This window comes from Plecotus auritus (genome assembly GCF_963455305.1).
Source record: "Plecotus auritus genome assembly, chromosome: 10".
Taxonomy (NCBI): domain Eukaryota; kingdom Metazoa; phylum Chordata; class Mammalia; order Chiroptera; family Vespertilionidae; genus Plecotus; species Plecotus auritus.
Genome location: NC_137785.1, coordinates 8,560,269 through 8,702,366, shown reverse-complemented (window position 1 = coordinate 8,702,366; position 142,098 = coordinate 8,560,269). Strand labels below are relative to the sequence as shown.

General features: G+C 44.0%; 8 protein-coding genes across 8 annotated transcripts in view; 6 read left to right on the top strand and 2 right to left on the bottom strand.

Annotated features, from left to right (window-relative positions):
- The first annotated feature begins 1,565 nt into the window (after positions 1-1,565).
- On the top strand, positions 1,566-14,650 carry LOC308235611 (uncharacterized protein). The gene is made up of 3 exons (XM_080644612.1): positions 1,566-1,886; positions 2,762-2,888; positions 11,342-14,650. The coding sequence occupies exons 1-3, from the start codon at positions 1,701-1,703 to the stop codon at positions 12,658-12,660; spliced, it is 1,632 nt and encodes a 543-aa protein (XP_080500738.1). The 5' UTR covers positions 1,566-1,700; the 3' UTR covers positions 12,661-14,650.
- Positions 14,651-18,664: 4,014 nt separating this feature from the next.
- LOC308235610 (uncharacterized protein) lies at positions 18,665-34,045 on the top strand. The gene is made up of 3 exons (XM_080644611.1): positions 18,665-18,914; positions 19,792-19,918; positions 29,208-34,045. The coding sequence occupies exons 1-3, from the start codon at positions 18,882-18,884 to the stop codon at positions 31,361-31,363; spliced, it is 2,316 nt and encodes a 771-aa protein (XP_080500737.1). The 5' UTR covers positions 18,665-18,881; the 3' UTR covers positions 31,364-34,045.
- Positions 34,046-42,212: 8,167 nt separating this feature from the next.
- On the top strand, positions 42,213-58,530 carry LOC308235506 (uncharacterized protein). Its single transcript, XM_080644390.1, has 3 exons — positions 42,213-42,471; positions 44,067-44,193; positions 54,487-58,530. Exons 1-3 carry the CDS (start codon positions 42,439-42,441, stop codon positions 56,547-56,549), a joined length of 2,223 nt encoding a protein of 740 aa, XP_080500516.1. The 5' UTR covers positions 42,213-42,438; the 3' UTR covers positions 56,550-58,530.
- A 10,869-nt stretch (positions 58,531-69,399) lies between these two features.
- Positions 69,400-97,206, top strand: LOC308235538 (zinc finger protein interacting with ribonucleoprotein K-like). The gene is made up of 4 exons (XM_080644443.1): positions 69,400-69,657; positions 71,385-71,511; positions 96,502-96,641; positions 96,822-97,206. The coding sequence occupies exons 1-3, from the start codon at positions 69,625-69,627 to the stop codon at positions 96,591-96,593; spliced, it is 252 nt and encodes an 83-aa protein (XP_080500569.1). The 5' UTR covers positions 69,400-69,624; the 3' UTR covers positions 96,594-96,641; positions 96,822-97,206.
- Positions 97,207-98,322: 1,116 nt separating this feature from the next.
- LOC308235503 (uncharacterized protein) lies at positions 98,323-108,225 on the top strand. The gene is made up of 3 exons (XM_080644387.1): positions 98,323-98,615; positions 99,493-99,619; positions 105,754-108,225. The coding sequence occupies exons 1-3, from the start codon at positions 98,457-98,459 to the stop codon at positions 107,055-107,057; spliced, it is 1,590 nt and encodes a 529-aa protein (XP_080500513.1). The 5' UTR covers positions 98,323-98,456; the 3' UTR covers positions 107,058-108,225.
- An 8,764-nt stretch (positions 108,226-116,989) lies between these two features.
- Positions 116,990-129,158, top strand: LOC308235425 (zinc finger protein 587B-like). Its single transcript, XM_080644206.1, has 3 exons — positions 116,990-117,243; positions 118,123-118,249; positions 127,813-129,158. The coding sequence occupies exons 1-3, from the start codon at positions 117,085-117,087 to the stop codon at positions 128,871-128,873; spliced, it is 1,347 nt and encodes a 448-aa protein (XP_080500332.1). The 5' UTR covers positions 116,990-117,084; the 3' UTR covers positions 128,874-129,158.
- Positions 129,159-139,659: 10,501 nt separating this feature from the next.
- LOC308235214 (hydroxyacyl-thioester dehydratase type 2, mitochondrial-like) lies at positions 139,660-140,301 on the bottom strand (the record flags this gene model as incomplete). The annotated part of the gene is made up of 1 exon (XM_080643998.1): positions 139,660-140,301. The coding sequence occupies exon 1, from the start codon at positions 140,164-140,166 to the stop codon at positions 139,660-139,662; it is 507 nt and encodes a 168-aa protein (XP_080500124.1). The 5' UTR covers positions 140,167-140,301.
- Positions 140,285-142,098, bottom strand: part of LOC308235340 (ribonuclease P protein subunit p14-like) — a gene marked incomplete at both ends in the record, with an annotated part of 2,789 nt that continues 975 nt past the window's right edge. The window contains 2 exons of the mRNA XM_080644091.1: positions 140,285-140,524; positions 142,051-142,098. The exon at positions 142,051-142,098 is cut by the window's right edge and continues 6 nt beyond it. Coding sequence (XP_080500217.1) covers positions 140,285-140,524; positions 142,051-142,098 — 288 coding nt within the window. The remainder of the gene's footprint in view (positions 140,525-142,050) is intronic.

The following is a 142,098-nucleotide window of genomic DNA, read 5'->3' as shown; positions in this document are numbered from 1 at the left end:
CCATTCCATGCTTCCATGTCTCTGAATCCATTTCATTCACCAATTCATTTTGTTAATTGGATTCCATATATGAGTGAGATCAAGTGATACTTGTCTTTCTCTGACTGACTCATTTCACTTGGTATGATGCTCTCCAGGTCCCTCTATGCTGTGTGACAGGGTAAAGATTCTTGTGGGTTTTTTTTTTACTGCTGCATAGTATTCCATTGTATAAATGTTCCACAGGTTTTTAAAAATATATACATTTTTATTGATTTCTGAGAAGAAACGAAAGAGAAAGATCAATGATGAGAGAGAATCATTGATTGGCTGCCTCCTGTGCACCCCCTACTGGGAATCAAGCCTGCAACCTAGGCATATACCCTTGGCCTGAATCGAACCTGGGGACCCTTCAGTCTGCAGGGTGACGCTCTTTCCACTGAGCCAAACTGGCTAGGGCTGTATCAAAATTTTTAAATTCACTCATCTATTGATGGACACTTGGGCTGTTTCCGCATCTGTGCTATTGTAAATTGTGCTGCTATGAACATAGGGGTGCATACATTCTATCTGATTGTTTCCCGTTTCTTAGGATATATTCCTAGAAGTGGAATCACTGGATCAAATGGCAGTTCCATACTAAATTTTTTGAGGAAACTCCATGCTGATTTCCATAATGGCTGTATCAGTTTGCATTCCCACCAGCAGTGTACTAGGGTTCCCTTTTTCCACATCCTCCCCAGCACTTGTCCTTTGTTGATTTGTTGATGGCAGCCATTCTGACAGTGGTGGGGTGATACCTAATTGTTGCTTTAATTTGCATCTCTCTGGTGATCTGTGACTCTGAGCATTTTTTCACATGCCTCTTGGCCTTCTTATCCACAGTGCAACCTAGGCAGAGCTGACACTTCGGATGACATCAGAAGCAGATGCTCTTTTAAAAATATATATATATTTTATTTAATTTTACAGAGAGGAAGGGAGAGGGATAGAGAGTTAGAAACATCGATGAGAGAGAAACATCGATCAGCTGCCTCCTGCACACTCCCTACTGGGTATGTGCCCGCAACCAAGGTACATGCCCTTGACCGGAATCCAATGTGGCACCCTTGAGTGCGCAGGCCGACGCTCCAGCCACTGAGCCAAACTGGTTAGGGCAGAAGCAGATGCTCTTAAGTTTGAGTGTCTGTTTTGTAATATTAACCTTGTATAGTGGATTCCATGGAGGCAGGTTAAATCAAGTTAGAGACTTGAGCAACCTCTGCAAGCTACAGTTGGTCTGAGGGAGACACAGCCAAAAGTCCTGAATGAAGAAACAATGCCTGCCATTCAGGAAGAGCAGGTCCTGAAGAAAGATATGCAAAACCAGCCACGCAGGTGCAGGAGAAACAAACATGCCCCAGACATCACCTCCCCTGAAGGCGCTAGAGGGCACTTAGTATACTTGGTGTGCCCTTGGGCTATTCGACCCTGAATCCAGTCCTGGAGTCAGCTGAGAAATACGGGACCCTGGCCTTGGAGCGGATAAACTACATTACCCACAAGGCCATGCATGGAATGCCACCCGGCTGAGCCAATGGGGGTTCAGAGAAGGCGGTTTCGTTTGGCCGCTTCTGTAGGGCGGGAGCGGTAGTCCTGGCGGAGTTTTCTCTTAGATTTTTGTCTCGGGTGCGTAGTCCCATGGAGAAGGCTGGAGAGTTCTTTTCCCCGCCACACAGCCAATGGACGGAGCCTCCAGTCGTGATCACAGGTCACACGTGGGGTTGAAGCTCGGAGTCACCGCTGGGACCCACGCCAGGGCCGGGACAGGGACCGCCACTCCTGCAGCGGCTTCTTCTCCAACCGCTCCCGGCCCGTTCGGCCCACAGAGTGCAATGGCGGTGCCCGTGCTGGGGAGCAGAGCTGAGGTGAGTTCCTGTCCCCCGGGCCCTCACAGCCTGCTCACACCGAACACCACAGCCCGGGTGCGGGCGCCTGTCACGTCCTGAGCTCAGTCCGCATGGAGGACCGTGAGGAAGGCGGAGGGGAGAGAGGAGTGTTGTGGCTTCTGAGGACACAGCCAGTGCAGGGCAGAGAGGACAGGGGTGACTGCATCTGAGGTTCCCTGAGGATGTGGGCTGTGAGGATTGGCGGACAGATCAGAGGCTGCAGGGAGGACGTCACAGCCTCATTCGGGGCTTTCCCGGCTGTGGGGTCCATCAGAGGCCTGGGGTGGTCCTGGACCTGGCTGGAAGACAAGCTCTCTATATGCCATGTGCCAAGTTCATGGGGGAGTCCAGCGAGACCCAGTGGCATTGGAGCAGGAAGGGGGCAGAGCTGAGGGAGTGAACCTGGGTCTGAAGATGGGAAGGGGTTAAAGATTACCCAGTGGTGTGCACATCTGGAGGAAGTGTGAGCTGATGGTCCCCGGGACCTGGTGTGGGGACTTAAAGGCGAAGCATAAACCCAGGCTTGGCTTTGTCTTGGAGGCATGATCTAGGAGACTGCAGTGGAATTGCTTGGCAGGAAGGCTGGGGCCCTGCAGGCATCGCCCAGAGCTTAAATGGCATTGCTCTCTCCCCTCCCCTCCCCCAATCCTTCCCACCCAACCCAGCTGCTCTGCTGAGGGCAATCACAGTGACTAATGGGACTGTGATGAGAGAGCAGCCTGCACTGGCATTAGGGCCTGGTGTCCACACTAACCGGGTGCCCTGGAGGAGGTTGAGGGGGGGAGATGTGTAACGAGTAGGAGTGGGGGTTCTCAGGGAGACAGCTCTGGTGTCAATTGTCTCCATTCTGACAGGTTGGCGTGACCTTTGAGGACATTGCCCTGTACTTCTCCAGGGAGGAATGGAGCCTCCTTGATGAGGGTCAGAGACAGCTGTACCTGAATGTGATGCTGGAGAACTTTGAACTTGTATCCTCGCTGGGTAAGACCCTCACTCTCACCAGTGACCTGGACTTGGCTTTGCCATTTCCCAGGCCCATCTCCCAGGGTGTGCTGTGTCCTCCTGTGTAGACTGTGGTTCTGCTTGATTTTTCCAGTTTCCTGGGTAGTTGGTGTCCTGGGGAGGGTTGGTCTGTTTCCGCTGCTCCCTTCTTTCCTGAAGTCCCAATTCTCCCCGCTGTACTACATTCACAGGGAAGGACCTGTGGTTGGTAGTGTTGCAGGAAGTCTGAGGGATTCACCCTTGATCAGTGAGGAAAGCATTTTCTATATTCCTGTTGGTCACTTGTACCTATTTTTGGAAGAATTGTCTCTACTTCTTTATGCTGTTTTGGTTAAAAATTGTTTTGAATACCTCTATATTTTATATATTAATTTCTTACGACATACAGGAACACATATTTTTGCGTGTGCTTAATTGTGCTTTGCAGATATTACTTCCCCACACCAACTTTTCTACAAAGTCCATGTTTTTGGCAACCCTGCGTTCAGCAGGTCTAGTGCCACCATTTTTCTAAGAAGCTTAGATGCTTGTTACTAGTGCTTAGCAATAAAGTATTTTTAATGAAGTTATATCGAATTTGCTTTTCAGACAGAATCATTGCATTGTTATTAGCCTGCAGTATAGTATTAACATATCTTTATTATCCCTGGGGAACTCCAACTATTTGTGTGAATTTCTGTCTATATCACAATATTCTCTTTATTGTGCTGATCAGAACCAAATCCACAGTATCTGAAGTGATTCCTTCATATGATTTCCGAATATTTTCTCCCAGTCTCTAGATTTTCTTTCTTTCTTTTCATTTTGTTTATTGCTGTTGTGCTGTGAAACAGCTTTATTTTTATTTTTATTTCTTGCAATCTGGACTGTTTATTTTTTCTGTTTTATCTGGTGGTTGGTGTCACATTCAGAACATCCTGTCCAAAACAAATCTCCAAAGCTTTTTCTCTAGGTTGTGCTGAGGTGTTTTAAGTTTTAGCCCCGAGTTTTAACTCTATCATGCAGGTAGAGGTAAATTTTATCAGCAGTGTCCAGTATTCTTGTTTCACATGTGAATATCGATTTTTAGCAGCAACAATCATTGAAGAAACTGTCTTTCCCTTCTGCTGTGTCTTGCAGCTTTGACAAAGATTACTTGAAACCAAGATCACTTGGTTTTATTTCTGTGTTTTCTGTTCTGTTGATATATGTGTCTGTTTCTCCAGCAACACACTGTTTCTCTTTGTACTAAATTGAAGTCAGGAAGTGTGATGCCACCAGCTCTGTTCTCGCTCAAGATTACTTTTGCTGTTCGAGTTTTTTAATTCCATACATTTCAAGAGTCTCTTTTCATTTTCTTTGTATAATACCATAGGAATTATCCTCAGAACTGCATTTAATCTGTAAAGTGTGTTGTGTACTGTAGCTATTTTCACCATATTTCTTTTTAAAAAATTCTTCATGCCCAAACTGGTTTGGCTCAGTGGATAGAGCGTCGGCCTGCGGACTGAATGGTCTCAGGTTCGATTCTGGTCAAGGGCATGTACCTTGGTTGCGGGCACATCCCCAGTAGGGGGTGTGCAGGACGCAGCTGATCGATGTTTCTCTCTCATCGATGTTTCTAACTCTCTATCCCTCTCCCTTCCTCTCTGTAAAAAATCAATAAAATATATTAAAAAAATTAAAAAAAAATTCTTCATTGTTTAAAGTATTACATATTGTATTACATATGTCTCCTCTTTCCCCCATTGACCACAAATGAGCAAGATCATGTGATATTTATCTTTCTCCGGCTGGCTTATTTCACTTAGCATAATGCTCTCCAGGTCCATCCATGCTGTTACAAATGGTAAGAGTTCCTTCTTTTTTACAGCAGCATAATATTTGTTGTGTATATGTTTCATAGTTTTTTAATCCACTCATCTGCTGATAATCACTTAGGCTGTTTCCAAATCTTAGCTATCGTAAATTGTGCTGGTATGAACATAGGGGTGCATATATCCTTTCTGATTGGTATTTCTGGATTCTTGGGATATAGACCTAGAAGTGGGATCACTGGGTCAAATGGGAGTTCCATTTTTAACTTTTTGAGGAAACTCCATACTGTTCTCCACAGTGGCTGCACCAGTCTGCATTCCCACCAGCAGTGCACGAGGGTTCCTTTTTCTCCACATGCTCGCCAGCACTTATTGTTTGTCGATTTGATGATGATAGCCATTCTGACATGTGTGAGATGGTACCGTATTGTCATTTTGATACGAATCTCTCAGATGATTAGTGACTTTGAGCATATTTTCATGTATCTCTGGGCCTTCTGTATGTCCTCTTTCGAAAAGTGTCAATTTAGGTCCTTTGCCCATTTTTTGAATGGATCGCTTATCTTCCTTTTGTTAAGTTGTATGAGTTTTCCGTAAATTTTAGAGATTAAATCCTTATCGGAAATATCATTGGCAAATATGTTCTCCCATGCACTGTGCTTTCCTGTTGTTTTGCTGTGCAGAAGCTTTTTATTTTGATGTAGTCCCATTTGTTTGTTTTCTCCTTAGTCTCCATTGCCTTGGGAGCTGTGTCTATAAAGATATTGCTCCGACATATGTCTGCTAATCTGCTGCCTATGGACTCTTGTAGGATTTTTATGGTTTCCGTCTTACATTTAAGGCCTTTAGCCATTTTGAGTTTGTTTTTAGTATGGTGTAAGTTGGTGTTCTTGTTTCATGTTTTTGCATGTATCTGACCAAATTTCCCAACACCATTTATTGGAGAGACAGTCTTGATTCCATTGTATGCTCTTGCCTCCTTTGTCAAATATTAATTGAGCATAATGGCTTGGGTCTATTTCTGGGTTCTCTGTTCTTTTGCATTGTTCTATATGTCTGTTGTTGTGCTAGTACCAGGCATTTTTGTACTATAGCTTGGTATCTAGTATTGTGATCCCTCCAACTTTGTTCTTCTTTCTCAAGATTGCTGCGGCTCTTCAGGTTTTTTTATTCCATATGAATTTTTGGAGAGTTTGTTCTAGGTCTGTGAAATATGCCGTTGGTATCTTCATGGGGATTCCATTGAATCTATAGATTGCTCTGGATAGTATGTACATTTTAATGATGTTGATTCTACCAACCCATGAACACGGTATATTCTTCCAGTTGTTTATGTCTTCTTCCAACTCTTTTCTTTCTTTTTTTAAAAATATACTTTATTGATTTTTTTACAGAGAGGAAGGGAGAGAGTGTTAGAAACATCTATGAGAGAAAAACATCGATCAGCTGCCTCCTACACAACCCCCTACTGGGGATGTGCCCACAACCAAGGTACATGCCCTTGACCGGAATCGACCCTTCGACCCTTCAGTCCACAGGCCGATGCTCTATCCATTGAGCCAAACCGGTTAGGGCTTCTTCTATCTCTTTTTTCAACTTCCTGTAGGTTTCCGAGTACAGGTCTTTAACCTCCTTACTTAAGTTTATGCCTAGGTATCCTCATTTTTTTGTTGCAGATAGGATTGGGGTTTTTTTGTTGTTGTTGTTTGTTTGTCTTTCTGTGAGTTCATTAGTGGTGTATAAAAAGCCATATAAATATGGGTGTTAATTTTGTATCCTGCTACATTGCTGAATGCATTTATTATATTTAGTAGTTTTTTGATGGAGTCTTTAGGGTTTTCTTTGTACAATATCATGTCATCTGTGAATAATGACAGTTTTACTTCTTCTTTTCCAATCTCATTGCCTTTCATTTCTTTCTTTTTTTTTTTTTTTAAATATATTTTATTGGTACTTTACAGAGAGGAAGGGAGAGGAATAGAGAGCTAGAAACATCGATGAGAGAGAAACATCGATCAGCCGCCTCCCGCACACCTCCCACTGGGGATGTGCCTGCAACCAAGGCACATGCCCTTGACCGGAATCGAACCCGGGACCCTTCAGTCCGCAGGCCGACGCTCTATCCACTGAGCCAAACCGTTTTCGGCTCATTTCTTCTTCTTGTCTGATCGCTATGGCTAGCACTTTCAGTATTATATCGAACAGGAGTGGTGAAAGTGGTCATCCCTGTCTTGTTCCTGTTCTTAGGGGAAATGGGTTTAGTTTTTGCCCATTGAGTCTGATGTTGGCTGTATGTTTGTCATAAAAGGCTTTTTTTATTTTTATTTTATTTTATTTTTTTAAAATATATTTTATTGATATTTTACAGAGAGGAAGGGAGAAGGATAGACAGTTAGAAACATCGACGAGAGAGAAACATCGATCAGCTGCCTCCTGCACACCTCCTACTGGAGATGTGCCTGCAACCAAGGTACATGCCCTTGACCGGAATCGAACCCGGGACCCTTCAGTCCGCAGGCCGACGCTCTACCCACTGAGCCAAACCGGTTTTGGCAAGGCTTTTTTTATTTTGAGGTACGATCCCTGTACTCCCACTTTGCTGGTATTTTTTTTATCAAGAAAGGGTGTTGGAGTTTGTCAAAGACTTTTTCTGCATTGATATGATTATATGATTTTTGTCTTTCAATTTCTTCATGTGATGTATATTTATTGATTTCCAGATATTATACCATCATTTCATCCCTGAAATAAATCCCACTTGGTCATGGTGTATGACCTTTCTAATGTAATGCTGTATCCGATTTTCCAGAATTTTTTTGAGGATTTTAGCATCTATGGGGACCACTGTGACTCCAGTGGGAGAGCTGCTGTGCAGGAGACACCCCTATGGAGCAGGACTTGCTTCAGTTGGGCTTTGGTGCTCAGTGAGTCTGCCCCTTGAGTGTGTTGCTTATGGATGTGAAGAGTTGTACGCTGGTATGGTGTGACACTGACCACTGGGTACACTGGCTCTTGGTTCTCCAGGGAGGTGTAACGTCAGCCCCTGCCTGGAGCCACCCAGCAGGATCTACAGAGGGATCTGCAGGTTCACTTCTTTGAATCAGGTTTGGAAGTGCCCCGACGAGGCCCAGCTGTGGAGCAAGGATTGCTAGTTCTTGTGCCGCGTCTTGGGCCTTTATTGACAGGTTTGGGGCTCCCTGACACAATACAACTTGTTTGACAGGTTTTACCCTGAGGAAGGACAGGCCATTCATATACAAAAGCTGCTGCACACAGCTGGGGTGTGGTTGTAAAGTGGATGAGGTGAGGTCTCAGGGAATCACTAGGGCAGAGAAAACAGAAATGCCTGCCAGTCAGCCCTGCGACCAGGGAGGTCCCAGCCTAGGTATAATGACTGCTGCGAGCACCTCTGTCTGGGGGACACGGCCCCGAGGTCCTGCCCTGATGCCAGACAGTCCAGTTTCTGCTCGTATGTGAATGGGTCCCCCTCCGAGTCTCGCCTGGCATTTGAGCTCAGAGGTAGTGGGGTTTGTAAGTTCAGTTCGTGGTGCTGGCATTATAAGAGGAGCAGCTGGGTCTCCTGCAGTCTCTGTGTCACTGAGCCCCATTCTGCACTGGTATTTAGAGCCTGCAGTTCTTACTGCCAGTAGGGACTTCTTTTCCCAGCTCTGGGGCCCTGGGTTGGGCATCTTCTGTGGGATTGGGACCCCTTGCTCCTCCAGGTGACCTCTGTAGAGTGACCTTCCTCCCAATTAAAAACGCGGCCCACATGGGTACAGGACCAGCACCTTCCGTGCCTCCGCACCACCTACTAGTCTCAGTGCGCTGTCTTCTTTACTTCTCTAGTCGTAAGACTTCTATTCAGCCAGCTTTCCAGCGGTACTGCCTGATGGTTGTTCTGTATTTTAGTTGTAATTTTGATGTCGTTGTGGGAGGCAGCGAGTACAGTCTTTTGCCTACACCGCCATCTTGGATCTCCTCTCTGGTAACTTCTAAATTTAATTACTTATTCTTCTTTTATCTTCACCTGAATACTGAGAATATTTTTTCCATTGATTTTTTTTTTTTCTTTGAGACAGAGAGACAGAGAAAAAGGCAGTCAGAGAGGGAGGGAGAGAGAGAGAGAGAGAGGGAGAGAGAAAGAGAGAAACATCAATTGGTTGCCTCCCACATGTGCCCCCACTAAGAGGGGGGATTGAACCTGAAACCCACTTACCTGCCCGTTACTGGGAATCTGACCCATGAGCTTCCAGTGTACAGGCAGGCACTCTTAGCACTGAGCGACACAGGCCAGAGCTATTTATTTATTCTTTCAATTATTTTTTTCTTTATTTTGTAAATATATTTTATTGATTTTAGAGAGGAAGAGGAGAGAGCGATAGAAACATGAATAATGAGAGAGAGTCATTGACCAGCTGCTTCCTGCAAATCCCCCACTGGAGATTGGGCCGGCAACCTGTGCATGTCCCCTGACAAGGAATGGAATTGTGATCTCCTAGGTTAGTGGTCGGCAAACTGCGGCTCGCGAGCCACATCTGGCTCTTTGGCCCCTTGAGTTTTTAGCGAAGGTCAGCTTAGGAGTACCCTAATTAAGTTAATAGCAATGTACCTACCTATATAGTTTAAGTTTAAAAAATTTGGCTCTCAAAAGAAATTTCAATCATTGTAATGTTGATATTTGGCTCTGTTGACTAATGAGTTTGCCGACCACTGCCTTAGGTCATGGGTCGATGCTCAATCACTGAGCCGTACTGGTCAACCTTTAATTATTGATTTTAGAGATAGGAAGGGAGACAGAGAAAGAGAGGGAAACATTGATCTGCTGTTCTACCCATCTAAGCATTTATTGGTTGTCCCCTACATGTGCCCTGTTGGGGGATCAAACCCACAACCGTGGTGCATCAGGACCACACACTCAACAAGTGAGCTACCTGGCCAGGGCTCTGCATTTGTTTATTAATTTCAGAAGCTCATATGGGATCTTGGCAAATTTCTCTATGGAGGGTCATGTTGTCTCCTGACATCAACATCTCTTATGATGCTTTGTGGTTCATAGTGACAGGTGTAATATCTTACCTTTCATTTATTTTTTCATTTCTTTGAGGCTTGTTTTTGTTTATTTATTTGTTCTTGTTTTTTGCTTTAGTGTAGCTCAAGATTTGCCCATTTTTATAATTTTTAGAAAAGTACCTGTTAGGTATTCTTTTATTTAATCTTGTCTCCCGTTTATTGATGCTTTTTCAAATATTTATTTTTTCAATTTTTTGCAACCTTTGGGTTTATTTTCTCGTTTTCTTTCTAGATTCCTGATATGGCAGTTTAGGTTTTGTGAGATTATTTTTCATAATGTAGGCCTTTATCCCTATAAAATTTCCTCTTAAAAATTTACATTCTCTGAATTTTGTACATGATTTTTGGTAGGTTGTCTTTTTATTTACTTTGTCTCTAGACTTTTCTCAGTTCTGTTTTATGTTTGGCTACCTTGAATTTTTTATTTATTCATTTCTTATTGGTTTCACATAGAGAGGAAGAGAGATGGAGAGAGGAGAGAGAGAGAGAGAGAGACAGAAAGAGAGAAAGAGAGATAGAGACATCACTTGAGGGAGAAACATCAACCGGCTGCCTTCTGCACACAAGCTAACTGGAAATGGAACCCACATACTGATAGGTGCCTTGAGTGGGAATTGAATCCTTGAACCTTTGGTACACAGGACGATGCTCCAACCTCCTGAGCCACACTGGCCAAGGCATTCTGTGTTTCTTAAAGACAAAAATTTCCAGTATTTTTTAAAGAACAAGCCACTAGGGTCAATGATAGCAGAAGCACAATGGCTGCTGGAGGTAACTCAGACCCTTGTTTTTGCAGTGACTCAAATGGGATTTAAGGGGAAGAATCATCTGTGCATCACAGAAGACACATGCTTTATGACTGACACAATGGACCCACAGGCTGTCTTGCCTTGGTGAAGGGTCGTTGGGGGGGGGAATTCTCGGCTGGCCTTTGTTACATTCATAGCTAGAAACCCAGTGTTTTGTTACAGTTGCCCATTCCTCACCCAGTTATGCTTGTTTGTGCTTATTGTTGATACTTTGCCTACTACTCGGTTCTAATAGTGATCATTTCTACTTGGTTTACTGGCCCATAGATAACTTTAACCTCTCTGGACTTTGCACCTCTGCCTCTTTCAAAGGTCTCTCTTTACTGCAAACCAACGTTGGTCCATGCCTGCAGCACCTTGGAGTGCACAAGTATTAGTATATTGACGATGAACATCATGTTCTCTAATACACTTCATTTTTATGGCTTTGAGCAGCTTTAAATTATTCTACACAGACACACATGGCCAGCATGTAAGGTCCTCAAGGAAGCCCTTTGTGCAGGAACAATGAGTTGAGCCTTCCTCTCTTCATTATATCTTATCCTTTGCTTCTGTCCCTCTCTTGGTGAGATTTTCATCATCGACTGACTTTTGGGGCCACGTTATGTATTACAGCTATTTCCTCAGAGTCTACCTCACTCATCTTGAAAATCTTTGTATGGAATCATGTCTAGTCATGACAGATAAACATCTCTGGTTAAGATATTCTGTTTTCATAACGTCAACATGTACTTCACCAGCGTTTCCTTTTGTTCAGGTTGCTGCTGTGGAGCAGAGAATGTGGAGGAAGCAACAGAACAGAAGGTTTCTGTAAGAGTGTCACAGGCAAGGAATCCCAAGGTAGCCTTGTCTTCCCAGAAGAGCCACCCCTGTAAGAGTTGTGGGCTCGTCTTGGGAAACATTTTCCACGGGATGGAGCTGCAGGGAGCACAACACGGACAGATACTGTTGAGGTGTGGGGCATGTGCAGAACAGTTTTATTTCAGTGTGAAATTTCACCAACAGCATGTGAGAGAGAAGACTTTCAATATAGGTGTGGACAGGATCTCACTTGCAAACAGCTGCAATTTCAATGTGTCCCAAAATCATTTCACATGCGGGGAGGTTCAGCAGGGTGTCCTTACCGGGTCAGGACATATCCACCTAAAGGCTGCTCAGACCAGGGACATTCCAAATGCTATTCCAGCATGTGTGATGACATTTCAAAGGAGGAAAAATGATTACACCAGAAAAGAATGTAAGGAAGACATTAGTTGTACCCACATGTTTATTCAGGAAAAGGGCGTCAATGCAGGAAGTCGCTGTTTTGTTTCCTCTGAATGTGGAAAATATTTTGCCAAATTTTCTTCCTTTCATGATCAACAACGAGGTCACACTGGAGAAAGGCCTTATCAGTGCAGTGAATATGGGAAAGCTTTTAGCAGTAGTAAAAGCCTAGGTGGTCATGAAGCTTTGCACACTGGAGAAAGGCCTTATGAGTGCAGTGAATGTGGAAAATCTTTTACAACTAACTCTCACCTTCATAATCATCAGAGAGTTCATACAGGAGAAAAGCCTTATCAATGCAGTGAATGTGGGAAATTTTTTACCACTAACAACCATCTTCGTATTCATAAGAGAGTTCACACTGGAGAAAAGCCTTACAAATGCAGTGAATGTGGGAAATCTTTTACCACTAACACCAACCTTCGTATTCATCAGAGAGTTCACACTGGAGAAAAGCCTTATAAATGCAGTGAATGTGGGAAATCTTTTACCTGGAGCACTGCCCTTCGTCGTCATCAGAGAATTCACACTGGAGAAAAGCCTTATCAATGCAGTGAATGTGGGAAAACTTTTACACAATCCAGTGGTCTCCAGTATCACCAAGGAGTTCACACTGGAGAAAAGCCTTATAAATGCAGTGAATGTGGTAAATCTTTTCGCACTAAGACGCACCTTCGTATTCATCACATAGTTCATACAGGAGAAAAGGCTTATAATTGCAGTGATTGTGGAAAATCATTTACAAGGAGCAATAGTCTTCAATATCATCAGAGAGCTCACACTAGAGAAAGCCGTTATGAGTGTAATTAATGTGAGATATCTCTCAGCCAAATTTGTAAATTCGCTCTGCACAAAAGAGTCCAAATGTGAAAAATTTCTTGGAGTGTAGGAAATGTATTTTCTTAGTTAGGACTGAACTATAGTATAAGAAAATTTGTGAAGTCTCAGTCTGAATTATATCTGATACATTTCATCACCTACATGTTATAACATCCCCTCAACTGTTTTTGTTGTTGTGTTTGTTAGTATTTATGTTGGAACCATATGTATCTATGTTGCACTTTCTAACATACGGAGATGTCTTTCCAGGTCTGTTGCTGAAGGTATTTCGCCTGAACCACCCATAGGCTCCTACAGATGGCATCAATCCCCAACCTCATGTGCTGAGGGAAGCTAACTCTGTTGTCTAATTTGTTGAAGGAAATTAGGAATACCTGAGCCCTTGGTTCTTCCTTGTTTCCCTGTCATGAGTTGCCACATAGGACTGATGACTGTTGGCTCCAGTAACCATAATGTTGCAGAAGGCATTGTCAGGGACATGCTTTCTCTAGATGCCAGTGATGAATTTATTTTGTGCCTCTGTCCCCAGTGAAAGAACTGCCAGTCTTAGGTCTCTTTCTTTGCAAAATAATGAAGGCTTTTTCCTATGACTTCTTTAATCTTGGGTGTTCTATTGAGTCTATGGTTTATTTTATAAAGAAATCCAGGCTCTCTAAGCATGATCAGGTGAAAAACTTATGGGCTCTCCAAAATTTTTGTCATTTGGGGAAGACTATGGTGCAGACATTAGCTCAGCAGTTTTTGCCAAATTTACATTGCTGCCCATAATTTCCCAAGAAACATTGTGGACTCTAGTGAAGGTGGATGCTTTGAGACATAGAGATCACTTCAAAGGCGCGGGAGGAGTAGCTGTGACAACCTCAAGTATATCTGGGAGCAGCGTGTTTGTTTTTTCTTGTTTTCAAGGGATGCTAAGACATTTGAAGGGAACATCCTGCCCAGGTGTTGCAAAGGGAGATGGGCCCTAATGCCTTCAATTCCATGGGTGATGGTCACTGGTTGGAGGACCATTGCAGTGAGGGGAACCCCTTTCACTGCAGAAACACTGACCTAATTGTTGTTGGACCAGACTGCAGCCCATTAGATGGAATGGTCCTCATCTGAACCTGCACCCAGATATTTTTTTGATGTAAAAACTACAGGAGCGGTATTATCCAGATCTGAGGGACTCCAGGCATGTTTATCTTCTCTGGAGCTGTCATTGTAATTGATTATAATCAAGAGGTTTTGTGGGTTCCTGTAGCTTTTCAGGTGTTCCCATCAGAGCGATTGGTGCTCTGGCAGGAGAACAAAGATGAAGACAAAGGCTGTCTTTAATCCAGGGATGTGGCTTTTGTGACCCAGCCAGCATTCCAGTGGGTTTGGGTGAAAGTTCTTCATTGTTGCATTTTCTGTCACTGAGGTGAGACTCTCACCCAGAGGGCATAAGAATGTGGATTGAATATAGTTGCCAAACCTGTTCTTCCAAAATAGGTGAATGTACATTCGTTTTATCTTGAACCATTGTTAACAGCTGTAATGAGGAAATTACATGTGTTAAGTATAGTGTTTCATAAATCTTGAGATGTGCATGAAATTGAAACCATCATTACACTCATAATACTGACCATATCAGTCACTGTGTAGTTGCTTCATGACGTCATTTAATCTGTCCCTGTTCTTCCCAGCTTTCCCAGTACCCATGGATTTACGTTCCATTTTATTAAAGTACTTTGCTTTTTCTAAGTATTTTTCTGCTTAAATTTATATTTCATAAATTCTTGGAGATTTATTAAAGATATATTAGTGCCCTATCCGGTTTGGCTGAGTGGATAGAGCGTTGGCCTGTAGACTCAAGTGTCCCAGGTTTGATTCCGGTCAAGGGCATGTACCTTGGTTGTGGGCACATCCCCAGTAGGGAGTGTGCAGTAGGCAGCTGATCGATATTTCTAACTCTCTATCTCTCTCCCTTCCTCTCTGTAAAAAATCAATAAAATATATTAAAAAAAAAAGATATATTAGCAATTCATCTCTTTTTTTTATAGATATTCTTTTTCTTCTTGTTAATCCTCACCCAAGGATATTTTTCCATTGATTTTTCAGCAAGAGTGGAAGAGACAGACGGAAACATTGATGTGAGAGAAACACATTGATTGGTTGCCTCCTGCATTCGCTGTGACCAGGGCCCAGGCTGGGAAGGAGTCTTCAACCAAGGTACTTGCCTTTGACCAGAATCGAACCTGGGACCTTTTGGTCTGCAGGCCTATGCTCTATCCAGAGCCTAAACAGCTAGGGCTCTAGTAGATATTCTTATCTTTGAATATATCACCATCATGTCCATTTTAATAAATATTTGGTTATTTCTAATAAAGCTGGTACAAATATCTATACTAATAAAAGCCTTGGGGATGATCGGTCAGCAGGGGAGGGTAGTTGAAGGCAATCAGACCAGCAGAGGAACAGTTAGGTGTCAATCAGGCCGGCATGGGATCGGGCCGAAACCTGCAGTCGGACATCCCCCAAGGGGTCCCAGATTGGAGAGGGTGCAGGCTGGGCTTCTGGGACACCTTGCCAAGTGCACGAATTTCGTGCACTGGGCCTCTAGTTTCTTTATAATTCCTTATATGAATATTAGAGGCCAGGTGCATGACAATTCATGCACTGATGGGTGGGTCTCTCAGGCCGGCCTGCCCCCTCTCACAGTCCAGGAATTCTCAGGGGCGGAAGGCGACCCGGCAATTGGGAAGGCGATGCCCCCGTCATGCTGCTGCCACTGCTGGCAGCGCAAGCCTCGGATGGCCTTGGGTACCTGAGCCTCAGGTGGCCCTGGGCAGCTGGGCAGCTGACATCCGAGTCTTTCCTGTGCCTCGGGCCGGCCCTGGGCTGCTGGGGGCTTTGGGGACTGGGGGACTACAGAGGCAGGTGCGCAGAATGGGCGGGCCCAGCAGTGCCACGCGCCTGCCACCCCAGGGGACTGAGGGAACTGGGCGCCGCATTCATGTGTCTGTGGGCAGCACCATCTTTGAGGGCGTGGTATTCAATTAGCATATTCCCTCTATTGGCTGTGGGTGCCGCCATTTTGTGAGGGTGTGATGGTCAACTAGCATATTCCCTCTTCATTAGATAGGATAAGTGTTACTTACCTTTGTCAGTTGAACATTCCCCGAGGGCTCCCGAACTGCAAGAGGGCACAGACTGGGCTGAGGGATCACCCCTGAGTGTGTGAGTTTTGTGCACCAGGCCTCTAGTTTAAACATATTCTGTAATTTTGTCATTCTACCTCACTGTTGTTTGATTGTACTTTTTTGTAAGAATTTATGGTTAGCCTTATTTCAGAAGTGTTATATGCTTTCTTTGTATTAGAATAATATGTTTTAATAATTTTTCCTTTTTAATAAATAATTTATTTTTAAAAACATTTCCATTGATTTCATAGAGCAAAGGAGAGGGAGTGAGAGATGGGAACATGATTGTTGAGAGCACAGCTGGCATGGCTCATTGTTTCCCTGTGGACCCATGAACCAGGAGGTGACGGTTCCATTCACATTCTGGGGAGATCCGCAGTGTGGGGCATGCAGGAGGCACCTGATCAATGATTCTCTCTCAGCATTGATTTTTCTCTCTTTCTGTCTCCGTCTCCTTTGAACTCCCGCCCACCCTGCAGAGACATTCCCAGGACAGACACTTCTCACTCCCCAATACCCACATGCACCTTTGTGTTTTGGTGCATTGTATTAAGAAACTAGAGGCCCAGTGCACAAAATTTGTGCACAGAAGTGGGGTCCCCTCAGCCCAGCCTGCACCCTCTCCAATCCTGGACCCCTTGGGGGATGTCCTTAGGATGGGGCCTAAACCTGCAGTCGCACATCCCTCTCACAATCCGGGACCGCTGGCTCCTAACTGCTCAACTGCCTGCCTGCCTGATTGCCCCTACAGGCCCCTCTGCCTGCCTGATCACCCCTAACCACCTCTGCCTGCCAGTCTGGTTGCCCCCAACTGCCCCCCGCTGACAACCTGGTTGCCACCAAGTGCCCCCCCCCCCCACACGCCAACCTGGACACCCCTAACTGGCCCCCCCACCCCCCGCCAGCCTGGTCACCACACACAATGTGCTGTTCGGTCGTTTGGTTGCCCCACGCAGCCTGCTGGTCTGTCGATTTGTTGTGCCTTGCTAATCCCCCCTCCGGCATGGTCGCCGCACATAACCTGATGGTCGGTCATTTGGTCGTACCTCACTAACTCACCTACCGCCCTTGTCGCCCACTCAGCTTGTTCGGTCATCCGTTTGATTGCGATGGCCCCTGGCTCTTTATAGCTATAGGTGGGACCCTTAAGAAGCCACTGAGTCTGCTGCAGGGAGGCAGGTGCTGTGGGCACTCAGATCTCATTGTGGTGTGGCCCACCTGGGAATGCCCAGCAGACTCACTAGAGCTCCCTGAATCTCAGTTGGCTGAATGTGACATGCAGATGATTGATGGCGCTTACTCTTGCCTCCCAAGATCAATAAAATAACAAGCTGAGTACTTGTTGCCAGGATTCCAGGGTTGGATTTTTGAGCATTTTCTTTTTAATTCTCACAACAACCTGGGTAAGTGGAAACATATCACATTGCTGTCAAAATACAGTATCTGAGAAATGAAGTCAGTTCCCCCGTTTACTCCACAGACAAGTGTCAGATTTAAGGGGCTGGGTTTTACCATTATTTTCTCCAGCATCAGACACAGTCTCTACCACTGATGTGCAGCCCTCACTGGAGCAGGTACAGCATGAGGACCAGGGTGGCTCAGCTGCAGCTCCTGTTTCCATGGTTGCAGTTATGCGTTTCCTCCCATTCCCTTTACATCTCAGAGCCCTTACCCTTGGCCTCCCCGTGATCAGGGGAACGCCATCATTTCTCAGCTGCAGTGGTTTCTCCAGGGGAACCTTCTTTCAGAGTGAGCTGCTGTTTGTCTGCATCCCCTTTGATCCCAGCACAGAGTTTGACCCAGAGGAGATCTTGGTAATTAGGGTTTTGTCTCTGCAGAGGTGACACTTCAGATGGCATCAGAAGCAGATGCTCTTAAGTATGAATGTCTGTTGCCCTGGCTGGTTTGGCTCAGTGGATAGAGCGTCGGCCTGCGGACTGAAGGGTCCCAGGTTCGATTCCAGTCAAGGGCATGTACCTTGGTTGCAGGCACATCCCAGTAGGGGGTGTGCAGGAAGAAGCTGATTGATGTTCCTAACTGTCTACCCTTCTTCCTTCCTCTATGTAAAAAATTAATTAAAAAAAATTATATATATATATATAAAATATATATTTTATTGATATTTTACAGAGAGGAAGGGAGAGGGATAGAGAGCTAGAAACATCGATGAGAGAGAAACATCGATCAGCTGCCTCCTGCACACCTCCCACTGGGGATGTGCCCGCAACCAAGGTACATGCCCCTGACCGGAAATGAACCCGGGACCCCTCAGTCCGCAGGCCGAAGCTCTTTCCACTGAGCCAAACCGGTTTCGGCAAAAAATATATATTTTTAAAAAAAGTATGAATGTCTGTTTTGTGACATTAACTTTGTATAATGGACTCAGTGGAGGCAGGTTAGAGACTTGAGCAATCTCCCCCAGCTACATATGGCCTGAAGGAGAGACATGCTTAATGTCCTGAATGAAGAAACAATGCCTGCCATTCAGAAAGAGCAGGTCCTGAAGAAAGATATGCAAAACCAGCCACGCAGGTGCAGGAGAAACAAACTTGCCCCTGACGTCACCTCCCCTGAAGGCGCTGCACGGCCCTGAGTATACCTGGTGTGTTCTTGGGCTATTTATTTGACCCTAAATCCAGTCCTGGAGTCAGCTCTGAGGAAATGCAGAATTCCGGACCTGGAGCGTAGAAACTACATTACCCAGAAGGCTATGTATGGACTGACACCAGGCTGAACCAATGGAGGCTGAGAAAAGGCAGTTTCTGTGGGAGGGACTAGTCCTTGCGGGGTTTTGTCTTCTCTCCCATCCGCCTCAGGCGGTCAGGAGTTCCTGGTCGCAGAGTCCGGTGGGGAAGGCGGGAGAGTGGTGTTCCCCTCCTCACAGCCCTTGGTGGGAGCCTGCAGGGTGCTCACAGCTCACCCTTGGGATTGAAGCTCCCAGTCGCTACGTGGACCCACGCCAGGCCTCGGACAGGGACCGCCATTCCCTGGGCCGCTGCTCCCGTCCCGCTCGGCCCACAGAGTGCCATGGCGGTGCCCGCGCTGAGGAGCTTCGCTGAGGTGAGTTCCTGTCCCCCGGGCCCTCACCGCCTCCTCACACCGAACACCACAGCCCGGGTGCGGGCGCCTGTCACGTCCTGCAGCTCAGTCCGCATGGAGGACCGTGAGGAAGGCGGAGGGGAGAGAGGACTGTTGTGGCTTCTGAGGACACAGCCAGTGCAGGGCAGAGAGGACAGGGGTGACTTGCATCTGAGGTTCCCCTGAGGATGTGGGCTGTGAGGATTGGCGGACAGATCAGAGGCTGCAGGGAGGACGTCACAGACTCATTGGGGCTTTCCCGGCTGTGGGGTCCATCAGAGGCCTGGGGTGGTCCTGGACCCGGCTGGAAGACAAGCTCTCTACATGCCATGTGCCAAGTTCATGGGGGAGTCCAGCGAGACCCAGTGGCATTGGAGCAGGAAGGGGGCAGAGCTGAGGGAGTGAACCTGGGTCTGAAGATGGGAAGAGGTTAAAGATTACCCAGTGGTGTGCACATCTGGAGGAAGTGTGAGCTGATGGTCCCCGGGACCTGGTGTGGGGACTTAAAGGTGAAGCATAAACCCAGGCTTGGCTTTGTCTTGGAGGCATGATCTAGGAGACAGCGGTGGTATTGCTTGGCAGGAAGGCTGGGGCCCTGCAGGCATCGCCCAGACCTTCAATGGCATTGCTCTCTCCCCTCCCCTCCCCCAATCCTTCCCTCCCAACCCAGCTGCTCTGCTGAGGGCAATCCCGTGAGTAATGGGACTGTGATGAGAGAGCAGCCTGCACTGGCATTAGGGCCTGGTGTCCACACTAACCGGGTGCCCTGGAGGAGGTTGAGGGGGGGAAGATGTGTAAGGAGTAGGAGTGTGGGTTCTCAGGGAGACAGCTCTGGTGTCAATTGTCTCCATTCTGACAGGTTGGCGTGACCTTTGAGGACATTGCCCTGTACTTCTCCAGGGAGGAATGGAGCCTCCTTGATGAGGGTCAGAGACAGCTGTACCTGAATGTGATGCTGGAGAACTTTGAACTTGTATCCTCGCTGGGTAAGACCCTCCTCTCACCAGTGACCGGGACTTGGCTTTGGGATTTCCCAGGCCCCATCTCCCAGGGTGTGCTGTGTCCTCCCATGTAGACTGTGGTTCTGCTTGATTTTCCAGTTTCCTGGGTAGTTGCTGTCCTGGGGAGGGTTGGTCTGATTCCACTGCCCCTTCTATTCCTGAAGTCCCAATTCTCCCCTCTGTACTGAGTTCACAGGGAAGGACTTGTGGTACATAGTGGTGCAGGAAGCCTAAGGGATTCCACGTTGATCAGGGAGGAAAGCATTTTCTATATTCCTATTGGTCATGTGTATATCTTTTTTGAAGAATTGTCTCTACATCCTTATCCTGTTTATTACCTGTGTTTTTTGGTTAATGATTTTCTAGATTAACTTGTATATTTTATATATTAACTAGAGGCCAGGTGCATGAAATTCGTGTACTGGGGGTGTGGGTGTGGGTGGGCGTGTCCCTCAGCCCAGCCTGCACCCTCTCCAATTTGGGAGCCCTCAGGGGATGTTCCACTGCTGGTTTAGGCCCGATCCCTGTGGACATTCGAACATCCCTATCAACTTCCAGGACTGCTGACTCTCAATCACTCGCATGCCTGCCTGCCTTATTGCCCCTGACCACTTCTGCCTGCAGCCTGATCACCACCTAACCACTCCCCTGTCAGCGTGATCGATGCCTGACTGCTCCCCTGCGGGCCTGCTCACCCCAAGTGCCCTCCCCTGCCCACCCGATCACCCCCAACTTCCCTCCCCTGCCGGCCATCTTGTGACAACATGGTGGCAGCCATCTTTTGATCACATGGGGGTAGCCATCTTGTGACCACATGGGGGAGGCCATCTTTTGGGGGCGTGAAGGTCAAATTGCATATTACCTCTTTCTTATATAGGATTGCTTATTACATACACAACACCTATATTTGCGTGTGCTTAATTGTGCTTCTCAGATACTGGTGTCCCAGGCCCACTTTTCTACGAAGTCCATGTTTTTGTCAACAAGTGCATTCAGCAGGTCTAGTGCCACCATTTCTCTAGCAAGCTCAGATGCTTGTTACTAGTGCTTAGCAATTAAGTATTTTTAATGAAGTTACACACTGAGTGGCCAGATTATTATGCGTTCAGAGATCTTAATAATCTGGCCACTCAATGTGCATATAGAGTTTCCTTTTGAGACAGTCATTGCATTATTTGCCTGCAGTATAGTATTTACATACCTTTACTATTCCCTGGGAACTCCATTTGTGTGAATTTCTGTCTATATCGCAATATTCTCTTTATCGTGCTGATTAGAGTCAAATTCACAATCTCTCCAATCGATTCCCTCATATGATTTGGGAATATTTCCTTCCATTCTCTAGATTTCCTTTCATTTCATTTTGTTTATTGCTGTTGTGCTGTGAAGAAGCTTTTTTTCTTTATTTGCTCTAATGAGGACTGTTTGTGTTTTCTCTTTTGTCTGGTGGTTGGTGTCACATTCAGAACATCCTGTCCAAAACAAATCTCCAAAGCTTTTTCTCTAGGTTGTCCTGAGGAGTTTTAAGTTTTAGCGCTGACATTCAATTCTGTCATGCAGGTTGAGTTAAATTTTATCAGCAGTGTCCAGTATTGTTGTTTTTACATGTGAGTATTGATTTTTAGCAGCACCAATCATTGAAGAAACGTTCTTTCCTTTTTTCTGTGTCTTACAGCTTTGTCAAAGATTATTTTAAGTATGTGCCTGGGTTTAATTCTGTTCTGTTCTGTTGATGTATGTGTCTGCGTTTCTCCAGCAACACACGGTTTGCTTGCTTTCTCTTGGTAATAAATTGAAGTCAGAAAGTGTGATGCCATCAGCTTTGTTCTGGCTCAAGTTTGTTTTTGCTATTCGAGTTTGTTAATTCCATACATTTCAAGATTCTCTTTTCATTTCTTGTAAAATACCATAAAGATTATCCTCAGGATTGCATTTAAAATCTGTAGATTGTGTTGTGTGCTATGGCTATCTTCACTATATTTCCTTTTTAAAAATTATTTATTGTTTAAAGTATTATATATTGTATTATATATGTCTCCTCTTTCCCCCATTGACCACAAAAGAGTGAGATCATTTGATATTTATCTTTTTCCAACGGGCTTATTTTGCTGATCATAATGCTCTCCAGGTCCATCCATGCTGTTGCAAATAGTAAGCGTCCCTTCTTTTTTTCAGTAGCATATTATTCCATTGTGTAGATGTACCACAGTTTTTTAATCCACTAAACTGCTGATGGGCACTTAGGCTTTTTCCAAAGCTTAGCTATTGTAAATTGTGCTGCTATGAACATAGGGGTGCATATGTCCTTTCTGATTGGTGTTTCTGATTTCTTGAGATATATTCCTAGAAGTGGGGTTACTGGCTTATATGGGAGTTCCATATATAATTTTTTTGAAAACTCTATACTATTTTCCACAGTGTCTGCACCATTCTGCATTCCCACCAGCTTTGCACAAGGGTTCCTTTTTCTCCACATCCTCGCCAGTACTTATCCTTTATCGAATAGTTGATGATAGCCATCCTGACAGGTGTGAGATGGTATCTCATTGTTTTGGTTTCCATCTCTCAGATGATTAGTGACTTTGAGCATATTTTCATAGTCTCTGGGTCTTCTGTATGTCCCCTTTTGAAACTGTCTTTTTAGGTCCTTTTGTCTGTTTATTGATTGGATTGTTTATCTTCCTTTTGTTAAGATGTATGCGTTCCCTGTAAATTTTAGAGAGTAAACCGTTATCGGAGATTACATTGGCAAATATGTTCTCCCATTCAGTGGGCTTTCTTTTTGTTTTGTTGATAGTTTCATTTGCTGTGCAGAAGCTTTTTATTTTGATGTAGTCCCATTTGTTTATGTTTTCCTTAGTTTCCATTGCCCTCGGAGCTATATCGGTAAAGATATTGCTAGGACATATGTCTGATATTTTTCTGCCTGTGGATTCTTCTAAAATTTTTATTGTTTTACAAACTCTTACGTTTAAGTCCTTTAAACATTTTGAGTTTATTTTTCTATAAGTTGTAATTTGGTGGTCTAGTTTCATTTTATGCATGTATCTGTCCAATTTTCCCAGCACTATTTATTGAAGAGACTATCTTGACTCCATTGTATGCTGTTGTCTCCACTGTCCAATATTGAGCATAATGGCTTGGATCAATTTCTGGGTTTTCTCTTCTGTTGCATTGTTCTGTATGTCTGTTGTTGTGCCAGCACCAGATATTTTTGTAATATAGCTTGGTATCTGGTATTTTGATATCTCCAACTTTGTTCTTCTTTCTCAAGATTGCTGCGGCTATTCGTTTTTTGTTTTTATTCCACATGAATTTTTGGAGAATTTATTATAGGTCTGTGAAATATGCCGTTGGTATCTTAATGGGGATTGCATTGAATCTATAGCTTGCTTTAGGCAGTATGGACAGTTTACTTATGTTGATTCTACCAATCCATGAACACGGTATATTCTTAGAGTTGTTTATAGGTTCTTCTAACTCTTTTTTCAACTTCCTGTAGTTTTCCGAGTACAGGTCTTTGACCTCCTTAGTTAAGTTTACTCGTAGGTATCCTAATATTTTTGCTGCAATGGGACATAGGATTGTTTGTTTCTCTTTCTGTGAGTTCATTATTGGGGTATAAAAAAGCCATAGAACCCTAACCGGTTTGTCTCAGTGGATAGAACATCGGCCTACGGACTGAAGGGTCCCAGGTTGAATTCTGGTCAAGGGCATGTACCTTGGTTGCAGGCACATCCCCAGTATGTGCAGGAGGAAGGTGATCGATGTTTCTCTCTCATCGATGTTTCTAACTCTGTATCCCTCTCCCTTCCTCTCTGTAAAAAAATTAATAAAATATATTTTTTAAAAAAGCCATAGAATTTGGGTGTTACTATTGTATCCTGCTACATTGCTGAATGCATTTAATATATTTAGTACTCTTTTGATGGAGTCTTTAAGATTTTCTAGGTACAATATCATATCATCTGTGAATAATGACAGTTTTGCTTCTTTTCCAATTTGGATGCCTTTCATTTCTTCTTCTTATCTGATCGCTATGGCTGGCTCTTACAGTTTTATATCAAACAGGAGAGGTGAAGGTGGGCATCCCTGTCTTGTTCCTGTTCTTAGGGAAAATGGTTGTAGTTTTTGCCCAATGAGTATGATGTTGGCTGTAGGTTTGTCATATAGGGCTGCTTTTTTTTTTTTTTTTTTTAATATATCTTTGATTTCAGAGAGGAAGGGAGAGGGAAAGAGAAATAGAAAGATCAATGATGAGAGAGAATTATTGATTGGCTGCCTCCTGCATGTCCCCCAATGGGGATCAAGCTTGCAACCCAGGCATGTGCCCTTGACCGGAATCGAACCTGGAATCCCTCAATCTGCAGGCCGATGCTCTATCCACTGAGCCAAAGAAGCTAGGGCAGGGCTTTTTTTATTTTGAGGTATGATCTCTGTACTCTCACTTTGCTGACAGTTTTTATCAAGAAAGGGTGTTGGATTTTGTCAAATGCTTTTTCTGCATCAATTGATATGATGATGTGATTTTTTTCTTTCAGTTTGTTTATGTGATGTATCATGTTTATTGATTTGTGGATACTATGCCATCCTTTTATCCGTGGAATAAATCCTAATTGATCATGCGGTATGACCTTTCTAACGTAATGCTGGATCCGATTTGCTAGAATTTTGTTGAGGCTTTTGGCATCTATGGGAATCACTGCCACTCAGGACTTGCTTCAGTGGGGCTTTGTTGCTCAGTGAGTCTGCCCCTTGAGTGTGTTGCTTATGGATGTGAAGAGTTGTAAGCTGGTATGGTATGACACTGACCACTGGGTACACTGGCTCTTGTGTCTCCAGGGAGGTGTAAGGTCAGCCTCCTCTTGGAGCCACCCAGCAGGATGTACAGAGAGATCTGCAGATTCTCCTCTCTGTATCGAGTTTGGTAGTGCCATGATGAGGCCCAGCTGTGAAGCAAGTAAGGCTAATGCTGGAGCCGGTTCTTGGGCCTTTTAATGATAGGTTTTGGGCTCCCTGACCCAACTGCAACTTGCATGACAGATTTTAACCTGAGCATAGATAGGCCATCCTATCTAATAAAAGAGTAATATGCAAATTGGCCATCACTCCAACACACAAGATGGCTGCCCCCATGTGGTCAAAGATGGCAGCCGAAACCGGTTTGGCTTAGTGGATAGAGTGTCGGCCTGCGGACTGGAAAGTCCTGGGTTCGATTCTGGTCAAGGGCATGTGCCTTGGTTGGGGGCACATCCCCAGTGGGAGGTGTTCAGGAGGCAGCTGATCGATTTTTCTCTCTCATCGATGTTTCTAGCTCTCTGTTCCTCTCCCTTCCTCTCTGTAAAATATCAATAAAATATATTTAAAAAAAAAAAAAATGATGGCCGCCCCCATGTGGACACAAGATGGCCGCCACAAAATGCCAGCAGGGGAAGGAAGTTGGGAGGGTCCAGGCCTGCAAGGGAGGGCAGTTGTGGGGAACCACGCCTGCAAGGGAGGGCTGTTGTGGGCGATAAAGCCAGGAGGGAGAGCAGTTGGGGGGGACCAGGCCTGCAGGGTAGGGCAGTTTGGGGTGATCAAGCCTTCAGGGAAGGGCAGTTAGGGGTGACCAGGCCAGCAGAGGAGGGCAGTTGGGGGCGACCATGCCTGTAGGGAAGGGCAGTTGAGGGAGACCACGGCCTGCAGGGAAGAGCAGTTGGGGCAGACCAGGCCTGCAAGGGAGGGCAGTTAGGGGTGACCATGCCTGCAGGGGAAGGCAAATAGGGGTTATCAGGCTTTCAGGGGAGGTCAGTTAGGGGTGACCACACTGGCAGGGGAGGGCAGTTAGGGGCAATCAGGCTGGCAGGGGAGCAGTTAGGAATCTATCAGGCTGGCAGGGGAGTGGTTAGGGGTGATCAGGCTAGCAGGCAGAAGCGGTTAGGGGCAATCAGAAAGGCAGGCAGGCGAACAGTTGGGAGCCAGCAGTCCGGATTGTGAGAGGGATCCGAGATTGGAGAGGGTGCAGGCTGGCCTGAGGGAACCCTTCCCCCCCGTGCACGAATTTTGTGCACCGGGCCTCTAGTTCATATGTAAAAGCTGCTGCACCAAGCTTGGGTGGGGTTTTAAATTGGATGGGGTGAGGTTTCAGGGAATCACCAGGGCGGAGCAAACAGAAATGGTTGCCAGTGAGCCGTGCCACCCAGGAGGTCCCAGAATAGGTATAATGACCGCTGCAAGCACCTGTGTCTAGGATAAAACCGCCCTCGAGTTCCTGCCCTGATGCCAGTCAGTCCAGTTACTCCTCCTATGTGTCTTGACGCCCCTCCACCTGCCCCCTCTCAAGCCTCACCTGGCACTGGAGCTTAGAGGTAGCGGGAGTTTGTAAGTTCAGTTCATGGTGCTGGCATTGTAAGAGGAGGAGCCGGGACTCCTGTAGCCTCTGTGTCCCTGAGACCCAATCCGCCCTGGTTTTTACAGCCCTTAGTTCTTACTGCCTGTGGGGACTTCTTTTCCCAGCTCTGGGTCCCTGGGCTGGGTATCAGCTGTGGGTCTGGAACCCCTTCCTCCGCCAGGTGAACTCTTCAGAGACGACCTCCATCCCTATTTAAAAAGTGTCCCTCATGGGTACAGGACCTTTTGTGCCTCCTCACTTCCAGTCTCAGTGTGCTGTCTTCTTCTCTAGTTGTAAGACTTCCATTCAGCCAGCTTTCCAGCATTTCTGGCTGATGGTTGTTCTGTGTTTTGGTTGTAATTTTCATGTGGTTGTGGGAGGCAGCGAGTATAGGCCTTTGCCTACACCGCCATCTTGGATCTCTTTTCCAGTAACTTTTCTGAAATAAATTCTTTATTTTTTTATCTTCACCTGAATAGTGAGAATATTTTTCCCATTGATTTTTTTCTTAGAGACAGAGAGAGAGAGAGAAAGGGAGAGGGAGAGAGAGGAGAGGCAGAAGGGAGAGAGAAATATCAATGGATTGCCTCCCAGATATGCCCCCAGTTAGAGGGGGAATTGAACCTGAAACCAAGGTAAATGCCAGTTACTGCAAATCAAACCCATGACCTTCCAATGCTCTACCCTGCAGGCCTGAGTCCCCCTCAACTGCCCTTCTGTACAGGCCTGGTCACCCCCAACTGCCTTCCTCTTCTTGCCTGGTCACCCCTAACTGCCCTTCCCTGCAGGCCTGATCGCCCCCAACTGCCCTCCCTTGCAGGCGTGGTCCCCCACAACTGCCCTCCCTTGCGGGTGTGGTCCCCCACAACTGCCGTCCCTTGCAGGTGTGGTCCCCCACAACTGCCCTCCCTTGCAGGCCTGGACCCTCCCAACTTACCTCCTCTGCTGGCCATTTTGTGGCGGCCATCTTTGACCACATGGGGGCAGCCATCTTGTGTGTTGGAGTAATGGTCAATTTGCATATTACTCTTTTATTAGATAGGATTAGTTTCAGATAGAGAGGAAGAGAGATGAAGAGAGAGAGACAGACAAAGAGAGAGAGAGAGAGAGAAAGAGAGAGAGAGAGAGAGAAAGTGAAATATCAGTTTGCAGGGGAAATATCCATCGTCTGCCCTATGCACACAAGCTAACTGGAAATGGAACCCACATACTGATATGTGCCTTGACTGGGAATTGAATCCTCAACTGCTGGTATATAGGACGAAGCTCCAACCAACTGAGTCATACTGGTCAAGGCATTCTGTGGTTTTTAAACACAGTGATTTCCTGTATTTTATAAGAAGCCACTATGGTCTATTATATTCAGAAGCACAGTGGCTGCTGGTGGTAACTCTGACCCTTGTTTTTGACTGTAGTTATCTTCAAATATGTTTGTTCACCCAGTCTTCCCACTCATCCTTTCTGTACAGTTCTGATTTATTTGTGTTGTGTAATAGTGTTTGTCTTCATGGTACTCTTATTCCCATTTCCTATGGGGTTACTGTTCATGGATAGCTGTCTACTTACACTGGGATGGGGGAATATGCTCATTTCTTTGATCCTGCCATCTTGCTGATGTTACTCACATAGGTCTTTTGTCTGTGATCTCATTTGTCCTTTGTTGTTCTACCACAGTGTTGACCATCCATCTTTTCTGTTTTTCTTTGAAGATTTGCATCATTTATCCCATGCAATGGCTCTAATGCAGCCTTGGGCAAACTATGGCCCGCGGGCCGGATCCGGCTGTTCTATCCGGTTCTCTTGCTCTCCCCTCTGCTCCTTTACTTTGAATTTATATTAGTTCACACAAACACTCCATCCATGCTTTTGTACCGGCCCTCCGGTCCAGTTTAAGAATCCATTGTGGCCCTCGAGTCAAAAAGTTTGCCCAGCCGAAACCGGTTTGGCTCAGTGGATAGAGCGTCGGCCTGCGGACTCAAGGGTCCCGGGTTCGATTCCGGTCAAGGGCATGTACCTTGGTTGTGGGCACATCCCCAGTGGGGGGTGTGCAGGAGGCAACTGATCGATGTTTCTCTCTCATCGATGTTTCTGACTTTCTATCCCTCTCCCTTCCTCTCTGTAAAATATCAATAAAATATATTAAAAAAAAAAAAAAAGTTTGCCCACCCCTGCTCTAATGGAATTTAAGGGGAAGAATAATTTTTGTATTTCAGAAGAAACACGACTTCATGAATAACACAGTGGACCCACAGGCAGTCTTCCCTTGTTGAAGTGTCATTCATAGCTAGAAACCCAGTGTTTTGTTGCAATTGCCCATTCCTCACCCAATTATGCTAGTTTGTGCTTACTGTTCATACTTTGCCAACTTCTCAGATCTCATAATGATAATTTCTACTCAGATTCCCAGGCAACTGATAAACTTAACTGCTCTGGACTTTGCACTTCTAACTCTTTCACAGGTCTCTGTTTAATGCACTCCAACGTTCGTCCATGTCTGCAGCGCCTTGGAGTGCACTCGTATTATTATATTGATGTTGAACATCGTGTGCTCTAATATAATTAATTTTTATAACTTTGAGCAGCATTAAATTATTCTACACAGACTCACATGGCCTGCATGTAAGATTCTAAAGGAAGCCTTTTATACAGGAATAATGATTAGAGACTTCCTTTCCTCTTTGTATCCCACGCTGTGCTTCTGTCCCTCTCTTGGTGAGTTTTTCATTATCGACTGACTTTTGGGGCCACGTTACGTATAACAGCAATTTCTATAGAGTCTAACTCACTCATCTTGAAAATCTTTCTATGGAATCATGCCTAGTGACAACAGATAAACATTTGTGGTGAAGATATTCTTTTTTCATAAGGGCAACAGGCATTTCACCTTCATTTTCTTTTGTACAGGTTGCTGCTGTGGAGGAGAGAATGTAGAGGCACGCACTGAAGAGAACGTTTCTGTAAGAGTGTCACATGCAAGGAATCCCAAGATAGCCTTGTCTTCCCAGAAGAGCCACCCCTGTGAGAGTTGTGGGCTCGTCTTGGGAAACATTTTCCACTTGACTGAGCTACAGGGAACACAACACGGACAGATACTCTTGAGGTGTGGGGCATGTGCAAAACGGTTTTACTTCCGTGTAAAATTTCACCAGCAGCATGTGAGAGAGAAGACTTTCAATACAGGTGTGGACAGGATCTCACGTGCAGACAGCTGCAATTTCAATTTGTTGCAGAATCATTTCACATGTGGGGAGGTTGAGCCTGGTGTCCTTACCGGGTCAGGACATCTCCACCTAAAGGCTACCCAGACCAAGGACAGTCCAAATGCTATTTCAACGCCAGGGATGACATTTCAAAGGAGAAAAAATTATTACACCGGAAAAGAAAGTAAGAAAGACATTAATTGCAACCACACGTTTATTCAGGAAAAGGGTGTCCATGCTGGAAGTCAGTGTTTTGTGTTCTCTGAATGTGGAAAATATATCACCAAATTTTCTAGTTTTCATTATCGACATCGAGGTCACACTGGAGAAAGGACTTATGAGTGCAGTGACTATGGAAAAGCTTTTAGCAGTAGCAGTGCCCTCCTTTATGATCAGAGAGTTTGCACAGGAGAAAGGCATTTTGAGTCCAATGACTATGGGAAATCTTTTACCAGGAGCAGTAACCTTCATTGTCATGAGAGAGTTCATACTGGAGAAAAGCGTTATAAATGTAGTGAATGTGGGAAAGCTTACACCAGTAGCACTAATCTTTGTCGACATCAGAGAGTGCACACTGGAGAAAGGCCTTATCACTGCAGTGAATGTGGGAAGTCTTTTATCACTAGCAACGAACTTCATTGTCATAAGAGAGTTCACACCGGAGAAAGGCCCTATGAGTGCAGCGAATGTCGAAAATCATTTACAACTAAGTCTTACTTTCATTATCATCAGAGAGTTCATACAGGTGAAAAGCCTTATAAATGCAGTGACTGTGGGAAGTCTTTTACCTGGAGGACTGCCCTTAGTTGTCATCAGAGAATTCATACAGGAGAAAAGCCGTACAAATGCAGTGAATGTGGAAAGTCTTTTACAAGTAGCATTCATCTCCAATATCATCAGAGAGTTCACACAGGAGAAAAGCCTTATCAATGCAGTGAATGTGGGAAAACTTTTACCACTAACCACCACATTCGCAGTCATCAGAGAGTTCACACTGGAGAAAAGCCTTATAAATGCAGTGAGTGTGGGAAATCTTTTACCACTAACACCCACCTTCGTAGTCATCAGAGAGTTCATACAGGAGAAAAGCCTTATAAATGCAGTGAATGTGGGAAATCTTTTACAAGTAGCACTGGTCTTCAATATCATGAGAGAGTTCACACAGGAGAAAAGCCTTATCAATGCAGTGAATGTGGTAAATCTTTTACATTTAGTACTGGTCTCCAATATCATCAGAGAGTTCACACAGGAGAAAAGCCTTATCAGTGCAGTGAATGTGGGAAAACTTTTACATATACTAAGAGTCTCCAATATCATCAAAGAGTTCACACTGGAGAAAAGCCTTATAAATGCAGTGAATGTGGGAAATCTTTTACCAGTAGCAGTGACCTTCATTGTCATCAGAGAATTCACACTGGAGAAAAGCCTTATAAATGCAGTGAATGTGGGAAATCTTTTACCAGTAGCAGTGATCTTCATTGTCATCAGAGAATTCACACTGGAGAAAAGCCTTATAAATGCAGTGAATGTGGGAAATATTTTACCTGGAGCACTGGCCTTCTTCGTCATCAGAAAGTTCATACTGGAGAAAAGCCTTATAAATGCAGTGAATGTGGGAAATTTCTCAAAAGTAGAAATGGTCTGCAATATCATCAGAGAGTTCACAGAGGAGAAAAGCCTTATAAATGCAGTGAATGTGGGAAATCTTTTACAAGTAGCACTGGTCTCCAATATCATGAGAGAGTTCACACAGGAAAAAAGCCTTATAAATGCACTGAATGTGGTAAGTCTTTTACAAGGAGCACTGGTCTCCAATATCATCAGAGTTCACACAGGAGAAAAGCCTTTTCAATGCAGTGAATTTTGGGAAATCTTTTACCAGAAGCAGCGACCTTCATTGTCATCAGAGAATTCACACTGGAGAAAAGCCTTATAAATGCGGTGAATGTGGGAAATCTTTCAAAAGTAACACTGGTCTCCAATATCATTAGAGAGTTCACAGAGGAGAAAGCCATTATGAGTGTAATTAATGTGAGATATCTCTCAGGCAAATTTCTAAATATACTCTGCAGTTATGAGTCCAAATGTGAGAAATTTCTTAGATGTATAGGAAATGTAGTTTCTTAGTTAGGTCTTAGCAATCATGGAAAAAATTGTATGAAGTCCCTTTTGTCTGAATTGTATTTCATACATTTAATCACCCAGATTATGTACACTCCCCTTAGTGTTTTTCCTTTTGTGTTTGTTTTTACGTTGGAACCTTATGTATCTATGTTGCACTTTCCAATATACAAAGACGTGTTGCCGCATTTATAAGATCTATGTCACTGCATATTTCTATGGCTGAAGGTATTTTATCTAAGCCATGTTTAAAGCCCCTACAGATGGCATCAATCACCATCCTCACGTGCCCAGGGAAAGCTAACTCTGTAGTCTTATTTGTTGAAGAAAACTAAGATTACCTGAGCCCTTGGTTGGTAATTGTTTTCCCTCCCACCAGTTGGCACGTAGGACTGATTAGTGTTGGCCCAGAAAACGTAGTATTGCAGAGGGATTGCCATTCTCAAGACCACACTTTTCCTAGATGCCAGTGATGAATTTATTGAGTGCCTAAGTCATCAATGCAAGGACTGCCAGTCTCATGTCTCTCTTCTTTGTAAAATAATGAAGGCTTCTTCCTAAGGCTTCTTTAATCTTGGGTGTTCTATTTACTGTGTGGTTTAACTTATAAGGAGATCGGGGCTCTCCAAGCATGATGAGGTGAACAACTTTTGTGGGTTCTCAAACATTCTTTGCTTTTTAGGGAACAATATGGTGCAGAAATTAGCTCAGCAGTGTTTGCCAAATTCACATTGCTGCCCATATTTTCCTAGGAAATACTGTGGCCTTTGTAGTCCTCATGTGCAGATGGATGCTTTGGGACCCAGAGATCAATCCACAGAGTGGGTAGCTGTGACAACATCAAGTATGTTTTCCAGCAGTGTGAATTTTTTCTTGTTTTCAAGGGATGCCCATACACTTGAAGGTAATCTCTTGCCCAGGACTTCCAAAGGGCAATGTGCCCTAATGCCTACAATTCCATGAGCGATGGTCACTGGTGTGATAACCTTTGCTGTTAGGGGAAACCCTTTCACTGCAGAAACACTGACCTAATGAGTTTTGGAGGGAATTGCAGCCCATTTGATGGACTTTTCCTCATCTAAACGGGCATCCAGAAATGTTTCTGAGAAAAAGACTATGGAGCGTTGTGTACACAGATCTAAGGATCTCCAGGCATGTTTATCTTCTGTGGACACAGTCATTGTCGTTGAATATAATCAAGAGGTTGTGTGGCTTCCTGTATCCTCTCAGATGTTCACCTAAGAGCCATTGGTGAGCTGGCAGGAAAGGATGGATAAAGGCAAAGGTTGTCTGTAGTTTAGGGATGTGGCTTTTGTGATCCAGTCAGCATTCTTGTTGTTTTGGGTGAAAGTTCTTCATTGCTTGTTACATTTTCTGTCACTGAGGTGAAAGTGTCACCCAGAGAGCATAAGTAGGTCGATTGAAAATAGATTTGCCAAACTTATTTTTTCAGTATATTTGAACTTACACATTTTTAAATTTTGAACCAATGTTAAAAGCTATAAGTAAAATACATGTTTAGTATAGTATTTCGTAAATCTTCATGTAAACATGAAACTGAAAACATCATTATAGTGATAATGCTGACCATATCTGTCACTGTGTAGTTCCTTTATGACCTCATTTAATATGTCCCTGTTCTTCAGAGCTTTCCCAGTAATCATGGATTTACTTTCCACTTTAATAGAGAACTTTGCTTTTTCTAAGTATTTTCCTGCTTTATTTTATGTTTCATAAATACTTGGAGTTTCATTAAAGATATATTAGTAACTAATCTTTTTTCTGATAAACATTCTTACCTTTGAATATATCACCAATAGCTTATCCATTTTTATGAATATTTAGTTATTTCTAATAAAGTTGGATAAACATTTCTGTATGATTCTTTATATGGATATAAGTTTTATTTACCTTTGTCAAAAATTGAGTGCATAATCTGAGTCGTAGAGTATTTGAATGTTTATATTGACAAAGATTAGCATATTGTGGTCTAAACTGAATGTACCATCATGGATGTTGTGGTTCAGTTTTTTGGGTGTGATCCCATGTACAGAAGTGTTTCCCATCAAATTGCTAGGCGTGTTTCTGGGTTGTGGGCTAGCTTCTTGGAATGGGGTGTGCAGGAGCTGGCTGGTCTGTGTTGCACTCTTGCATTGTGTTTCTCCCTCACCCTTCTTCTCTCCAAAAATTAATAAAATTGCCTGTCTGGCATGGCTCAATCATTGAGCTTTGACGTATGAACCAGGTGGTCATGGGTGGATTCCAGGTCAGGATACATTCCTGAGTTGCTGCCTCAAACTGAGTGGGGGTTGTGCAAGAGGCAGCCTGTCAATGATTCTCTCTCACCATTGGTTTTTCATCTCTCCCTTCCTTTCGAAGTTAAAAAATGTATATTTTAAAAGTCAATAAACTATTCCTTTTAAATAAACTGATTGTACCTTTTGGCATTTTTCCACCAATGTATGAGGTATTCACATTTTCCACATCCTAGATCAGCGGTTGCCAACTGGTGATCAGTGAACCACTGGTGGTACTTGAGGTCCAAAAGGTTGGTGATCGCTGGTTTAAGGAAACCTTTGGAGCAGTGGTCGACAACCAGGGGTAGGTGAACCACTGGTGGTCTGTTAGGTTCGAAAGGTTAGCACCCACTCTCCTAGAGAATATTTTCTTTGGTCAGTAATTTTTTATTTTAAAAATTAGTGGCCTGGTGCACAAATTCATACACATTGAAAGGAAAATAATTAGAAGAAATATTTTAATATTGCTGTTTGCCCTTTCTCCATAATAGAAGTGTCAGAGATGAAAGAAAATTAGTAAAGTGTACATCAAAATAATATATAAACTGATTAATAAATAAACAATACAACATGATATAATAACAAAGACATGATATAAAAACAAAAGCATGATATTAAAAAAATATTGATAAAAAAACAATGACTGCCGAAACCGGTTTGGCTCAGTGGATAGAGCGTCGGCCTGTGGACGGAAGGGTCCCGGGTTCGATTCCGGTCAAGGGCATGTACCTTGGTTGCGGGCACATCCCCAGTAGGGGGTGTGCAGGAGGCAGCTGATCGATGTTTCTCTCTCATCGATGTTTCTAGCTCTCTATCCCTCTTCCTCCCTCTCTGTAAAATATCAATAAAATATATTTAAAAAAAAAAAAAAAACAATGACTGATAAATTGATTAAACTTATTCTAACACTGAGGCCAGTGTCAGATGGGGACAAATCAATTCTTGGAATCAGAACAACCTCTTCTCTGCAGATCCTGTTAATACTTCAGCTTTGATTATGTTAGGCTGCAATCTTCTGATAATAAATCTAGTACCATTACAAAAATCCCATTTATTATTAAGATTTCTCGTTAGCATGCCCTAACTGGTTTTGCTCAGTGGATAGAGCGTCGGCCTGTGGACTGGGGGGGTCCCGGGTTCGATTCCAGTCAAGGGCATGTACCTTGGTTGCGGGCACTTCCCTAGTGGGAGGTGTCCAGGAGGCAGCTGATCGATGTTTCTCTCCCATCGATGTTTCTGGCTCTCTATCCTTCTCTCTTCCTCTCTGTAAAAAATCAATAAAATATAAAATATATTTTAAAAAAAATTCTCGTTAGCATGATGATTGAACCTACTTTCAATTCTAATTTATGACACGGCATTGCCGAAGGAGTAATACTATTAAGAAATTCGATAGGAAATTTTTCCTCTTCGGCATCAACCATTGAACCTAATATTATTGTCGATTACACTGTGGTCTCTGAGTCTTAATACAATATACTTTCCCCAGCCCTTTTCACCATGTGGGAAAAGAATAGGATACATCATTGCATCTAATGTAGGAAACAGGATACTGATTTCATTTTAGTGTCATTCAGATTATTGGGATCTGGTTTACAATGGATGAGCAAGTCCCTTTCAAAAGGAGGTCCTTCATCTTCGTTTCTGAATATGATGGCAACTTTAGTTACCATCACATTCAGAATATGGGGATAATTATATCTACCCAGATCACTATTATGATTGAATTTAATCACCACTGTTACTTCCATGTGAGGCCACCACTTACTTTCAGCTTCAGAATGTCAACAAAAACAACCAAATTCACGATGGACAATGACAGATCCAAACACACACATGCGATTGGTGCCTGGGAGAGATTTATATGTACCGTGCATGCCCAAACCTTAGCTTTGTATAGATATAGTATAAAGTTGCTTAATTAGACTTGCTTTCTGATGTAGCTAAACTTTTTCCAGCCCAGTGAAACACCCCAACTTCTCTTTCAGGTAATTGTCACCAACACAGCAGTAAATATCAACACGAAGCACATTATTATTATTGTAGATCACACAGGGAGAACAAAGGGTAAAATATTTAACTGCAGCAGTGTTTGACTATATTCTGTGCAGTGGAAAAAAATCTGAAGTCATTTTCAAGGTCCACCAAATCTTCTTTTCAGTCAGGTCAAGTTTCTAAGCTTTCTAAATCTCCGTTTTCTGGGTAATGAAAAGAAAATAGGATTCCACTGAGTGTGCTATCTACCTACTCCAGGACTTCTGTGAGGATCAAATGAGATGAGGCACAGGAAAATGCTTCACAGTCATTGGGTTACAGTGTAAAGTGTTTCCGCCTGAGGCTAATAGTTGCTAGGGAGAGGAAGGCAGGTGTTACTACTGGACGTTATTACCCAGACAGTTGGACACTTAGCATATTGACATCTTATATAGATAGATATGTAAATAGACATTCCATAATTTTCTCATTCTACCTCAATGTTGTTTGATCATATTTTTTCCAGGAATTTATGGGGAGTTATTTCTCAGAAGTGCATTTGTTGAATTTGTATCTTTGTTAAACATCTGATCATATGTTTGGCCTAATGTGCTATGGGTTTTGGGCAATTTTATTTCTTTTTTAAATATGTACTAGAGGCCTGTTGCATGAAGATTCGTGCCATAGGCCATCCTTCCCCTGGCTGCCGGCACCAGTTTTCCTTCGGCCCCTTGGACCCAGGCCTTTGCTTCGTCCGCAGCGGAGAAGCCAATCCTCGATGCTTCTCCACTTTGGCCGCAGTGGAAAAGCCAAGCCTCTTCAGTCTTCAGTCTTCACTCCGTGCCTGTGTATGCAAATTAACCTTCCATCTTTGTTGAATTAATTTGCATACTCACTCCTGATTGGCTAATGGGTGTCACTAAGGTGCATATTTCTCCTTTATTAGTGTAGGTTCTAGAGGCCTGGTGTACAAAATCATGCATGGGTACGGTCTGGCTGTCCACCCCTGATTGGTGTCGGAGGTGCTAATCGGGGGCAGGCTGGCCAGGAGGAGGGGCCACGGGCAGTTGGCCAGCCAACCCCATCCCTGATTAGGGTGCGGGAGCTCTTCAGGGGGTTGCTGACCAGGGTTGTGGCTGGCTTGGGGTAGTTATTAGCCTCAAAGATCTTTGTAGGGTGTATACACGTTTGCTGTTGGCTTTCGGATGAGTTGAAGCTTCAAAGGCACTTTAGTGTTAGGGACACTTACTGCTTCCCTTTCTAAGCCTCTCCCGAGACAGGGAATGCGGTTTAGTTCCATAGTGACAAACTCTAAAGAGAGGCCGTGGTTTGATATGGCTGCCCTCTTCGGTAGTAGACAGTGGAGAGAGAACACAGGAAGATGGTGGTTGTACTGGGCACCTCTCCTGGACACCTGACTGAAGGTCTAGAGACCAGTGGTCGGCAAACTGCGGCTCGCGAGCCACATGCGGCTCTTTGGCCCCTTGAGTGTGTCTCTTCCACAAAATACCATGGCCTGGGCGAGTCTATTTTGAAGAAGTAGCGTTAGAAGAAGTTTAAGTTTAAAAAATTTGGCTCTACAAAGAAATTTCAATCATTGTGCTGTTGATATTTGGCTCTTTTGACTAATGAGTTTGCCGACCACTGGTCTAGACTGTGAGCAGTTTTCCTCTTGATCACTCGTCATTCAGGTTCTTGGTCTATGAAGGCTGGAGAGTGTTTACTTGGAGTTACTCAAGGTCATACTTTGGTGATCAGGGTGGGGGGTGCTGATCGGTGGTAGGGGCGCAGGGTGGAGAGCCTGAGTGCTTCATGGCCACCGGTCGTTCTGGTCATTCTGCTGTGTGGTCACTTGGCTTTTATACATAGAGATTTTTTCTTAATATTTCAAGAAAAACCATCTTACATATGTTACATGCAATAAACATTAATATCTCAAGAAAATTGATTTCAGCCCTGACCGGTTTGGCTCAGTGGCTAGAGAGTCGGCCTGTGGACTGAAAGGTCCCAGGTTCGATTACGGTCAAGGGTATGTACCTTGGTTGCGGGCACATCCCCAGTAGGAGGTGTGAGGGGGCAGCTGGTCGATGATTCTCTCCCATCGATGTTTCTAACTCTCTATTCCTCTCCCTTCCTCTCTGTAAAAAATCAATAAAATATATAAAAAAATAAATAAAATTGATTTCGAATATGATAATGTTACATGCAATAAACATCAATTATTTAAGGAAAATGATGTTACATATAGTAATATTATATCCAATAAACATTAATACTTCAAGAATAAAAGGATTGTAAGTATAATAATATTGCCCAAACTGTACTAACATAGTAGGATATCACTAAATTTGTTAGAAATATTAAAACTCTGCAAATACAGGATTACTTCTAGAATATTTTTTTCCCGTCTGGCTCTATTTTTCTTCATCAGTTTACGTTGTTCATTACATTCCACAAATGAGTGAGATCATATGACATTTACTTTCGCTTTTAGCATGATGCTCTCTCAGTCCATCCATGCTGCTGCAAATAGTAAAAGTTCCTTCTTTTTTATAGCAGTGTAGTATTCCATTGTGTAGATGTACCACAGTTTTTTAATCCATTCATATGCTGATGGGCACTTAGGCTGTTTCCAAATCTTAGCTATTGTAAATTGTGCTGCTATGAACAGAGGGGTGCATACATTCTATCTGATTGTTTCAGCTTTCTTCAGATATCTTCCTAGAAGTAGAATCAATGGGTCAAATGTCAGTTCCATATTAAATTTTGGGGGAGAATTCCAAACTGATTTCCATAATGGCTGTAGCAGTTTGCATTCAGACCAGCAGTGAACTGGGTTCCCTTTTTTCCACATCCTCCCCAGCACTTGTCCTTTGTTGATTTGTTGATGGGAGGAAACTTTCTACAGACTAGAGACCCCTTGGCGCAAAATATCCCGGAGGTGTGACCACAGCAGGAAGGAGGGGTGTGTAAGACTGGAACATTGAGAGGAGCTTATCTTGTTCAGCAGTTTGAACACAGGAGCTGTTTGAATTAGAGGAGCCAGCCATCTTGGGGTTTAATTAGCAGGCGCTTCTCTTAAATTGTGGAAGGCCACAGCAAAGAAACAGACCTTTTTCTTGTCCTTACAAATACCTCCACCATATTTAGAACCTAAGGCTTTAGTGACCTGAAGAGTGACTCCTTCCAGGAGACCAAATAAAGGGACACCAGCGATACTGGGGGCATTGTGTTCAGGAGGACATCAGCAATGGGTCCCGGAGTTAATAAACCACTCACTGAATTTTCTCCTCAACCCACAGGCTCTAACTCCCCAGTATGGACAAAAATGATGACAGAGTAAACCTAGCAAGCTGAGGGAGCCTGGCATGGCACAGCCTCATCTTGCAAACTCAGAGGCTAAAAGCAGCCATATAGGACGCTTTGAAGTTAAAACTTTCCAAGTAAAAGCTAGTCACAGGGGTAGTTACGTCCTACTGTGTTTTTTCTTTTTTTGCAAAGGGAAATTTTACATTAATAGCCTGTCGCCTTTTTGCATCTGAGATAACAGACCTTTGGATTTTCAGGAACATTTCTGTTTCACAGACTCCTAAGCGCACAGTCTCCCAGCACAGAAGATCACAGAGCCCCATTTATTATTGTTCTTAGGTTAAATATTGACTGTTAACAATTCGTTAAACTTAAAAAGAAGTTGATGTCTATTTTTTTTTTTTTTTTTACTTTTTATCCAGTGTCAGAGATTTCCCTCCTTAGCTCTCCCTGCTAATTTATCACCAGCGAATGTGATGTAACCCCCTGATGTCTTCTCCTTTGACTCTAATGTATATAAAAAGTGCAAAACTGCCGAAACCAGTTTGGCTCAGTGGATAGAGGGTCAGCCTGCGGACTGGAGGGTCCCGGGTTCGATTCCGGTCAAGGGCATGTACGTTGGTTGCGGGCACATCCCCAGTGGGAGGTGTGCAGGAGGCAGCTGATCGATGTTTCTCTCTCATCGATGTTTCTAGCTCTCTATCCGTCTCCCTTCCTCTCCGTAAAATACCAATAAAAAATATATTTAAAAAAAAGTGCAAAACTGCCATTCTCCCATGCATTACTCAATCTGTTGTTATTCTTCTTCCCGGCACCGTTGCCGGCTTGGGTCACATAAACTTAGAAAAGTTCTCCACAGGTTTGGACATTTCTTAAAACATCACCAAAAGCAATTGACTCTTGTGAAGCAGGAGAACGTTACATGGAAAGGTATCAGCATTTCCAGAGACTCAACTGACTGAAGACAGATTTATAAACACAAAATTCAGAGCAGACTCAGAACCCACAAGCTAGAGCTTTTCCATTGCTTTCAGAGAACAGAAGGAAATGCTCAAGGCTCAGGTGACTTTGTTTTTGTGTGTGTGTGTTTAATCCTAACCAGAGGCTGTTTTTTTTTTTCTTTATTTTTTTACCCTCCCCTTCATTCCCTCTGAGATTCTGTACTCCATTCCATGCTTCCATGTCTCTGAATCTACTCCATTCAACACCTCATTTTGTTAATTGGATTCCATATATGAGTGAGATCAAGTGATACTTGTCTTTCTCTGACTCACTTATTTCACTTGGTATGATGCTCTCCAGGTACCTCCTTGCTGTCTGAAAGGGTACAGATTCTTCTTTTTTACTACTGCTTACTATTGCATGTTATAAATGTTCCACAGGTTTTTTCAAAAAATATATTTTTATTGATTTCAGAGAAGAAATGTAAAGGAGAGAGAGAAGCATCAAGGATGAGAGAGAATTATTGATTAGCTGCCTCCTGCGAACCACCTACTGGGAATCAAGATTGCACCCTGGGCATGTGCCGTTGGCCTGAATCGAACCTGGGACCCTTCAGTCTGTAGTGTGACGCTCTATCCACTGAGCCAAACCAGCTATGGCTGTATCATAGCTTTTTAATCCACTCATCTAATGATGGACACTTGGGCTGTTTCCAGATCTTTGTGATTGTAATTTGTGCTGCTATGAACATAAGAGTTCATACATTCTTTCTGATTGTTTCAGGTTTCTTACGATGTTTTCCTAGCAGTGGAATCACTGGATCAAATGGCAGTTCCATACTAAATTTTAAAAAAATATATATTTTATTGATTTTTTACACAGGAAGGGAGAGAGATAGTTAGAAACATGGATGAGAGAGAAACATCGATCAGCTGCCTCCTGCACACCCCCTACTGGGGATGTGCCCGCAACCAAGGTACATGCCCTTGACTGGAATGCAACCTGGGACCTTTCAGTCCCCCAGGGTGACGCTCTATCCACTGAGCCAAACCAGTCAAGGCCATACTAAATTTTTTTTTTTAAATATATTTTATTGATATTTTACAGAGAGGGAGGAAGAGGGATAGAGAGCTAGAAACATCGATGAGAGAGAAACATCGATCAGCTGCCTCCTGCACATCTCCCGCTGGGGATGTGCCTGCAACCAATGTACATGCCCTTGACCGGAATCGAACCCAGGACCCTTCAGTCCGCAGGCCAACGCTCTATCCACTGAGCCAAACCGGTTTCGGCCATACTAAAATTTTTGAGGAAAGTGCATACTGATTTCCATAATGGCTGTACCAGTTTGCATTCCCACCAGCAGTGTACTAGGGTTGCCTTTTTTCCACATCGTCCCCAGCACTTGTCCTTTGTTGATTTGTTGATGGCAGCCATTCTGACAGTGGTGGGGTTTTACCTAATTGTTGCTTTAATTTGCATCTTTCTGATGATTAGTGACTTTGAGCATTTTTTCACATGTCTCTTGGCCATCTTATCCACACTGCAGCCCAGGCAGAGCTGACACTTCCAGTGGCATCAGAAGCAGATGCTCTTAAGTATGAGAGTCTGTTTTGTGACATTAACTTTGTATAATGGATTCAATGGAGGCAAGTTAGAGAGTTAGAGATTTGAGAAACTTCCCCTGCTACATATGGTCTGAAGGAGACACAGCCAAATGTCCTGAGTGAAGAAACACTGTCTGCCATTCAAGAAGAGCAGGTCCTGAAGAAAGATATCCAAAACCAACAGCTAAAGGAAGCCAGCTGGTGCACCAGAAACACCCTTGCCCTAGAAATCACCTCCCCTGGAGGCGCTGCAGGGCCCTGAGTGTACTTGGTGTGTTCTTGGGCTATTTGACCCTAAATTCCCTCCTGGAGTCAGCTGAGGAAATAAGGGATTCTCGCCTCGGAGCATAGGAACTACATTACCCACAAGGCCGGGCGTGGAATGACACTAGTCTGAGCCAATGGGGGCTCAGAGAAGGCAGTTTCCTTTGTCCATTTCTGTGGGCGGGACTAGTCCTCCTGGCGGGTTTTGGGTTCTAAGTTCCACCTCAGGCGGTCAGGAGTTCCTGGTCACAGGGTCCCGTGGAGAAGGCAGGGGAGTGGTGGTCCCCGCCTCACAGCCCGTGGTGGGAGCCTGCAGGGTGCTCACAGCTCACACTTGGGATTGAAGCTCCCAGTCGCTACCGCCATTCCCTGGGCGGCAGCTTCTCCCGCTGCTCCCGCCCCGCTCGGCCCACAGAGTGCAATGGCGGCGCCCCCGCCGAGGAGTTTCGCTGAGGTGAGTTCCTGTCCTCCCCGGTGCTGGCGCCTGTCACGTCCTGCAGCTCAGTCCGCGTGGAGGACCGTGAGGAAGGCGGAGGGGAGAGAGGAGTGTTGTGGCTTCTGAGGCACAGCAAGTGCAGGGCAGAGAGGACAGGGGTGACTGCATCTGAGGTTCCCCTGAGGGTGTGGGCTGTGAGGATTGGCGGACAGATCAGAGGCTGCAGGGAGGACGTCACAGACTCATTGGCGATTTCCCGGCTGTGGGGTCCATCAGAGGCCTGGGGTGGTCCTGGACCCGGCTGGAGGACAAGCTCTCTACATGCCATGTGCCAAGTTCATGGGGGAGTCCAGCGAGATCCAGTGGCATTGGAGCAGGAAGGGGGCAAAGCTGAGGGAGTGAACCTGGGTCTGAAGATGGGAAGAGGTTAAAGATTACCCAGTGGTGTGCACATCTGGAGGAAGTGTGAGCTGATGGTCCCCGGGACCTGGTGTGGGGACTTAAAGGTGAAGCATAAACCCAGGCTTGGCTTTGTCTTGGAGGCATGATCTAGGAGACTGCAGTGCTATTGCTTGGCAGGAAGGCTGGGGCCCTGCAGGCATCGCCCAGAGCTTAAATGGCATTGCCCTCTCCCCTCCCCTCCCCCAATCCTTCCCACCCTACCCAGCTGCTCTGCTGAGGGCAATCCCAGTGAGTAATGGGACTGTGATGAGAGAGCAGCCTGCACTGGCATTAGGGCTAGGTGTCCACACTAACCAGGTGCCCTGGAGAAAGAAGGTTGTGAAAGGGCAGAGACTCCATTTTTGTACTAGTCCCTTCATTCTGTCCCCAGAATAACCTCCCTTCCGAGAAAAACTACAAGAAAGCAGCTAGGCCCAAATTGGGCTATACGGTAGCATGCTCCTTCACCCATCAGGTGCCAGGGCCAGCCTGACAGGTTGAACCGGGCTGAGGTAGGGAGGTGGGAATTGAGAAAAGAAAGAAAGACAGGAGAGCGGGATCCCGGGAGGACGACAGATCATCGAGAGACTGCAGCAAGTTTATTAACTGCGTAATGCCTATTGTGCAAAAAACACTGAATAGGAGGTCTGTCAAGAGAAACGTATTCTTTGTTCCTCTCAATCTCTAAGGGAGAGACGGAGCAGAAGGACAAATTCTCAGTACAGCAAATCTCAGTAAATAGTTACAGACTTCTTGGTAAGCTATGAAAGGTTGCTCTCATTCTACTGATAACCGCCATCCAAACAAGCCTGGGAAAACTGTGTGGGTAGGGGACAGCCTTGCTAGTCCCTTCAGGTGACCTGGAACTGACCAATCGGGGTCAGCCAACTCAGGGGACCCTCCCCCTGCCCCAGACCCCTATAAAACCTTTGTCCTGTTGAAGCTCTCTCTCTCTCTCCACCTTGCCGCTGCACCTGTGTGTGTGTGGGGGGACTGAGCTCCAGCTAGCTCGAATAAAGGCTCTTTGCTTTTGCATCGGACTCGGCTCCCTGGTGCTCTTTGGGGATCACGAAATCTGGGCATAACAGTTGAGGGGGGGGAATATGTGTAAGGAGTAGGAGTAGGGGTTCTCAGAAAGGCAGCCCAGGTTTCAATTGTCTCCATTCTGACAGGTTGGCGTGACCTTTGAGGACATTGCCCTGTACTTCTCCAGGGAGGAATGGAGCCTCCTTGATGAGGGTCAGAGACAGCTGTACCTGAATGTGATGCTGGAGAACTTTGAACTTGTATCCTCGCTGGGTAAGACCCTCACTCTCACCAGTGACCTGGACTTGGCTTTGCCATTTCCCAGGCCCCATCTCCCAGGGTGTGCTCTGTCCTCCCGTGTAGACTGTGGTTCTGCTTGATTTTCGGTTGGTAGTGGTGCAGGAACCCTAAGGGATTCCACCTTGATCAGGGAGGAAAGCATTTTCTATATTCCTATTGGTCATGTGTATGTATTTTTTGAAGAATTGTCTCTACAACCTTATCCTGTTTATTACCTGTGTTTTTTGGTTAATGATTTTTTAGAATAACTTGTATATTTTATATATTAACTAGAGGCCAGGTGCATGAAATTCGTGCACTGGGGGTGCGGGTGGGGGTGGGCGTGTCCCTCAGCCCAGCCTGCACCCTCTCCAATCTGGGAGCCCTCAGGGGATGTCCCACTGCTGGTTTAGGCCCGATCCCTGTGGACATTCGAACATCCCTATCACATTCCAGGACTGCTGACTCTCAACCTCTCGCATGCCTGCCTGCTTTATTGCCCCTAACCACTTCTGCCTGCAGCCTGATCACCCCCTAAACAATCCCCTGCCAGCGTGATTGATGCCTGACTGCTCCCCTGTTGGCCTGCTCACCCCAAGTGCCCTCCCCTGCCGACCCGATTGCCCCCAACTTCCCTCCCCTGCCGGCCCAATTTCCCTCAACTGCCCTCCCCTGTGGGCCTGATCTCTCCCCCAACTGTCCTTCCCTGCAGGCCTGGTCCCACCCAACTGCCCTCCCCTGCAGGCCTATTCCCCTCCAACGGCCCTCCCCTTCCAGCACAATCTCCCCCAAATGCCCTCCCCTGATTTCCTAATCGCCCACAACTGCCCTCACCTGCCAGCCATCTTGTGACAACATGGTGGCAGCCATCTTGTGATCACATGGGGGTGGCCATCTTGTGATCACATGGGGGCAGCCATCTTGTGACCACATGTGGGAGGCCATCTTGTGGGGGTGTGATGGTCAAATTGCATATTACCTCTTTATTATATAGGATTGCTTATTACATACACAACACCTATATTTGTGTGTGCTTAATTGTGCTTCTCAGATACTGGTCTCCCAGGACCACTTTTCTACGAAGTCCATGTTTTTGTCAACAGTGCATTCAGCAGGTCTAGTGCCACCATTTCTCTAGCAAGCTCAGATGCTTGTTACTAGTGCTTAGCAATTAAGTATTTTTAATGAAGTTATACACTGAGTGGCCAGATTGTTATGATCTCTGAATGCATAATAATCTGGCCACTAAGTTTGTGTGTGTGTATATATATATATATATAAGTTTCTATATACATATATATATATACTTAGTGGCCAGATTATTTTAGAGGCCCAGTGCATGAAATCATGCATGGGTGGGGTTCGGCCAGCCTGGCCAGGGAGAGAGGACATGGGCGGATGGCCAGCCTGCCTGCTGGTTGAACTCCTGGTCGAGGGGACAATTTACGTATTAGCCTTTTATTACATAGGACATAAACTGAGTGGCCAGATTATTATGCCTTCAGAGATCTTAATAATCTGGCCACTCAATGTGCATATAGAGTTTGCTTTTGAGACAGAGTCATTGCATTATTTGCCTGCAGTATAGTATTTACATACCTTTACTATTCCCTGGGAACTCCATTTGTGTGAATTTCTGTCTATATCGCAATATTCTCTTTATCGTGCTGATTAGAGTCAAATTCACAATCTCTCCAATCGATTCCCTCATATAATTTGGGAGTATTTCCTTCCATTCTCTAGATTTCCTTTCATTTCATTTTGTTTATTGCTGTTGTGCTGTGAAGAAGCTTTTTTTCTTTATTTGTTCTAATGAGGACTGTTTGTTTTTTCTATTATGTGTGGTGGTTGGTGTCACATTCAGAACATCCTGTCCAAAACAAATCTCCAAAGCTTTTTCTCTAGTTTGTCCTGAGGAGTTTTAAGTTTTAGCGCTGACATTCAATTCTGTCATGCAGGTTGAGTTAAATTTTATCAGCAGTGTCCAGTATTGTTGTTTTTACATGTGAGTATTGATTTTTAGCAGCACCAATCATTGAAGAAACGTTCTTTCCTTTTTTCTGTGTCTTACAGCTTTGTCAAAGATTATTTTAAGTATGTGCCTGGGTTTAATTCTGTTCTGTTCTGTTCTGTTGATGTATGTGTCTGCGTTTCGCCAGCAACACACCGTTTGCTTGCTTTCTCTTGGTAATAAATTGAAGTCAGAAAGTGTGATGCCACCAGCTTTGTTCTGGCTCAAGTTTGTTTTTGCTATTCGAGTTTGTTAATTCCATACATTTCAAGATTCTCTTTTCATTTCTTGTAAAATACCATAAAGATTATCCTCAGGATTGCATTTAATCTGTAGATTGCGTTGTGTGCTATGGCTATCATCACTATATTTACTTTTTAAAAATTATTTATTGTTTAAAGTATTATATATTGTATTATATATGTCTCCTCTTTCCACCATTGACCACAAATGAGTAAGATCATTTGATATTTATCTTTTTCCAACGGGCTTATTTTGCTGATCATAATGCTCTCCAGGACCATCCATGCTGTTGCAAATAGTAAGCATCCCTTCTTTTATTCAGCAGCATAGTATTCCATTGTGTAGATGTACCAGAGTTTTTTAATCCGCTAAACTGCTGATGGGCACTTAGGCTTTTTCCAAATCTTAGCTATTGTAAATTGTGCTGCTATGAACATAGGGGTGCATATGTCCTTTCTGATTGGTGTTTCTGATTTCTTGAGATATATTCCTAGAAGTGGGGTTACTGGCTTATATGGGAGTTCCATATATATTTTTTTTGAAAACTATGTACTATTTTCTACAGTGTCTGCACCAGTCTGCATTCCCACCAGCTTTGCACAAGGGTTCCTTTTTCTCCACATCCTCTCCAGCACTTGTCGCTTGTCGAATACTTGATGATAGCCATCCTGACAGGTGTGAGATGGTATCTCATTGTTTTGGTTTTCATCTCTCAGATGATTAGTGACTTTGAGCATATTTTCATAGTCTCTGACTCTTCTGTATATCCCCTTTCGAAAAGTGTCTTTTTAGGTCCTTTGTCTATTTATTGATCGGATTGTTTATCTTCGTTTTCTTAAGATGTATGAATTCCCTGTAAATTTTGTAGAGTAAACCATTATCGGAGATTACATTGGCAAATATATTCTCCCATGCAGTGGGCTTTCTTTTTTTTTTGTTGATGGTTTCATTTGCTGTGCAGAAGCTTTTTATTTTGATGTAGTCCCATTTGTTTATGTTTTCCTTAGTTTCCATTGCCCTCGGAGCTATATCGGTAAAGATATTGCTAGTACATATGTCTGATATTTTGCTGCCTATGGATCCTTCTAAAATTTTTATGGTTTCACCTCTTACGTTTAAGTCCTTTAAACATTTTGAGTTTATTTTTGTATATGTTGTAATTTGATGGTCTAGTTTCATTTTATGCATGTATCTGTCCAATTTTCCCAACACCGTTTATTGAAGAGACTATCTTGACTCCATTGTATGCTGTTGTCTCCGCTGTCCAATATTGAGCATAATGGCTTGGATCAATTTCTGGGTTTTCTCTTCTGTTGCATTGTTCTGCATGTCTGTTGTTGTGCCAGCACCAGATATTTTTATAATATAGCTTGGTATCTGGTATTTTGATATCTCCAACTTTGTTCTTCTTTCTCAAGATTGCTGCAGCTATTTGTTTTTTGTTTTTATTCCACATGAATTTTTGGGGAATTTATTATAGGTCTGTGAAATATGCCGTTGGTATCTTAATGGGGATTGCATTGAACCTATAGCTTGCTTTAGGCTGTATGGACATTTTACTTACATTGATTCTACCAATCCATGAACATGGTATATTCTTGGAGTTGTTTATAGCTTCTTCTAACTCTTTTTTTCAACTTCCTGTAGTTTTCCGAGTACAGGTCTTTGACCTCCTTAGTTAAGTTTACTCGTAGGTATCCTAATATTTTTGTTGCAATGGTACAGAGGATTGTTTGTTTGTTTCTCTTTCTGTGAGTTCATTATTGGGGTATAAAGAAGCCATAGAGCCCTAACCGGTTTGGCTCAGTGGATAGAGCATCGGCCTACGGACTGAAGGGTCCCAGGTTGAATTCTGGTCAAGGGCATGTACCTTGGTTGCAGGCACATCCCCAGTATGTGCAGGAGGACGGTGATCGATGTTTCTGTCTCATCAATGTTTCTAACTCTCTATCCCTCTCCCTTCCTCTCTGTAAAAAAATCAATAAAATATATTTTTTTAAAAAGCCATAGAATTTGGGTGTTACTATTGTATCCCGCTACATTGCTGAATGCATTTAATATATTTAGTACATTTTTGATGGAGTCTTTAAAATTTTCTAGGTACAATATCATATCATCTGTGAATAATGACAGTTTTGCTTCTTTTTCAATTTGGATGCCTTTCATTTCTTCTTCTTATCTGATCGCTATGGCTGACTCTTACAGTTTTATATCAAACAGGAGAGGTGAAGGTGGGCATCCCTGTCTTGTTCCTGTTCTTAGGGAAAATGGTTGTAGTTTTTGCTCAATGAGTATGATGCTGGCTGTAGGTTTGTCATATAGGGCTTTTTTTTTTTTTTTAATATATCTTTGATTTCAGAGAGGAAGGGAGAGGGAAAGAGAGATAGAAAGATCAATGATGAGAGAGAATCATTGATTGGCTGCCTCTTGCATGTCCCCCTATGGGGATCAAGCTTGCAACCCAGGCATGTGCCCTTGACCGGAATCGAACCTGGGACCCCTCAGTCTGCAGGCCGATGCTCTATCCACTGAGCCAAAGCAGCTAGGGCAGGGCTTTTTTTATTTTGAGGTATGATCTCTGTACTCTCACTTTGCTGGCAGTTTTTATCAAGAAAGGGTGTTGGATTTTGTCAAATGCCTTTTCTGCATCAATTGATAGGATGGTGTGATTTTTTTCTTTCAGTTTGTTTATGTGATGTATCATGTTTATTGATTTGTGGATACTATACCATCCTTTTATCTGTGGAATAAATCCTATTTGATCATGCTGTATGACCTTTCTAACGTAATGCTGGATCCGATTTGCTAGAATTTTGTTGAGGCTTTTGGCATCTATGGGAATCACTGCCACTCAGGACTTGCTTAAGTGGGGCTTTGTTGCTCAGTGAGTCTGCCCGTTGAGTGTGTTGCTTATGGATGTGAAGAGTTGTAAGCTGGTATGGTATGACACTGACCACTGGGTACACTGGCTCTTGTGTCTCCAGGGAGGTGTAAGTTCAGCCACAGCCTGGGGCCACCCAGCAGGATGTACAGAGAGATCTGCAGATTCTCCTCTCTGTATCGAGTTTGGTAGTGCCATGATGAGGCCCAGCTGTGAAGTAAGTAAGGATAATGCTGGAGCCAGGTCTTGGGCCTTTTAATGATATGTGTGGGGCTCCCTGACCCAACTGCAACTTGTATGACAGATTTTAACCTGAGCATGTATAGGCCATCCTATCTAATAAACGAGTAATATGCAAATTGGCCATCACTCCAGTACACAAGATGGCTGCCCCCATGTGGTCAAAGATGGCTGCCCCCATGTGGACACAAGATGGCTGCCACAAAATGGCCAGCAGCGGAGGGAAGTTGGGAGGGTCCAGGCCTGCAAGGGAGGGCAGTTGTGGGCGATCAGGCCAGGATGGGAGAACAGTTGGGGGGGACCAGGCCTTCAGGGTAGGGCATTGGGGGCGATCAAGCCTGCAGGGAAGGGCAGTTATTGGTGACCAGGTCAGCAGAGGAGGGCAGTTGGGGGCGACCCAGGCCTGCAGGGGAGAGCAATGGGGGGGACCCTGCCTGCAGGGGAGGGCATTTGGGGGTGACCAGGCCTACAGGGGAGTGCAGTTAGGGGTGACCATGCCTGCAGGGGAAGGCAAATAGGGGTTATCATGCCTTCAGGGGAGGTCAGTTAGGTGTGACCACAGGGCAGGGGAGGGCAGTTAGGGGCAATCAGACTGGCAGGGGAGCTGTTAGGCATCTATCAGGCTGGCAGGGGAGAGGTTAGGAGGTGATCAGGCTGGCAGGCGGAAGCGGTTAGGGGCAATCAGAAAGGCAGGCAGGCGAGCACTTGGGAGCCAGCAGTCCTGGATTGTGAGAGGGATCCCAGATTGGAGAGGGTGCAGGCTGGCCTGAGGGGACCCCCTCCCCCCTGTGCATGAATTTCGTGCACCGGGGCTCTAGTTCATATGTAAAAGCTGCTGCACCAAGCTTGGGTGGGGTTTTAAATTGGATGGGGTGAGGTCTCAGAGAATCACCAGGGTGGAGCAAACAGCAATGGTTGCCAGTGAGCCGTGCCACCCAGGAGGTCCCATAATAGGTATAATGACTGCAGCAAGCACCTGTGTCTAGGATAAAGCCGCCCCCAAGTTCCTGCCCTGATGCCAGTCAGTGCAGTTTCTCCTCCTATGTGTCTTGACGCCCCTCCACCTGCCCCCTCTCAAGCCTCACCTGGCACTGGAGCTTAGAGGAAGCGGGAGTTTGTAAGTTCATTTCATGGTGCTGGCATTGTAAGAGGAGCAGCTGGGACTCCTGTAGCCTCTGTGTCCCTGAGACCCAATCCGCCCTGGTTTTTACAGCCCTTAGTTCTTACTGCCTGTGGGGACTTCTTTTCCCAGCTCTGGGTCCCTGGGCTGGGCATCAGCTGTGGGTCTGAGACCCCTTCCTCCGCCAGGTGAACTCTTCAGAGACGACCTCCATCCCAATTTAAAAAGTGGCCCTCATGGGTACAGGACCTTTTGTGCCTCCTCACTTCCCACCAGTCTCAGTGTGCTGTCTTCTTTACTTCTGTAGTCGTGAGACTTCCATTTAGCCAGCTTCCAGCGATTCTGGCTGATGGTTGTTCTGTATTTTAGTTGTAATTTTGATGTGTTTGTGGGAGGCAGCAAGTACAGGCCTTTGCCTATACCGCTATCTTGGATCTACTCTCCTATAGCTTTTGTGAATTAAATTCTTTATTCTTTTTTATCTTTACCTGAATAGTGAGAATATTTTTCCCATTGATTTTTTTTCTTAGAGACAAAGAGAGAGAGAGAGAGGGAGATGGAGAGAGAGTAGAGGCAGAAGAGAGAGACAAATATCAATTGATTGCCTCCCAGATATGCCCCCAGTTAGAGGGGGAATTGAACCTGAAATCAAGGTAAATGCCACTTACTGGGAATCAAACCCATGACTTTCCAATGTGCAGGCAGGCACTCTCAGCACTGAGCGACACTGGCCACAGCTATTTATTTCTTGTATAAAGTATATATTTATTTATTTTTAAAATATATTTCATTGATTTCATAGTGGAAGAGTAGAGACAGAAACATGAATAATGAGAGAGAGTCATTGACCAGCTGCTTCCTGCACACCCCCACTGGAGATTGGACCTGAAATGTGTGCATGTCCCCTACATCATGGGTCGATGCTTAATCACTCATCCATACTAGGTAGCCTTTATTTACTGATTTTAGAGATAGGAACGGAGACAGAGAAAGAGAGGGAAACATTGATCTGCTGTTCTACCCATCTAAGCATTTATTGGCTGCCCCCTACATGTGCCCTGATGGGGGATCAAACCCACAACCATGGTGCATTGGGACCACACACTCAACAGCTGAGCTACCTGGCCAGGGCTCTGAATTTGTTTATTAATTTGAGAAGCTCATATGGGATCTTGACAAATTTCTCTATGGAGGGTCATGTTGTCTCCTGACATCAATATCTCTTATGAGGCTTTGTGGTTCATAGTATCAGGTGTAATGTCTTATCTTTCATTTCTTTTTCCTTTATTTGAGGCTTGTTTCTTTATTTTTCCTGTAGTCTAGTTCGAAGTTTGCTAATTTTTGTATTTTTTTCCCCCGAAAAATACCTGTTAGGTATTCTATAATTTTGTCCTGCTCAATTTTATTGATGCTTGTTCAAATATTTATTGTTTTCTTTCTTTGCAGCCTTGGGTTTACTTTCTTGTTTTGTTTCTTATTTCCTGAGATTGCAGGTTAGGTTTTTGAGATCCTTTTTCATAATATAGGCATTTATCCCTATAAAATTTCCTCTTAGAATTGTATTTTCTGAATTTTATACATGATTTTTGGTAGGTTCTCTTTTTATTTACCTTGACTCTAGACCTTTTTTAGTTCTGTTTTGTGTTTGGCTACCTTGAAATTTTTATTTATTTATTACTAGAGGCCCGGTGCACAAAATTTGTGCACGGGGGGAGGGGTCCCCACAGGCCAGCCTGAACCCTCTCCAATCTGGGATCCCTCTCACAATCCAGGACTGCTGGCTCCCAACCCCTCGCGTGCCTGCCTTTCTGATTGCCCCTAACTGCTTCCGCCTGCCACCCTGATCACCCCTAACCACTCCCCTGCTAGTGTGATAGATGCCTAACTGCTCCCCTGCCAGCCCGATTGCCCCTAAATGCCCTTTCCTGCCAGTGTGTTCACCCCTACCTGACCTCCCCTGATGGCCTGATAACCCCTATCTGCTTCCGCTGCAGGCCTGGTCACCCCTAACTGCCCTCCCCTGCAAGCCTGGGTCCCCCTCAACTACCCTTACCTACAGGCCTGGTCACCCTCAACTGCCCAACTCTGCTCGCCTGGTCACCCCTAACTGCCCTTCCCTGCAGGCTTGATCGCCCCAAACTGCCCTACCCTGCAAGCCTGGTCCCCCCCCAACTGCTCTCCCCTCCTAGCAAGATCGCCCACAACTGCCCTCCCTTGCAGGCATGGTCCCCCACAATTGCCCTCCCTTGCTGGCCTGGACCCTCCCAACTTCCCTCCCCTGCTGGCCATATTGTGGTGGCCATCTTTGACCACATGGGGGCAGCCAACTTGTGTGTTGGACTGATGGCCTATTTGCATATTACTCTTTTATTAGATAGGATTATTTTCAGATAGAGAGGAAGAGAGATGAAGAGAGAGAGAGACAGAGAGAAAGAGAGAGAGAGGGACAGAGGGAGAGAAAGTGAAATATCAGTGTGTGGGGGAAACATCCATCATCTGCCCTATGCACACAAGCTAACTGGAAATGGAACCCACATACTGATATGTGCCTTGATTGGGAATTGAATCTTCAACTGCTGGTATACAGGACAATGCTCCAAACAACTGAGCCATACTGGTCAAGGCATTCTGTGGTTTTTAAACACAGTGATTTCCTGTATTTTTGAAGAAGCCACTATGGTCAATGATAGCAGAAGCACAGTGGCTGCTGGTGGTAACTCTGACCCTTGTTTTTGACTGTAGGTATCTTCAAATATGTTTGTTCACCCAGTCTTTCCACTCATCCTTTCTGTACAGTTCTGCTTTATTTGTGTTTTGTAATACTGTTTGTCTTCATGGTACTCTTATTCCCATTTCCTATGGGGTTTTTGTTCATGGATAGCTGTCTACTTACACTGGGATGGGCGAAGATGCTCATTTCTCTGACCCTGCCATCTTGCTGATGTCACTCCATAGGTCTTTTGTTTGTGATCTCATTTATCCTTTGTTGTTCTACCACAGTGTTGACCATCCATCTTTTCTGTTTTCCTTTGAAGATTTGCATAATTTATCCCATGCAATGGCTCTAATGGAATTTAAGGGGAAGAATAATATGTGTATCACAGAAGAAACACGACTTCATGAATGACACAGTGGACCCACAGGCAGTCTTGCCTTGTTGAAGGGTCATTCATAGCTAGAAACCCTGTGTTTTGTTGCAATTGCCCATTCCTCACCCAATTATGCTAGTTTGTGCTTACTGTTCATACTTTGCCAACTTCTCAGATATCATAATGATAATTTCTACTCAGATTCCCAGCCAACAGATAAACTTATCCGCTCTGGACTTCACACCACTGCCTCTTTCAAAGGTCTCTCTTTACTGCACTTCAACGTTCGTCCATGTCTGCAGCGCCTTGGAGTGCACTCGTATTATTATATTGATGTTGAACATCATGTGCTCTAATATAATTAATTTTTATAGCTTTGAGCAGCATTAAATTATTCTACACAGACTCACATGGCCTGCATGTAAGTTCCTAAGTAAGCCGTTTATACAGGAATAATGAGTAGAGACTTCCTCTCTTCTTTGTATCCCATGCTGTGATTCTGTCCCTCTCTTGGTGAGTTTTTCATTATCGACTGACTTTTTGGGCCACGTTACGTATAACAGCAATTTATAGAGTATAACTCACTCATCTTGAAAATCTTTGTAAGGAATCATGCCTTGTCATAACAGATAAACATTTGTGGTGAAGATATTCTGTTTTCATAAGGGCAACATGCATTTCACCTTCGTTTTCTTTTGTATAGGTTGCTGCTGTGGAGCAGAGAATGTAGAGGCACACACTGAAGAGAACGTTTCTGTAAGAGTGTCACATGCAAGGAATCCCAAGATAGCCTTGTCTTCCCAGAAGAGCCACCCCTGTGAGAGTTGTGGGCTCGTCTTGGGAAACATTTTCCACTTGACTGAGCTGCAGGGAACACAACACGGACAGATACTATTGAGGTGTGGGGCATGTGCAAAACGGTTTTACTTCTGTGTAAAATTTCACCAGCAGCATGTGAGAGAGAAGACTTTCAATACAGGTGTGGACAGGATCTCACGTGCAGACAGCTGCAATTTCAATGTGTCGCAGAATCATTTCAAATGCGGGGAGGTTGGGCCTGGTGTCCTTACCGGGTCAGGACATCTCCACCTAAAGGCTACCCAGACCAAGGACAGTCCAAATGCTATTTCAACGCCTGGGATGACATTTCAAAGGAGAAAAAGTGATTACACCAGAAAAGAAAGTAAGAAAGACATTAATTGCAACCACACGTTTATTCAGGAAGAGGGTGTCCATGCTGGAAGTCAGTGTTTTGTGTTCTCTGAATGTGGAAAATATTTCACCGAATTTTCTAGTTTTCATTATCGACATCGAGGTCACACTGGAGAAAGGACTTATGAGTGCAGTGACTATGGAAAAGCTTTTCGCAGTACCAGTGCCCTCCTTTATGATCAGAGAGTTCGCACAGGAGAAAGGCCTTTTGAGTCCAATGAGGATGGGAAATCTTTTACCAGGAGCAGTAACCTTCATTGTCATGACAGAGTTCACACAGGAGAAAAGCCTTATAAATGCACTAAATGTGGTAAGTCTTTTACAAGGAGCACTGGTCTCCAATATCATCAGAGAGTTCACACAGGAGAAAAGCCTTATCAATGCAGTGACTGTGGGAAAACTTTTACATATACTCAGAGTCTCCAATATCACCAAAGAGTTCACACTGGAGAAAAGCCTTTTAAATGCAGTGAATGTGGGAAATCTTTTACCAGTAGCAGTGACCTTCATTGTCATCAGAGATATCACACTGGAGAAAAGCCTTATAAATGCAGTGAATGTGGGAAATCTTTTACCAGTAGCAGTGACCTTCATTGTCATCAGAGAATTCACACTGGAGAAAAGCCTTATAAATGCGGTGAATGTGGGAAATATTTTACCTGGAGCACTGGCCTTCTTCGTCATCAGAAAGTTCATACTGGAGAAAAGCCTTATAAATGCAGTGAATGTGGGAAATTTCTCAAAAGTAACCATGGTCTGCGATATCATCAGAGAGTTCACACAGGAGAAAAGCCGTATAAATGCAGTGAATGTGGGAAATCTTTTACAAGTAGCGCTGGTCTCCAAAATCATGAGAGAGTTCACACAGTAGAAAAGCCTTATAAATGCACTGAATGTGTTAAGTCTTTTACAAGTAGCACTGTTCTCCAATATCATGAGAGAGTTCACACAGGAGAAAAGCCTTATAAATGCAGCGAATGTGGTAAGTCTTTTACAAGGAGCACTGGTCTCCACTCTCATGAGAGAGTTCACACAGGAGTAAAGCCTCATAAATGCACTGAATGTGGTAAGTCTTTTACAAGGAGCACTGGTCTCCAATATCATCAGAGAGTTCACAGAGGAGAAAAGCCTTATCAATGCAGTGATTGTGGGAAAACTTTTACCAGTAGCAGTGACCTTCATTGTCATCAGAGAATTCACACAGGAGAAAAGCCTTATAAATGCACTGAATGTGGTAAGTCTTTTACAAGGAGCACTGGTCTCCACTCTCATCAGAGAGTTCACACAGGAGAAAAGCCTCATAAATGCACTGAATGTGGTAAGTTTTTTAAAAGGAGCACTGGTCTCCAATATCATCAGAGAGTTCACAGAGGAGAAAAGCCTTATCAATGCTGTGAATGTGGGAAATCTTTTACCAGTAGCAGTGACCTTCATTGTCATCAGAGAATTCACACAGGAGAAAAGCCTTATAAATGCACTGAATGTGGTAAGTCTTTTCCAAGGAGCACTGGTCTCCAATATCATCAGAGTTCACACAGGAGAAAGCCATTATGAGTGTAATTAATGTGAGATATCTCTCAGGCAAATTTCTAAATATACTCTGCATTTATGAGTCCAAATGTGAGAAATTTCTTAGATGTATAGGAAATGTAGTTTCTTAGGTCTTAGCAATCATGGAAGAAATTTTGTGAAGTCCCTTGTGTCTGAATTGTATTTCATACATTTAATCACCCAGATTATGTACACTCCTGTAAGTGTTTTTCCTATTTTGTTTGTTTATATGTTGGAACCTTATGTATCTATGTTGCACTTTCCAATATACAGAGACGTGTTGCCCCATTTATAAGATTTGTGTCTCTGCATATTACTGTGGCTGAAGGTATTTTATCTGAGCCATGTTTAAAGCCCCTACAGATGGCATCAATCACCATCCTCAGGTGCCCAGAGAAAGCTAATTCTGTTGTCTAATTTGTTGAAGAAAATTAGGAATACCTGAGCCCTTGGTTGGTAATTGTTTTCCCTCTCACCAGTTGGCACGTAGGACTGATTAGTGTTGGCCCAGAAAACATAGTATTGCAGAGGGACTGCCATTCTCAAGACCACACTTTTCCTAGATGCCAGTGATGAATTTATTGAGTGCATAACTCATCAATGCAAGAATTGCCAGTCTCATGTCTCTCTTCTTTGTAAAATAATGAAGGCTTCTTCCTAAGGCTTCTTTAATCTTGGGTTTTCTATTTACTATGTGGTTTAACTTATAAGGAGATTGGGGCACTCCAAGCATGATGAGGTGAACAACTTTAGTGGGTTCTCAAACATTCTTTGCTTTTCAGGGAACAATATGGTGCAGAAATTAGCTCAGCAGTGTTTGCCAAATTCACATTGCTGCCCATATTTTCCTAGGAAATACTGTGGCCTCTGTAATCCTCATGTGCAGATGGATGCTTTGGGACCCAGAGATCAATCCACAGAGTGGGTAGCTGTGACAACATCAAGTATGTTTTCCAGCAGTGTGAATTTTTTCTTGTTTTCAAGGGATGCCCATACACTTGAAGGTAATCTCTTGCCCAGGACTTCCAGAGGGCCATGTGCCCTAATGCCTACAATTCCATGGGCGATGGTCACTGGTGTGAGAACCATCGCTGTTAGGGGAAACCCTTTCACTGCAGAAACACTGACCTAATGAGTTTTGGAGGGAATTGCAGCCCATTCGATGGACTCTTCCTCATCTAAACGTGCATCCAGAAATGTTTCTGAGAAAAAGAATATAGGAGCGTTGTGTACACAGATTTGAGGATCTCCAGGCATTTTTATCTTCTGTGGACACAGTCATTGTCATTGAATATAATTAAGAGGTTGTGTGGCTTCCTGTATCCTCTCAGATGTTCACCTCAGAGCCATTGCTGAGCTGGCAGGAAAGGAAGGACAAAGGCAAAGGGTGTCTCTCATTTAGGGATGTGGCTTTTCTGATCCAGCCAGCATTCTTGTTGGTTTGGGTGAAAGTTCTTCATTGCTTGTTACATTTTCTGTCACTGAGACAAAAGTGTCACCCAGAGAGCATAAGTAGGTGGATTGAAAATAGATTTGCCAAACCTATTTTTTCAGTATATTTGAACTTACACATTTTTAAATTTTGAACCAATGTTAAAAGCTATAATAAGTAAAACACATGTTTAGTATAGTATTCCATAATTCTTCATGTGTGCATGAAACTGAAAACATCATTATAGTGATAATGCTGACCATATCTGTCACTGTGTCGTTCCTTTATGACCACATTTAATCTGTCCCTGTTCTTCAGAGCTTTCCCAGTAATCATGGATTTACTTTCCATTTTAATAGAGAACTTTGCTTTTTCTAAGTTTTTCCTGCTTTATTTTATGTTCCATAAATACTTGGAGTTTCATTAAAGATATATTAGTAACTCATCTTTTTTCTGATAAATATTCTTACCTTTGAATATATCACCAATAGCTTGTCTAATTTTATGAATATTTGGTTATTTCTAATAAAGTTGGATAAACATTTCTGTATAATTCTTTATATGGATATAAGTTTTATTTACCTTTGTCAAAAATTGAGTGCATAATCTCAGTTGTTGAGTATTTCAATGTTTATATTGACAAAGATTAGCATATTGTGGTCTATACTGAATATATCATCATGGATGTTGTGGTTCATTTTTTTGGGTGTGATCCCATGTACAGAAGGATTTCCCATTATATTGCTAGGCGTGGAGAAACCAAGATGGCGGCATAGGTAAGCACTTAAACTGCTGCCTCGCACAACAATTTCAAAACTACAACTAGAAGACAGAACGGACACCATCCAGAACCACAGGAAACCTGGCTGAGTGAAAATTCTACGACTAGAAGGAATGAGAAAAGCTCACAGAGAATTGGAGGTACAGCAAAGGGTCTTTGTGCGCGCAGAGGGAAGGGTGCCTGAGAGCCTGGCTGACTTTCTCTGGCGGAAGGGGGAAGGAAGCCCCCAACCGCACTGAACCCCAGTTCTGACTGCACTGAACCCCAGTCCCGGGCGAAACCCCGTGGACCCAGGCTCATACAGGGGGAGTCTGGACTGTCAGGTAGAGACAAAGGCACCCGGAGACTCTGAAAAACGGGGGAGCCCCCGCAGGCAGGGTTCCGGAGGCGCGCGTGCCAGTGTGCACAAGGGCTGCGGAGGTTGCCACAGGCTTTCCCTAGCAGAAGGGAGTCCGAAGCTCCTGACTGCACTGAACCCCAATTCTGACTGCACTGAACCCCATTCCCAGGCGAGCCCCTGGGGACCCGCACTCTTACGGGAGGGAATCTGGACTCGGGCGGAGACTCGGGAGCTGGGGAAGGCAGAGGTCTGCAGGCGCGCACGCGCGCACGCGCGCAAGGGCAAGGCTGACTGGAAGCCAAGACTGTCTGCTCCGCCCTGAGACTCTACCCCATCCAAGCTGAGCACAGAGGCTATTGCAATTTGGCAAGTCTAATCCTATAAGGCTGTCTCCAACACCGAACTTCTCCCAGTGTAGACACAGCTGATCCTTACAGCCAACTGGCCTGCAGGTCAATTCCTCCCAGTGATACCAACAACAATCAAGACTTAACTACAACAAGGCTGTATACACAGTCCACAAAGGGGTGCACCAAGAGTGTCCACCTCAGGTTAACTGGGGAGGCCGACCCACTGGGCCATATAGGAAACCTAGCACACAAATCTACCCTACCAACTCAGGGAAGCAGTGAAAATGCGGCGTCAAAGAAACAGATCACAAACGAAAGAAATGGAGGAAAACAAACGACTGGATATAGAATTCAAAACCACGGTTATAAGGCTTTTCAAGAATATCCTAGAAAAGGCCGATAAATATAATGAGACCCTCGAATATATGAAAAAGGACCAACTAGAAATTAAACATACACTGACTGAAATAAAAAATATTATACAGAGACCCAACAACAGACTAAAGGAACACAAGAATCAAGTCAAAGAATTGAAATAAAAAGAAGCAAAAAACACTCAACCGAAAAAGAAAAAAGAATCCAAAAAGTTGAAGATAGTGTAAGAAGCCTCTGGGACAACTTCAAGCGTACCAACATCAGAATTATGGGGGTGACAGAAGAAGAGGGAGAGCAAGATATTGAAAACCTATTGGAAGAAATAATGACAGAAAACTTCTCCCACCTGGTGAAAGTAATAGACTTACAAGTCCAGGAAGCCCACAGAACCCCAAACAAAAGGAATCCAAAGAGGACCACACCAAGACACATCATAATTAAAATGCCAAGAGCAAAAGACAAAGAGAATATTAAAAGCAGCAAGAGAAAAACAGTTAATTACCTACAAGGGAGCACCCATACGATTGTCAGCTGATTTCTCAACAGAAAATATGCAGGCCAGACAGGAGTGGCAAGAAATTTTTAAAGTGATGAATAGCAGGAACCTACAACCAAGATTACTCTACCCAGCAAAGCTATCATTCAGAATTGAAGGGCAGATAAAGAGCTTCACAGATAAGAAAAAGCTAAAAGAGTTCATCACCACCAAACCAGTATTATATGAAATGCTGAAAGGTATTCTTTGAGAAGAGGAAGAAGAAAAAAGTAAAGAAAAAAATTATGAACAACAGATACATATCTATCAACAAATGAACCTAAAAATCAAGGGAATTAAAAACCTGAGGAACAGAATAATCTGGTGAATATAATAGAATCAGGGGCATAGAAAGGGAGTGGACTGATAATTCTCAGGGGAAAGGGGTACGGGGGCGTTCAGGAAGAGACTAGACAAAAATCATACACACATGGATGAGGACAGTGGGGGGGATGTAAGGGCAGAAGGTGGGGTGGGAACCGGGTGGAGGGGAGCTATGGGGGGGAAAAAGGAGAAACAACTGTAATAATCTGAATAAAGATTTATTTAAAAAAATAATAATAAATAAATTGCTAGGCGTGTGTCTGGTTGGTGGGCTAGCTTCCTGGAATGGGGTGTGCAGGAGCTGGCTGGTCTGTGTTGCACTCTTGCATTGTGTTTCTCCCTCACCCTTCTTCTCTCCAAAAATTAATAAAATTGCCTGTCTGGCATGGCTCAGTCATTGAGCTTTGACGTATGAACCAGGTGGTCATGGGTCGATTCCAGGTCAGGGCACATTCCTGAGTTGCCGGCTCAAACTGAGTGGGGGGTGTGCAGGAGGCAGCCTGTCAGTGATTCTCTCTCATCATTGGTTCTTTCATCTCTCCCTTCCTTTCTGAAGTTAAAAAATGTATATTTTTAAAGTCAATAAACTATTCCTTTAAAATAAACTGTTCCTTTTGGCATTTTTCCACCAATATATGAGGTATTCAGCCGAAACCGGTTTGGCTCAGTGGATAGAGCGTCGGCCTGCGGACTGAAAGGTCCCGGGTTCGATTCCGGTCAAGGGCATGTACATTGGTTGCGGGCACATCCCCAGTGGGGGGTGTGCAGGAGGCAGCTGATCGATGTTTCTCTCTCATCGATGTTTCTAGCTCTCTATCCCTCTCCCTTCCTCTCTGTGAAATATCAATAAAATATGTTTAAAAAATATATATATATATATGAGGTATTCACATTCTCCACATCCTAGATCAGCGGTTGACAACTGGTGATCCGCGAACCACTGGTGGTACTTGAGATCCAAAAGGTTGGTGATCACTGGTTTAAGGAAACCCTTGGAGTAGCGGTTGACAACCACGGGTAGGTGAACCACTGGTGGTCTGTTAGGTTTGAAAGGTTAGCACCCATTGTCCTAGAGAATATTTTCTTTGGTCAGTAATTTTTTATTTTAAAAATTAGTCCCCTGGTGTACAAATTCATGCACATTGAAAGGAAAATAATTAGAAGAAATATTTTAATATTGCTGTTTGCCCTTTCTCCATAATAGAAGTGTCAGAGATGAAAGAAAATTAGTAAAGTGTACATCAAAATAATATATAAATTGATTAATAATACAACATGATATAACTACAAAGACATGATATAAAAATAACAAAAACATGATATAAAAACAAAAGCATGATATAAAAACACAATATTGATAAAGAAAACAATGACTGATAAATTGATTAAACTTATTCTAACACTGAGGCCAGTGTCAGATGGGGACAAATCAATTCTTAGAATCAGAACAACCTCTTCTCCGCAGATCCTGTTAATACTTCAGCTTCGATTATGTTAGGCCGCAATCTTTTTTTTTTAAATTATGACAAAGACCTTTAACTTTATTCTTTTTTTAAAAAAATTTCATAAATCTTTATTGTTCAGATTATTACAATTGTTTCTCCTTTTTCCCCCCATAGCTCCCCTCCACCCGGTTCCCACCCCACCCTTTGCCCTTACCTCCCCCCACACTGTCCTCATCCATAGGTGTACGATTTTTGTCCAGTCTCTTCCTGCACCCTCCATACCCCTTTCCCCCTGACAATTATCTGTCCACTCTCTTTCTATGCCCCTGATTCTATTATATTCACCAGTTTATTCTGTTCCTCAGGTTTTTAATTCACTTGAATTTTAGGTTCACTTGTTGATAGATATGTATTTGTTGTTCATAATGTTTATCTTTACTTTTTTCTTCTTCCTCTTCTCAAAGAATACCTTTCAGCATTTCATATAATACTGGTTTGGTGGTGATGAACTCCTTTAGCTTTTTCTTATCTGTGAAGCTCTTTATCTGCCCTTCCATTCTGAATGATAGCTTTGCTGGGTAGAGTAATCTTGGTTGTAGGTTCTTGCTGTTCATCACTTTGAATATTTCTTGCCACTCCCATCTGGCCTGCATAGTTTCTGTTGAGAAATCAGCTGACAGTCGTATGGGTGCTCCCTTGTAGGTAATTAACTTTTTCTCTTGCTGCTTTTAATATTCTCTCTTTGTCTTTTGCTCTTGGCATTTTAATTATGATGTGTCTTGGTGTGGTTCTCTTTGGATTCCTTTTGTTTGGGATTCTGTGTGCTTCCTGGACTTGTAAGTCTATTTCTTTCACCAGGTTGGGGAAATTTCCTGTCTTTATTTCTTCCAATAAGTTTTCAGTATCTTGCTCTCTCTCTTCTGTCACCCCCATAATTCTGATGTTGGTACGCTTGAAGTTGTCCCAGAGGCTTCTTACACTATCTTCAACTTTTTGGATTCTTTTTTCTTTTTTTTGCTTTTCCGGTTGAGTGGTTTTTGCTTCTTTGTATTTCAAATCTTTAACTTGATTCTTTTATTCCTCTAGTCTGCTGTTGGGTCTGTATAATATTTTTTATTTCTGTCAGTGTATGTTTAACTTCTAGTTGGTCCTTTTTCATATATTCGAGGGTCTCATAATATTTATCGGCCTTTTCTAGGATATTCTTGAAGATCCTTATAACCGTGGTTTTGAATTCTATATCCAGTCGTTTGTTTTCCTCCATTTCTTTCGTTTGTGATCTGTTTTCTTCGTCTCCCCATTTTTCACTGCTTCCTTGAGTTGGTAGAGTAGCTTTGTGTGCTAGGTGTCCTATATGGCCCAGTGGGTCGGACTCCCCAGTTAACCTGAGGTGGACACTCTTGGTGCACCCCTTTGTGGACTGTGTATACAGCCTTGTTGTAGTTAATTCTTGATTGTTGTTGGTATCACTGGGAGGAATTGACCTTCAGGCCAGTTGGCTGTAAGGATCAGCTGTGTCTACACTGGGAGAAGTTCGGTGTTGGAGACAGCCTTATAGGATTAGCCTTGCCAGATTGCAAAAGCCTCTGCTCAGCTTGGAAGGGGTGGAGTCTCAGGGCGGGGCAGACAGTCTTGGCTTCCAGTCAACCCTGGAAGAGTCTCCAGACCTCTGCCTTCCGCGGTTCCCAAGTTTCCACCTTACAGTCCAGATTTCCCCGGTAAGAGCGTGGGGCCTCAGGGGCTCGCCCGGAACTGCGGTTCAGTGCACTCAGAACTGCGGTTCAGTGCCGTCAGGAGCTTTCGACTCCCTTCCGCTAGGGATAGCCCAGTCGTGGGCAAACTACGGCCCGCGGGCCGGATCCGGCCCGTTCGGCTGTTCTATCCGGCCCGCGGAGCTGAAAGAGCGGAGGGTTCTCTTGCTCTCCCCTCCGCTCCTTTACTTTGAATTTATATTAGTTCACACAAACACTCCATCCATGCTTTTGTTTCGGCCCTCCGGTCCCGTTTAAGAAACCATTGTGGCCCTCGAGTCAAAAAGTTTGCCCACCCCTGGGATAGCCTGTGGTAACCTCCGCAGTCAGTCTTTGTGCACACTGGCGCCTCCGGACCCCTGTCGCTGCAGCTCCCCTGAGTCTCCAAATCTCCGAGTGCCTTTCTCTCTACCTGACAGTCCAAATTCCCCCTGTATGAGCTTGGTCCACAGGGTTTCGCCCGGAACTATGGTTCAGTGCAGTCGGAACTGGGGTTCAGTGCAGTCGGGGGCTTCCTTCCCACTCCCGCCAGAGAAAGCCAGCCACGCACTCCGCCGCCCTTCCTCTCTGCGCGTGCGTGTCTCCGTACCTCAGCCCTTTGCCACTCCTCTGATTCTCCGTGAGATTTCCTCTTTTCTTCTAGTTGTAGAATTTCCACTCAGCCAGCTTTCCTGTGGTTCTGGATGGCGTCTGTTCTATCTTTTAGTTGTAGTTTTGAAATTGTTGTGCAGGGCAGCAGTTTAGGTGCTTACCTATGCCGCCAGCATGGTTTCTCCTAGGCCCCAATCTTCTGATAATAAATCTAGTACCATTACAAAAATCCCATTTATTATTATTATTTTTTAAATATATTTTATTGATTTTTTTACAGAGCGGTGGAGAGAGAGATAGAAAGCCAGAAACATCAATGAGAGAGAGACATTGATCAGCTGCCTCCTGCACACCCCCCACTGGGGGTGTGCCCGCAATCCAGGCACATGCCCTTGACTGGAATCGAACCTGGGACCCTTCAGTCCGCAGGCCGACGCTCTATCCACTGAGCCATACCAGTTAGGGCACAAAAATCTCATTTATTATTAAGATTTCTCATTAGCATGATGATTGAACCTACTTTCAATTCTAATTTATGACACGGCATTGCCGAAGGAATAATACTTTTAAGAAATTCGATAGGAAATTTTTCCTTTTCGGCATCAAACTTTGAACCTAATATTATTGTCAATTACACTGTGGTCTCTGAGTCTTAATGCAATATCTTTCCCCAGCTCTTCACCATGTAGGAAAAGAATAGGATACGTCATTGCATCTAATGTAGGAAACAGGATACTGATTTCATTTTAGTGTCATTCAGACTATTGGGATCTGGTTTACAATGGATGAGCAAGTCCCTTTCAAAAGGAGGTCCTTCATCTTCGTTTCTGGATAATTATATCTACCCAGATCACTATTATGATCGAATTTAATCACCACTGTTACTTCCATGCGAGGCCACCACTTACTTTCAGCTTCAGAATGTCAACAAAAACAACCAAATTCACGATAGACAATGACAGATACAAACACACACACATGCGAATGGCACCAGGGAGAGATTTATATGTACCGTGCATGCCCGAACCTTAGCCTTGTATAGATATAGTATAAAGTTGCTTAATTAGACCTGGTTTCTGATGTAGCTAAACTTTTTCCAGCCCAGTGAAACACCCCAACTTCTCTTTCAGTTAATTGTCACCAACACAGCAGTAAATATCAACACGAAGCACATTATTAATATTGTAGATCACACAGGGAGAACAAAGGGTAGAATTTTAACTGCAGCAGTGTTTGACTATATTCTGTGCAGTGGAAAAAAATCTGAAGTCATTTTCAAGGTCCACCAAATCTTCTTTTCAGTCGGGTCAAGTGTCTAAGCTTTCTAAATCTCCGTTTTCCGGCTAATGAAAACAAAATAGGATTCCACTGAGTGTGCTATCTACCTACTCCAGGACTTCTGTGAGGATCAAATGAGATGAGGCACAGGAAAAGCTTCACAGACATTTGGTTACAGTGTAAAGTGTTTCCACCTGAGGCTAGTTGTTGCCAGGGAGAGGAAGGCAGGTGTCTCTTTACCCAGAGAGTTGGACACTTAGCATATTGACATCTTATATAGATAGATATGTAAATAGATATTCCATAATTTTTTCATTCTACCTCAATGTTGTTTGATCGTATTTTTTCCAGGAATTTATGGGGAGTTATTTCTCAGAAGTGCATTTGTTGAATTTGTATCTTTGTTAAACATCTGATCATATGTTCGGCCTAATGTGCTATGGGTTTTTGGCAATTTTATTTCTTTTTTTTTTCTTTTTCTTTTTTATATATGTACTAGAGGCCCGTTGCATCAAGATTCGTGCCATAGGCCTTCCTTCCCCTGGCTGCCGGCACCGGTTTTCCTTCGGCCCCTCGGACCCAGGCCTTTGCTCCTGCCACAGCGGAGAAGCCAATCCTCGAGGCTTCTCCACTTTGGCCGCAGTGGAAAAGCCAAGCCTCTTCAGTCTTCAGTCTTCACTCCGTGCCTGCGTATGCAAATTAACCTTCCATCTTTGTTGGATTAATTTGCATACTCACTCCTGATTGGCTGATGGGTGTCGCTTAGGTGCATATTTCTCTTTTATTAGTGTAGGTACTAGAGGCCTGGTGTACAAAATCATGCATGGGTACGGTCTGGCTGTCCACCCCTGATTGGGGTCGGAGGTGCTAATCAGGGGCGGGCTGGCCAGGAGGAGGGGCCTCGGGCAGTTGGCCAGCCAACCCCATCCCTGATTATTGTGCGGGAGCTCATCAGGGGGTTGCTGACCAGGGTTGTGGCTAGCCTGGGGTAGTTATTAGCCTCAAAGATCTTTGTAGGGTGTATACACGTTTGCTGTTGGCTTTCGGATGAGTTGAAGCTTCAAAGGCGCTTTAGTGTCAGGGACACTTACAGCTTCCCTTTCTAAGCCTCTCCCGAGACAGGGAATGCGGTTTAGTTCCATAGTGACAAACTCTAAATAGAGGCCGTGGTTTGATGTGGCTGCCCTCTTCGGTAGTAGACAGTGGAGAGAGAACACAGGAAGATGGTGGTTGTGCTGAGCACCTCTCCTGAACACCTGACTGAAGTTCTAGACCAGTTGTCCTCAAACTATGACCCGCGCGCCACATGCAGCCCGCCTAGGACATTTATCTGGCCCGCCGGGTGCTGCTGCCTGTCCTGCTTAGCAGCCGACTTGTCCCGGGCCCGCAGTGCGCATAGGAATTTGTTCATAGTTTTTTTTTTAAACTATATTCTGGCCCTCCAACGGTCTGAGGGACAGTGAACTGGCCCCCTGTTTAAAAAGTTTGAGGACCCCTGGTCTAGACCAGTGGTCGGTAAACTGCGGCTCGCGAGCCACATGTGGCTCTTTGGCCCTTTGAGTGTGGCTCTTCCACAAAATACCATGGCCTGGGCGAGTCTATTTTGAAGAAGTGGCGTTAGAAGTTTAAGTTTAAAAAATTTGGCTCTCCAAAGGAATTTTAATTGTTGTACTGTTGATATTTGGCTCTGTTGACTAATGAGTTTGCCAACCACTGGTCTAGACTGTGAGCAGTTTTCCTCTTGATCGCTCGTCATTCAGTTTCTTGGTCTACGAAGGCTGGAGAGTGTTTAGTTGGAGTTACTGAAGGTCATACTTTGGTGATCGGGGTGGGGGGTGCTGATCTGTGGTAGGTGCGCAGGATGGAGAGCCTGAGGGCCGTTGGCTGCTGCAGTGTGCTTCATGGCCACCGGTCATTCTGGTCATTCTGCTGTGTGGTCACTTGGCTTTTATACATAGAGATTTTTTCTTAATATTTCAAGAAAAACCATCTTACATATGTTACATGCACTAAACATTAATATCTCAAGAAAATTGATTTCAGCCCTGACCGGTTTGGCTCAGTGGCTAGAGCATCGGGCTGCAGACTCAAGGGCGCCAGGTTCGATTACGGTCAAGGGCATGTACCTTGGTTGCGGGCACATCCCCAGTAGGAGGTGTGCAGGAGGCAGCTGGTCGATGTTTCTCTCCCATCGATGTTTCTAACTCTCTATTCCTCTCCCTTCCTCTCTGTAAAAAATCAATAAAATATATAAAAAAAATAAATAAATAAAATTGATTTAAAATATGATGATGTTACATGCAATAAACATCAATTCAAGGAAAATGATGTTTCATATAATAATATTATATCCAATAAACATTAACATTTCAAGAATAAAAGGATTGTAAGTATAATAATATTGCCCAAACTGTACTAACCTAGTAGGATATCACAAAATTTGTAGGAAATATTAAAACTCTGCAAATACGGGATTACTTCTAGAATATTTTTTCCCGTCTGGCTCTATTTTTCTTCATCAGTTTACGTTGTTCATTACATTCCACAAATGAGTGAGATCATATGACATTTACTTTTGCTTTTAGCATGATGCTCTCTCAGTCCATCCATGCTGCTGCAAATAGTAAAAGTTCCTTCTTTTTTATAGCAGTGTAGTATTCCATTGTGTAGATGTACCACAGTTTTTTAATCCATTCATATGCTGATGGGCACTTAGGCTGTTTCCAAATCTTAGCTATTGTAAATTGTGCTGCTATGAACAGAGGGGTGCATACATTCTATGTGATTGTTTCAGGTTTCTTCAGATATATTCCCAGAAGTAGAATCAATGGGTCAAATGTCAGTTCCATATTAAATTTTGGGGGAAAATTCCAAACTGATTTCCATAATGGCTGTAGCAGTTTGCATTCCCAGGAGCAGTAAACTGGGTTCCGTTTTTTCCACATCCTCCCCAGCACTTGTCCTTTGTTAATTTGTTGATGGCAACCATTCTGACAGTGGTGGGGTGATACCTAATTGTTGCTTTAATTTGCATCTCTCTGATGATTAGTGACTTTGAGCATTTTTTCACATGTGCTTGGCCATCTTATCCACTCTGCAGCCCAGGCAGAGCTGACACTTCCAGTGGCATCAGAAGCAGATGCTCTTAAGTATGAGTGTCTGTTTTGTGACATTAACTTTGTATAATGGATTCAGTGGAGACAAGTTAGAGAGTTAAGAGACTTGAGAAACTTCCCCCTGCTACATATGGTCTGAATGAGACTCATGCCAAATGTCCTGAATGAAGAAACAATGCCTGCCATTCAAGAAGAGCAGGTCCTGAAGAAAGATATCCAAAACCAACAGCTAAAGGAAGCCAGCTGGTACACCAGAAACACACTTGCCCTAGAAATCACCTCCCCTGGAGGCGCTGGACGGCCCTGAGTATACTTGGTGTGTTCTTGGGCTATTTGTCCCCAAATCCAGTCCTGGAGTTCCCTGAGGAAATACAGGATCCTAGCCTCGGAGCATAGGAACTACATTACCCGCAAGGCCGGGCGTGGAATGTCACCAGGCTGAGCCAATGGGGGCGCAGGGAAGGCAGTTTCCTTTGTCCATTTCTGTGGGCGGGACTAGTCCTCCTGGCGGGTTTTGGGTACTAAGTTCGGCCTTAGGCGGTCAGGAGTTCCTGGTCACAGGGTCCCGTGGAGAAGGCAGGAGAGTGGTGCTCCCCGCCTCACAGCCCATGGTGGGAGCCTGCAGGGTGATCACAGCTCACACTTGGGATTGAAGCTCCGAGTCGCTACCTGGACCCATGCCAGGCCTCGGACAGGGACCGCTATTCCTTTAGCGGCTGCTTCTCCCGCTGCTCCCGCCCCGCTCGGCCCAAGGAGTGCAATGGCGGCTCCCCCGCCGAGGAGTTTCGCTGAGGTGAGTTCCTCTCCGCCCGGGTGCTGGCGCCTGTCACGTCCTCAGCTCAGTCCGCGTGGAGGACCGTGAGGAAGGCGGAGGGGAGAGAGGAGTGCTGTGGCTTCTGAGGACACAGCAGGTGCAGGGCAGAGAGGACAGGGGTGACTTGCATCTGAGGTTCCCCTGAGGGTGTGGGCTGTGAGGATTGGCGGACAGATCAGAGGCTGCAGGGAGGACGTCACAGACTCATTGGGGCTTTCCCGGCTGTGGGGTCCATCAGAGGCCTGGGGTGGTCCTGGACCCGGCTGGAAGACAAGCTCTCTACATGCCATGTGCGAAGTTCATGGGGGAGTCCAGCGAGACCCAGTGGCATTGGAGCAGGAAGGGGGCAGAGCTGAGGGAGTGAACCTGGGTCTGAAGATGGGAAGGGGTTAAAGATTACCCAGTGGTGTGCACATCTGGAGGAAGTGTGAGCTCATGGTCCCCGGGACCTGGTGTGGGGACTTAAAGGCGAATCATAAACCCAGGCTTGGCTTTGTCTTGGAGGCATGATCTAGGTCCGATAGGGACTCAATCCCAAGGAACGACAACAGCCTGTAATTATTAGAATCGAGAGTCTAGCCCAGGGGTGGGCAAACTTTTTGACTGGAGGGCCACAATGGGTTCTTAAACTGGACCGGAGGGCCGGAACAAAAGCATGGATGGAGTGTTTGTGTGAACTAATATAAATTCAAAGTAAACATCATTACATAAAAGGGTACGGTCTTTTTTTTTTATTTCAATAGTTTTATTCATTTCAAACATTTTAACAAGAAGAATGTAAACACTAATTATTATAATTTGAAACTTCAAAAAATGGAGGAATCATAGCACAATAACATACCTTATATTGAAGATGGCAAAGGCAAAATAAAATGCCTAACAAAGGAAATGTACAAAAGCCTTTCAAATTAAACTTAAATATAATAAAATCATTTAAAACTAAAACAAATAGAAAACAACAAAATGTGTAAACAGTAAATTAAACATTTTCTTTAGTGCAACTTCCAAATTATGCCCGGGACGGAGATGTAGATGGCAGTGTAGACTGGATTGAAAGGTTTTTGGTCTTTAAAACATCCACTTCAGTGGGAAGAGTGTTGTTGGTCTCCTTTTTAGCTAATGCTCTGATACTGTGCTCTCCAGGGGCGTGTCTCCCTACATCACCACGATAACGTGTGTACGCATTCCCAGGGTGATGTCCGGGGATGCGTCTGCGGGCATTACAAGGAGCCTCTGGAAGATGGAGAGGTTGTTCCTTCTACTGAATGGGGGATATAAATCCGCCCACTCAGAAGAAGGAGCTGCGGCCCTTTCCCCACGTTGCCATGTTAACACTGCTGCTGGTGAGGGAGCGGAGGGGAGAGCAAGAGAACCCTCCGCTCTTTCGGCTCTGCGGGCCGGATAGAACAGCCGAACGGATCCGGCCCGCGGGCCGTAGTTTGCCCACGGCTGGTCTAGAGCTTAAATGGCATTGCTTTCTACCCTCCCCTCCCCCGATACTTCCCACCCAACCCAGCTGCTCTGCTGAGGGCAATCCCAGTGAGTAATGGGACTGTGATGAGAGAGCAGCCTGCACTGGCATTAGGGCCTGGTGTCCACACTAACCGGGTGCCCTGGAGGAGGTTGAGGTGGGGAAGGTGTGTAAGGAGTGGGAGTGGGGGTTCTCAGAGAGACAGCTCTGGTTTCATTTGTCTCCATTCTGACAGGTTGGTGTGACCTTTGAGGACATTGCCCTGTACTTCTCCAGGGAGGAATGGGGCCTCCTTGATGAGGGTCAGAGACAGCTGTACCTGAATGTGATGCTGGAGAACTTTGAACTTGTATCCTCGCTGGGTAAGACCCTCACTCTCACCAGTGACCTGGACTTGGCTTTGCCATTTCCCAGGCCCCATCTCCCAGGGTGTGCTGTGTCCTCCCGTGTAGACTGTGGTTCTGCTTGATTTTCCAGGTTCCTGGGTAGTTGCTGTCCTGGGGAGGGTTGGTCTGTTTCCGCTGCTCCCTTCTTTCCTGAAGTCCCAATTCTCCCCGCTGTACTACGTTCACAGGGAAGGACTTGGGATTGGTAGTGTTGCAGGAAGCCTGAGGGATTCCACCTTGATCAGGGAGGAAAGCATTTTCTATATTCCTGGTGGTCATTTGTACATAGTTTTTGAAGATTTGTTTCCATATCCTTATTCTGGTTAATAACTGTATTTTTGGTTAAAGTCTTTTGACTTCCTTGTATATTTTATATATTAGTTGCTTATTACATACAGGAACACATATTGTTGCATGTGCTTAATTGCGCTTTGCAGATATTGCTCCCCACACCCACTTTTCTACAAAGTCCATGTTTTTGGCAACCCTGCCTTCAGCAGGTCTAGTGCCACCATGTGGGTAGCAAGCTCAGATGCTTGTTACTAGTGCTTAGCCATAAAGTATTGTTAATGAAGTTATATACAGTTTTCTTTTGAGACAGAGTCATTGCATTATTAGCCTGCAGTATAGTATTTTTTTATTATATTGTTGAAAGTATCCTATCTAATAAAAGAGTAATATGCAAATTAACCATTACTCCGCTACACCCACAAGCCACACCCCCCAGCCAATCAGGAGCAAATATGCAAATAAACCCAACCAAGATGGCTACGGCCACAAAGAGCAGGAGGGAGGCTTGGGTTTCCCCAGCAATGGAGGAAGCCAAGCTTTCCGCCTGCCCTTGCCGGCCTAGGCCTCCACTCAAGGCTACAAAGCTTCATGATAGAAAATACATGAAACCAAACAGAAATGGCGGCAGCCACGGAGCTGGAAAGAGCAGGAGGCTAGGGTTGTCCCGGTGATGGAGGAAGCCAAGGGTTCCGCACACCCTGGCCAGCCCAGGCCTCTGCTTAAGGCTACAAAGTTTCAATTGTAGAAGATAAATAAACCCCAGATCCCCGGGCCTCCGCTTGGGTCTCCAGGGGGCGTGGCCGGCCTGCAAACCACCACAGGCCCCTCGCCCAGGCCGCCATATGCCCTAAGAGAACACCCATCCTGATCCGGGACACCCTTCAGGGCAAACCAGCTGGCCCCCACCCGTGCACCAGTCCTCTATCCTATCTAATAAAATAGTGATATGCAGATTGACCATCACTCCAACACACAAGATGCTGCCCCCATGTGGTCAAAGATCCTGCCCCCATGTGGTCAATGATCCTGCCCCCATGTGGAGACATGATGGCCACCACAAGATGGCCTGCAGGGGAGTGCAGTTGGGAGGAACCAGGCCTGCAAGGGAGGGCAGTTGTGGGCGATCAGGCCAGCAGGGGAGGGCAGTTAGGGGTGACCAGGCCTGCAGGGGAGGGCAGTTAGGGGCAATCAGGCTGGCAGGGGAGCAGTTAGGCATCAGTCAGGCTGGCAGGGGAGTGGTTAGGGGGTGATCAGGCTGGAAGGCAGAAGCAGTTAGGGGCAATCAGGAAGGCAGGCAGGCAAGCAGTTGGGAGCCAGCAGTCCTGGATTGTGAGAGGGCAGTCAGACATCCCTAGAGGTGTTCCAGATTGGAGAGGGTGCAGGCTGGGCTGAGGGACACACACCCCCGTGCACGAATTTCGTGCACCGGGCCTCTAGTTATAAATAGGTGTACATATATCTTCTTTTTTCTGCTGTTGACCTTGCCCCAGCCACCCCTACCCCCTGGCACATGCCCTCTTTCCACCCCCCAACCCCCAGTGTCTTGTGTCCATTGTTTGTGCTTATATGCATGCATACAAGTCCTTCAGTTGATATCTTCCCCCCCTTCTCCCCAACACTTTCCAGTCTTCCCGCTGTAATTTGACAGGCTGTTCGAAGCTTCACTGCCTCTGTATCTATCTTTTTATTCATCAGGTTATAATGTTCTTTACTCTCCATAAATGAGTAAGATCATGTAGTATTTTTCTTTCATTGCCTGGCTTATGTCACTTAGCATAATGCTCTCCAGTTCCATCCATGCTGCTGCAAATGGTAAGAATTCCTTCTTTTTTATAGCAGTGTAGTATTCCATTGTATAAATGTACCCTAGTTTTCTAATCCACTCATCTGCTGATGGTCATTTAGGCTGTTTCTAAATCTTAGCTATGGTGAATTGTGCTGCTATGAACATAGGGGTGCATATATCCTTTCTGATTGGTGTTTCTAGTTTTTTGGGATATATTCCTAAAAGTGGGATCACTGGGTCAAATGGGAGTTCCATTTATACTGTTCTCCACAGTGGTTGCACCAGTCTGCATTCCCACCGGGAGTTCACGAGGGTTCCTTTTTCTCTGCATCCTTGCCAGCAAAAGCTTTTTATTTTGATGTAGTCCCATTTGTATATTTTTTCTTTAGTTTCCATTGCCCTAGGAGCGGTATTGGTGAAGAAATTGCTTTGGCATATGTCTGAGATTTCGCTGCCTGTGGATTTCTCTAGTGTTTTTATGGTTTCCCGTCTTATGTTTAAGTCCTTTATCCATTTTGAGTTTATTTTTGTGTATGGTGTTGGTGGTCTAGTTTCATTTTTTTGCATGTATCTGTCCAATTTTCCCAACACCATTTATTGAAGAGACTGTCTTGACTCCATTGTATGTTCATGCCTCCTTTGTCAAATATTAATTGAGCATAGTGGTTTGGGTTGATTTCTGGGTTCTCTATTCTATTCCCTTCGTCTATATGTCTGTTCTTGTGCCAGTACCAGGCTGTTTTGAGAACAGTGGCTTTGTAGTACAGCTTGAAATCTGGTATTGAAATCCCACCTACTTTGTTCTTCTTTCTCAGGATTGCTGCAGCTATTCGGGGTCTCTTTTTATTCCAGATGAATTTTTGGAGAGTTCTTTCTAGGTCTGTGAAATATGCCATTGGTATTTTAATGGGGATTGCATTGAATCTATAGATTGCTTGAGTAGTATGGACATTTTAATGATCTTGATTCTACCAATCCATGAACACGGTATGTTCTTCCATCTGTTTATGTCTTCCTCTATCTCTTTTTTCAGTGTCCTATAGTTTTCCCCGTATGTCTTTTACCTCCTTAGTTAAGTGTATTCCTAGGTATCTTAATTTTTTTGGTGCGATGGTAAATGGGATTGCTTTTTTAGTCTCTCTTTCTGTAAGTTCACTATTAGTGTATAGAAATGCCATAGATTTCTTGGTGTTAATTTTGTATCCTGCTCCATTGCCGAATTCATTTATTAAGTCTAATAATTTTTTGATGGAGTCTTTAGGGTTTTTTATGTACAATATCCTGTCATGTGCAAATAAGGACAGTTTTACTTCTTCTTTTCCAATTTGGATGCCTTTTATTTCTTCTTCTTGTCTGATCGCAAAGGCTAGTACTTCTAGTACTATGTCGAATAGGAGTGGTGAGAGTGGGCTTCCCTGTCTTGTTCCTGTTCTTAGGGGAAATAGTTTTAGTTTTTGCCCATTGAGTATGATGTTGGCTGTGGGCTTGTCATATATGGCTTTTATTATGTTGAGGTATGATCCTTCTATTCCCACTTTGCTGAGAGTTTTTATCAAGAAAGGGTGTTGGAGCCCTGACTAGTTTGGCTCAGTGGATAGAGCGTCAGCCTTTGGAACTAAAGGGTCCCAGGTTCAATTCCCGTCAAGGGCATGTACCTTGCTTGTGAGTACATCCTCAGTGGGGGATGTGCAGGAGGCAGCTGATCGATGTTTCTAACTCTCTATCCCTCTCCATTCCTCTATGTAAAAAAATCAATATAATATATATATTAAAAAAAGAAAGGGGGTTGGGTTATGCCAAATGCTTTTTCTGCATCAATTGATATGACTATGTGATTTTTATCTTTCATCTAGAGGCCCTGTGCACGAAATTCGTTCACAGTGGGGGGGTGTCACTCAGCCCAGCCAGTACCCTTTCCACTCTGGGACCTCTCGAGGGCAGTCGGACAACCCTCTCACAATCCAGGTCTGCTGGCTCCCAACCCCTCGCCTGCTTGCCTGCCAGATTGCCCCTTACTGCTTCTGCCTGCTAGCCTGATCCACCCTAACCACTCCCCTGCCAGCCTGATTGATGACTAACTGCTCCCCTGCAGGCCTGGTTGCCCCTAACGGCCCTCCCCTGCTGGCCTGGTCGCTCCCAACTGCCCTCCCCTTCAGACATGGTCCCCCCAACTGCCCTCCTCTGTAGGCCTGGGTCCCCCCCAACTGCCCTCCCCTGCAGGCCTGGTCAACCCCAACTGCCCTCCTCTGCTGGCCCGGTCACTCCTAACTGCCCTCCCCTGCAGGCCTGATTGCCCCCAACTCCCCTCCCTTGCAGGCCTGGCCCTCCCAACTGTCCTCCCCTGCTGGCCTGATCACCCACAACTGCCCTCCCCTGCTGGCCATCTTGTGGTGGCCATCTTGTTTCCACATGCGGGCAGCCATCTTGTGTGTTGGAGTGACGGTCAATTTGCATATTACTGTTTTATTAGATAGGATTTGTTTATGTGATGTATCACGTTTATTGATTTGTGGATATTGAACCATCCTTGCATCCCCAGGATAAATCCAACTTGGCATGGTGTATGATCTTTCTGATGTCCTGCTGGATCTGATTTGCTAGAATTTTGTTGAGGATTTTGGCATCTATGTTCATGAGGGATATTGGCCTGTAATTCTCTTTCATTGTGGTGTCTTTATCTGGTTTTGGTATTAGGGCGATGCTGGCTTCATAGAAGGAGCTTGGAAGTGTTCCTTCCTCTTGAATTTTTTGGAATAGTCTGAGGAGGATAGGTTTTAGTTCTTCCTTGAATGTTTGGTAAAACTCCCCTGTGAAGCCGTCTGGCCCCGGGCTTTTGTTTGCTGAAAGCTTTTTGATGACTGCTTCACTTTCTTCCATAGTTATTGGCCTATTGAGATGTTTAGATTCTTCCTGATTGAGTTTTGGAAGGTTGTATTTTTCTAGGAATAAGTCCATTTCCTCCAGGTTGTCCAGTTTATTGGAATAGAGTTGTTCATAGTGTTTTTTAACAATCCTTTGTATTTCGGTGGGGTCTGTTGTTATTTCTCCTCTTTCATTTCTGATTTTGTTTATTTGGGTCCTCTCTCTTTGCTTCTTGGTGAGCCTGGCTAGAGGTTCATCAATCTTGTTTATCCTTTCAAAGAACCTGCTCTTGGTTTTGTTGACCTTTTGTATTGTTTTTTGGTCTCTCTGTCATTTATCTTTCCTCTGATCTTTATTATTTCCTTCCTTCTGCTTACACTGGCCTTTTCTTGTTGCTCTCTTTCTAACTCTTTGAGGTGTAGGGTTAGGTAATTTATTACCATTGTTTCTTGTTTTTTGCAGTAGGCTTGTAGAGCTATGAACTTCCCACTCAAGACTGCTTTTGCTGTGTCCCTTAGATTTTGGATTGTTGTGTTTTCATTGTCGTTTTGATTTGCATCTTTTGGATGATTAGTGACTTTGTGCATGTTTTCATATGTCACTCTGCCTTCTGTGTGACCTCTTTCGAAAAGTGTCTATTTAGGTCCTTTGCCCATTTTTCGATTGGATCGTTTATCTTCCTTTTGTTAAGTTTTATGAGTTCTCTATACATTTTCCAGAAACATCATTGGCATATATGTTCTCCAATGCAGTGGGCTTTCTTGTTGTTTTGTTGATGGTTTCTTTTGCTGTGCCAAAGCTTTTTATTTTGATGTCGTCCATTTGTTTATTTTCTCCCTAGTCTCCATTGCCCTAGAAACTGTGACTGTAAAGATATTGCTACGACTGGGAGAACATATTTGCAAATGGTATCACTGATAAAGGTTTAATTTCCAACATCTACAGGCAGCTTATACAACTTAATAAAAGGAAGATAAATGATCCAATAAAAAAATGGGCAACGGACCTAAATAGAAGCTTTTCGAAAGAAGACAGAAGGAAGGCCAAGAGACGCATGAAAACATGCTCAAAGTCACTAATTATCCGAGAGATGCAAATCAAAACAACAATGCGATACCATCTCACACCTGTCAGAATGGCTATCATCAACAAATCAACAAACGACAAGTGTTGGCGAGGATGCGGAGAAAAAGGAACCCTCGTGCACTGCTGGTGGGAATGCAGACTGGTGCAGCCACTGTGGAGAACAGTATGGAGTTTCCTCAAAAAACTGAAAATGGAACTCCCATTTGACCCAGTAATCCCACTCCTAGGAATATATCCTAAGAAACCAGAAACACCAATCAGAAAGGATATATGCACCCCTATGTTCATAGCAGCACAATTTACAATAGCTAAGATTTGGAAACAGCCTAGGTGCCCATCAGCAGATGACTGGATCAGAAAACTATGGTACATCTACACAATGGAATACTATGCTGCCGTAAAAAAGAAGGAATTACTACCATTTGTAGGCACTTGGATGGAATTAGAGAACATTATGCTAAGTGAAATATGCCAGTCAATGAAAGAAAAATACCACATGATCCCACTCATTTGGGGATAATGAAAAACATTATAAACTGATGAACAAAAAGATAGTTACAGAGGCAGTAAAGCATCAAACAGACTGTCAAATTACAGTGGTAAGGTTAGGGAGAGGTGGGGGAAATAAGAGATCAACAGAAGGACTTATATGCATGTATATAAGAGTAACCAACGGATGCAAAACATTGGGGGGTGAGGGCATGTATGGGAGTGGGGTGGGGGTGGGGGGCAATGGTAAGATATGTACACATATAATACCTTAATAAAAATTTGAAAAAAAAAAAAAAAAAAAGATATTGCTACGACATATGCATGGTATTTTACTGCCTATAGAGTCTTGTAGGATTTTTATGGTTTCCTGTCTTACATTTAAATCCTTTAGCCATTTTGAGTTTGTTTTTGTGTATGGTGTAAGTTGGTGATCTAGTTTAATTTTTTTTGCAGGTATCTGACCAAATTTCCCAACACCATTTTTCAAAGAGACTGTCTTGATTCCATTGTATCCTCCTGACTTCTTTGTCAAATATTAATTGAGAATAATGGCTTGGGATGATTTCTGGGGTCTCTATTCTGTTGCATTGTTTTGAATGTCTATTGTTGTGTCAGTACCAGGCATTTTTATAATATAGCTTGGTATCTGTTATTGTGATCCCTCCAACTTTGTTACTTTGTTCTTCTTTCTCAATATTGTTGCGGCTATTGGAGGTTTTTGTTTTTTTTCCCCTCCATATGAATTTTTGGAGAGTTTGTTCTAGGCCTTTGAAATATGCCCTTGGTGTCTTAATGGGTATTGCATTTAATCTATAGATTGCTTTGGGTAGTGTGGACATTTTAATGAAGTTGATTCTAATAATGCATGAACATTGTATATTCTTCCATTTGTTTATATCTTCTTCTATCTCTTTTTTCAACTTCCTGTAGTTTTCTGAGTACAGGTCTTTTACCTCCTTAGTTAAATTTATTCCTAGGTGTCCTAATTTTTTTGTTGCAGTGGTAGATCGGATTGTTTCTTTGTTTGTTTCTCTTTCTTTGAGTTCATTATTAATGTATAAAAAAAAGCCATTGCTTTCTGGGTGTTAATTTTGTATCCTGCTACATTGCTGAATGCATTTATTATATTTAGTAGTTTTTTGATGGAGTTTTTAGGGTTTTCTTTGTACAATATCATGTCATCTGCGAATAATGACAGTTTTACTTCTTCTTTTCCAATTTGGATGCCTTTCATTTCTTCTTGTCTGATCGCTATGACTAGCACTTCCAGTATTATATCAACCAGGAGAGGTGAAAATGCGCATCCCTGTCATGTTCCTGTGAGTAGGGAAAACGGTTTTAGTTAGTGCCCATTGAGTATGATGTTGGCTGTAAGTTTGTCATATAAGGCTTTTTTTATTTTGAGGTATGATTCCTGTACTCCCCACTTTGCTGAGAGTTTTTATCAAGAAAGGGTGTTGGATTTTGTCAAATGCTTTTTTCTGCATCGATTGATATGACTATGTGATTTTCGTCCTTCAGTTTGTTTACTTGATGCATCATGTTTATTGTTTTGCGGATATTGTACCGGCATTTCATCCCCGGAATACATCCACTTGGTCATGTTGTATGATCTTCCTAATGTAATGCTGGATCCGATGTGCTAGAATTTTGTTGAGACTTTTAGCATCTATGGGGGTCACTGCAACGACAGTGGGAGAGCTGAAGAGTAGGAAACACCCCTGTGGAGCAGAACTTACTTTAGTGGGGCTTTGGTGGTCAGTGAGTCTGCCCCTTGAGTTTGTCGCTTATGGATGTGAAGAGTTGTGAGCCGGTATGGTATGACACTGCGTACACTGGCTCTTGGGTCTCCAGGGAGGTGTAAAGTCCGCCTCTGCCTGGAGCCACCAAGCTGGATCTACAGAGAGATCTGCAGATTCTCATCTTTGTATCAGGTTTAGAAGAGTCCCGATGAGGCCCAGCTGTGAATCAAGGAAGGCTCGTGCTGGGTGTCGTGTCTCAGGCCTTTTATTGACAGGTTGGGGGCTCCCTGACCCAACTGCAATTTGTTTGACAGGTTTCAGCCTGAGCAAGGGCAGGCCATGCATACACAAAAGCTGCTGCACACAGCTTGGGTGGGGTTGTAAATTGGATGGGGTGAGGTCTCAGGGAATCACCAGGGCGGAGCAAACTGAAATGGTTGTCAGTCAGACCTGTGACATGGGATGTCCCGGCATAGGTATAATGACCTCTGCGAGCACCTCCGTCTGGGAGAAAGCCGCCCTCGAGTTCCTTCCCCCATGCCAGTCAGTCCACTTTCTTCTCCTATGTGTCTTGACCCGTCCCTCCTCCCCCTTAGGCTCGCCTGGCCCGGGAGGACAGAGGAAGCGGGAGCTTATAATTTCAGTTCATGGTGCTGGCATTGTAATAGGAGTAGCTGGGTCTCCTACGGCCTCGGTGTCACTCAGCCCCAGTCCACACTGGTTTTTACAGCCCGTAGTTCTTACTGCCCTAGGGACTTTCTTTCCCAGCTCTGGGACCCTGGGCTGGGCGTCTGCTGTGTGACTGGGACCCCTTGCTCTTCCAGGTGACCTTGGCAGAGACGACCTCCCTCCCAGAAAATAACGTGGCCCAAATGAGTACAGAACCAGCACCTTCCATGCCTCTGTACCACCTACCAGTCTCAGTGTGCTGTCTTCTTTACTTCTCTAGTCGTAAGACTTCCATTCAACCAGTTTTCCAGCGGTTCTGGCTGATGGTTGTTCTGCATTTTAGTTGTAATTTTGATGTGGTTGTGGGAGGCAGACAGTATAGGCTTTTGCCTACACAGCCATCTTGGATCTACTCTCTTGTAACTTTTCTGAATTTAGTTCTTTATTCTTCTTTTATCTTTACCTGAATAGTGAGAATGTTTTCTATTGATTTTTTTTTTCTTAGTGAGAGAGAGAAAGGGAGAGGCAGAGAGAGAGAGAAACATCAATTGGTTGCCTCCCACATGTGCTCCCACTAAGAGCGGGGATTGAACCTGAAACGCACGTACCTGCCCCTTACTGGGGGTCGGACCTATGACCTTTCAGTGTATAGGCAGGCACTCTCAGCACTGAGCGACACGGCCAGGGCTATTTATTTATTCTTTAAATTATATATTTCTTTATTTTTAAAATATACTGTGTTGATTTCAGAAAGGAAGAGAAGGAGAGAAATAGAAACATGAATAATGAGAGAGAGTCATTGACCAGCTGTTTTCTGCACACCCCCCACTGGAGATTGGGCTGGCAATCTGTGCATGTCCTCTGACAAGGAATGGTATAGTGATCTCCTAGGTCATGGGTCGATGCTCAATCACTGACCTGTACTGGGCAGCCTTTATTTATTGATTTTAGAGACAGGAAGGGGGACAGAAAGAGAGGGAAACATTGATCTGCTGTTCTACCCATCTAAGCATTTATTGGCTGTCCCCTACATGTGCCCTGATGGGGGATCAAACCCACAACCGTGGTGCATCAGGAGCACACACTCAACAAGATCAGTTACCTGGCCAGGGCTCTGAATTTGTTTATTAATTTCCGAAGCTCATATGGGATCTTGACAAATTTCTCTATGGAGGGTCATGTCGTCTCCTAACATCAACATCTCTTATGATGCTTTGTGGTTCACAGTGTCAGGTGTAATGTCTTACCTTTCATTTCTTTGAGGCTTGTTTTTCTTTGTTTTTGTTTTTTGCTTAGTCTAGCTCAAGGTTTGCCAATTTTTTTTTATTTTTTAGAAAAGTACCTGTTAGGTATTCTTTTATTTTGTCTGATCTCCGTTTTATTAATACTTGTTCAAATTTTTATTGTTCCGTTCCTTTTCTACCTTTGGGTTTACTTTCTTGTTTTGTTTCCAGATTCCTGAGATGGCAGGTTAGGTTTTTTGAGATCTTTTTTCATAATGTAGGCATTTATCCCTATATAATTTCCTCTTACAGTTGCATTTTCTGAATTTTATACCTGATTTTTGATAGGTTGTATTTACTTTGTCTCTAGACTTTTTTGAGTTCTCTTTTGTGTTGGGCTACCTTGAAATTCTTATTTATTCATTATTGGTTTCAGATAGAGAGGAAGAGAGATGAGGAGACAGAGAGAGAGAGAGGGAGAGAGAGAGAGAGAGAGAGAGAGAGAGAGAGAGAAACATCAGTGTGAGGGAGAAACATCAATCGGCTGCCTTCTACACACAAACTAACTGGAAATGGAACCCACATACTGACATGTGCCTTGACTGGGAATTGAATCCTCGACCCTTAGGTACATTGGACAATGCTCCAACCAACTGAGCCACACTGGACAAGGCATTCGGTGTTTTTTATTTTTTAAAATATATTTTACTGATATTTTTAAAGAGAGGAAGAGCGAGCGTTACAGACTTAGAAACATCGATAAGAGAGAAACATCCATCAGCTGCCTCCTGCATACCTCCTTCTGGGAATGTGCCCACAACCAAGGTACATGCCCTTTATTGGAATCGAACCTGGGACCCTTCAGTCCACAGGCCAAGGTTCTATCCACTGAGTCAAACTGGTCAGGGCCATTCTGTGGTTTTTAAACACAAAAATTTCCAGTATTTTTTGAAGAATAGGCCACTAGGGTCAATGATAGCAGAAGCACAGTGGCTGCTGGAGGTAACTCTGACCCTTGTTTTTGACTGTAGGTGTCTTCAAATATCTTTGTTCACCCAGTCTTTTCCAGTCATTCCTTCTGTACAGTTCTCCTTTGTGTATGTAATACTGTTTGTCTTTTTTTTTTTTTTTTTTTTTTTTAAATATATTTTATTGATTTTTTACAGGAAGGGTGAGGGATAGAGAGCTAGAAACACCGATGAGAGAGAAACATCAATCAACTGCCTCCTGCACACCTCCCACCAGGGACGTGCCCGCAACCAAGGTACATGCCCCTGACCGAATCGAACCCGGGACCCCTCAGTCCGCAGGCCGACGCTCCATCCACTGAGCCAAACCGGTCAGGGCAATACTGTTTGTCTTCATGGTACTTTTATTCCCATTTCCTATGGGATTTTTGTTCATGGATAGCTGTCTACTTACACTGGGATGGGGGAAGATGCTCATATCTCTGATCCTGCCATCTTGCTGATGTCACTCCATAGGTTTTGTCTGTGACCTCATTTGTCCTTTGTTGTTCTACCACAGTGTTGACCATCCAACTTTTCTGCTTTTCTTTGAAGATGTGCATCATTTATCCCATGCAATGACTCAAATGGGATTTGTGGGAAAGAATCATTTGTGCATCACAGAAAAAACACAACTTTATGAATGACACAGTGGACCCACAGAAGGTCTTGCCTTGGTGAAGAAGGGTCATTGGGGAGGAATTCACGGCTGGCCTTTGTTACATTCACAGCTAGAAATGCCGTGTTTTCTTACAGTGTCCCAATCCTCACCCACTTATGCTTGTTTGTGCTTATTGTTGATACTTTGCCTACTACTCAGTTCTAATAGTGCTCATTTCTACTCGGATTCCCAGCAAACGGATAACCTTAACCCCTCTGGACTTTGCACCTCTGCCTCTTTCAAAGGTCTCTCTTAACTGCAACCAACATTGGTCCATGCCTGCAGCACCTTGGAATGCACTCGTATAATTATATTGACGTTGAACTTCATGTGCTCTAATGAAATTAATTTTTATGGCTTTGAACACCTTTAAATTATTCTACACAGACACACATGGCCAGCATGTAAGGTTCTAAAGGAAGCCCTTTGTGCAGGAACAATGAGTAGAGCCTTCCTCTCTTCTTTGTATCCCATCCTGTGCTTCTGTCCCTCTCTTGGTGAGATTTTCCTCATCGCCTGACCTTTGGGGCCACATTATGTAGAACAGCCATTTCCTCAGAGTTTTCTTCACTTGTCTTAACAATCTTTCTATGGATTCAGGTCTATTCAGGACAAATAAACATTCGTGGTGAAGATAATCTGTTTTTATCAGGTCAACATGTGCTTCACCTTCGTTTCCTTTTGTTCAGGTTGCTGCTGTGGAGCAGAGAATGTGGAGGCTCTGGCTGAGCAGAAGGTTTCTGTAAGAGTGTCACAGGCAAGGAATCCCAAGGTAGCCTTGTCTTCCCAGAAGAGCCACCCCTGTGAGAGTTGTGGGCTCGTCTTGGGAAACATTATACACATGATGGAGCTGCAGGGAGCACAACACAGACAGATGTTGCTGAGATGTGGGGCATGTGCAAAACGGTTTTACTTCAGTGCAAAATTTCACCAACAGCATGTGAGAGAGAAGACTTTCAATACAGGTGTGGGAAGGAACTCACTTGCAAACAGCTGCAATTTCAATGTGTCCCAGAATCATTTCCCATGCGGGGAGGTTGGGCAGGGTGTCCTTACCGGGTCAGGACATCTCCCCCTAAAGGCTACTCAGACGAGGCACATTCCAAATGCTGTTTCGACATGTGGGATGACGTTTCAAAGGAGAAAAAATTATTACACCAGAAAAGCATGTAAGGAAGACATTAGTTGCACCCACACATTTATTCAGGAAACAGATATCTATGTTAGAAGTTGGTGTTTTGTGTGCTCTGAATGTGGAAAAAATGTTACCAAATTTTCTAGCTTTCATCATCAACAGAGAGGTCACACTGGAGAAAGGCTTTATCAGTGCAGTGAATATGGGAAAGCTTTTAGCAGTAGTAACAGCCTAGGTGATCAGGAAGGTTTGCAAACCGGAGAAAGGCCTTATGAGCGCAATGAATGTGGAAAAGCTTTTACCAGTAGCAGTGCCCTCCATTATGATCAGAGAGTTCACACAGGAGAAAGGCCTTTTGAGTACAATGAGTGTGGGATATCTTTTACCAATAGCATTAACCTTCATTGTCATCAGAGGGTTCGCACTGGAGAAAAGCCTTTTAAATGTAGTGAGTGTGGGAAAGCTTACAGCAGTAGCACTAAAGTTTGTCGTTGTCTGAGAGTGCACACTGGAGAAAGGCCCTATCACTTCAGTGAATGTGGGCAGTCTTTTATCACTACCAGTGACCTTCGTTGTCATCAAAGAATTCACACTGGAGAAAGGCCTTATAAATGCAGTGAATGTGGAAAATCTTTTAAAACTATCTCTCACCTTCATTATCATCACAGAGTTCATACAGGAGAAAAGCCTTATAAATGCAGTGAATGTGGAAAGTCTTTTACAAGGAGAACTAGTCTCCAATATCATCAGAGAGTTCACACAGGAGAAAAGCCTTATCAATGTGGTAAATGTGGGAAAACTTTTACAAGTACCAATGGCCTCCAATATCATCAGAGAGTTCACACTGGAGAAAACCCTTTTCAATGCAGTGAATGTGGGAAATCCTTTAAAACTCAGACCCACCTTCGTAGACATCAGAGAGTTCATACAGGAGAAAAGGCTTATAAATGCAGTGAATGTGGGAAATCATTTACCACTAAAACCAACCTTCGTAGTCATCAGAGAGTTCATACAGGAGAAAAGCCGTACAAATGCAGTGAATGTGGAGAATCTTTTACCTGGAACACTACCCTTGGTTTTCATCAGAGAGTTCACACTGGAGAAAAGCCTTATAAATGCAGTGAATGTGGGAAATCTTTTACCTTGAGAGCTGCTCTCTGTCGTCATCAGAGAGTTCACACAGGAGAAAAACCTCATAAATGCAGTGAATGTGACAGATCTTTTACCTGGAGTGCTGACCTTCGTCGTCATCAGAGACTTCATACAGGAGAAAAACCTTATAAATGCAGTGAATGTGGAAAGTCATTTGTAACTAGCCCTGGTCTCCAATATCATCACAGAGTTCACACAGGAGAAAAGCCTTATAAATGCAGTGAATGTGGGAAATCTTTTACCTGCAGCACTAACCTTCGTAATCATCAGAGAGTTCACACTGGAGAACAGCGTTATAAATGCAGTGAATGTGGGAAACCTTTTAAAAGTAGCAATGGTCTTCAATATCATCAGAGGTCACACTGGAGAAAGCCGTTATGAGTGCAATTAATGTGAAATAGCTCTCATTCCAAGTTGTAAATTAGCTCTGCACAAAAGAGTCCAAATGTGAAAAATTTCTTTTTTTTTTAATTATATTTTATTGATTTTTTACAGAGAGGAAGGAAGAGGGATAGAGAGTTAGAAACATTGATGAGAGAGAAACATCGATCAGCTGCCTCCTGCACACCTCCTACTGGGGATGTGCCCGCAACCAAGTTACGTGCCCTTGACCGGAATCGAACCTGGGACCTTTCAGTCTGCAGGCCGACGCTCTATCCACTGAGCCAAACCGGTTTTGGCATGAAAAATTTCTTAGATGTGTAGGAAATGTAATTTCTTAGTTAGGATTTAACAGTTGTAAGAAAATATGTGAAGTCTCAGTAGTCTGAATTATATCTCATACATTTATTCACCTACATCATGTAACGTCCTCGCAACTATTTTTGCTGTTCTGTTTGTTTGTTTTTATGTTGGAACCATATGTACCTATGTTGCACTTTCCAACATACCGAGATGTCTTGCCAGGTGTATGTCACTGCGTATTTCTGTTGCTAAATGTATTTCACCTGAACCACCTATAAGGTTCCTACACATGGCCTCAATCACCATCCTCATGTACCCCCGGAAGCTAACTCTGTTGTCTTAATTTGTTGAAGAAAATTAGGAATAAGGGAAGGTAGGGGAGGGTGGGGGTAAGGGGGAAAGATCAAACAAAGGACTTGTATGCATGCATATAAGCCTAACCAGTGGACACAGACAACAGCGGGGTGAGGGCATGAGTGGGGGGGGGGCGGTTTGGGAAGGTAATGGGATGAGGACAAATATGTAATACCTTAACCAATAAAGAAATTAAAATGCAAAAAAAAAAAATCAGGAATACGTGAGCCCTTAGTTCTTACTTGTTTCCCTGTTATGAGTTGCCACATAGGACTGATTACTATTGGCCCCAGTAAACAATGTTGCAGAAGAACTGCCATTTTCAGGGACACACTTTGACTAGATGTAATGATGAGTTTATGGAGTGCCTAAGTCACCAATGGGAGAACTGCCAGTCTCAGGTCTCTTTGGTTTGTAACATAATGAAGCCTTTTTCCTAAGTCTTCTTTAATCTTGGGTGTTCTATTGACTCTATGGGTTAGTTTATAAAGAGATCTGTACTCTCCGAGCATGATGAGATGAAAGACTTTTTTTAAAATATATTTTTTTAAATTGATTTTTTTACAGAGAGGAAGGGAGAGGGAGAGTTAGAAACATCGATGGGAAAGAAACATCGATCAGCTGCCTCCTGCACACCTCCCACTGGGGATGTGCCAGCAACCAAGGTACATGCCCTTGATCGGAATCGGACCTGGGACCCTTGAGTCCGCAGGCCGACGCTCTATCCACTGAGCCAAACCGGTCAGGGCGAGGTGAAAAACTTTTATGCAGTCTCAAACATTTTTGCCCTTGGAGGAAGACTATGGTGCAGAAATTAGCTCAGCAGTCTTTTCCAAATTTACATTGCTGCCCATAATTTTCCTAGGAAACACTGTGGACTCTCTAGTCCTCAAGTGAAGATGGATACTTTGAGACAGAGATCACTCCAAAGGGGGTAGCTGTGACAATCTCTAGTATGTCTTCTAGAAGCGTGAATTTTTTCTTGTTTTTAAGGGATGCTAAGACATTTGGAGGGAACCTCCTGCCCAGGTCTTGCAGAGGACTGTGTGCCCTAATGCCTTCAATTCCATGGGTGATGGTCACTGGTTGGGGGACCATCACAGTGAGGGGAACCCCTTTCACTGCAGAAACACTGACCTAATTGTTGTGGGACCAGAGTGCAGCCCTTTAGATGGAATGGTCTTCATCTAAACCTGCACCCAGATATTTTTTTGAGGAAAATACTCCAGGAGCGGTGTGCACACACATCTGAGGGACTCCAGGCATGTTTATCTTCTGTGGAGCGGTCATTGTCATTGATCATAATCAAGAGGTTTTGTGGGTTCCTGTATCTTCTCAGATGTTCCCATCAGAGCCATGGGTGCTCTGGCAGCAAACACAGGAGAACAAAGGGTGTCTTTTGTCCAGGGTTGTGGTTTTTATGATGACTCAGTCAGCATTCTAGTTGGTTTGGGTGAAAGTCCTTCATTGTTTGTTGCATTTTCTGTCACTGAGATGAGACTCTCTCCCAGAGGGCATAAGAATGTGGATTGAATATAGCATTACCAAAACTGTTGTTCAAAATAGGTGAACATACATTTCTTTTATCTTGAACCATTTTTTTAACAGCTGTAATGAGTAAATTGCATGTGTTAAGTATAGTGTTTTATAAATCTTGACATGTGCCTGAAACTGAAACCATCTTTACACTCATAATGCTGACCATATCTGTCACTGTGTAGTTGCTTCATGACCTCATTTAATCTGTCCCTGTTCTTCACAGCTTTACTTGCAACCATGGATTTACATTCCATTTTATTAAAGAACTTTGCTTTTTCTAAGTATTTTTCTGCTTTAATTTATATTTCATAAGTTCTTAGAGATTTATTAAAGATATATTAGTAACTCATTTCTTTTTTTTGCTACATATTCTTTTTGTTGTTGTTAATCCTCACCCAAGGATATTTTTCCATTGATTATTTTGGAGAGGGAAAGACAGATAGAAACATTGATGGGAGAGAAACACATCGATTGGTTGCCTCCTGCATGAGCCGTGACCAGGGCCCTGGCTGGGAAGGAGTCTTCAACCAACTTACATGCCTTTGATTGGGGTCAAACCTGGGACCCTTTGGTCTGCAGGCCTATGCTCTATCCAGAGCCAAATTAGCTGGATATTCTTATCTTTAAATACATCACCATCGTGTTGTGCATTTTAATAAATATTTGGTTATTTCTAATAAAGCTGGTAGAAACATTCCTGTATAATTCTTTATATGGATATAAGTGTTATTTCCATTTGTCAAAAATTCAGGCTATAATCTGAGTTTTGGGGTAGATTAATGTTTAAATTTAGGTTAGCAAATTGTGATCTAAATAGAAGGTACCAGCAGGGTTGAGGTTACTAAGTACTTGGGCATCATCTCGTGAGCACAGGGCTGTGGATTTGATATCCGGTAGGGATATGTGCCGGGGATGTGGGCTAGATCCACAGAAGTGGATGTACAGGAGGTGGCTGGCCGATATGCCACTCTTCCATCAACGTTTCTCTCCCTCTTCCTTCTCTCTCTACAAATTAGTAAAGTATCCTTTAAAAATAAAATATAAAGCTTAACTGATTGTACTTTTTATTTTATATTTTAAAATAAATCTTTAGCCCTGGCCGGTGTGGCTCAGTGGATAGAGTGTCGGCCTGCGGACTGAAGGGTCCCGGGTTCGATTCCGGTCAAGGGCATGTACCTTGGTTGCGGGCACATCCCCAGTGGGGGGCATGCAGGAGGCAGCTGATGGATGTTTCTCTCCCATCGATGTTTCTAACTCTCTCTCCCTCTCCCTTCCTCTCTGTAAAAAAATCAATAAAATATATATTTAAAAAATAAATAAATAAATCTTTATTACTCAGATTATTACAGTTGTTCCTCTTCCCCCCCCCCCTTCCCCTATAGCTCCCCTCTACCTGGTTCCCACCTCGCCCCATGCTCTTATGCTCTCCACCTCCCCACCCCTTCTGACCTCGTCCATAGGTGTAAGATTTTTTTTTTAAATATATTTTATTGATTTTTTACAGAGAGGAAGGAAGAGGGATAGAGAGTCAGAAACATTGATGAGAGAGAAACATCGATCAGCCGCCTCCTGCACACCTCCCACTGGGGATGTGCCCGCAACCAAGCTACGTGCCCTTGACCGGAATCGAACCCGGGACCCCTGAGTCCGCAGGCCGATGCTCTATCCACCGAGCCAAACCGGTTTTGGCAATAGGTGTAAGATTTTTGTCCAATCTCTTCCCGCACCCACCACACCCCCTCCCTCCTGAGAATTGTCAGTCCACTCCCTTTCTATGCCCCTGATTCTATTATATTCACCAGTTTATTCTGTTCATCAGATTTTTTATTCACTTGATTTTTAGTTTCACTTGGTATTTGTTGTCACTTTGTTCATAATTTTTATCTTTACCTTTTTTTCTTCTTCTTCCTCTTCTTAAAGAATACCCTTCAGCATTTCATATAATACTGGTTTGGTGGTGATGAACTCCTTTAGCTTTTTCTTATCTGTGAAGCTCTTTATCTGACCTTCAATTCTGAATGATAACTTTGCTGGGTAGAGTAATCTTGGTTGTAGTTTCTTGCTATTCATCACTTTGAATATTTCTTGCCACTCCCTTCTGGCCTGCATAGTTTCTGTTGAGAAATCAGCTGACAGTCATATGGGTGCTCCCTTTAGGTAACTAACTGTTTTTCTCTTGCTGCTTTTAAGATTTTCTCTTTGTCTTTTGCCCTTGGCATTTTAATTATGATGTGGCTTGGTGTGGTCCTCTTTGGATTCCTCTTGTTTGGGGTTCTCTGCACTTCTGGACTTATAAGTCTATTTCTTTCACCAGGTAGGGAAAGTTTTCTGTCATTATTTCTTCAAATAGATTTCCAATATTTTGCTCTCTCTCTTCTTCTGGCACCCCAAAAATTCGGATGTTGGTACGCTTGAAGTTGTCCCAGAGGCTCCTTACACTATCTTCACATTTTTGGATTCTTTTTTCTTTTTGCTTCTTCGTATTTTCAAATCTTTGACTTGATTCTTAGGAACCTCTCATCTGCTGTTGGATTTCTGTATATTATTCTTTATTTCAGTCAGTGTATGCTTAATTTCTATTTGGTCCTTTTTCATATCCTCAAGTGACTCACTAAATTTGTCGGAGTTTTCTAGGAGATTCTTGAGTAACCTTATAACCATGGTTTTGAACTCTATATCCAGTCATTTGCTTCCCTCCATTTCTTTCATTTGTGACCTGTTTCTTTGTCTCCGCATTTTCACTGCTTCCCTGAGTTGATAGAGTGGCTTGTGTGCTAGGTGTCCTATAGGGCCCAGTGGCTCAACCTCCCCAGTTACCTGAGGTGGACACTCTTGAACCCCTTTGTGGGCTGTGTGCACAGTCTTGTTGTAGTTAATCCTTGATTGTTTTTGGTATCACTGGGAGGAATTGACCTGCAGGCCAATTGGCTGTGAGGACCAGCTGTGTCTATAGTGGGAGGCTGCTGTGCTGGAGGCACCCTTATGGGGCAAGACTTGCTTCAGTGGGGCTTTGGTGCTCACTGAGTCTGCCTCTTGAGTGTGTCGCCCATGGATGTGAAGAGTTTTAATCTGGTTTGGTCTCACACTGATTACTGGGTACCCTGGCTCTTGGATCTGCAAGGAGGTGCAAAGTCAGCCACTGCCTGAGGCCACCCAGCAGGAGCTACAGAGAGATCTGCAGATTCCTCTTCCTTGTTTGGGGTTTGGTGGTGCCCAGATGAGGCCCAGCTGTGACACAATGCAGGCTGCTGCGGCCAGGCCTTAGGCCTCCTTTTGGAAGCTTTGGCGCTTTCTGTCCCAGCTGCAGTTGGTTAGATTTTGGGTTGCAAGAGGCCAGGCCGTTAATATGCTGAAGCTGCCGCGCACCATTTAGTTGGCGTTGTAGATTGGATGGGGCAGGGTCTCAGGGAAACACCACAGCGGAGCTAAAAGCAATGGCTGCCAGTCAGCCCTGCCCCTGAGAGGTTCCCCGGCGTTCGCAACCCGTGGCTGTGCAGGAACAATGATCGCTGGGAGCCCCTCTGAGAGCAAGCCGCCCTGGCGTTCCAGCCTGATGCCAGACAGCCCGGTTTCTCCCCGGATGAGTCTGGGTCCCCAGAGTCTGACCCAGAACTGGAGTTCAGAGCTTGTATCCCCCTCCCGATTGGAAATAGCAACAGCGCACCCAGTTGCCAGCCCGTTGGGCACCCGTGTCTCCGCACCTCCACTCCGCCCTCCTGCGGCACCTCCTCTCAATCTCAATGCACTTTTTTTCCTTTTTGTATAACTTCCACTCCGCCAGCTTTCCTGTGGTTCTGGATGATACCTGTCTTGTTCTTTAGTTGCAGTTTTGATGTGGTTGTGAGAGGCAGCAAGCACAGGTGTTTACCGAGGCCGCCATCTTGGTGGTTCTCTCCTGATTGTCCTTTTTTTTTTTGCATTTTTCTAGCAGTGTATGAAGGATTCATTCTCCATATCCTAGAGAATAGTTTATTTTGTCAATCATTATTATTTTTTTAATATATTTTATTGATATTTTACAGAGAGGAAGGGAGAGGGATAGAGAGCTAGAAACATCGATGAGAGAGAAACACCGATCAGCTGCCTCCTGCACACCCCCCACTGGGGATGTGCCCGCAACCAAGGTACATGCCCTTGACCGGAATCGAACCCGGGACCCTTCAGTCCGCAGGCTGACGCTCTATCCACTGAGCCAAACCGGTTTCGGCTGTCAATCATTATTTACTTAAACTTTTTTTTTTTGTAAGTTTAATAGGCTCCCTCACTGTTTGATTGTATTTTTTCTACAAATTTATGGTTGAGTCTTTTCTCAGATGTATATTTGCGGTGTCTGTATCTTTGTTAAAACCGCTGCTTATATGTTCTGCCTAATACGCTATGAGTTTTGGCAATTTTCTTTAACAAAAAGACAATGGAATAACAAAGATGGATGTTGGAATTTCATTCATTTTGTGCCTTTTTTTTGATTTAAGGAATGAATTATTTTGGATTGGAATAATGTGTTTTAGTATTTTATACCTTTAAAATATATGTATTTTTAGAGATTTTTAAAAGGTGAAAGATTTATGTGATCTGAAGAGAAACCAGAGGATGAGAGATTTTTAAAATATTTTTTTATTGATTTCAGAGAGGAAGGAAGACGGAGAGATAGAAACATCCATGGAGAGAGAGAAGCATTGGTAGGCTACTTCCTAACACGGCTACTGGGAATGGAGCCCTCAACCCAGGAATGTGCCCTGACCAGAAATCCACTGAGGGATCTTTTTTGCTGTGTTGATGCTTTAACCACTGAGCCACACCAGCTTGTAATTCTTTAGTTTTTAAATGCTATGCAGAATACAGGGAACACAGTTAATTTTAACCCCCACTACTAACATTCTCCACCACCTTCAGAAGAGCAACCTTAAGAAACATCCTCAGGACAGGAACCCTTCACTTCCCCAGGGCCAACACTCACCTTTGTTTTAAGGGCTTTTGAGAAAGAACTGGGGCCTTTCTGAACCCGCTGACCCACCTGCAGGGAGGCAGTACTGTGGGCACTAAGGTCTCAGTGTTGGGCATCCAACCTGGAATCTCCAGGAGACTCACTACAGCTCCCTGCATCTCAGTTGGCTAAATGTGACATGAAGGTGATGACGGGGCTTATCCATGACTCTAAGAATCAATAAAAGTGATGAACTTAGTACTTGCCTGTGCCAGGATTCCAGGGTTTGCTTTTTGAGCATTTTCTTTTAATTCTCAAAAAACCCTGGGAAGTCTAAACTAATATCGAACTGTGGGAACATCCTTGATTACAGAAATGAAGAAGATTTTCCAAAATTACTTAACGAACAATGCCAGGGCTGACTGCAGACCCCGAGTGACGGGTGAATGATTACTCTGACACACGTTTATGTAGCAGAGAGGGCTAAGGGACTGCTTGTCTATAGGAGCCAAACAGCCCCATTCGCCTGCTTCTGTAGGTTTTTCTTGTAACAGCTTGAACTAAAATTAACTATTAGAGACTATCAGGAGGGTAAGCATCCTTGAGAAGACCCATGCGTCTGCAGTGTCCTGTAAGCAAAGACATCTCAAGACTAAACATAGAGATTCTAGTAAACCCCCCGGGGGCTCTCATGTACACAGACTTGCTTCCTCACATCTCCCCCTATTTTGTTTTGCTGGATGTAGAAGACATAGGGAGGCGGCGAACTTTCTGTTTGGAATGTCAGGGTCCTCAAATCGTATTTACTTCTCAAGTTGCATTTTTGTAGACTATAAGAAAAACAAAAAGAGCCCTAACTGGTTTGGCTCAGTGGATGGAGTATCAGCCTGTGGACTAACGGGTCCCAGGTTCGATTCCGGTCAAGGGCATGTAACTTGATTGTGGGCACATCCCCAGTGGAGGGTGTGCAAGAGGCAGCTGATTAATGTTTCTCTCTCACTGATGTTTCTAACTCTCTATCCCTCTCCCCTCCTCTCTGTAAAAAATCAATAAAATATTTTTTTTAAAAAAGAAAGAAAAACAAAAAGAATTATAATGACACAAGGGGTAGTCCCATTAAGAAGACAAGGTGCTTGCCAGCATTAGATCCTGCCTTCTAGCAAGTGTAGGGAACAGGTTTATAATGAGGAAGAGCCTGGGGTGAGGAATGTAGCTACATGCAGGCCTGGAGGTTTGTAGACGTGAGCTATTATTATTAGTCACCAGGCAGTGAGACCACGTTGATGAGATAATGTTTTGACTTCCAGTGAGTTGGTCTGACACTGCTTTTGGGTTCTGCTTGCTGCATTCACAGCTGTGTCACCTCCCTCATTACTTCACTCAGGCCTAGAAAACTCTAAGAAAAAATTAACCCTCTATTCACACATGAGAAACTTAACCCTTTATTCACATAAGTATATGTGTTCTAATATTTAAAATAATTATTTTTTAGATTAATTCAAGTGATCTATAAGGTATATTATTCAGTACACTTACAATTTTCTTTTAAGATTTCTCTTTATAACCCTTTTATGACTAATTAGTTAGAATTAAATGTCAGTTCTACAACGGTTCCTTCATTGCCAGCTTCAAAGCAGTTGGAGTGGTGAGAAGTACGTCTCAGGGCCCATCTCTCCTCCGGTCCTTGCTCTGCTCATGTCTGTCTAACTGCCTACGATATCCCCCTCAAGGATCTTGGCTCTGAATTCTTTTCAGGGAAAGGGGACGCCAAATTTTTTCTGAAACTGCTTCCTGCTGACAAGGGGTTGCAGGTTTCTCTTGGAGCCAAGAGGTCCTTGTTCTCTGTCAGAGGGACGAAGAGGCCTGGGCATAGGAGGAGTCGGCAATGGTGCCTAGAGGTGGTATTCCCCAGGTGAAGTAGGGCTTGTAACCTGGTGGAGACACAGTGTACTGTGAAACTTAGTGTGATTGGGCAAAAGTGAGAATAGTAACAATTTTGACAAATGGACTGGTGGAAGGAAAAATATTTCAGTTCTAATAATTTCCTGTTGAAACACAATTTCCCTAAAATTACCCTTATTCTTATTGAAGAGTCAAATTAAGACCAATTTATTTACTGAATTAAGTCTAGTGACCATTTGTTCTGATTGTATGAACATAACAAGAATAACAGTTGATCTTATAGCATATATATATATATATATATATATATATATATATATATACACTTCCTGGAATTTCATGAGAAAGATTACTCCCAGGGGTGATGGAGAATGATAGTAGTGCAGGTTAAATATAAAAGTGTTCACTGCATTGTGAATAGCATTTAAAAACTTAAAAAATCCCAGCTGGTGGGCTCAGTGGGTAAGCATCGCTTCATCCCCAAAGAGGTCCCCTATTTGATTTCTGGTCAGAGCATGTGCCTGTATTGTGGGGTCCATTCCTAGTTGCAGCGTGCAGGAGGTAGCCAGCCCATCAATGATTCTCTCTCCTCATTGATGTATGTGTGTGTGTATATATATATATATATATATATATATATATATATATATATACATATTTTAAATATATATTTTATTAATTTTTTACAGAGAGGAAGGGAGAGGGAGAAAGAGTAAGAAACACCGATGAGAGAGAGAAACATCAATCAGCTGCCTCCCGCACACCCCCCACTGGGGATGTCCCCGCAACCAAGGTACATGCCCTTGACCAGAATTGTACCCGGGACCCTTGAGTCCGCAGGCCGACGCTCTATCCACTGAGCCAAACCGGCCAGGGCTTTTTTATATATTTTTATTGATTTCAGAAAGGAAGGGAGAGGGAGAGAGAGATAGAAACATCAATGATGAGAGAGAATCATTGATTGGTTGCCTCCTTCATACCCTCTACTGGGGATCAAGCCCGCAACCCAGGCATATGCCCTTGACTAGAATCGAACCTGGGACCCTTCACTCCACAGGCCAACTCTCTATCCATTGAGCCAAAGCAGCTAGGGCTCATTAATGTTTTTGTCTTCTTCCTCTCCCTTCTCTGAAATCAATAAAAAAATATTTTAAAAATCTCTAAAAATATTACTCCTCTGGAGCAGCGGGAAGCGGAGAAGCCCTGAGGGGCGATCAGGCCCGGCAGTCACTGCTCACACCTGCTGATGGTGCGGTGCTCAGCAATCGGAGACCTTTTTCTTGTCCTTACAAATACCTCCACCACATTTAGAACCTAAGGCTTTAGTGACCTGAAGAGTGAGTACTTCTAGGAGACCAAATAAAGGGACACCAGCAAGACTGGGGGCATTGTGTTCAGGAGGGCATCAGCAATGGGTGTCGAAGTAAATAAAACACTGAGTGAAATTTCTCCTCAAGCCACAGGTTCTAACTCCTCAGTATGGACAAAAATGATGGCCCATAGTAAACCTAGCAAGCTGAGGGAGCCTGGCATTGGCATGGCTTGGTGAATCTTACAAACTCACAGGCCAAAAGTCACCATGTCGGATTGTTTCAAGGTAAAACTGTCTAAGTAAAAAAGAACTGAGTCACAGCTTAGTCATGTCCTTGCCTTGTTTTTTTTTGTTTGTTTGTTTGTTTTGTTGTGTTTTTTTTTTTGTGTGTGTGTGTGTGTGTGCGTGTGTTGCAAAGGTAAATCTTTACCTTATTGATCCTGTCTATTGTCTTTTTGCATCTAGGATAACATACCTTTGGATTTTCAGGGAAATGTCTTTTTTTACATAATCCTAAGGGCACAGTCTCCCAACGCAGAAGACCACAGAGCCCCAATTATTACTGTTATTGTGTTAAATACTAAGTGTTAACTATTTGATAACATTTAAAAAGAAGTTTGTGTATTTTTTCACTTTGTATCCAATCCCAGAGATTTCCCTCTTTAGTCTCCCACTCCCTAATTTATCACCAGTGAATGTCATGTAAGCCCCTTACATCGTCTCCTTTGAGTCTGTGTATAAAAAACGTGCAAAACTGCCATAATCTGGAGCATTACTCAATGTGTTGTTATTCTGCATCCTGACATTTGTCGCCGGATTGGGTCAAATAAAATTAGAAAAATTCTCCTCAAGTTTGGCCATTTCTTGCTTCCATGTCTTTGGATCCACTCCACTCATCAGTTTATTTTGTTAATTAGATTCCATATATGAGTGAGATGAAGTGATACTGTCTTTCTCTGACGGACTTATTTCACTTAGCATGATGCTCTCTGGGTCCCTCCATGCTGTCTGAGAGGGTAAGAGATTCTTCTTTTTTACTGCTGCATAGTATTCCAGGGTATAAATGTACCACAGCTTTTTAATCCACGCCATTTATGAATGGCCACCTGAGCTGTTTCCAGATCTTAAAATTGTGCTGCTATGAACATAGTGGTGCATACAGTCTTTCTGATCATTGTTGCTGGTTTCGTAGGATATATGCCTAGAAGTGGATCACGGGGTCCAATGGCAGTTTCATATTTAATTTTTTTGAGGAAACTTCCTATGTTTTCCATTATGTCTGCACCAATCTGCATTCCCACCAGCAGTGTACTAGGGTTCCCTTTTTTCCACATCCTCCCCAGCACTTGTCCTTTGTTGATTTGTTGATGGCAGCCATTCTGACAGTGGTGGGGTGATACCTAATTGTTGCTTTAATTTGCATCTCTCTGGTGATCAGTGACATTGAGCATTTTTTCACATGTCTCTTGGCCATCTTATCCACAGTGCAGCCAAGGCAGAGCTGACACTTCGGATGGCATCAGAAACAGATGCTCTGAGTGTCTATTTTGTGACATAAACTTTGTATAATGGATTCAATGAAGGCAGGTTAAAATTCGTTAGAAACTGGAAGAACCTCCCCCAGCTACCTTTGGCTTGAAGGAGACACCTGGCTAATGTCCTGAATGCAGAAACAATGCCTGTTATTCAGGAAGAGCAGGTCCTGGAAGAAAGATATGCAAAACCAGCCACGCAGGTGCTCCAGAAACAACCTTACCCTAGAAATCACCTCCCTGAAGGCGCTGGAGGGCCCTGAGTATATTTGCTGTGTTCTTGGGCTATTTGCATTTAAATCCAGTCCTGGAGTCAGCAGAGGAAATACAGGATCCTGGCCTCAGAGCATAGGAACTACATTACCCAGAAGGCCATGCGTGGACTGCCACCAGGCAGAGCCAATGGAGGCTCAGAATAGGCATTTCCGTTCTCCAGTTCCGTAGGGCGGAGCCGTAGTGTGGCAGGCGGGATTTTGTCTTCTCTGGGTTTTGTGTCAGGCCGTCAGGAGTTCCTGGTCGCAGAGTCCGGTGGAGAAGGCGGAGGGCGCTGTTCCCCGCCTCACAGCCCATGGTCGGAGCCTCCACTGGGGCTCACAGCTCGCGCACCACACGCGCCTGGGCCAGGACTGGGACCGCCGTTCCCGGAGCAGCTTCTCCTCCAGTCGCTCCCCCCCCGCTGCGCCCACGGAGTGCAATGGCGTCCCCCGTGTGGAGGCGTGTGGCTGCGGTGAGTTTGTGTCCCCCGGGTACTCAGCGCCTCTTTTCGCAGACACCACAGCCCGGGTGCGGGCGGCTGTCACGTCCTCAACTCAGTCCCGCGAGGAGGACCGTGAGGAAGGCGGAGGGGAGAGAGGAGTGTTGTGGCTTCTGAGGCACAGCCGGTGCAGGGCAGAGAGGACAGGGGTGACTTGCATCTGAGGTTCCCTGAGGATGTGGGCTGTGAGGATTGGCGGACAGATCAGAGGCTGCACGGAGGACGTCACAGACTCATCGGGGCTTTCCGGGCTGTGGGGTCCATCAGAGGCCTGGGGTGGTCCTGGACCCGGCTGGAAGACAAGCTCTGTACATGCCATGTGCCAAGTTCATGGGGGAGTCCAGCGAGATCCAGTGGCATTGGAGCAGGAAGGGGGCAGAGCTGAGGGAGTGAAGGTGGGGTGTGAAGATGGGAAGGGGATAAACATTACCCAGTGGTGTGCACATCCGGAGGAAGTGTGAGCTGATGGTCCCAGGGACCTGGTGTGGGGACTTAAAGGTGAAGCATAAACCCAGGCTTGGCTTTGTCTTGGAGGCATGATCTAGGAGACTGCAGTGGTATTGCTTGGCCGGAAGGGTGGGGCCCAGCAGGCGTCGCCCAGACCTTAAATGGCATTGCTCTCTACCCTCCCCTCCCCCAATCCTTCCCACCGAACCCAGCTGCTCTGCTGAGGGCAATCCCAGTGAGTAATGGGACTGTGATGAGAGACCAGCCTGCACTGGCATTAGGGCCTGGTGTCCACACTAACCGGGTGCCCTGGAGGAGGTTTAGGGGGGGGAAGGTGTGTAAGGAGTAGGATTGGGGGTTCTCAGGGAGACAGCTCTGGTTTCAATTGTCTCCATTCTGACAGGTTGGAGTGACCTTTGAGGACATTGCCCTGTACTTCTCCAGGGAGGAATGGAGCCTCCTTGATGAGGGTCAGAGACAGCTGTACCTGAATGTGATGCTGGAGAACTTTGAACTTCTATCCTCGCTGGGTAAGACCCTCACTCTCACCAGTCACCTGGATTTGGCTTTGCCATTTCCCAGGCCCCATCTCCCAGGGTGTGCTCTGTCCTCCCCTGTAGACTGTGGTTCTGCTTGATTTTTCCAGTTTCCTGGGTAGTTGCTGTCCTGGGGAGGGTTGGTCTGTTTCCACTGCTCCCTCTATTCCTGAAGTCCCAATTCTCCCCGCTGTACTAAGTTCACAGGGAAGGACTTGTGGTTGGTAGTGTTGCAGGAAGCCTGAGAGATTCCGCCTTGATCAGTGAGGAAATCATTTTCTATATTCCTGTTGGTCATTTGTACATAGTTTTTGATGAATTGTTTCTACATCCTCATCCTGCTTATAAACTATTTTTTGGTTAAAGAATCTTTTGAATACCTTGTTTATTTTATATATTAATTACTTATTATGTACAGGAACACACTTTTGTATATTTTATTAAGTCCATGTTTTTGGCAACCCTGGATTCAGCAGTTCTAGTGCCACCCTTTTTCTAGCAAGCTCAGATGCTTGTTACTAGTGCTTAGCAGTAAAATACATTTTTAAAAACTTTACGATATGATTTTTATTGAGCATGTATAGGATTCACCTTTGCAGTATTACAAATACTTTAGAATAAAAAATTGGGTTTCTATTTTAAAAGGCAGGGGAGAACATTTCTAGGTTTTATAGTTGTGCAGTTAAAAAAAAGAAAGTTATAAAAATGAAGGTCATTCTCCAAGTATTAGACCACAATACTAATGGAATCACTTCAATAAACATTTTTGCATAAACATGTACATGACTCCTCACACTGTATCAGCTTCCACAAGAACAAATGAATGCAGAAAACGAACGCAATCCACAACCTAAGATGTATTAAAAAAAAAAATCAAACTGAATGTCCCCAAAATGTCTTCCTGTGCATGGGATTTGGTCAGTGACTATCATCAAGAGGTGGACATACACATTTCTAAATGCAGAGCTTGTGGCCTGTGTAAATTACAAAATCTACCAGCTGTGTCTTATGGAGGAGTAGCTAGAAACCACCTACACAACAGGTTACACTTTACGATAGGAAATATACTGTGTATACAGAGCAGGGAGAAAGTAGGCTTAAAGTTGTAAGTGAAACACGGGTTTCTAATTGTATTCTTAGTTTTTGGGTTTTTTTAAACATATTTTTTATTAATTTTTTTACAGAAAGAAAGGGAGAGGGATAGAGAGTAAGAAACATCAATGAAAGAGCCGAAACCGGTTTGGCTCAGTGGATAGAGTGTCGACCTGCGGACTGAAGGGTCCCGGGTTCGATTCCGGACAAGGGCATGTACTTTGGTTGCGGGCACATCCCCAGTGGAGGTTGTGCAGGAGGCAGCTGATCGATGTTTCTCTCTCATCGATGTTTCTAGCTGTCTTTCCCTCTCCCTTCCTCTCTGTAAAATATCAATAAAATATATTTTAAAAATAAATAAATAAATAAATAAAAATATATTTTAAAAAAAAAAAAGGTGGAATTATGGAGTCATTTATTAAAAGCCAGCGGCATACGAGGGAGCAAAAGCACTCCAGACCTTGCAACCCCGAACAGTTTGCCACTTCTGGCTTATATGCAGAATATCACAAAAGTATTGATTACATCTTTGGGTCTGGAATGAGGAACCTGTTTCGCGAAAAAGCATTTTTACAGAAGCAGAATTTAAGCAACTTAGTTATCTAAAGTATCTACGAATCACTGAATCAACAGAAACGCATTTTCTGGGACCACCTGGACAATTTAGAATAATTGTGCTGTCCAGATTCCAGGACCACTGAGTCAACTGAACTCAGTTATCTGTAGCTACTGAGACAATTTAAGATCACAATCTGTCCTGGGTCTCAGAGGAATGTGCTTCGATGACCAGTGAGATCACAATCAATGGGATATTCAAACCACCATCAATGGAGTTTTCAATCATACATAAGTTCAGAAAATCAAAATAACTTTTAAATGAGTACAGAACCCAAAACAGCAAGGTTAAAATATTAAACAGTAATTTTTACCCAAGTATGGTTGCTACCATACTTCAGTGCCTGATGGGAGATCAACCACATAACCTTGGTGCATCGGGACCACACACTAACCAATTGAGCTACTGGCCGGGCCTCTGAATTTCTTTATTAATTTCACAAGCTCATAGTGGCATCTTGACAAATTTCTCTAGGGAGGTCATGTCATCTACTAACATAAACATCTCTTATTTTTTTTCAATAAATCTTTATTGTTCAGATTATTACAATTGTTCCTCTTTTTCCCGCCATACCTCCATGCCACCCAGTTCCCACCCTACCCTCTGGCCCTTACCCCGACCCCCACTGTCCTCATCCATAGGTGTATGATTTTTGTCCAGTGTCTTCCTGCACCCCCCACACCTCTTTCCCCCCGAGAATTGTGAGTCCACTCCCTTTCTATGCCCCTGATTCTATTATATTCACCAGTTTATTCTATTCATATTTTTTTTTTTGTTTTTCTTTTCTTGTTTTTTTTTTGTTTTTTTTTTTCGTCACATTTTTTATTCACTTGATTTTTAGATTCACTTGTTGATAAATATGTATTTGTTGTTCATAATTTTTATCTTTACCTTTTTTCTTCTTCTCTTCTTAAAGAATGCCTTTCAGCATTTCATATAATACTGGTTTGGCGGTGATGAACTCCTTTAGCTTTTTCTTGTCTGTGAAGCTGTTTATCTGACCTTCAATTCTGAATGATAGCTTTGCTGGGTAGAGTAATCTTGGTTGTAGTTTCTTGCTATTCATCACTTGAATATTTCTTGCCACTCCCGTCTGAACTGCATAGTTTCTGTTGAGAAATCAGCTGACAGTCATATGGGTGCTCCCTTTAGGTAACTAACTGTTTTTCTCTTGCTGCTTTTAATATTCTCTCTTTATCTTTTGCTCTTGGCATTTTAATTATGTGTCTTGGTGTGGTCTTCTTTGGATTCCTTGTGTTTGGGGTTCTGTGTGCTTCCTGGACTTGTAAGTCTATTTCTTTCACCAAGTGGGGGAAGTTTTCAGTCATTATTTCTTCAAATAGGTTTTCAGTATCTTACTGTCTCTCTTCTTCTGGCACCCCTATAATTCGGATGTTGGTACACTTGAAGTTGTCCCAGAGGCTCCTTACACTATCTTCATATTTTTGGATTCTTTTTTCTTTTTGCTTTTCCAGTTGTATTTTTTGCTTCTTTGTATTTCAAATCTTTGACTTGATTCTTATGATCCTCTAGTCTGCTGTTGGATCTCTGTATATTATTTTTTATTTCAGTCAGTGTATGCTTAATTTCTAGTTTGTCCTTTTTCATATCCTCAAGGGTCTCACTAAATTTATAGGCCTTTTCTAGAAAATTCTTGAAAAACCTCATAACCGTGGTTTTGAACTCTATATCTAGTCGTTTGTTTTCCTCCATTTCTTTCATTTGTGACCTGTTTCTTTGTCTCCGCATTTTGGCTGCTTCCCTGAGTTGATAGAGTGGCTTTGTGTGCTAGGTGTCCTATAGGGCCCAGTGGCTCAGCCTCCCCAGTTACCTGATGTGGACACTCTTGGTGCACCGCTTTGTGGGCTGTGTGCACAGTCTTGTTGTAGTTAAGCCTTGATTGTTGTTGGTATCACTGGGAGGATTTGACCTCCAGGCCAATTGGCTGTGAGGATCAGTGGTGTCTACGATGGGAGAACTTCTGTGCTGGAGACACCCTTATGGGGCAAGACTTGCTTCAGTGGGGCTTTGGTGCTCACTGAGTCTGCCCCCTGAGAGTGTGCCTTATGGATCTGAGGAATTGTAATCTGGATGGTCTTACTCTGACCCCTGGGTACACTGGATCTTGGATCTCCAAGGAGGTGCTAATTTAGCCTCTGCCTGAGGCCACCCAGCAGGTGCTACGGAGAGCTCTGCAGATTCCTCTTCTTCGTTTGGGTTTTGAAGGTGCCCAGATGAGGCCCAGCTGTAAAGCAATGCAAGCTGCTGTGGGGCCTTGTGCCGCCTTTTGTATGTTCTGGGTCTCACTGACTCAGGTACAGTTTGTTAGGTAAGTTTAGAATTCAAAGGACCTGGACATTCATATGCAAAAGCCTCTGTGCTCTGCTTGGATGGGGTGGAGTCTCAGGGCGGAGCAAACGGCAGTGGCTTCCTGTCAGCCCTGCCCTAAGAGGCCCCTGGGTCTCAGTGTCCCCCGGTAATCACTGCAAGCACCTCTCAGAGAAAGCCGCCCTCGAGTTCCACCTGCTGCCAGACAGTCCAGTTTCTCCCCTTATGAGTCTGGGTCCCCATTGTTTCACCTGGAACTGGAGTTCAGAGCTGTCGGGAGCTTTTGTCTCCCTCCCGATTGAGAAAGCCAGCCGGGTACTCAGTTGCCAGTTCTCTCCGCACGCCCGCCTCTGTACCTCTGCACTTCCGCAGCTCCTCTGAGTCTCAGTGTGCTTTTCTCTTTCCTTCTAGTTGTAGAATTTCCACTCAGCCAGCCTTCCTGTGGTTCTGGATGATGTCCCTTTTGTCTTTTAGTTGTAGTTTTGAAGTTGTTGTGCGAGGCAGCAGCTCAGGTGTTTACCTATGCCGCCATCTTGGTTTCTCCTCATCAACATCTCTTATGTTGCTTTGTGATTCATAATATCAGGTGTAATGTCTTATCTTTCTTTTCTTTTTAATTTATTTGAGGCTTGGTTTTGTTTTTCCGGTAGTGCAGCTAAAGTTTCTCCAATTTTTAAAAAATAAATTTTATTGATTTTTTACAGAGAGGGAGGGAGAGGGATAGAGTTAAAAACATTGATGAGAGACAAACATTGATCAGCTGCCTCCCGCACACTCCCTACTGGGTATGTGCCTGCAACAAAGGTACATGCCCTTGACCGGAATCGAACCTGGGACCTTTCAGTCCGTAGGCCGACGCTCTATCCACTGAGCCAAACTGGTTAGGGCCATTCTGTGGTTTTTAAAAACAAAATTTCCAGTATTTTTCGAATTACAGGTCACTGTGGTCAATGTTAGCAGAAGCACAATGGTTGATAGAAATAACTCTGACCCTTGTTTTTGACCGTAGCTAACTACAAATATGTTTGCTCACCCAGTCTTTCCAGTCATTCTTTCTGTACAGTTCTTTATGTTCATCTTCATGATACTCTTATTCCCATTTCCTGTGGGGGTTTTTGTTCATGGATAGCTGTCTACTTATTCTGGGATGGGGGAAGATGCTCGTATCTCTGATTCTGCCATCTTGCTGATGTCACTCACATAGGTCCTTTGCCTGAGATCTCATCTGTGCTTGCTGTTGTACCACAGTGTTGACCATCCATCTTTTCAATGTTTCTTTTACGATTTTTATCATTTATCCCATGCAATGGCTCAACTGGGAATTAAGCGGAAGAATCATTTCTGCATCACAGTAGAAACATTACTTTATGAATGACACAGTGGACATGCAGGCAGTCTTGCCTGAGTAAAGGGCTGTTGGGGAGGTTTTTACACCTGGGCTTTGTTACATTCATAACTGGGAACCCATTTGGTTCAACAGTGTTTTGTTACCACTGCCCATTCCTCACCCAATTCTACTTGTTCTTGCTTATTGTTGACACTGTGCCAACGACACAGTTTTAATAGTGATCAGTGCTCACTCTACTTGGATTCCCAGCCCATGGATAACCTAACCTCTCTAAACTTTGCACCTCTGCCTCTTTCACTGGTCTCTCTTTAGTGCCCTCCACCGTTGGTCCATGTCTTCAGAGCCTTAGAGTGCACACCTATTGCTACATTGAGGTAGACCATCACGTGCTCTAATAGAATTGATTTTGTAGGTTTGAGCACATTCGAATTGTTCTACACAGACTCACGTCACCAGCATCAAAGGACCTAACGGAAGCCATTTGTGGAGGAACAACTAGCAGACCCTTCCTCTCTTCTTTGTGTCCCATCCTGTGCTTCTGTCCCTCCCTTGGTGACATTTTCATCATCCACTGACCTTTGGGGCCAAGAAAAGTGTAACAGCCATTTCCTCAGAGTGTAACTCACTCATCTTGAAAATCTTTCTATGGAATCATGTCCAGTCATGATAGATAAACATCTCTGGTTAAGATAATCTGTTTTTATCAGGTCAACATGTACTTCACCAGCGTTTCCTTTTGTTCAGGTTGCTGCTGTGGAGCAGAGAATGTGGAGCCAGCACCTGAGAAGAACAATTCTGTAAGAGTGTTACAGGCCAGGAATCCGAAGTTAGCCTTGTCTTCCCAGAAGAGCCACCCCTGTGAGAGTTGTGGGCTCGTCTTGGGAAACATTATCCACGGGATGGAGCTGCAGGGAACACAACACCCACAGATACTGTTGAGGTGTGGGGCATGTGCAGAACAGTTTTATTTCAGTGCAAAATTTCACCAGCAGCATGTGAGAGAGAAGTCTTTCATTAGAGGTGTGGACAGGATCTCACGTGCAAACAGCTGCAATTTCAGTGTGTCCCAGAATCGTTTCACATGTGGGGAGGTTGGGCACGGTGTCCTTACCGGGTCAGGACCTGTCCACCTAAAGGCTACTCAGACCAGGGACAGTCCAAATGCTATTTCGACACGTGGGATGACGTTTAAAAGGAGAAACAATTATTACACCAGAAGAGAATGTAAGAAAGACATTAGTTGCAACCATACGTTTATTCAGGAAAAGAGTGTCCATGCAGGAAGTCAGTGTTTTGTTTCCTCTGAACGTGGAAAATATTTGACCAAATTTTCTAGCTTTCATTATCAACAGAGACGTCACAGTGGAGAAAAGCCTTATGAGTGCAGTGAATGTGGGAAAGCTTTTACAGGTAGAAATGGCCTCCATTATCATCTGAGTGTTCACAGTGGAGAAAGGCCTTATGAGTGCAGTGAATGTGGGAAATCTTTCCCCAGAAGCACTGAACTTCGTCGTCATCAGAGAGTTCACACTGGAGAAAGGCCTTATAAATGCAGTGAATGTGGGAAAACTTTTACCACTCACACCCACCTTCGTCGTCATCAGAGAATTCACACTGGAGAAAAGCCTTATAAATGCAGTGACTGTGGGAAATCTTTTACCAGTAGCACCCATTTTCGTAATCATCAAAGAATTCATACAGGAGAAAAGCCTTATACATGCAGTGAATGTGGGAAGTCTTTTACCTGGAACACTGCCCTTCATCGTCATCAGAGGGTTCACACTGGAGAAAATCCTTATAAGTGCAGTGAATGTGGGAAATCTTTTACCACTAAGACCCACCTTCGTAGTCATCGGAGAGTTCACACTGGAGAAAACCGTTATAAATGCAGTGAATGTGGAAAGTCTTTTACAAGTAGCTCTGGTCTCCAATATCATCAGAGAGTTCACACTGGACAAAATCCTTATCAATGTAGTGAATGTGGGAAATCTTTTGCATTTAACTCTCACCTTCTTCGTCATCAGAGATCTCACACTGGAAATAGATAGCTGTTACTAGTGTAATTAATGTGAGATATCTCTCAGTCTAATATGTAAATTCACTCCACACAAAAGAGTCCAAATGTGAAAAATTTCCTAGATGTGTACTCTTAGTTAGGACTTAACAATATTACAAGAAAATATGTGAAGTCTCATTAGTATGAATTATATCTCATACATTTAATCACCTACATTATGTAACGTCCCTGCAACTATTTCTGCTGTTGTGTTTGTTTTTATGTTTGAACTCTATGTATCTATGTTTCACTTTCTAACATATAAAGCTGTCTTGCCAGGTCTGTGTCACTGCATATTTCTGTTGTTGAAGGTATTTCACCTGAACCACCTATAAGGCTCCTACAGATGGCATCAATCACCATCCTCATGTGCCCAGGGAAGCTAACTCTGTTGTCTGATTTGTTGAAGAAAATTAGGAATACCTGAGCCCTTAGTTCTTGTTTCCCTGTCTTGAGTTAACACATAGGACTGAAGACTGTTGGCCCCAGTAAATAGAATGTTGCAGAGGGACTGCTATTTTCAAGGACACACTTTCCCTAGATGCTAATGATGGGTTTATAGAGTGCCTAGGTCATCAGTGGGAGAACTGCCCGTGTCAGGTTTCTTTCTTTGCAAAATAATGAAGGCTTTTTCCTAAGACTTCTTTACTCTTGGGTGTTCTATTTGTCTCTCTTGGTTAGTTTATAAAGAGGTCTGGACTCTCCAAGCATGATGAGGTGAAAAACTTCTATGGGGTCTCAAACATTTTTGCTCTTGGGGGAAAACTATGTTGCAGAAAATAGTGCACCAGTTATTGCCAAATTTACATTGCTGCCCATAATTTCCCAGGAAACACTGTGGACTCTAGTCCTCATATGATGTCTTGATGCTGTGAGACATAGAGGTCACTCCAAAGAGGGGGTAGCTGTGACAACCTCATATATGTCTTGTGCCAACATTAATTTTTTTCTTTTTTAAAAGGGATGCTAAGCCAAAACCGGTTTGGCTCAGTGGATAGAGCGTTGGCCTGCGGACTGAAAGGTCCCAGGTTCGATTCCGGTAAAGGGCACATAACTTGGTTGCAGGCACATCCCCAGTAGGAGGTGTGCAGGAGGCAGCTGATCGATGTTTCTCTCTCATCGATGTTTCTAACTCTCTATCCCTCTTCCTTCCTCTCTGTAAAAAATCAATAAAATATATTAAAAAAAAAAAAAAAAAAAGGGATGCTAAGACATTTGAAGGGAACCTCCAGCCCAGGTCTTGCAGAGTGCCAGGTGCCCCAATGCCTTCAATTCCATGGTGATGGTCACTGGTTGGAGGCCCATCTCCGTGAGGGGAACCCCTTTCACTGCAGAAACACTGACCTAGCTGTTGTTGGACCAGACTGCAGCCCAGTAGATGGAATGGTCTTCATCTAAACCTGCACCCAGAAATTTTTTTGAGGAAAAAATTACAGGAGTTGTGTGTGCACAGATCTGAGGGACTCCCGGCATGTTTATTGTCTGAGGAGCGGTTATTGTGATTGATTATAATGAAGAGGTTTGTGGCTTCCTGTAGCTTCTCAGATGTTCCCATCAGAGCCATTGGTGCTCTGGCAGCAAAACTAAGAGGAAAACAAAGGGTATCTTTTGTCCAGGGCTGTGGCTTTTGTGACCCAGTCAGCATTCTGGTTGGTTTGGGTGAAAGTTCTTCATTGTTTGTTGCATTTTCTGTCACTGAGATGAGACTTGCTCAGAGGGCATAAGAATGTGGATTGAGCCCTAACTGGTTTGGTTCAGTGGATAGAGCGTCGGCCTGTGGACTCAAGGGTACCAGGTTCGATTCTGGCCAAGGGCATGTACCTTGGTTGCAGGCACCTACCCAGTAGGGAGTATGCAGGAGGCAGCTGATTGATGTTTCTAACTCTCTACCCATCTCCTTTCCTCTCTGTTAAAAATCAATAAAATATATTAAAAAAAAAAAAAAGAATGTGGATTGAATATAGAGTTGCCAAACCTGTTGTTCCAAAATAGGTGAACGTACATTTGTTTTATCTTGAACCATTCTTTTAACAGCTGTAATGAGTAAATTACATGCCTTAAGTATAGTGTTTCATAAATCTTGACGTGTGCATGAAACTGAAACCATCATTACACTCATAATGCTGACCATATCTGTCACTGTGTAGTTGCTTCATGACCTCATTTAATCTGTCCCTGTTCTTCACAGCTTTACTTGCAACCATGGATTTACATTCCATTTTACTAGAGAACTTTGCTTTTTCTAAGTATTTTTCTGCTTTAATTTATATTTCATAAGTTCTTGGAGATTTATTAAAGATATATTAGTAACTCACCTCTTTTTTTTTTTGGTAGATATTCTTTTTGTTGTTGTTGTTAATCCTCACCCAAGGATATTTTTCCATTGATTATTTTGGAGAGTGGAAGAGAGAGGGAAAGACAGAAAGAAACATTGATGTGAGAGAATCACATCGATTGGTTGCCTCCTCCACGAGCTTTTACCAGGGCCTGGACCGGGAAGGAGTCTTCAACCAAGGTACGTGCCTTTGACCGGAGTCACACCCGGGACACTTTGGTCTGCAGGCCTATGCTCTATGCATAGCCAAACCAGCTAGATATTCTTATCTTTAAATATTACCATCATGTTGTCCATTTTAATAAATATTTGGTTATTTCCAATAAAGCTGGTACAAACATTCCTGTATAATTCTTTATATGGATACTAGAGGCCGGGTGCACGAAATTCGTGCATGGGGGGGGGTGTCCCTCAGCCCAGCCTGCACCCTCTCCAATCTGGGAACCCTTGAGAGAAGACCCTCTCACAATCCCGGACTGCTGGCTCCCAACTGCTCACCTGCCTGCCTGCCTGATTGCCCCTAACCCCTTCTGCCTGCAAGCCTGATCCCTCCCCCCCCCCAAGCACTCCCCTGCCAACCTGATCGATATTTAACTGCTCCCCTGCCTGCCCGATTGCTCCTAGCTGCTCCCCCTGCAGGCCTGGTTGTCCCCAACTGCCCTCCCTTGCTGGCCTCCCTTGCCAGCCTGGTCACCCTTAACTGCCCTCCCCTGCCAGCCTGGTCACCCCCAACTACCCTCCCCTCCAGGCCTGGGTCCCCCCCAACTGTCCCCCCCTGCTGGCCATCTTGTGGCAGCCATCTTGAGTCCACATAGGGGTGGCCATCTTGTGTGTTGGAGTGATGGTCAATTTGCGTATTACCTCTTTATTATATAAGATTGGTGTTATTTCCTTTTGTCACAAATTCATGGCATTATCTGAGTTTTTCAGTAGGTGAATGTTTAAATTTACTGAGATTAGCAAATTGTGATCTAAATTGAATGTATCAGCAGGGCCAGTGTGGCTCAGTGCTTGGGCATCATCTTGTGAGCACAAGGTTGTGGATTTGATTGCCGGTGGGGATATGTGCCTGGGTTGTGGGCTAGATCCACAGAAGTGGGTGTGCAGGAGGCGGCTGGCCAGTATGGTACTCTTCCATCAATATTTCTCTCCCTCTTGTTCTCTGTCTAAAAATTAGTCAAGTATCCTTTAAAAATAAAATATAAAGCTTAAATGATTGTCCTTTTTTTTTTTTTTTTTTTTTGCATTTTTCTTGCAGTGTATGAAGGATTCACATTCTCCATATCCTAGAGAATATTTAATTTGGTCAATCATTATTTATTTAAACTTTTTTTTTTTTGTAAGTTTATCGTGCTACCTCAGTTTGATTGTATTTTTTCTACAAATTTATGGTTGAGTCTTTTCTCAGATGTATATTTGCTGTGTCTGTATCTTTGTTAAAACCGCTGGTCATATGTTCTGCCTAATGTTTTATGAGTTTTGGCAATTTTGTTGAACAAAAAGACAATGGAATAACAAAGATGGATGTTGGAATTTCATTCATTTTGTGCCTTTTCTGATTTAGAGAATAAATTTTTTTTTGGATTGGAATAATGTGTTTTACGATTTTATACCTTTAAAATATATGTATTTTTAGAGATTCTTAAAAGGTGAAAGATTTTTGTGATCTGAAGAGAAACCAGAGGATGAGAGATTTTTAAAATATTTTTTTATTGATTTCAGAGAGGAAGGAAGACGGAGAGATAGAAACATCCATGGAGAGAGAGAAGCATTGGTAGGCTAACCCCTGCACACGGCTACTGGGAATGGAGCCTTCAACCCAGGAATGTGCCCTGACCAGAAATCCACTGGGGACCTTTTTTTGCTGCGTCGATGCTTTAACCACTGAGCCACAGCAGCTTGTAATTCTTTAGTTTTTAAATGCTATGCAGAATACAGTGAAAACAGTTAATTTTAACCCCCACTACTAACATTCTCCACCACCTTCAGAAGAGCAACCTTAAAAAACATTCTCAGGACAGGAACCCTTCACTTCCCCAGGGCCAACACGCACCTTTGTGTTTAAGGGCTTTTGAGAAAGAACTGGGGCCTTTCTGAACGCGCTGACCCACCTGCAGGGAGGCAGTACTGTGGGCGCTAAGGTCTCAGTGTTGGGCCTCCAACCTGGAATCTCCAGGACACTCACTACAGCTCCCTGCACCTCAGTTGGCTAAATGTGACATGAAGGTGATGACGGGGCTAACCCATGACTCTAAGCATCAATAAAAGTGATGAACTTAGTACTTGTCTGTGCCAGGATTCCAGGGTTTGCTTTTTGAGCATTTTCTCTTTTAATTCTCACAAAACCCTGGGAAATCTAAACTGATATTGAACTGTTGGGAACATCCTCAGTTACAGAAATGAAGAAGATTTTCCAAATTTACTGAACAAACAACGCCAGGGCTGACTGGCAGACCCCGAGTGACGGGTGAATGATTACTCTGACACTCGTTTATGTAGCAGAGAGGGCTAAGGGACTGCTTGTCTATAGGAGCCAAACAGCCCCATTCGCCTGCCTCCTTAGGTTTTTCTTGTAACAGCTTGAGCTAAAATTAACTTTTAGATACTATCATGAGGGTAAGCATCCTTGAGAAGACCCATGCGTCTGCAGTGTCCTTTAAGCAAAGACTCTCAAGACTAAACATAAAGATTCTAGTGAACACCCAGGTGTTTTCACGTACACAGACTTGCTTCCTTACATCTCCCCCTATGTTGTTTTGCTGGATGCAGAAGACAGAGGGAGGCGGCGAACTTTCTGCTTGGAATGTCAGGGTCCTCAAATCGTATTTACTTCTCAAGTTGCATTTTTGTAGACTATAAGAAAAACAAAAAAGAATTATAATGACACCAATGGATAGTCCCATTAAGAAGACAGGTGCTTGCCACCATTAGATCCTGCCTTCTAGCAAGTGTAGGGAACAGGTTTATAATGAGGAAGAGCCTGGGGTGAGGAATGTAGCTACATGCAGGCCTGGAGGTTTGTAGACGTGAGCTATTATTATTAGTCACCAGGCAGTGAGACCATGTTGATGAGATAATGTTTTGACTTCCAGTGAGTTGGTCTGACACTGCTTTTGGGTTCTGCTTGCTGGATGCACAGCTGTGTCACCTCCCTCATTACTTCACACAGGCCTTGAAAACTTTAAGGAAAAATTAACCCTCTATTCACATATGAGAAACTTTACCCTTTATTCACATAAGTATATGTGTTCTAAGATTTAAAATAATTATTTTTAAATTCGTGATCTATAAGATATATTATTCAGTATATTTACAATTTTCTTTTAAGATTTCTCTTCATAACCCTTTTATGACTTTCACAAACATTCTTACAACTTTCAGAATGATTCTTAAGTATTCCTACTCCAATAAATTTTCTTCCTGTTATATTCCTTTCCTTATACCCCTTCTCACTATTATTATTCCCTCAACTCTTAATTCTTTACAGATCCTCTGCTACTTACACAAACCCTTTAGTTTGTCAATTTACTTTCTTTTTCCTTTATCTCTCTACCCTCTATTATATCAAAACTATCTCTACCTTCTTTCTAATTGGTTAGAATTAAATGTCAATTCTACACCGGTTCCTCCATTGCCAGCTTCAGAGCAGTTGCAGTGGTGAGAAGTACATCTCAGGGTCCATCTCTCCTCCAGTCCTTGCTCTGCTCATGTCTGTCTAACTGCCGACGATATCCCCCTCAAGGATCTTGGCTCTGAATTCTTTTCAGGGAAAGGGGACGCCAAATTTTTTCTGAAACTGCTTCCTGCTGACAAGGGGTTGCAGGTTTCTCTTGGAGCCAAGAGGTCTTTGTTCTCTGTCAGAGGGACGAAGAGGCCTGGGCTGGAAGGAGATGGCAGTGGTGCCTGAGGTGGTATTCCCGAGGTGCAAGTAGGGTTTGTGACCTGGTGGAGACACAGTGTACTGTGAAACTTAGTGTGATTGGGCAAAAGTGAGAATAGTAAGAATTTTGACAAATGGTCTGGTGGCAGGAAAAATATTTCAGTTCTAATAATTTCCTATTGAAACACAATTTCTTTCCCTAGAATTACCCTTATTCTTATTGAAGAGCCAAATTAAGACCAATTTATTTACTGAATTAAGTCTAGTGACCATTTGTTCTGATTGTATGAACACAACAAGAATAACAGTTGATCTTATAGCATATATATATATATATATATATATATATATATATATATATACTTCCTGGAATTTCATGAGAAAGATTACTCCCAGGGGTGATGGAGAATGTTAGTAGTGCAGGTTAAATATAAAAGTGTTCATTGGCCCTGACCGGTTTGGCTCAGTGGATAGAGCGTCGGCCTGCGGACTGAAAGGTCCCAGGTTCGATTCCGGTCAAGGGCATGTACCTTGGTTGCAGGCCCATCCCCAGTAGGAGGTGTGCAGGAGGCAGCTGATCGATGCTTCTCTCTCATCGATGTTTCTAACTTTCCCTCTCCCTTCCTCTCTGTAAAAATCAATAAAATATATATTTTTTAAAAAAGTGTTCATTGCATTGTGAATAGCATTTAAAAACTTTAAAAAAATCCCAGCTGGTGGGCTCAGTGGGTAAGCATCGGTGCATGCACAAAGAGGTCCCCCATTTGATTTCTGGTCAGAGCATATGCCTGTATTGTGGGGTCCATTCCCAGTAGCAGAGTACAGGAGGTAGCCAGCCCATCAATGATTCTCTCTCCTCATTGATGTTTCTATCTCTCCCTCTCCCTTCCCTGAAATCAATAAAAAAATATTTAAAAAATCTCTAAATATATTACTCCTCTGGAGCAGCGGGAAGTGGAGAAGCCCTGAGGGGTGATCAGGCCCGGCAGTCACTGCTCACACCTGCTGATGGTGCGGTGCTGAGCAATCGGAGACCTTTTTCTTGTCCTTACAAATACCTCCACCACATTTAGAACCTAAGGCTTTAGTGACCTGAAGAGTGAGTACTTCTAGGAGACCAAATAAAGGGACACCAGCAAGACTGGGGGCATTGTGTTCAGGAGGGCATCAGCAATGGGTGTCGAAGTAAATAAAACACTGAGTGAAATTTCTCCGCAAGCCACAGGTTCTAACTCCTCAGTATGGACAAAAATGATGGCCCATAGTAAACCTAGCAAGCTGAGGAAGCCTGGCATGGCTTGGTGAATCTTACAAACTCACAGGCCAAAAGTCACCATGTCGGATTGTTTCAAGGTAAAACTGTCTAAGTAAAAAAGAACTGAGTCACAGCTTAGTCATGTCCTAGCCTTGGTTTTTTTTTTTGTTTGTTTTTGTGTGTGTGTGTGTGTGTGTGTGTGTGTGTGTGTGTGTGTGTGTTGCAAAGGTAAATCTTTACCTTATTGATCCTGTCTGTTGTCTTTTTGCATCTAGGATAACATACCTTTGGATTTTCAGGGAAATGTCTTTTTTTACATAATCCTAAGGGCACAGTCTCCCAACACAGAAGACCACAGAGCCCCAATTATTACTGTTATTGTGTTAAATACTAAGTGTTAACTATTTGGTAACATTTAAAAAGAAGTTGCTGAAACCAGTTTGGCTCAGTGGATAGAGCGTCGGCCTGCAGACTGAAGGGTCCCAGGTTCGATTCTGGTCAAGGGCATGTACCTTGGTTGCGGGCACATCCCCAGTGGGAGGTGTGCAGGAGGCAGCTGATCGATGTTTCTCTCTCATCAATGTTTCTAGCTCTCTATCCCTCTCCCTTCCTCTCTGTAAAAATATCAATAAAATATATATTTAAAAAAATAAAATAAAAAAAAATAAAAAGAAGTTTGTGTATTTTTTCACTTTGTATCCAATCCCAGAGATTTCCCTCTTTAGTTTCCCACTCCCTAATTTATCACCAGTGAATGTCATGTAACCCCCTTAGATCGTCTCCTTTGAGTCTGTGTATAAAAAACGTGCAAAACTGCCATAATCTGGAGCATTACTCAATGTGTTGTTATTCTGCATCCTGACATTTGTCGCCAGGTTGGGTCAAATGAAATTAGAAATATTCTCCCCAAGTTTGGACATTTCTTGCTTCCATGACTTTGGATCCACTCCACTCATCAGTTTATTTTGTTAATTAGATTCCATATATGAGTGAGATGAAGTGATACTGTCTTTCTCTGACGGACTTATTTCACTTAGCATGATGCTCTCTGGGTCCCTCCATGCTGGGTGAAAGGGTAAGAGATTCTTCTTTTTTACTGCTGTATAGTATTCCAGGGTATAAATGTACCACAGCTTTTTTATCCACTCATTTATGAATGGCCACCTGAGCCATTTCCAGATCTTAAAATTGTGCTGCTATGAACATAGCGGTGCATACAGTCTTTCTGATCATTGTTTCTGGTTTCGTAGGATATATGCCTAGAAGTGGATCACGGGGTCAAATGGCAGTTCCATATTTAATTTTTTTGAGGAAACTTCCTATGTTTTCCATTATGTCTGCACCAATCTGTATTCCCACCAGCAGTGTACTAAGGTTCCCTTTTTTCCACATCCTCCCCAGCACTTGCCCTTTGTTGATTTGTTGATGGCAGCCATTCTGACAGTGGTGAACTTGTTGCAGAAAACCAGAATAATCAAACAATGCAGGAGAGTTTGGAGTTACACTTTATTCACCGCGGTGGGCTTAGAGAAAATGAATTCAAATTCTAAGCAAAGCTACAAGCAGGACTTCCCTTTTTATTAAGGAGCCAGTCCTCTGTGCAATTAGTGGTTATCTTGCTGCTGGCTTTGAAAACAAACACAGTTCTAAAAATTATGGGCACATCTAGTCTCTGGCCTTCAAGGTCAGACAGCTAAGTTTATGGTCCTCATTAGTCAAGCAGGCTAAAGCAGGCTAGAAAGCAAAGTTCCCTTTTTAGAATAAGAGGCCGTCTAAGAAAAACAGCAGAGTATTCCAAACAGCAGTTTTTACAAAATAGGGGTTTTCCTTCTCAAAGTGATATCTAATTGTTGCTTTAATTTGCATCTCTCTGATGATCAGTGACTTTGAGCATCTTTTCATTTGTCTCTTGGCCATCTTATCCACACTGCAGCCCAGGCAGAGCTGACACTTCGGATGGCGTCAGAAGCAGATGCTCTTCAGTATGAGTGTCTGTTTTGTGACATTAACTTTGTATAATGGATTCAATGGAGGCAAGTTAGAGAATTAGAGACTTGGGCAACCTCCCCCAGCTACATTAGGCTTGAAGGAGACACCTGGCTAATGTCCTGAATGAAGAAACAATGCGTGTTATTTAGGAAGAGCAGGTCCTGGAAGAAAGATATGCAAAACCACCCACGCAGGTGCTCCAGAAACAACCTTACCCTAGAAATCACCTCCCCTGAAGGCGCTGGAGGGCCCTGAGTATATTTGCTGTGTTCTTGGGCTATTTGCACTTAAATCCAGTCCTGGAGTCAGCAGAGGAAATGCAGGATCCTGGCCTCGGAGCATAGGAACTACATTACCCAGAAGGCCATGCATGGACTGCCACCAGGCTGAGCCAATGGAGGCTCAGAATAGGCATTTCCGTTCTCCAGTTCCGTAGGGAGGAGCCGTAGTGTGGCGGGCGGGATTTTGTCTTCTCTCGGTTTTGTGTCAAACGGTCAGGAGTTCCTGGTCGCAGAGTCCGGTGGAGAAGGCGGAGGGCGGTGTTCCCCGCCTCACAGCCCATGGTCGGAGCCTCCACTGGGGCTCACAGCTCGCGCACCACACGCGCCTGGGCCGGGACTGGGACCGCCGTTCCCGGAGCAGCTTCTCCTTCAGTCGCTCCCGCCCCGCTGCGCCCACAGAGTGCAATGGCGTCCCCCGTGTGGAGGCGTGTGGCTGCGGTGAGTTTGTGTCCCCCGGGTCCTCAGCGCCTCTTTTCACAGACACCACAGCCCGGGTGCGGGCGGCTGACACGTCCTCACCTCAGTCCTGCATGGAGGACCGTGAGGAAGGCGGAGGGGAGAGAGGAGTGTTGTGGCTTCTGAGGCACAGCCGGTGCAGGGCAGAGAGGACAGGGGTGACTTGTATCTGAGGTTCCCCTGAGGATGTGGGCTGTGAGGATTGGCGGACAGATCAGAGGCTGCAGGGAGGACGTCACAGACTCATCGGGGCTTTCCCGGCTGTGGGGTCCATCAGAGGCCTGGGGTGGTCCTGGACCCGGCTGGAAGACAAGCTCTCTACATGCCATGTGCCAAGTTCATGGGGGAGTCCAGCGAGACCCAGTGGCATTGGAGCAGGAAGGGGGCAGAGCTGAGGGAGTGAACCTGGGTCTGAAGATGGGAAGAGGTTAAAGATTACCCAGTGGTGTGCACATCTGGAGGAAGTGTGAGCTGATGGTCCCCGGGACCTGGTGTGGGGACTTAAAGGCGAAGCATAAAAAGCCAGGCTTGGCTTTGTCTTGGCGGCATGATCTAGGAGACTGTGGTGGTATTGCTTGGCAGGAAGGCTGGGGCCCTGCAGGCATCACCCAGACCTTAAATGGCATTGCTCTCTCCCCTCCCCTCCCCCAACCCTTCCCACCCAACCCAGCTGCTCTGCTGAGGGCAATCCCAGTGAGTAATGGGACTGTGATGAGAGAGCAGCCTGCACTGGCATTAGGGCCTGGTGTCCACACTAACCGGGTGCCCTGGAGGAGGTTGAGGGGGGGGAAGGTGTGTAAGGAGTAGGAGTGGGGGTTCTCAGAGAGACAGCCCAGGTTTCAATTGTCTCCATTCTGACAGGTTGGCGTGACCTTTGAGGACATTGCCCTGTACTTCTCCAGGGAGGAATGGAGCCTCCTTGATGAGGGTCAGAGACAGCTGTACCTGAATGTGATGCTGGAGAACTTTGAACTTATATCCTCGCTGGGTAAGACCCTCACTCTCACCGTGACCTGGACTTGTCTTTGCGACTTCCCAGGCCCCATCCGGCAAGCATATCAAACTCAAAGGCTAACACGGGCCAAGTAAACAGTTTTAAGTTCATGTGGTCCGCAAAAAAACAAGAGCTATAATTTTCATAGAAATGTAGGTTTATTTTGATAGACACATGCTGAATACAAAGGCTGAAATAAATGAGTAATCTTTAACATAAAATATTCGAACATTTTAATAAAAATTAATATTTTTTCTTGAACATTAATATACCAGACACTGAATAACTGCACAAATTAATAAGACTAAGACAAATAAACCTGTTTTTCTTATTCTCCAAAAGCGAAATATTTCCTGTTTTTCACACCAAACAAGTCAGTACAAGGCTAATGATATGTCAATAGGTTGCTAAAATATTCGCTGCTAGTGTTAGTGGAGAGAAATGATGCGCCTGCATATAAGGTGAGTAAGGGAAGTGAATGCAACACGATTAATCACTCATTAGTGAACGTTGTACTTCGTTATTAATAATTATGTATAACAGGATATTGTAAAAACGAAGTTACAAAATTTTTATTAAAACGTTTCTTACATACGGTTATATTGGCTGTGCCGAAAAAATATTCTTTGTGGGCTGCATGCAGACCGTGGGCCGAGAGTTTGACATGCTTGTCGTAGGGCAGCGGTCGGCAAACTCATTAGTCAACAGACCAAATATCAATAGTACAACGATTGAAATTTCTTTTGAGAGCCAAATTTTTTAAACTTCTTCTAACGCCACTTCTTCAAAATAGACTCTCCCAGGCCGTGGTAGTTTGTAGAAGAGCCACACTCAAGGGGCCAAAGAGCCACATGTGGCTCGCGAGCCACAGTTTGCCGAACACTGTCCTAGGGTGTGCTCTGTCCTCCCCTGTAGACTGTGGTTCTGCTTGATTTTTCCAGTTTCCTGGGTAGTTGCTGTCCTGGGGAGGGTTGGTCTGTTTCCGCTGCTCCCTTCTATACCTGAAGTCCCAATTCTCCCCGCTGTACTACATTCACAGGGAAGGAACTGTGGTTGGTAGTGTTGCAGGAAGCCTGAGGGATTCCACCGTGATCAGTGAGGAAAACATTTCCTATGTTCCTGTTGGTCATGTGTATATAGTTTTTGATGAATTGTTTCTACATCCTCATCCTGCTTATTAACTGTATTTTTTGGTTAAAGAATATTTTGAATACCTTGTTTATTTTATATATTAATTGCTTATTATGTACAGGAACACATATTTTTGCATGTGCTTAATTGTGCTTTGCAGATATTGCTTTCCCACACCCCCTTTTTTATTAATTCCATGTTTTTGGCAACCCTGGATTCAGCAAGTCTAGTGCCACCATTTTTCTGGCAAGCTCAGATGCTTGTTACTACCGTGTTTCCCCGAAAATAAGACAGTGTCTTATATTAATTTTTGCCCCCAAACACATGCTAGGTCTTCTTTTCAGGGGATGTCTTATTTTTCCATGAAGAAGAATACGGTACACATTTATTGTTAAATGAAAATAAAGGAAATTTATTACCTGTATACGGTACGGTAGTACGGTAGTTGTCAACACAAACCAGACAAACTGTGAATCCTACAGTATCAAGAATTTACTCATTTATTCAATGACAATCATGTCATCATCTTTTGGAACATCATCATAACAATCCAATTCCTGAATTTCCTGGTGAATTTCTTGTGACTCCATTTCTTTCAGAATCAGTGGACCAAATCTCTCATGTTTAGCAATAGCACTGTCTCTAAATGAGTACTTCTTGTCAAGGTAGCCTGCTCGCACTGCATTTGCAATGCAACTGTCATTGATTTTCTCCCATGAATTCTTCACCCAAGTCACAACTTCTTGCAGTTTAGGTTTCACAAAGTTTCCACGCTGATTTCTCTCCATTCTATTTTCAATGTAGTCATTAATTTCCATGTGCAAATTGTCTTTGAATGGCTTGTTTATTGCAATATCAAGAGTCTGGAGATAGGCCGTCATTCCTGCGGGAATCATTATTGATCTATTTTTCTTTCGTGAAGAAATGTCTTCATGTCTTTAGCGTGGTGAGTGCTGGCTGCATCCCAGACTAGCAGAACTCTTTGGCTCCCTCGCATAACAAGTGGCAGCATTAAATCGACCCGCTTCCTTATAACTGCTTGTGTGGCCCAGGCTTTTTCAGTTTCAAGAATAAAAACGCCCAAAACGCCAAAACCGGTTTGGCTCAGTGGATGGAGCGTCAGCCTGCGGACTGAAGGGTCCCAGGTTCGATTCCGGTCGAGGGCACGTACCTTGGTTGTGGGCACATCCCCAGTGGGAGGTGTGCAGGAGGCAGCTGATCGGTGTTTCTCTCTCATCGATGTTTCTAACTCTTTATCCCTTTCCCTTCCTCTCTGTAAAAATATCAATAAAATATATTAAAAAAAAAATAAAAATACTTAAAAAAAAACAACAAAAAACGCCCAAAACACGTTCAATCTTTTCCTTCTTGCCCTTAGAAATGATTAAAGGTGGGATTTTAGTGCCATCCAGACGAATTGCCAAAATACAGGAAACACGTGCACTTTCGTAAGCAGTGGAGGGAATGTATGCTAAGGAGGCACCCCACTGTTCAATTGTTGTTTGAGATGATTGGCCCATAAACACTGCAGTTTCATCCATAGCAATCATGTTGGAAAGACTGTATTTAGAGAAGTCAGCATCATCAATAAAGGATTTGAATGCAAGTGCTCGCTTAATAACTTGAGTATCTTCCAACCTAAACAATGTTGTAGATCTTCTTTTTTTTAAAAATAAATCTTTATTCAGATTATTACAATTATTTCTCCTTTTTCCCCCCATAGCTCCCCTCCACCCATTTCCCACCCCACCTTCTGCCCTTACCTCCCCACCACTGTCCTCATCCATAGGTGTATGATTTTTGTCCAGTCTCTTCATGAACCCCCCATACCCCTTTCCCCCTGAGAATTATCAGTCCACTCCCTTTCTATGCCCCTGATTCTATTATATTCACCAGATTATTCTGTTCCTCAGGTTTTTAATTCACTTGATTTTTAGGTTCGCTTGTTGATAGATATGTATTTGTTGTTCATAATTTTTCTCTTTACTTTTTTCTTCTTCCTCTTCTTTAAGAATACCTTTCAGCATTTCATATAATACTGGTTTGGTGGTGATGAACTCCTTCAGCTTTTTCTTATCTGTGAAGCTCTTTATCTGCCCTTCAATTCTGAATGATAGCTTAGCTGGGTAGAGTAATCTTGGTTGTAGGTTCTTGCTTGCTATTCATCACATTGAAAATTTCTTGCCACTCCCGTCTGGCCTGCATAGTTTCTGTTGAGAAGTCAGCTGACAGTCGTATGGGTGCTCCCTTGTAGGTAATTAACTGTTTTTCTCTTGCTGCTTTTAATATTCTCTCTTTGTCTTTTGCTCTTGGCATTTTAATTATGATGTGTCTTGGTGTGGTCCTCTTTGGATTCCTTTTGTTTGGGGTTCTGTGGGCTTCCTGGACTTGTAAGTCTATTTCTCTCACCAGGTGGGGGAAGTTTTCAGTCATTATTTCTTCAAATGGGTTTTCAGTATCTTGCTCTCTCTCTTCTTCTGGCACCCCCATAATTCTGATGTTGGTACGCTTGAAGTTGTCCCAGAGTCTTCTTACATTATCTTCAACTTTTTGGATTTTTTTTTTTTGCTTTTTGCTTTTTCGGTTGAGTGTTTTTTGCTTCTTTGTATTTCAATTCTTTGACTTGATTCTTGTGTTCCTCTATTCTGTTTTTGGGTCTCTGTATAATATTTTTTATTTCAGTCAGTGTATGTTTAATTTCTAGTTGGTCCTTTTTCATATCTTCGAGGGTCTCGTTATATTTATCGGCCTTTTCTAGGATATTCTTAAAAAACCTTATAACCGTGGTTTTGAATTCTATATCCAGTCGTTTGTTTTCCTCCATTTCTTTCGTTTGTGATCTGATTCTTTGACGCCGCATTTTCACTGCTTCCCTGAGTTGGTAAGGTAGATTTGTGTGCTAGGTTTCCAATATGGCCCAGTGGGTCTGCCTCCCCAGTTAACCTGAGGTGGACACTCTTGGTGCACCCCTTTGTGGACTGTGTGTACAGCCTTGTTGTAATTAAGTCTTTATTGTTGTTGGTATCACTGGGAAGAATTGACCTCCGGGCCAGTTGGCTGTAAGGATCAGCTGTGTCTATGCTGGGAGAAGTTCGGTGCTGGAGACAGCCTTATAGGATTAGACTTGCCAAATTGCAATAGCCTCTGTGCTCAGCTTGGATTGGGTGGAGTCTCAGTCTTGGCTTCCTGTCAGCTTTGCCCTTGCGCGCATGTGCGCTTTCAGTCCTCCGCCTTCCCCAGCTCGAGTCTCCTCCCGAGAGTCCACACTCCCCCCACAAGAGCGTGGGTCCCCAGGGGCTCGCCTGGAACTGGGGTTCACTGCAGTCAGAACTGGGGCTCAGTGCAGTCAGGATCCTCTGACTCCCTTCCACTAGGGAAAGCCTGTGGCAACCTCCGCAGCCTTTGTGCGCACTGGCCCGCGCGCGCCTTCAGACTTCTGCCTTTCCCAGCTCGAGTCTCCGCCCGAGAGTCCAGACTCCCCCCGTAAGAGCGTGGGTCCCCAGGGGTTCGCCCGGAACTGGGGTTCAGTGCAGTCAGAACTGGGGTTCAGTGCGGTGGGAGGCTTCCTTCCCCCTTCCGCCAGAGAAAGTCAGCCAGGCTCTCAGCCGCCCTTCCTCTCTGCGCGCACAAAGACCCTTTGCCGTACCTCCAATTCTCTGTGAGCTTTTCTCTTTCCTTCTAGTTGTAGAATTTTCACTCAGCCAGCTTTCCTGTGGTTCTGGATGGTGTCCGTTCTGTCTTTTAGTTGTAGTTTTGAAATTGTTGTGCGAGGCAGCAGTTTAGGTGTTTACCTATGCCGCCATCTTGGTTTCTCCAACCAGAGCCTGTTGTAGATCTTCTTAAAGACAGTTCACTTCGCTGAAGGAAATTATCCAGCGAGTGTTGTGATGCTTTGAAGTCTTCGGGGGCTATGTCAAACTGTGGTGCCATTGCAAGGGCAAATTCTTGAATCTGAGCCTTATTCACAACCAAAGCCTTTGCTCTCCTGTCAACAACCCATTCACAGATCGGTCTTCCAGCTCGGAAAATAATGGTTGCTGACCTGATCCACACTTGCGCTTTTTAGCATTTCCCTTGTCCACTTGTTCAATGAGGTTACCATACTCTGCTCACCATTTTCGGACCAATCGGATACTCAACATCTTCTCTTTGCAGAAAGCAGTAAGATTTTGGCCCCAAGAGTCTTCCACGATTCCTTTCTTGTACTCCACGGAGTAGCTTTTTCTTTTTGAGCTCATTTCTAGGGGTAAAAAAAAGGAATTGGGGTATCAAGGTGAGGGGAGGGGGATCACTCAAAATGACACGGGGGATCAGAGAGGGGAATCAAAATGGCACAGGAGAATCAGAGGGGGGATTACCATTTTAGTAACCCCTTTTGATCCTCCTGTGTCATTTTGATTGCCCCCTCTGATCCTCCTGTGTCATTTTAAGTGATCCCCCTCCCCCCACCCCTGTGCTACTGAACACCTTCACCAGACATCCCCCCTACCCCTTTATCAGACATTTACCCCCTGGGACCTGCCTGGGGACTGTCACTGGGCTTGCTGGGGCCTGGATCTGGGCTGGAGCAGGGTCTGCCACTGACTGAGAACCTTCAGTCATCATGAAGGCAGCTGCGAGCATCAGGTAGTGTCACCAGAGACAGACCAGCACTCACCACCTTCGCCGCGTCCCGTCTGCTCTAATCCTCCTGTCCTTCTACACGCATCTGCGAAAGTCTCCACCTCTCTCCCGCCCCACACTCACCGCTCACTCCGACCTCCGCTCCGCCTCCACACAGCAGTGACGTCAGGACTCCGCGTAATGTCACTGGTTGCTAGACACCAGTCGGGGCGGCCCTAGCGACCAGTTTACGGTAAATTAATTTTCATTCTGAGACAGAGCCTGGGGCCTTATTTTCGGGGATGCCTTATATTTCACTCAGAAGGAAACCTGTAAGTAGGTGTTATTTTCGGAGGATGTTTTATTTTCGGGGAAACATGGTAGTGCTTAGCAGTAAAATACATTTTTTAAAACTTTATGATATTTTTATTGCACATGGATAGGATTCACCTTTGCTGTATTACAAATACTTTAGAATAAAAATTGAGTTTCTTTTTTAAAAGGCAGGGGAGAACATTTCTTGGTTTTATAGTTGTGCAGTTAAAAAAAAGAAAGTTATAAAAATGAAGGTCATTCTCCAAGTATTAGACCACAGTACTAATGGAATCACTTCAATAAACATTTTTGCATAAACATGTACATGACTCCTCACACTGTATCACCTTCCACAAGAACTAATGAATGCAGAAAATGATCGTAATCTGCAACATAAGATGTATTAAAAAAAAAAAATCAAACTGAATGTCCCCAAAATGTCTTCCTGTGCATGGGATTTGGTCAGTGACTATCATCAAGAGGTGGACATACACATTTCTAAATGCAGAGCTTGTGGCCTGTGTAAATTACAAAATCTACCAGCTGTGTCTTATGGAGGAGGAGCTAGAAACCACCTACACAACAGGTTACACTTTACGATAGGAAATATACTGTGTATACAGGGCAGGGAGAAAGTATGCTTAAAGTTGTAAGTGAAACGCGGGTTTCTTCTTGTATTCTTAGTTTTGGGGTTTTTTTAAACGTATTTTTTATTAATTTTTTACAGAGAGGAAGGGAGAGGGATAGAGAGTTAGAAACATCGATGAGAGAGAAACATCGATCAGCTGCCTCCTGCACACCCCCCACCGGATATGTGCCCGCAACCAAGGTACATGCCCTTGACTGGAATCAAACCCGGGACCCTTCAGTCTGTAGACCGACGCTCTATCCACTGAGCCAAACCGGTTAGGGTGTATTCTTAGGTTTTATTATTTTTTTACAATTTAAAACCTCTTATTAAATGGGAAAAATGGGAGGAATTAGAATACCTGTTACTATTTATTAATTATTATATTACTAGTGGCCCAGTGCACGAAATTTCTGTACTCCTGGGGTGGAGGAATCCCCCAGCCTGGCCTGTGCCCTGTGACAGTGCAGGAGCCCCACGATCCATCGGCCAAAGAGGTAGGCCACGCTCACCCATCCGGGTCTCCTCGATGGATTGCCGCAAAGAGGAAGTCCAGAGCCAGGGGAGACCTGCGGACCCTGGGCCTGGTCACAGCGGAGGCCTGCGGACCCCTGGGGGTGGTGCCATGGCGGAGGCCTAACCCCCCGCTCAGGTGCACAGAGACAGAGGCCTCCGCCACAGGCCCGCCTCCGTCCCAACGCTGTCAGGCCCTGCACACCCATGCCTGGCACGCACGCAGCCTGCTCATTGGTCATCGTTACTGTGACGGCGTCCTGACCAATTTGCATATTACCCTATTATTAGATTTTCCAAATGAACAACTGTAAACCTATTTTTGCCCCACCCTACATATTTTCTCATGAATAGTCACACATGGAAGGGAATAATATGACCTTCTTTCCAGGGCAGTCTTTTTTTATTTTTTAGCATATTTTTATTTATTTTAGAGAGGAAGGGAGAGGGAGAGAGAGAGATAGAAACATCCATGATGAGAGAGAATCATGGTGGATCGGCTGCCTCCTATAAGTCCCCCACTGGAGATCGAGCCCACAAGCCCGGCATGTGCCCTTGACCAGAATTGAACCCGGGACCTTTCAGTTCACAGGCCAAAGCTCTATCCACTGAGCCAAACCAGCCAGGGCTCTCTAGATTTTTTGAGGTCTCCTTTTTGTTTGGCTACCCTGGACTTCTTATTTATTTATTTATTTACTTATGATCAGTTTCAGATATAGAGAAAGAAAGAGGGAGATGGAGATGGAGAGAGAGAGAGATGAGAGAGAAACATCAGTGTGAGGGAGAAACATCAATCGGTTGTCTACACACTGGAAATGGAACCTACATGCTGATATGTGCCCTGACTGGGAATTGAATCCAAGACCCCTAGGGTCATAGGGTCATAGGATGATGCTCCAACCAACTGAGAAACACAGGCCGGGGTATTCTGTGGGTATTTTAAAGTATATATTTTTATTGATTTCAGAGAGGAAGGGAGAGGGAGAGAGAGATAGAAACATTACTAATGAGAGAGAACCATTTCTCCGCCGCCTCCTGCACGCCCCGTACTGGGGATCAAGCCTAAAACCCAGGCATGTGCCCTTAAACGCAATTGAACCTGGGACCCTACAGTTGGAATCAAACCTTGGACCCTTCAGTCTGCTGGCCTATGCTCTATCCACTGAGCCAAACCGGCCAGAGCCATTCTATGGTTTTTAAAAACAAAATTTCCAGGATTTTTCGAATAACAGGCCACTATGGTCAGTGATAGCAGAAGCACATTGCTTGATGGAAATAACTCTGACCCTTGTTTTTGACTGTAGGTGTCTGCAAATGTGTTTGCTCACCCAGTCTTTCCACTCATCCTTTCTGTACAGTTCTCCTTTATTTGTGTTTGTAATACTGTTCGTCTTCATGGTACTCTTATTCCCATTTCCTATGGGGTTTTTGTTGATGGATAGCTGTCTACCTACTCTGGGATTGGGGAAGATGCTCGTATCTCTGATTCTGTCATCTTGCTGATGTCACTCACATAGGTCTTTTGCCTGTGATCTCATCTGTGCTTGCTGTTGTACCACAGTGTTAACCATCCATCTTTTCAGTGTTTCTTTTACGATTTCTATCATTTATCCCGTGCAATGGCTCAACTGGGAATTAAGCGGAAGAATCATTTCTGCATCACAGTAGAAACATTACTTTATGAATGACACAGTGGACATGCAGGCAGTCTTGCCTGAGTAAAGGGCTGTTGGGGAGGTTTTTACACCTGGGCTTTGTTACATTCATAACTAGGAACCCGTTTGGTTCAACAGGTGTTTTGTTACCATTGCCCATTCCTCACCCAATTCTACTTGTTCTTGCTTATTGTTGACACTGTGCCAACGACTCAGTTTTAATAGTGATCAGTGCTCACTCTACTTGGATTCCCAGCCCATGGATAACCTAACCTCTCTAAACTTTGCACCTCTGCCTCTTTCACCGGTCTCTCTTTAGTGCCCTCCACCGTTGGTCCATGTCTTCAGAGCCTTAGAGTGCACACCTATTGCTACATTGAGGTAGAACATCACGTGCTCTAATAGAATTGATTTTGTAGGTTTGAGCACATTCGAATTGTTCTACACAGACTCACGTCACCAGCATCAAAGGACCTTCCTCTCTTCTTTGTGTCCCATCCTGTGCTTCTGTCCCTCCCTTGGTGAGATTTTCATCATCCACTGACCTTTGGGGCCAAGAAAAGTGTAACAGCCATTTCCTGAGAGTGTAACTCACTCATCTTGAAAATCTTTCTGTGGAATCATGTCCAGTCATGATAGATAAACATCTCTGGTTAAGATAATCTGTTTTTATCAGGTCAACATGTACTTCACCAGCGTTTCCTTTTGTTCAGGTTGCTGCTGTGGAGCAGAGAATGTGGAGCCAGCACCTGAGAAGAACAATTCTGTAAGAGTGTCACAGGCCAGGAATCCGAAGTTAGCCTTGTCTTCCCAGAAGAGCCACCCCTGTGAGAGTTGTGGGCTCGTCTTGAGAAACATTATCCACGTGATGGAGCTGCAGGGAACACAGCACCCACAGATACTGTTGAGGTGTGGGGCATGTGCAGAACAGTTTTATTTCAGTGCAGAATTTCACCAGCAGCATGTGAGAGAGAAGTCTTTCATTAGAGGTGTGGACAGGATCTCACGTGCAAACAGCTGCAATTTCAATGTGTCCAAGAATCGTTTCACATGCGGGGAGGTTGGGCAGGGTGTCCTTACCGGGTCAGGACCTGTCCACCTAAAGGCTGCTCAGACCAGGGACAGTCCAAATGCTATTTCGACACGTGGGATGACGGTTCAAAAGAGAAAAAATTATTACACCAGTAAAGGATGTAAGAAAGACATTAGTTGCACCCACATGTTTATTCAGGAAAAGAGTGTCCATGCTGGAAGTCAGTGTTTTATGTGCTCTGAACGTGGAAAATATTTTACCAAATTTTCTTGCTTTCATTATCAACAGAGAGGTCACAGTGGAGAAAAGCCTTTTGAGTGCAGTGAATGTGGGAAAGCTTTTACCAGTAGAAATGGCCTCCATTATCATCTGAGTGTTCACAGTGGAGAAAGGCCTTATGAATGCAATGAATGTGGGAAATCTTTTCCCAGAAGCACTGACCTTCGTCGTCATCAGAGAGTTCACACTGGAGAAAAGCCTTATAAATGCAGTGAGTGTGGGAAATCTTTTACCACTAGCAGTGACCTCCATTGTCATCAGAGAATTCACACAGGAGAAAAGCCTTATAAATGCAGTGACTGTGGGAAATCTTTTAGCAGTAGCACTGCCCTTCATTGTCATCAGAGAATTCACACTGGAGAAAAGCCTTATAAATGCAGTGAATGTGGGATATATTTTACCTGGAGCATTGCCCTGCGTCGTCATCAGAGAGTTCATAAAGGAGAAAAGCCTTATAAATGAAGTGAATGTGAGAAATCTTTTTCAAGGAGCAATGGTCTCCAATATCATCGGAGAGTTAAGACTGGAGAAAGCCGCCGAAACCGGTTTGGCTCAGTGGATAGAGCGTCGGCCTGCGGACTGAAAGGTCCCGGGTTCGATTCCGGTCAAGGGCATGTACCTTGGTTGCGGGCACATCCTCAGTGGAAGGTGTGCAGGAGGCAGCTGATCGATGTTTCTCTCTCATCGATGTTTCTAGCTCTCTATCCCTCTCCCTTCCTCTCTGTGAAATATCAATAAAATATATTTAAAAAAAAAAGACTGGAGAAAGCCATTATGAGTGCAATTAATGTGAGATCTCTCGCAGCCAAATTTCTAAATTTGCTCTGCACAAAAGAGCCCAATGTGAGAAATTTCTTAGATGTATAGGAAATGTAGTTTCTTAGTTAGGATTTAACAATAGAATAAGAATATTTGTGAAGTTTCATTTGTCTGAATTACATCTCATGCATTTAATCCCCTACGTTACGTAACATCCTCCCCACTGTTTTTGTTGTTGTGTTTGTTTGGTTTTATGTTGGTATCCTATGTATCTGTGTTGCACTTTCTAATATACAGATACGTGTTGCCAGGTCTATGTCACTGCATATTTCTGTTCCTGAAGGTATTTCACCTGAACCACATATAAGGCCCCTACAGATGGCATCAATCACCATCCTCATGTGCCCAGGGAAGCTAACTCTGTTGTCTAATTTGTTGAAGAAAATCAGGAATACCTGAGCCCTTAGTTCTTGTTTCCCTGTCATGCATTGCCACATAGGACTGATGACTGTTGGCCCCAGAAACCATAATGTTGCAGAGAGACTGCCATTTTCAGGGACACACATTCCCTAGATGCCAGTGATGAATTTATTGAGGGCCTAAGTCATCAATGGGAGACCTGCCAGTCTCAGGTCTCTTTGGTTTGTAAAATAATGAAGGCTTTATCCTAAGACTTGTCTAATCTTGGGTGTTCCATTGACTCTATGGGTTAGTTCAGTGGTCGGCAAACTCATTAGTCAACAGAGCCAAATATCAACAGTACGATTGAAATTTCTTTTGAGAGCCAAATTTTTTAAACTTCTTCTAACGCCACTTCTTCAAAATAGACTCTCCCAGGCCGTGGTATTTCGTGGAAGAGCCACACTCAAGGGGCCAAAGAGCTGCATGTGGCTCGCGAGCCACAGTTTGCCGACCACTGGGTTAGTTTATAAGGAGATCTGGGCTCTGCAAGCCTGATGAGGTCAAAAGCTCTTAGGGGGCCTCAAACGTTCTTTGCCCTTGAGGAACAGTATGGTGCAGAAATTAGCTCAGCAGTGTTTGCCTAATTTACATTGCTGCCCATATTTTCCTAGGAAACACTGTGGACCCTCTAGTCCTTCATGTGGAGATGCACACTTTGAGACAGAGATCACTGCCAAGAGTGGGTAGCTGTGATAATCTCAAGTATGTCTGGCAGCCGTGTGAATTATTTTCTTGTTTTCAAGGGATGCTAAGATATTTGAAGGGAACCTTCTGCCCAGGTCTTGCAGAGGACTGTGTGCCCCAATGCCTACAATTCCATGGGTGATGGTCACTGGTTGGAGGACCATCACAGTGAGGGGAACCCCTTTCACTGTAGAAACACTGGCCTATTGGGTTTTGGAAGGGACTGCAGCTCATTAGATGGAATGTTCCTCATCTAACCGTGCATGCAAGGATGTTTCTGAGTAAACATCCTGAGGATGTGTACACAGACCTGAGGATCTGCAGGCATGTTATCTTCTGTAGAAACAGTCATTGACATTGATTATCATGAAGAGGATTTCTACATCCTCTCAGATATTCCCCTCAAAGCCTGGTGCGCTGGTAGAAAAACGAAGACGAAGGCAAAGGGTGTCTGTAGTCCATGGATGTGGCTTTTTTGATTCAGCCAGCATTTCTGTTGGTTTGGGTGAAAGTTCTTCATTGTTGGTTACATTTTCTGTCACTGAGGAAGGACAGTTGCCCAGAGGGCATAAAAAGGTGGATTTTATATACTGTTTCCAAACCTATTTTTCCAATATAGTTGAACATACATGTTTTTAAATCTTTAAAAATCTTTACATTTTTAAAAGGCAATAATGAATAAATTACATGTTGAGTATAATGTTTCATAAATCTTGATGTGTGCATGAAACTAAAAGCATTATTATACCCTTAATTGACCATATCTGTCATTGTGAAGTTGCTTCAGGGCTACTTTTATTTTTTTTATTTTATTTTTATACTTTTACTGATTTTTTACAGAGAGGAAGGGAGAGGGATAGAGAGTTAGAAACATCGGATGAGAGAAAAAAATTGATCAGCTGCCTCCTGCACACCCCCCACTGGGGATGTGCCCACAACCAAGCTACTTGCCCTTGACCAGAATCGAACCTGGGACCCTTGAGTCCGCAGGCCGACGCTCTGTCCACTGAGCCAAACCGGTTAGGGCTTCACAACCATTTTTTTTTTTTTAATATATTTTATTAATTTTTTACAGAGAGGAAGAGAGAGGAGAGGGATAGAGAGCTAGAAACATCGATGAGAGAGAAACATCGATCAGCTGCCTCCTGCACACCTCCCACTGGGGATGTGCCCACAACCAAGGTATGTGCCCTTGACCGGAATCGAACCTGGGACCTTTCAGTCCGCAGGCCGACGCTCTATCCACTGAGCCAAACCGGTTTCGGCATTCACAACCATTTTTAATTTGTTCCTGTTCTTCACAGTTTTCCAGGTAACCATTGATTTACATTCCATTTTTTAAAAATATTTTTTTATTTATTTTAGAGAGGAAAGGAAAGGGAGAGAGAGATAGAAACATCAATGATGAGATAATCATTCATTGGCTGCCGCCTGCATACCCTCTACTGTGGATTGAGTCCCGCAACCCGGGCATGTGCCCTTACTGCAATCGAACCTGTGACCTATCAGTCCACAGGCCGAGGCTCTATCCATCAAGGCAAACCACCCAGGGCTTCCATTCCATTTTAATAGATCACTTTGCATTTTCTAAGTATTTTTCTGCTTTAATTTATGTTTCATAAATACTTGGAGATTTATTAAAGATGCATTAGTAACTCATCTTTTTTTGATAAATATTCTTTCCCTTGAATATATCACCAATAGTTTATCCATTTTTTATGAGTTTTTGGTCATTTCTAATAAAGCTGGTACTAACATTTCTGTATAATACTTTATATGGATATAAGTGTTATTTGCCTTTGTCAAAAGTTCAGTGCATAATTTCTGTCACTGGGTATTTGAATGTTTAAATTTACAAAGATTAGCATTTTGTGATCTAAACTGAATACAGCATCATGGATGTTGTGATCCCGTGCACCAAAGGGTTATTTGTTGGTTTGCTGGGCCTGTGTCTGGGTTGTGGGCTAGGTCCCCGGCATGGGGTGTGCAGGAGGCAGCTGGTTGATTTTGGACTCTTGCATTGTGTTTCTCTCCCTCTCTCTTCTTCTCTCTTCCCCCAAAATTAATAAAATTGCCTGTCTGGCATGGCTCAGTCCTTAAGTTTCAACCTATGAGGCAGGAGGTCATGGTTCGAGTCCCGGTCAAGGCACATTCCCGAGTTGCAGTGTGGGGTGTGCCGGAGGCAGCCAGTCAATGATTCTGTCTCATCCTTGGTGCTTCTATCTCTTTCTCCCTTCCTGAAGTCAATAAATATATATTTAAAAAATCAATGCACTATTCTTTAAAAATAAAAATAAACTGATTGTACCTTTTTGCATTTTTCCACCAGTGTGTGAGGTATTCACATGCTCCACATCCTAGAAAATATTTTGTTTGGTTAATCATTCTTTATTTAAACAAAGTCTGTAATTTTGTCAGTCTATTTCACTGTTGTTTGTATTTTTTCTAGGAATTTACGGTGAGCCTTTTCTCAGAAGTGTATTTATTGAGTCTGTATCTTTGTTAAAACATCCTATGTTCTGTCTAATATGCTTTGAATTTTGGCAATTTTCTTTAGCAAAAAGATAGTATAACAACAAAGATGGATGTCGGAATTTTACTCATTTTGTGCCTTTTTCGCTTTATGAAGTAAATTTTTTTGTATTGGAATAACACGTTTAGTATTTTTTACCTTTTAATAAATATTTTAATTGATTTTTAAATATTTTTTTTTATTTCATAGAGCAAGGGAGAGGGAGAGAGAGAAACGTAAATGATGAAAGCCCAGCCACTGTGGCTCAGTAGTTCCACATGGACCTATGAACCAGGAAGTCACGGTTCCATTCCTGGTCAGGGTACATGCCTGGGCCCTCGGCTGATAGATCCCCAGTGTGGGGCATGCAGGAGGCAGCTGAGCAATGATTCTCTCTCAGCATTGATGTTTCTCTCTCTGTTCCTCTCCTGGCACCCCAGCCTCTCCTGCAGAGACGTTCCCAGGCCAGGCACTTCTCACTCTCCAATGCCCCCAATCACCTTTGACTTTGGGTGCATTTTAGTAAGAAATGGGACCTATAAGAAGCCACTGACTGCTGCAGGGAGGCAGGTGCTGTGGGCACTCAGGTCTCATTGTGGTGCACCCCACCTGGGAATCTCCAGCAGACTCACTAGAGCTCCCTGAATCTCAGTTGGCTGAATGTGACATGCAGATGATTGATGGCGCTTACTCTGGCCTCCCAAGATCAATAAAATAACAAGCTGAGTACTTGTTGACAGGATTCCAGGGTTCGATTTTTTTGAGCAGTTTCTGTTTTAATTCTCACAACAACTTGAACAAGTAGAAACATATCAAATTGCTGTCAAAATTCAGTATTAGAGAAGTGAAGTCAGCTCCCCAAGTTTACACCACAGACAAGTGTTAGATTCAAGGGGCTGGATTTTAACCATGATTTTCCCCAGCGTCAGACACAGTCTCTACCACTGATGTGCAGCCCTCACTGGAGCAGGTACAGCATGAGGACCAGGGTGGCACAGCTGCAGTTCCTGTTTCCATGGTTGCAGTTAAGCGTTTCCTCCCATTCCCTCTACATCTCAGAGCCCTTACCCTTGGCCTCCCCGTGTTCAGGGGAACGCCATCATTTCTCAGCTGCAGTGGTTTCTCCAGGGGAACCTGCTTTCAGAGTGAGCTGCTGTTTGTCTGCCTCCCCTTAGGTCCCAGCACAGAGTTTAACCCACAGGAGACCTCGGTAATTAGGGCTGGGTCTCTGCCCCTTCACCCACATGTTGGATATTATCCTGTGGCCCCATTTATTTTTATGAATCTCTTCCCTCAGTTTGACCCTTCACATGATGTTCCTATGTGGCACTGACATTCACCCTGCAGGAGTGGATACAATTGGACATGAATTTGGGGACCTAATATTTGGAAGTGATGCTGGAGTCCTACATGATCCTGGTCTCATTGGACAGGTTCTCACCTCCTATTCATGCATAGGACCCACTGCCCATGTGACTCTGTCCTCTATATCCCTACTGGCTGAATGAGACAATGGCTCTCACCCTGTTTTCCCTGCAGCCCGGATCATCTTCTGGAGCCTTGTTCTTCCCAGCCTCCTGTGCCTGCACCCTGGGTCTTTGGGTTGGAACAGAGTCCTTTTGAATACAAGCCCTCACCACAGTGCATAGCACACTGGGCCACAACTGAGGTCCTTACTGTGCTTTTCCGGACAATCTCCAGGGGGCCAGTTCACTGTCCCTCAGACCGTTGGAGGGCCGGACTATAGTTAAAAAAAAACACAAAAAAAAACTATGAACAAATTCCTATGCGCACTGTGGGCCCGGGACGAGTCGGCTGCTAAGCAGGACAGGTAGCGGCACCCAGCGGGCCGGATAAATGTCCTTGGTGGGCCGCATGTGGCCCGGGGGCCGTAGTTTGAGGACGCCTGATACCCTAACTGACTCTCCACACACCACATTTTCTGACTGTAGGTGAAGGTGGCTTTTCAGATGATGGTGTTTGCCATTTTGGCCAGTTACTCTAAGTCGTTTCCATGTATATGGAGGTATACATGTTAATAACTTTTTTATCCTATTCCCCTCAATCTATGTTATATCAATTTAATTACTAGGCCAACCAAAAAACCAAGAAAAGAAGGAGGAAATATTATTTTGCCTCTACAATGTCATTGCCCTCATTTTCACTCACTGAACTCTAAAGGAACACTTTTAGGGTTTGGCCGGTGATGCGGGCTGTGGAAGAATTCACAGCTACAAGAAGCCATGCAGAAAGGAAGTGTATTTTACTTTCCAAGAGAGGAAAGGGCCAAGTGTTGCTAGTCACTACAGGGCAGGGATAAAGGGTGGCTTCTGCTTTTCAGCAGTGGCTGTTGCTAAGGGACAAGTGAGAGGGAATTTTTGGACTGGAACCCGGATTCATTGTCCACTGGAGTCAAAGAATGAATCCACAGACAGAAGGTGGTATAGAAAAGGTGGCGATTCCTTGAAAAACAAATCCAGACTCCTACGAGGGGAGGAGGGAAAGGTTCCCACAGAGGTCCTTTTCCCTATGGCTTATAAAGGCTACAGACCCTTGTGTGTTGATATCCCTTCTGATTGGTCACTATTCCCCTTAGATTGGTTCCTATAGTAACTCCTGGGCTCAAAGCTTGAACCTCACGTGGGACATGGGAGGTTCTCCCCACTCCTTATTGTTTTCCTGTTCCCTTTTGGCTTTTTTTCTTTCCTTCTGGATGAAGGGCTTCCTTTTCTTTATTTTGTAAATATAGACCTTTGGCTGTTTCCACCTCCCTCATTCTATGGAAATGGACCTGTTGCAGCTTTTCAGCTTCCCTATTCTATGGAAATACCTTCTGCTGCCCTTCGGCTCTGTGTTGCTTCCGTGGTCCCCTTAATTTCTAACATTTCCTAAAATCTGCCTTTTTCAACCCCCAAAATTCCTGTTTCACAAGGAATGCAGGGGCCTGGGGCTGTGCTGAAGTTGAGTAGAATGAGGGGCTGTCTTTAAAATTTAGTTTGTTTACTTTCCAGGAGATAGTCTGGCAGATGTCCTATAGAGGTGCCCTATCAGTATTTTTTTTAAAATATATTTTATTGATTTTTTACAGAGAGGAAGGGAGAGGGATAGAGAGCTAGAAACATCGATGAGAGAGAAACATCGATCAGCTGCCTCCTGCACACCTCCCACTGGGGATGTGCCCGCAACCAAGGTACATGCCCTTGACCGGAATCGAACCCGGGACCCTTCAGTCCGCAGGCCGACGCTCTATCCACTGAGCCAAACCGGTTTCGGCTAACTCAGTAGTTTTTTCTAAATTTACATTCCTGCCCATATTTTCTTAGGAAGCACTGTGGACTCTAGTCCTCATGTGAAGACGGATGCTTTGAGACTCAGAGATCACTCCAAAGAGGGGGTAGTTGTGACAGTCTCAAGTATGTTTGGGAGCAGCGTGAATTTTTTTCTTTTGTTCAAGGGATAATAAGACAATTGAAGGGAACCTCCAGCCCAGGTCTTGCAGAGGGCATGTGCCCTGATGCCTTCGATTCCATGGGTGATCGTCACTGGTTGGAAGACCATCGCAGTGAGAGGAAACCCTTTCACTGCAGAAACACTAACCTAATAGTTGTTGGACGAGACTGCAGCCCATCAAGTGGAATGGTCCTCATATAAATGTGCATCCAGGAATGTTTCTGAGGAAAAGACTATAGGAGCGGTGTGTACACAGATCTGAGGGACTCCAGGCATGTTCATCTTCTGTAGAGCAATCAATGTCATTGAATATAATCGAGGATTTGTGGCTTCCTGTCCCCTCCCATATGTTCCCATCAGAGCCATTGGTGTGCTGGCATCAAAACCAAGACAAAGACAAAGGATGTCTTTAGTCCAGGGATTTCGCTTTTGTGAAGTATATTGTTTCATAAATCTTAACGTGTGTGAAACTGAAACCATCATTATACACATAATTCTGACTATGTCTGTCACTGTGAACTTCATGACCCCTTTTTTTTTTTTTTTTAAATATATTTTATTGATATTTCACAGAGAGGAAGGGAGAGGGATAGAGAGCTAGAAACATCGTTGAGAGAGAAACATCGATCAGCTGCCTCCTGCACACCTCCCACTGGGGATGTGCCCGCAACCAAGGTACATGCCCTTGACCGGAATCGAACCCGGGACCTTTCAGTCCACAGGCCGACGCTCTATCCACTGAGCCAAACCGGTTTCGGCACTTCATGACCTCTTTTAATCTGTCCCTGTTCTTTACAGCTTTCCTAGTAACCATGGATTTGCATTCCTTTTTAATAGATTATATTTTCTAAATATATTTCTGCTTTAATTTATGTTTCATCAACACTTGGAGATTTATTAAAGATATATTAGTAACTCATCTTTTTTTTCCTGAGAAATAATCATATCTTTGAATTTACCACCAACAGTTTATCCATTTTTTTTTATAAGTATTTGGTTATTTCTAATAAGGCTGATACAAATATTTCTGTCAAAATCTTTATAGAGTACTAGAGGCCAGGTGCGTGAATTCATGCACCAGGGGAGTGCCTCAGCCTGTCTTGTGGGATTAGGCTGAAACCAGCTCACCGATATCCCCCGAGGGGTCCTGGATTGCTACAAGGTGCAGGCCAGGCCAAGGGACCCCACCAGTGCATGATCGGGACTGGGGAGGGACACGGAAGATTGGCTAGCCAGTGAGGGACTTGGGGAGGGCTTCAGGGCTTGTCCGACCTGTCTTGCTCAGTCCTGATTTGCCAGACCAGCTGAAAGCTAACCTACCGGTTGGAGAGTCTGCTCCCTGGTGGTCAGTGCACATCATAGCGAGTGGTTGAGCAGCCTTAGCATATCATTAGCATATTATACTTTGATTGGTTGAACTGCTGACCAGACACTTAGCATTTTAGGCTTTTATTATATAGGATAAGTGTTATTGACTTTTGTCAGATATTTGGTGTATAATCTGAGTTGCTGGGTGGGTGAATGTTTACATTTGCAGAGATTAGCAAATTGTCATCTAAACTGCATATACCACTCAGTCTGGTGTGACTCAGTGCTTGGGCATCTTCCCATACTCGACAGGGTTATGGATTTGATTGCTGTTGGGGATATGTGCCTGGCCTGTGCGATAGATCCCAGAAGTTGGTGTGCAGGAGGTGGCTGGCCAATATGGCACTCTTCCATCAATGTTTCTCTTCCTCTCCCTTCTCTCTCTAAAAATTAGTAAACTCTGCCGAAACCGGTTTGGCTCAGTGGATAGAGCGTTGGCCTGCGGACTGAAGGGTCCCGGGTTCGATTCCGGTCAAGGGCATGTACCTTGGTTGCAGGCACATCCCCAGTGGGAGGTGTGCAGGAGGCAGCTGATCGATGTTTCTCTCTCATCGATGTTTCTAGCTCTCTATCCCTCTCCCTTCCTCTCTGTAAAATATCAATAAAATATATTTAAAAAAATAAAAATTAGTAAACTCTTCTTTAAGAATAAAAAATAAGAATTAACTGATTGTACATTTCTGCATTTCTAAACAGTGTGTGAGGGATACACATTCACATCCTAGAGAATCTTTTGTTTGGTAAATCATTGTTTAGGTAAACAATTTTTTTTTTCGTAACTTTGTCCTGCTACCTCACTGTGTGGTTGTATTTTTTTCTAGAAATTTATGGTGAATCTTTTGTCAGATGTGTATTTTCTGTGTCTGTATCTTTTTTTTTTTCCTTACACTTTTTATTTCTTATAAAATTTTTTACAGTAAGTATATATTATTTATATACAGGGGGGGACCCACATTATCAAGGAAGGGAGGAAATAATCAGAATTGCTAAAATAGAAATTTTACACTCAAGAGCTATTCCAGGTTTACAATACCAAGAGATTGGTTGACATCATGAAAGACTGGCCTGTTTACCTGCGGGCCAGTTAGCTTTAAACTCAGGAAAACCTCTAGCCCAGCCGTGGGCAAACTACGGCCCGCGGGCCGGATCCGGCTGTTCTATCTGGTTCTCTTGCTCTCCCCTCCGCTCCTTTACTTTGAATTTATATTAGTTCACACAAACACTCCATCCATGCTTTTGTTCCGGCCCTCCGGTCCAGTTTAAGAACCCATTGTGGCCCTCGAGTCAAAAAGTTTGCCCACCCCTGCTCTAACCTCATTCACAGTGGAGAAGGAACAATAGTAGCTACTGTTTACAGGCTAGGTGCTTTGCTATTTGTATCTCCAACAATCCTGTGGTAGGTGTTATTACCCCCATTTTATAGATTAGACCAAGAGTTTACATAACTGAATTTAAATCTTTCTCTGATAACAAGAAACCATCTGAGAGGCATGTACCACTTGAAGGTTAAGCAAGATGCCATCTTGGTATAAAGAGTAACAAATTACACAACACTCTGACCCAGAAACTACTGAAGAACAGTATCTAAGAATATTTATTGGTAAAAGACAGGTGTTCAAAGATGACCCAACTTCTATTCTAGTTGCCATCAAAAATTAAAATGCTACCTAGCTATAAATTCACTGAGAAATTTATTCTACACAGATATAGGTAAGTTTGTTATCCAAATGCAAATTTAACTTGGTTTAAAATCCTAAAATTAGAACTTTGAGCTAAGTAACTTTCCCCATATTTTTTCAAGTTTACAAACTTAGATGATAGACTCGTCTGTATGAAGCCTAAGGCCAAAATAGAAAGTGGACATGTGAACACCTCGCTACCTGCTGCCCTCCCCCACTGTGGTCTGCTGGGTCTGCTGGCCACTCCTTGTTGAAGAGCACCAATCCGTTTTCCTCAGAGGCTCTTCAATAACAGTAACACTGATGCCTGAACTTGCGTCTTTAAACACCTATTTCAGGGGTTGGGAGCTTCTGGGACCATAACTTTAACGCAGCCTTCCATAACAGTCTCTTCACTTTCTCTTACAAAGCATGACACAGCAATAACGGCAATGAACCGCTTCAGCCTTTTCACTTCTGCAGAAGCTACCACAACTTCTCCAACGTATAAAGGGGCTGGAAAGTGAATTTCCTGGGAAATAAATACACAGCCTGGGCCTGGCATTTTAGTACCCAGGAGAGCTGGAATAAGTCCATTGATCAAAACTCCATGCACAATTGTCTTTCCAAACTTGGTGTGTTTTGCAAGATCTTCATTTAAATGCAAAGGATCGACATCCCCTGTTAGTTCTGAGAAGGCAACCACATCCCTTTGTGTGAAGGCTCTGCTGGGTTCAGCCGGGTCTCCAACTCGGATGTGCATATGCTCAAAGTGCTGCCTGCTTACAACTGGTTGGTTCAGGCAGATTCTCCTCTGAAGGCTACACCACCAGAGACGATGGCTGGAAATTACGGGGAACATCTTCGGCACCCTCAAATTCCATCAACAGGAGCGCTGAGCCTGTTTCAGTCATCAAGCATTATGCTGGCACCAAAAGATAGTTTTGAGAGCAGAGAATGTTTCTGAAATTGAAGACTATTCAATCCAATACTAGTTCCCTACTATTACCAGATAATGCGAGGAGAAATGGAGAAACCTGAATCACTCTGAAGGCACATTTCTTGCCTTTATAGGATCCTAACAGGGTCAAAGAGCTCCACAATCTGACAAGACCACTGCTACATATTCTCAAGAGGGCTGACAAGGTCTTCTCTTCGTAGGTTAGTATGTCCACTGTCTTTTCCGTAAAATGGGTAGGAGGTATGTCTTCATCCCGAAGCTGTGAGAAGAGATTCAGAGTTATGGTGCCCACCTGCAGTGCAGCAGGTGTGTCTGCAGCCCGTCTGGGCTTCTGGAACACCAGCCTTTGCCTTAAGCGACATTCCCGGGAAAGGAACCCTTCAGTTCCCCAATGCGAACAAGCACTTTTGTTTTTAAGGGCTTTTGACAAAGAAAGGGCGCTTCTCAGTACACGTTTACTTACGTGCAGGGAGGCAGGTACTGTGGGCACTTCAGTTCTCAGTTGTAGGGTCTCCAACCAGAAATCTCCTGCCCACTCGCTAAAGCTCCCTGCATCTCAGGTAGCGAAAAGTGGCATGAAGGACTCTGAGGACCAATTACAGTAACAAACTGAGTACTTTCCTGTACCAAGATTCCAGTGTTCCTTTTTTTTTTTTTTCAGTTTTTTAAAAAATATATATTTTTATTGATTTTTTACAGAGAGGAAGGGAAAGCGAGAGGGAGTTAGAAACATCAATGAGAGAGAAACATCAATCAGCTGCCTCCTGCACACCCCCTACTAGGGATGTGCCCGCAACCAAGGTACATGCCCTTGACCGGAATCGAACCTGGGACCCTTGAGTCCCCAGGCTGACGCTCTATCCACTGAGCCAAACCGTTTAGGGACCGGTGTTCCCTTTTGAGGATTTCCTCTTTTCATTCTCACAACCTGGGAATTCGAAACGAATATGGAATTGCTGGGAAAATCCACGATTACAGAACGGAAGTAGGTTCTCCAAGTTTACTCAGCAAACAAGCGTCAGAGATAAGAAGGCTGGATTGCATCCCAAGCTTCTGGCTCCAGAGCCAAGGGCAACGTCTACCAGTGCTGGTGAAGCCCTCTGGGTCGGGACACTGGTGACCAGGGTGGCTCAGGTGTAGCTGCTGTTTCCACTGTTGAAATGATTCCTCCCCAATTTTTGTAACATATCAGAGCTCTCCTGCCCTGTCCCTCGGTCCTCACTGGAATACCATCATCTGTCAGCTGGAGTGGGTTTTTAGGGGAATCTTTATTGAGTCCGACCTGCACTTTGTCTCCCTTTGATGTCACCTTGGGGAAGCCCCAGTGATATGGGCGGGATCTCTGCACCCTCACCCACCTTTTGGCTGACAGGCTGTGGCCCCATCCACTGAGGTAACTTCCATACCGCAATCTGTTTCTTACAGTGTTGGTACATGGCTCTGACATTCTCGCTGAAAGAGAGGGGAAGTCAGGATGTGAATTTTGGAACCTCATATTCAGAAGTGACCCTGGAGACCTGCAGCATCCTGGTCTGATTGTGTGAGCACTCAAGTCTCCTATATGCACAGGCCCCCACTACTCACACTATTCTGCCCCCTCTGTCCAGAGGGGCTGTATGAGACCACTGTGCTCACCATGTCTTCCCTGCAGCACAGACCATATTCTGAACGTATCTTGTCCTTTGCAGTCTTCCCCTATCTACACATGGTGACCTCCTGGTTGAGAGGTGGATGCTCAACCATTGAGCCACACCGGCCACTCTAGTAGTTAGTTTTAACAGGTACTTTCATCAGAAACTTGTTAGATACTTCTGCAACATGCACTTGTAATTC

Bases quoted from the DNA above. Each gene is read 5' to 3' on its own strand.
- LOC308235611 (XM_080644612.1), top strand. From the start codon at position 1,701: ATGGACGGAGCCTCCAGTCGTGATCACAGGTCACACGTGGGGTTGAAG. The intron at 1,887-2,761 runs GTGAGTTCCTGT...CCATTCTGACAG, and splicing joins TGCTGGGGAGCAGAGCTGAG to GTTGGCGTGACCTTTGAGGA. The intron at 2,889-11,341 runs GTAAGACCCTCA...CCTTTTGTTCAG, and splicing joins TGAACTTGTATCCTCGCTGG to GTTGCTGCTGTGGAGCAGAG.
- LOC308235610 (XM_080644611.1), top strand. From the start codon at position 18,882: ATGGCGGTGCCCGCGCTGAGGAGCTTCGCTGAG. The intron at 18,915-19,791 runs GTGAGTTCCTGT...CCATTCTGACAG, and splicing joins CGCTGAGGAGCTTCGCTGAG to GTTGGCGTGACCTTTGAGGA. The intron at 19,919-29,207 runs GTAAGACCCTCC...TCTTTTGTACAG, and splicing joins TGAACTTGTATCCTCGCTGG to GTTGCTGCTGTGGAGGAGAG.
- LOC308235506 (XM_080644390.1), top strand. From the start codon at position 42,439: ATGGCGGCGCCCCCGCCGAGGAGTTTCGCTGAG. The intron at 42,472-44,066 runs GTGAGTTCCTGT...CCATTCTGACAG, and splicing joins CGCCGAGGAGTTTCGCTGAG to GTTGGCGTGACCTTTGAGGA. The intron at 44,194-54,486 runs GTAAGACCCTCA...TCTTTTGTATAG, and splicing joins TGAACTTGTATCCTCGCTGG to GTTGCTGCTGTGGAGCAGAG.
- LOC308235538 (XM_080644443.1), top strand. From the start codon at position 69,625: ATGGCGGCTCCCCCGCCGAGGAGTTTCGCTGAG. The intron at 69,658-71,384 runs GTGAGTTCCTCT...CCATTCTGACAG, and splicing joins CGCCGAGGAGTTTCGCTGAG to GTTGGTGTGACCTTTGAGGA. The intron at 71,512-96,501 runs GTAAGACCCTCA...TTTCTCCTCAAG, and splicing joins TGAACTTGTATCCTCGCTGG to CCACAGGTTCTAACTCCTCA.
- LOC308235503 (XM_080644387.1), top strand. From the start codon at position 98,457: ATGGTCGGAGCCTCCACTGGGGCTCACAGCTCGCGCACCACACGCGCC. The intron at 98,616-99,492 runs GTGAGTTTGTGT...CCATTCTGACAG, and splicing joins TGTGGAGGCGTGTGGCTGCG to GTTGGAGTGACCTTTGAGGA. The intron at 99,620-105,753 runs GTAAGACCCTCA...CCTTTTGTTCAG, and splicing joins TGAACTTCTATCCTCGCTGG to GTTGCTGCTGTGGAGCAGAG.
- LOC308235425 (XM_080644206.1), top strand. From the start codon at position 117,085: ATGGTCGGAGCCTCCACTGGGGCTCACAGCTCGCGCACCACACGCGCC. The intron at 117,244-118,122 runs GTGAGTTTGTGT...CCATTCTGACAG, and splicing joins TGTGGAGGCGTGTGGCTGCG to GTTGGCGTGACCTTTGAGGA. The intron at 118,250-127,812 runs GTAAGACCCTCA...CCTTTTGTTCAG, and splicing joins TGAACTTATATCCTCGCTGG to GTTGCTGCTGTGGAGCAGAG.